Raw genomic sequence first — 121,187 nt, 5'->3', positions numbered from 1 at the left:
AATTCTAAAAGATCCGTGTGGCGCACGGGTCGGCATTCTAGTAATTTGAAAAAGCATCTAATTTTTATAATCTTAAATAGGACGCTCAAGAAAATTTGAGGGTGGGAAAAGAAACACCTCTAGAGCTATATAAGGCCTGTAGGCCTTAATTGAGCCCATGATCATTAGACGGTTTTTCTGTGCTTCAGATTGAACTCTACACAGTATCAGTATCAGTATCGCGTAATCGTAATAACTTAACTTTCCCTTTTCTTTTCAGTTTTCTCCCTCGACGCGCGGTGAAGTAAGCAAGTTCTTTTCGTTCTCTGCATCTTTTCCACTCCACCAAGCAATCCATAATCGATTATTCTCAACTCTTCTATATTCCATTCATAAAAACCCCAATTCTTTCTTCATCATTCTCAATCATCATCCACACAAAATAACCAAAACATAAACCATGATGCTCAGAATTCGAAGCCGAGATGGTCTAGAACGAGTAACACTCGATAATCCAAACAACAAAACCGTCTCAGACCTCAAAACAATCATCGAAAAACAACTACGTATCCCCACACACAACCAAACCCTATCCACCAATCAAAACCTTCTCCTCGCTAAATCCCTTCAAGATCTTCTCCTATTCACCGACATGTCAAACCCTAACACTCCCTTAACAGCTTTAAACCTCTCTCACGGTTCAATCATCTTTTTAGCTTACGAAGGTGAACGTACTGTTCAAGGTCCCGCTGCTTTCTCACCCGCCGGTTCATTCGGTAAGAAAATGACTATGGATGATCTCATCGCGAAACAGATGCGTGTTTCGCGACAAGAGAATCCACATTGTGAATTGGTTTCATTTGATCGCGATTGTGCAAATGCTTTTCAGCATTATGTCAATGAGAATCTTGCTTTTGCTGTGAAAAGGGGTGGGTTTATGTATGGTACTGTTACTGAAGAAGGAAAGGTTGAGGTGAATTTTATATATGAACCTCCGCAACAAGGTTTGGAGGATAATTTATTGTTTTTTAGGGATCCTGAGGAAGAGAAATGTGTTGAAGCCATTGCGGCTGGATTAGGGATGAAGAGGGTTGGGTTTATTTTTACTCAAAGTGTGAGTCAGGATAAAAAGGATTATACTTTATCTTATAGGGAAGTGCTGCAAGCTGCTGAGTATCATGCTGAGAGTGGTTTGAAGGAATGGGTTACCGCGGTTGTGAAGCTCGAGGTGAATGAGGAAATGGGTGGTGCTGATGTTCATTTTGAAGCTTTTCAGATGAGTGATGTTTGTATTAGGTTGTTTAAGGAAGGGTGGTTTGATACTGAGGTTAAGGAGGATCATGATCCTAAGTTGTCCATCATGAAGAAGGATGTTGTTGTTGGTGTGAAGGATACTAAAGAGGTTGATAATGATTTTTTCTTGGTTGTTGTTAAAATCTCTGATCATCAGGTATTTCTTATGTCCATTGTTTTCCTCATTTGTTTACTTCATGCTATTGTTTCTGTTATTGTCTTTGTGATTCTCTTTTACTATCTTTTTGCTATGGTAGATAAATTTTGTGGCTTGCTTTATTCTGAGATGCACAAAAATCCTATTTGGATAAACAACATAATTAAATTCTTATATCATAATAAACGCTCATGTATAAGCTATTTTTAAACAAAAGATAAAATAATGTTAGTTAAACTATTGCCATATAAGGTATAAACTATTTGTGTATGAAAATAAGATGAAAATATCTTATGGACACGTCATGTTGTTTTCATAAGCTCTCCCAAATAGTGTCGCAAATGCTTATGTTAGTAGATAAGTTCAAATAAGCCAATTCAAACAGACCTAAAATGCATAATTCCGCTAGAACTTGACTCTTGTTTTTGTGTTGGATCAGCTCTAAAAGAATAGTTTGTCTTGATTATGAGTGAATGGTTAGGGAATCATTATTCATGTTTGTGTGCTTAACTTTTAATGTATAAGATGAGCGACAAAATATGAGGGGAACCATATATTGGAGGAGTGAAAGGTTAGGGAATAATTCTCCATGTTTGTAGGTTTAACTTAAAACATAGAAGATGAGCGAGAAAATGCGAGGGGAACTTGGTTTTAAATTACAGATCTGATTGTCGATGTAGAAAACTGTAGGTATTAGATATGAGTATGCGTACTGAGGACATACCTTATTTAATGACGGGCTTGGCCCACAAATACTTAATATGGAAATAAGTGCTCGACTGTATCCGTTGCTTGTAAAATTTCTAACAATAGGCAAAATCACATATATTTGGGTTAGTTAATGATGGGTTTGGCCCCATAGTAGTCAATCCCGGATAGTGGCGCGTAGAGGCCGACCCCAAAAGTGGGATAGTGGGAGAGCATATAGTGGGATATGGTCGCTATTTGATCACTTTTTTTTTTCTTTACAAATTTCATAAATAATACTATAAAGTATAAACAAACACGTATTAAATATAACACTCAAATCTCATGAAACATTCATAAATCAAAACACTCACATCCACAATTCTTAATCAAAACATTATGTTCAAATCCAAATACAAACAAAAGACAAATATAAGGACAGAGAGAGAAGCAAATGGCGGAGAAATAAAAAAATAAAAAAAATAAAAAAAAAGAGAGAAAAGACAATAAAAGGAAGAAAGAAAGAAAAAAAACAGAACAAAAGAACCAGAACCATTAATGAAAAGACAGAGGAACAAAGAAAAAAAAAGAGAAGAGGAATTGAAAACAAAAAAGAAACAAGGAACCGAGGAACTAAAAAGAGAACAAAGAACAGAGGAAGATAGATGGATGGTAGCAGATCGTGTAGAAGGAAGTGAAACCCAGATCGTGTTTTCACTTAAGCTCGTGTGTTTTGTGGCGTGATAAGAGAGAGTTGAGAAAATGTTTGGGTTTATAAAAAAAATCCCAAAATGCCCTCAAAATGGTTTTAAAGTTAGGGTCAATTTGGGATTTTCCTGCTAAAATCCAATAGCGGATCAGAATCCGCTACGACGCTCACTGTAGCGGTTTCTTGCTGCTAAGCTACGCTATAGCGCGCACTATTAACGGCCCACAAATACTTAATGTGGGAATATTGCTCGTTGAAGCTGCAGCTCGAGTATTGTCTTCGCAAAAAAGCTATTAATGACTCAGTTGGTTTGGCCCAAAATGAACTTCAATTATAGGTTTGCCCCGTAAATTTAAATGTAATAAAATTACAAAGATTATATTTGAAAAAAAAAATTACAAAGATAATGGAATTTGAACTCAAGTATCAAAGATTATATAAATGTCATAAACCAACCAATTTATTTTAAAAAAAATACCGTAGTTTCAAAAATATATTGATTTAGTTGTACCTTAGTTTCAAAAATACTGTAGCACGTACTGGGTACCATACCCATACCTTTGCAACATATGATACAGCTATGGAGACCTCAAGAACCTTTTTGCGGACTAGAATTTAAAACCGCGATTCAATCCCCTGTTTTTGAACCATTCCAAATTGAGTAGTGAGTGAATTGCTTTTGTTTTATTTCAAACTTCTTGCTTCCCGCTTTCCCCCTCATAAACCATCTAAACATGGGTAGGACAGTCTTTTTCATTTCATCCCATCCCATCCTTTTCACACCATTCTCTCTAAATTTTCCACAAACAGCTCAATCGACTGTGTTTTATGAAATCACTTGATAGGTTTGACTGCAACAAGTTAAACAAGGTCTGAGCATGACTGAATGAAGCAAACTTCTACGTTTTGGAACTGAAAAATGTATGCATTCAATAACCACAGTGATCATCACTAGGTTTTTTATATGTAAAATTGGATCAGACATCATCTGTCTTTTATATTGGCTCAACTCAAACACACATGTCAAATTCATTCACCCACAAATAATGAGGCAAGTAGGTTTACATTTAGTCCCTTATCATGCCTAGTTGTGAGGTGCATGCCTTCTTTTGACTTTTAATTGACGAGTATAAACTTAATGATTTTGTCTAAAAAACTTTATGATAAGGATTCTTAAAGAAGAATAAATGGATTGCACGTAATTTGTTGATATCATGTAGTAAAGGAAGATGGTACCCGTATTGCTCATCAAATGATATTTGGTTTTAGTGGATGATATTTTTCGTAATCCATATCAGTTCAACGTAAGAAACTGTTCATTTTTCATTCATGCTAAAGAGTGTAATTGAATCTTTCAAACCTCTTAACATTTTGGGAAATCTGGAAATGTTTTCAAATATATCATTTTTCCTGCAACCTGGTTTATTTCCCGAAGAGGATTTGTGTTGAGGTAGATAGTTGGACCAAGGAATTTGCTGCCTATTGTTATTTAATATATCTTCCTATGAATGTAAAAAGAATTTAAATGTTTAAAATATATGGGGATGATTAGATAACAAGTGAATTTGATTATCTCAAACTTGGGAATTGATACTTCTCATGAAAGGATGAAATGGATTACTAATATGCTTGGTATGCTATTCATTCTACAGTTAATTTAGAAGCTTTTTCGTTAATGTTTGTTAAATGGGTGCAATAGTTTTAGCATGTGGAAATCTCGTACTATAATATTGGTTTTGGTTTGCCCTGTTTGTGTGTGTATGTTTTCTGGACACTTCTAGATTTTCTATTTTAGTTAGGGCAGCCTGGTGCACAGCTCCCGCATACACGCAGGGTTGTATTGTACATAGCCTTACCCTGTTTTTTACAGAAGAGGTTTTTTCAGGACTTGAACCCGTGACTCACATGACAACAACTTTACCGTTGCACCAAGGCTCCCCCTCAGATTTTCTATTTTAGTTATTGTTGAAAAATACTGTTTTGTTATTTTGTCTAAGTTTAGTGGGATATCAACACCAACATTAATTCCTTTTAGATTGTTTAATCTTCCAAGATCCGTTTATCATAGTGGTGACTCTAATGTTTTGAACTGAGCCTGCTAATTGCTATTGTGAAGGCTCTCGTTAGAAAATAGTTGTCCTACTTGGTAGTTTGAGTTTAGGTACCAAGAGTCCCTCTCTTTGAATTGGATTAGCCAAATTTATTTACAAAATGATTTGTAAATTACTGACTGTATATCTCTTCTTTTTTTAATGAAGTAAGAAATGTCAAAAGAAGTGTATAAATCTCTGGAGTTTTATGATCCAACTTTTTTTCTGTATATGTTTAGTGTAACCTTAAAATCATTATTTTCTACCATATTCCAATACCATGAAGAAAAAAAATTATTTGGAGGACTGTCTGGAGTCAAATAGAACAAATGTCTTCTGTAGAAAGATACTATTTCTATGGATGAAAATTTTGCGATTTGGGTTTTGGAGGGCAAGACATATTTCTGCATTTTTAAATTAAGCAAATTGTAAAATGTTTCTAAATCGAATTAAAAGAGGGATTTAAATAGTATATGATTATTTATCATGCCATTCCTTAATTTTTTAAAATTTTCAAATATACATCAAGATATAGACTAAGCTCTCAAAAACCCAATCGCAAGCATACCCTTGAGGTTTGCTAACATGACAAAAGTTATTTTGATGATTTATTTGTTGGTTTGATGAGTTATAGTGATGATTTATTTGTTGGTTTGATGTCATGATGTGATTGGTCGATACTGATATGATATGAGATATTATTTGAAGCCTCCTCCGCTTGTCGTGTCAATGTCATCCATGCCTAAGCTACAAATTCTATCTGTTGGTCTTTGTAAATTATACAAGTATTGTGAAACTTATGAGTGTGTTGTTACCAAATTGCAGGGTCCTCTTTCGTCAACATTTCCCGTTGAGAACCGGAATACTCAAGTGACTGCGATGGCACTGAAGAATCATCTTGAACGGACTAAAAATCTTCCATTTGTGAAGCGAATTTCAGATTTTCATCTTCTTCTTGTATTAGCGAGGGTTTTGGATGTGTCTGCTGATGTTCCTGCATTGACCGAATGTGTGCAGACACAGAGTGCTGTACCTGAAGGTTACCAGATCCTTATTGAGTCCATGGCTAGCGCTGCTTGATGCTGTGTCTAGGTGCTCGGGGCTCATACAGGACCATAGCAAATGAATCATGCACTATATGTAGGGGAAGATCCAGTGTACCATGAGGTGTGCAGAAATTGCACTGGTATCCTTATAATTTTGCATTCCGACCACCCTGAATTTTATATGTTGCACCGTAGACTCAAATATTTGCATCTAAACCCAAAGTATTTCATTTACTTTTTCGCATTCTGACCAAAGTCCCGTCAACTTTATGTTTATGTATATTGTCTTAATATATTTATTATAGTAATTATTATTCTATTTGATTATCATAAAAGCTAAAATGAAAATGCAAAATGCAAGGCATCAAACTCAAGAGTCAAAAGAACGGTGCTATATAGTATATGGTGCGAAGCTTTGTTCGCACAAAATGCACGACTGCATGTTTTCATGCTTTTTTGTACAATTTACTTGCTTGTTTTAATTATTTTAAAATGAAATATGCTGCTCCATAGTAACCAACATAACTAAATACCCAATTTTATTTTATTTTTTTAATATTAAAACAGCAATATTGATAACTGAATTGTACTGTGTGGGGCTTATGCATCTTCTGTTATATAGCATCACTGATTAGCATAACTATAAAAAAATACAGCAGACTTTAAAAACAAAAAAAAATAGAAATAAAAATAAATTAAAACTTAAAATAGAGATGAAAAATTAAAAAAGTAATTCAACCAATATTAAAATAACAGTTGTGAGATAGCAAGGTCTAGTTCAATAAGGAACATGAGGTTGTGTGTGAATTATTCTTGTTGTTCATTTTTTGTCTTCATTTTTTACAAAAGTTATGAATATATACTTTTCCTTTTCACAAATTTTAAACCTCCATCAGAGCATGGCAACAAAACTCGTGTCATATTCTTGGTAGTTGACATAGTCAATGGTGTTCGAGTCGTTGTTCCTCTCTCTCTCTCTCTCTCTCTAACCACGACTGATAGCCATTGGATTGAGAGATTCCATATCTTGTGATGCACCTATAACACCAAATATTGTTTCCTTCCTTCTCCCTCTCTCGTACTTGTCTAAAACGGTGACGAGAACTTGCCATATATCAACATCTCTCATGTGCAACCAGAGTGAGTGAGGGCCCCATTTCTCCTCCATTACGTTTACGGTTTAAGAAATATGTAAAAATTCCTTCTTACACAGAGTCAAAAACCACCTAAAAATAGATAATTATAAATTAGGAGAATAGAAATCATCATATGCTTGAAATTCGAAGCAATAGTGAATGAACCAGCGAACCACCAACACATTGAACTCAACCAAAATTTTCAGAAAATTTAATCTAACAAAAAAAAAACATAATAACCAAAAAGAAAAACCATAGCATATCCAAATCATGTTTTATTTGATTCAAGTATTGTACAATCCTGGAGATTGACAATGTTAGATAAAATGGGGCTTTATACATTTGAAGATTAAACCATGACTCACAACAGCGTCAATTTTTTTAAACCAAATTATTGTAATTTTTTTCCTTCTAATTTTCTTAGTTACAAGTATCTGCATGGAGAACGAGAAAGTGAATGAATGAAAATGTTAGATTGATGATTTGCCTATACTAAGGTTTGAAATGGTTGGGTTGCTGGAAGGAGATGCCCGAGATGAAAATAGGGAAAAGAGGGAGAGAGAAGAATTCATCTGGTAGTATGGCTACAACATGAAACGATAAAGTAAATTGTTTCATCTAATGGTTTTTAATGATGGTACAGTTATATTTTGATTGAGAAACTTAATTACACTCTCATCCTAGAATCCACTTTATTTGAGCATATAACGAACATAAATTTTACTACAGCCTAGTGGTAAAGTCCCACCATCAATTCATGGGTTTTGACTTGTGAAAAACACTAGCACAAATTTAAACGAATGATCAATATTCTTTTTTTTTTTAAATCTAACTAGTTAAACTGAATTTCTAAAAAGTAAAGTAAACGCCACCATCTCCCATAACTTTTTCAAGGCTTTTTGTTTCTTCATCTCTCTCTTCTTCGTATGCATTATTCTTCCCTTCTATCAGTGATGCTATATAACACGAAATGCATAACCATGAAAACTACGACACAGTACAATTCAGTTATCAATATTGTTGTTTTAATATTTAAAAAAAAAACATAAAATTGGGTATTTGGCGGAAAACACGGTAGGGATGGTGTTATTCTTGTTATTCGTGGATTTGCTTTCGTAGTATAAGGCATTTCCCAATATGGTATCCTCTGTAGCACAATTTTACCGAAAATAATCATAAGATATAACATTATAAAACAAGGGACAATTGAAGAAACAATAACCAAAGTAAAAACCTAAAGTCAAAGCAATAAAAAACAATTATAATTTAGTCGTTAATATATCTACTACTAATATAATATATTAAAGCCAATGACCACCAACATTCCTTAAACATGTAATCTTTCTAATTTTGTTGGTTTAATGGTCAACACAGCTATATTATTGTCAGTTATAATTAAATGCGAAATTTATGCATTAAAAATCGATAATAATTTTTCGTTTTCTGTTGTTGGTTTACGATCATTGTAGATTCGTTTCTTTAGTCACATGATGGATTTTCCCTTTTCCTCTCTGACGGTCAAGCTTCAGCTCTCGTTCCCATCATACCGTCGCAAGGTTGTCGGCGTTCTTCAAGGCCTGACAAGGGGCCAAATTGTTGCGCTGTTCCAAATCTTTCTAGACAATAGTCAAGCTGGCTCAAGTGTGGGCGTTGAACTGTTTGGTGCTCAAATTTATCTTCTGATATATCCTCAATCTGGATTTGTAATTGGTTAAAAGCTCGGTTCTTTGACGGTGGTGGTTTACTGTCATCACTATCATATCTGGTCGATTCTTAACGTCTGATTCCAGACTGTTGCGCTCGAAAGGGCTGAAATGCTTTTGTTGTTGTGGCAGGAAGCTGATGTGGTACATGGATCGAATTCCGTTTTGATGGTCGGTCCATTCACCAACTTTTTAACCTAGTTGAAACTCTCAACCGATAATCTTAATTTTTTTTGCAACTTAGTGTCGCGCTCTGTACGTAGCTTTGTTAGGTTGCGCTCATGAAAAATGTTTGTTTGTTTGGATTGATTAGTAAGTCGCATAACATTATAGTAATTATATAAAAAAAAAACAATTACATTAGTCATATTGTTCATGAAGAGTGTTTGTTTGTTATGATTAATTAGCAAGTCGTATAACATTACAATAATTATATATAAAACAATTACATTCGTCATATTGTTTTTTTTTTTTTGACAAAAACATTAGTAATATTGTTAAATGTTTAAAGATATTAATTTTTTTTTTGACAAAAATAAATGATATTCATTCATTCAAATTGATAGAGTATATCGATACAATACAAATCCAAATTCGCTAAAAACAAAAAGGATGAATATGTGAATAAACTCACATCTGCAACGTTGACGACGTCAAAGTCATTGTCATTGATCGGATCTACACTTGCTCAAATCTAATCTTTCAACCTGAATCAAATAAACACAACACTAAGATGGAAAATAAAAAACACACCGCACAAAGATGGGAAATCAAAATAAACAGAGTCGTTCAGAGACGACGAAATCACCAAAACAAACGAAGGAAAACAGAAAATATGTGAAATCACTTATTCAATTAGGATAAGAGGAAAAACAATTCGGAGGGGTGACAGCTAGGGTTTGAGAATGAGAGAAGAGAGAGAGGAAGAAAGGGAAGGATTTAAATAAAAATTATTAATGTAATGTTTTCATTCAATATTTTTTCCTTTTACATGCAACAATCTGTTAAGGTGGCGTTTAGCCTGGGAAAGGGGAGTTTTTCCCACCATGGGAAAGTTCCCTTTTTTCAGGACAGGTGGCAGTTGGCAACCAGAAGAAAAAAAAAATTGAAAATATATTTTTAATATTTTTTTCTTCTTCAACGCAGATCTGTCTGTTGTTCCACCTTTTTCTCCAGATCTGGAATCATAAACCAATCTTTGTTTTCAATCTGAAAAGTATATCTGGATGCCCTATCCAATTCTTAGGCTCAATTTTGTTCTTGTTCTTCTACTGTGCCGTCTATGATTATCTAATAGATCTTAATCAGATTTTCATCAGCCACACCGAGTCTGTGACGATAACGTGCATATTGCGAAGGAGCTGACCACTTCGGTGTCTGTTCACGACGACAACATCACGTTTACCGACGGCGATGAGCCAGAGACACCGAACGAATCCATTTTTCTCTCCAATCTTTTAACTTTCCGTTTTTTGTTGACAGAAAAAATGGTGAAAATCAGTTCTTTTTGACCATGATGAAGAAGGATATCACCTAACAAAACCCCAATTATACTCCTATTTATTTGGATAATTTTTTACATTAAGATACCAAATTTATATTTAAGTTATATTAAATTTCTCCATTACCTCACTAAATCTATATAACTAAAATCCTTCAATAGCTAAACACCATTCACGACACAAAAATTCTAGAATATTGAAGAAGATGAACTAAATTTCTCTCTCCTATAATTGTTTTTTTATTCAAATTAATCCCATGATTTATTACAAATAAAAACCAATAAATGAAACAAAATTGTTATTTAATCAATTGGTGGGGTCCTTCACAATACCAAATAAAAAGTTACAACTATTACGAGGTCAGAGATCCTAACCGTCCAAATAAAAAATTATTAAATCAATGGTTGTGATTTAACTTCCTCATGAAGGGAAAGAATTTCTTTTTCCCATGCTAAATCCCACCATTTATTAAATATTCACACCGCATATATGCTTTGAAGATTTTATTTGGAGTGCTTCTTTGCTCCATTTCACTTTGCTCAATTTACCCCATTTGAAGACATGGATGTGCGACATATGGAAAAAATAAAATCAATGGTTGTGATTAAATGGCTTGGAAAAAGCAATTCTTTAATGAGGAAAAGGAAATACGTGCGCTCTACTATCAAACTCTTCTTCTTCCTTTCTCATACAACTTTCCACCTTCCTCCCCCATAATCATCGAAGCCACCTCTCCTTCCCACCGGCTCCGCCATCACCCCTCCCTCTCTCTCACCGTTGCACCTCTCTCTTGGTCTCCGTCAGCATCATGAGTGAACCCCACCATCCTGCTACCAACACTAACGAACCCGCCGCCGCCGTCTCCGACCATCCCAGTGCCGCTGCCATTGTTGTTGATCAAGGTAATATAATTTGCCTTCTCTATTTTATTATTTGCCGTCTCTTTATTACATGATGTTGTTTTACTGTGTTGATGAAAAATTAGTTTCGAGGTTCACTTACGTGATGCTTTACTTGCATGATATACATATATATAGCTTTATGGTCACTATGTGTGTAACTTTAATAGTAATAGATAGCTTTATGGTCAACAAATTCTTATGCAGACTAAGTTTTTCAAGTATATTGATCCTGTCAGCTATTTTGCAGTGGATTTTTGCTGTTATGTTGTTTCTGTTCAGTTGTTTGTCAAAAAATCATGAGTTGTTTCTGTTTATGTTATTTCTGTTCAGTTGCCGCGACTTTAGAATGTTGTTTTCTAACATTGTTATCATATATTTATGTAAGTTTATGTATGAAATCATAACTTATGATGGCCTTAATTGTAAATTTTTGTTTTTTCAGATTGTGTCAATAAATTGGTGAACAACATTCATGAAAACGCGGACAAGGAAGTATTGCCAACAATGTACCTCATTTAAGAAGGGAGGGAGAGTTGGGCGGCGGCGATGGGAGGGAGAGAGGTGCTATCTAAGATGAGAAGGAAGAAGGAGAGTTTGTACGCGCGTAGTATTTTTCTCATAGCAGAGCGCGTTGATCTTTTTTCTCATTTAAGAATTGCTTTTTCCAAGCCATTTAATCACAGCCATTGATTTTATTTTTTACACATGTCACACATCCATGTCTTTAAATGGGGTAAATTGAGCAAAGTGAAATGGAGCAAAGATGCACTCTTTTATCTATGTTTTTTTTTTTTTTTTTTTTGACAAAATATCGTTTAGAGAACTAGTTAGTAGTTAATATGATTTTTTTTAATGGAGTTAATATGATTATCTTATTAAAGTGGAAAAAGTGAATCATTTTTTTCTTTTGACAGATAAAATAGAATTTCGGAAAAACAGGAATCACGGTAGAAAATGAACAAGAGATATTCTGTTGAATTGGAGGCGTATCCAGAAATACTCGGTGACTTTGGGTTGAAAATTAATACTTAATACCTTGGCGGGAGATGTTATAATTCTCAAAAACCTCCCCCCCCTCTCTCTAGTTCCGTCGTCGTGTTGCAGAAGCTTTAGGTCATGGAAGATCAACCTCCACCTTCCGAAGTATCAACTCGTCGTTCCGTAAGTTTCATTTATCTCTCTTCACAACTTCATTTTCCCAATCTTGCTTTAATTTAACCTAATTTCATTTTCTTGTTTTTCTGTTTTCGATTCAAGCAGAAGAGAGGTAGACCTCCCAAGCAACCGCCGAAGGAAATCGACGTCGATGTAGATATGGCGGAGCGGGAGAGTTCGCCGGAAGATTCCGACGAACCTCGTCCGGTTCAGAAATCGAAGCGAAATCGTGTTAAAGAAGGAACTACTAGCACTACGCTTAAACCTACTGATGAGACTTTGATTGGTAAATTAAACACTCTTTAGTACTCTCTAACTACTTCAATTGTTGTTTAGGGTTTCGAATTACCTGATTGATTGAAAATTTCAGTTGCAATACTTTATTGAGCTGAAATTACGATCTGTTATTTATTTTTCTTACTGTAGTTAACTACTTCAAATGTCAGTCTGTTATTAGTATTTAATTTTCATGCACTGTTAGTCTGGGACATTTGTAAATAAGTTTTTAGTCTATGATATTTGTTTTTCCATTTTTAGAGCATTGTATTGACTGTGGTTGTAGATTTTGTTATGCATTAACTGATCCGCTTCTGATTTATTGTATCTTTTTTTCTTTCTGTAGAGGCGATCAAAGGTAACGGAAAACTTATTCCTCATGTGGTCAAACTTTGGGTTGAAAGCTACGAAAAGGATCCAAGATCTGCTATGGTTGAGCTCTTGACAATGCTGTTTGAGGTACAAAAGTTAATGGAGTGTTAGGGTGTGACATTTTTAGTTTTATGTGAAAAATCTAGGGCCTAGAGTAGGTATTGTAAAAACTCGGGAACTTTATTATTTCATCATTGCTTAAAGATTTTCAGGGGAAGTAAACATCGTTATCAATTTTGGAACACTTACTGATAGCAGCAAAATAATTTTTTAAATGGTGTAGGCATGTGGAGCCAAATTTCACGACAAAAGGGATCTCATGCATGAGATTGACGTTGATGATGTTGTTGTTGCTCTTGTCAACTGTGCTAAAAGGGTATACAACCTGCTCTCATTTAGCCTATGTCTGGTTTTGCATTTGCACCTTTCAGAATTACATTTATTATTTGGTCATAAATTATCACACTTTGTTTCTAGTTTTATAATTAATTTCAGTCCCAAAATCAATTCTATATAAATGTTAATATTTCTAGCTTCGACAATTGCATGAAATAATTCTCAAATATATTAATATTTTACACACACACACAAACGAAAGCAATTCTGATCCAAATTATCCAAACATAAATTGATAAAAATCACTGTTTTTCGTGGATTTATCTAGACATAAATCACTTTACGCTCAACTCATTTTCAACCAAAATGAATTTTATATAATCAGTTCAGTCAAAATCAAATTTTGTCACCGCATAACCAAACACACTTATTATTTGTTCACAGTTGTCGTTAATTTTTGTATTTATATATTTGATAAATTCACAGTAGTAGTAGTAGTAATAATAATAAATTTTTTTGACAATAATAATAATATTATTATTAGTAATATTAATAAAAATAATAATAGTAATATACCATTTCCGTTCTTCAGCCTCCTCTTTTGATGCAATGATCAAACTATGAGCTAGATGCATGTAGACATTTATCCTTTCTTGCTTACCTTTGACATTTTAGGGTGAAGTTGAAGATTATCAAAATTCCAAAAAGAAGGAGTTTAAAAACTTCAAAGAGAATCTAGAGTCATTCTGGGATAATTTGGTCCGTGAATGTCAGCATGGACCATTGTTTGACCAGGTTTTATTTGACAAGTGCATGGACTACATCATTGCACTTTCATGGTTAGTTTGACTACCCCCAGATTCTGATTTTAGCAATATACTCATATATACACATATATATGATGACTTATGTGCTGCTGTACCTATGTAGCACCCCTCCAAGAGTTTATCGTCAAGTTGCTTCATTGATGGGTCTTTCATTGGTCACATCATATATAACTGTTGCTAATATGCTTGGCGTACAAAGAGAGACTACTCGTAGACAATTGGATGCTGAAAAGAAGAAAAAAACCGAGGGGCCTCGGATGGAGTCACTAAATAAAAGGTTTTCGGATATGCACGAGAAAATAACACTGTTGGAAGAGATGATGCGCAAGATATTTACTGGGTAGGAGTTTGTGAAACTAAATAATTGTTTTCTTTAAAAGAAAGTAGCGGTCTATCATATAGTTCTTCTGTTCTTGTGGCTTTATATCTAACATGTCCATGTAATGCTTTCTTGAAGGTTATTTGTACATCGCTACCGGGACATTGACCCAAATATTAGAATGTCATGCATTGAATCACTCGGTGCATGGATCCTGTCATACCCATCACTTTTTTTGCAGGATTTATACTTGAAATATCTTGGGTGGACACTGAATGATAAAGTAATTTTTTATATCTCTTTTAATTGCTCTTGTACTATACAACTTGTTTCTACTTTTTTCGTTTACATTTTGCCCCACCCTCCAATTTGTAGAATGCTGGTGTAAGAAAAACTTCAATAAGAGCACTGCAAAATCTCTATGAGATGGATGATAACATACAGACCCTTGGTTTGTTTACTGAGAGATTTTCTGGCCGGATGATTGAGCTTGCGGATGACATTGATGTTGCTGTGGCTGTTCAGGCCATAGGCCTTGTTAAACAACTGTTCAGGTCTTAATTCCAAACTCTTTTTCAATGATATATTACTTTTCTGCTGGTGAGTTACAAGATTTTAAATTGAGAGTTTTCTTGGTTTATGCAGACATCAACTTATTCCTGAAGATGACTTAGGTAATTTGTATGATTTGCTGATCGATGATCCTCCAGAAATCAGGCATGCCATTGGAGCATTAGTATATGATCACCTGATTGCTCAAAAATTTATTAGCTCCCAGTCAGAATCAAGAGGTCTAAAATCTATTCATGAATTTTTCCATTTAGAACAGATGCCTTGTTTAGACCAAAGACAAGCATATTGTTAGGAACCCAAGAATTGGATTCAAAAAAAAAAAAAAAACACTTTTTATTAAGACCGGAGGGAGGAGAAAGAATACTACCCTGATCTTAAATATAGAAGTCAAATTGTATTTGGCCCAAATTTGAACCAAATTCATTTTGACTTTTGCTTATAATTAAGACCAAAGGGAGGAAATAACAAGAGAGCTAGCTCTCCTACACTGGTTGTAAAACCAATCAAAACTAAGATATGCCAAAGATGATTTCTAAGGTAATGAAAATCTTTATTTGTAGACCCCGGATATAAGAGAAAGGGACATGATCACAAGCAACTAACTTATAACAGAAAAACAAAATTAGTAAGCAATTAAGTAACGAACTAATAATCCCAATTCTATATCATAACACATGTGATGAAACCAATTTCTTTACAGGTGAAAATGTCAGTCCTTCTGAGGTTCATCTTACAAGAATGTTGCGGATTCTGGATGAGTTCCCACCCAATCCAATTTTGACTATTTATGTGATTGATGATGTGTGGGATTACATGAAAGCTATAAAGGTATGCGTATCAACCAACTTATCTTTTGTTTTGTCTGACCATTTGCTTATGCATCTGTGGGCTGAATTTTACAGTCATAGGATATGGTAATTGATATGAGAAAAATATGAGACATACAAATAGAGGGAAGTAGGCAACCTTTAGAAACCTGATGCCTGCTTAGATACATAATTAATTTCACTCTTTCATCTAAATTTCTCCTATTTTTTCCCTCAAGGTGCATGCTTATTTATCTGTTATAAATCATTTGTTGACTATCAGCTATCCTTCTGGGGTTAAAGAAAGGATTAACTACTTTGTAGGTCAGGTCTTTGAACTATTTGAGGATTTTTAAATAGGTCATGAACTAAAGAAATTGTAATCAAGTCTTCATACTAATATTTTTATTTTTATTTTTATAATCAGGTCCTTCTGTTATAGTGTTGTTATTATGTATGGTGGGACATATAATATAAGCTTCGTAGGCCCCTAAGCTAATTTATAATCTGTAATAGGTCCCTAAACTAATTTAAACCTACATTAACAGGTTCCTTTGAAAAATAAACAATTTGATACGCCAACACAAAATATAGATCTGATTCATTGGTCAAAGGCACAACAAAATATAGACATTCCATCCAATCCACAAACAAACAAAAAGCAAAGGTCCTAAGTTCCATCATGTTATGAGTCGTAACATGATGAGATGGTTAAGAAAAAGTGGTCCGCTTAACTGTCAAATTCATTGTAAATCACAACCCTCAACAGTGTCTCTTAATAGCTATCCTTCTTCCTCACTCTCTATTCTTTAACCTTCACTCTGAAGGGGAGAGACTAGGGTTGATAATTTTAAATAATAATTGAATGATAATGATGGACATATTAGGTGGACAATGTTGTGTAAAACCCAATCCACTTGGAGTGTTGCATGTTCTTCTAATAAATACAATTTGGTGGCCTCAGTAGGTAGGAACTCAGTCACCTCAGTGAGTCAGTAGTATCCCTAGCAATTTCTATATATTTTTCACACACCAATGGTTTTCTACTGAAATATGTTTAAACTATAAAAACAATGTTATTATTTTGTCCCTATTCTGGCGTCTGCACGATATATTTGTTGAACCTGTTTGCTTTGTCATTGCTGCCTCCCTGATATTGTACCAAAGAATAACACACCTAAAACTTTTTAAATCAGATTTATTGATGTGCGTGGTTGAGTAATATTATATGGTTTCTTGACAGTACTGAATATTTTGTTTGCAGGATTGGAAGTGCATCATATCCATGCTCCTTGATGAAAATTCATCAATCACTGACAAAAGTAAAACAAACTTGGTTCGTCTCCTGTGTGCATCAGTGAAAAAGGCTGTTGGAGAGAAGATTGTTCCTGCTATTGATAACAGAAAGCAGTACCATAGCAAAGCCCAAAAAGTTCGTCTCACTTTGATTTTCACCTTTTCAATCCAAATCCTGACTTCTTACTTTTAATTTTATTCCGGGCTTTGATGTGTGTTGCATTTGATGCTTGATGTTTATTTTGGGAAATAAAAGTTTTTGCAGTACATGGTTTTATATACTATGGCTAATTTTGTTCTTGCTGTATTTCTGTAGGAATAGGAATATGTTTCATTAATTCTGTATAAGAATTGTCAATCTTTTTACCTTCAAAGTGAAAATCTCTGATTATTTCAGGCCTTCGTTGTTAAATTATTTGGGGTAACAGAAAATATTCTAACTGGATACTTGACTAGTAATGATTCTAAGAGTACTCTTTGTTGTTGTGTTTGCGTTGTTCCTGTACTGGTGATTGCTTAATGTTCTTTGTGCTACTAGGTTTGTTTCATTGTTCTTGGTGGCAGACTCTAATCCCTTCTCCAATAAATGACAGGAAGTATTTGAAAATAATAAACAGGATATAACTGTTGCCATGATGGAGAAATACCCCGAACTCTTGCGAAAATTTATTTCAGATAAAGCTAAAGTGTCATTGCTGGTCGAGATTGTTATGTATATGAATCTTGAATTTTATTCTTTGAAGAGGCAGGAGCAGGTTTGTGTATCTTTCTTGCAGGTGCTTTTAGTCTATTTATGATGTTTCTGAAAAATTAATTAATGCTTGTTTTTTCAGAATTTCAAAAATCTCCTCCAGCTTATGGAAGATGCATTTTTGAAGATTGGTGATAAGGACCCTCTGAGAGCTTGTGTGAAGGCGATCAATTTCTGTTGTGTAGAAAGTCGAGGGGAATTGCAGGATTTTGCTCGAATCAAGTTAAAGAAACTCGAGGTTAAAATTATTAAAAATTTGAAATCTGCAATTAGTGAAGTAAAGGTATGCTCATCAGAACTCAAATGTCATGTTTTCTGTTACTTTTGGGTCTTGTAGGAAAAACTTAACCTATAGAGATGACACTGCAGGCCGGGGGTGATGAATATTCTCTTCTTGTAAATTTGAAAAGGTTGTATGAACTTCAATTGTCTAGATATGTGCCTATTGATAACCTATATGAAGACATTGTAATGGTGCTACGTGATGTTAGGAATATGGAGGATGAGGTAAGTAAATGGCTGCTCACAGATGGTGTTATGTTTCCTGTGATATTCTTATTTGGGTTTGGTTAATTTTCTGCCTGTTCCCTATCCAGGTTGTTGGTTTGCTGCTTCAGAACATGCATATTCATCTGGCTTGGAGTTTGCAGTCTGTGATAGATGGAGAAAGTGTTTCTGATGCATCATTAACGTCTCTCCGGTCTAAGCGTGATACTTTGTTACAAGAACTTGAGTACTATGTAAACTTGGCAACTGACAGCAATGAAGTGGATAAAATTGGAAGTGAACTTGCTGGCAGAGTAAGAGAACTGACTCGTTTTCCTTTTTCCTTTCTCTAGCGTAAATATATTATGTCTTGAGGTCTGAAAAAATGTTATTTGGCGAAGGTATGCGCTGTGCTTGCAGAAGCATGGTGCTTATTTAGGATGGCAAATTTTAGTAAGACAGGGCTGGAGGGATTGGGATATCAGCCTAATGCACATGTCCTTCAGAAGTTCTGGGAACTTTGTCAACAACAGCTTACTGTTCCAGGTAACTCCAACAAATATGCTTATGATGGTGGACCATTCATCTTATGTTTCTCGATGTTTACTTGAAACTAACTATTACATTTGAGACTGAAAATATTGTATATTCATTGTGTATAGAATGAGGGTAAGAACAATATATAAACTTTAATCTGACCTAACCAATCCCTCAAGATAAGGGTATGGAATCAATAAGAAAGGAAAGAATCTTGTAAAATACCACTGTGACGTCTCAAGGATAGCAATAATACTCTCATTTCTCTATATTTTACAATATTTCAACCATTACGAAACGACTAAATTCCTATGAAGCACAGACTCTGACGCAGACACCTTACACAACACTGACACGGACACCTCGACACTGCTAATGTAAAAAACTCAGGACATTGACACCACTACACATATATTAATTTATTTATTATAATAAAATAAAAGATTAATATTATTTATAAAAGATCTAAATTGAGAATCAAAATATATACAAGTCCAAATAAATTGAGCAATTTATTTTATTAAAAAAAATACGATAATATTTAACATTTATTTATCAATCTATTATCGAAAAAACTAATAATGTTGTAATCACATTCAACCTCTCAATGATCAACATAGCTTCAACACACCTTTAACTCTTGTAGATGATGTGTTTGAGATGCATCCAAGGAGAGTATAAGGTGTGTTGAAGCAAAGAAAAAATATATTTTCTGGGATACTTGTCTTAGTTTGTTTGATGCGTGTCATGTGAGTGTCATATGGGTGTCGAAAACCGATCCAAGGAGTGTCAAAGCATTAATAAAACAAATTATTTTAGAACACCGGTACGGGGTTTCCAACACGTGCCGTACGGGTGTCATGCAAGTGTTGGACTCTGCGACCCGTCTAATACTAGATGTGTCCGTGCGTCATAGCTAAATTCTCATTGGCTGCTGTCTCTAGGTTGAACTGGCATTTGAAGTTCCGTTTGCTTATTAAATTTGGATTTAATACCACTAAACTCTTTCATTGGTGCATCTTTGATCTTTCACATTTATTTCTGTTATGTGCTCGTCTTGTTTATAATGCTAGAATTCTGTTCACTTGCCTATCCATTTTTAGATGAGGTAGAAGATGACGATGTAAACAAAGATGTAACCACCGAATACTCAGAGGAGACAGATAGATGTGCTGTTTTAATTGCTGCCTGCAAGCTGATTTCTAGTGATGTTGTCCCAAAGGTAAATTACTATTTGTTTTTAGTTATGAAATGCCAAATTATCGGCAAAAATATTTTTCTTACTGGTGAAATTTATTTTGATACTAAAATTTATGCTATCACTAATGCAGGATTATCTTGCTCCTGAGATTATTTCTCATTTTGTAATGCATGGAGCACGTGTGGCTGAGATTGTAAAACATCTGATCACATTTTTGAAAAAAGGAGAGGATGATTTGGCTGCCATTTTTCTTGAAGCACTTAAAAAGGTAATTGTTTTTCTGGATGTTGGCTGATATATACACACACGATAGATAAAGTAAGGTTGCCTTATGAATTATGAGGGTACCTCTACTAGCGATAAACAGTTGAAATTTAGTCACGTGTCTTACTTAAATTTTAATATAAATACCAAAATATTTCTGTATTTTGTATTTGAAGGCTAATATTGGCTTCTAATTGTTACGAGCCACCAGTACCCTAACAACAAGAAAAGGCACAGCCACACGGGAAAATAAATAAAATTTTATTGTTATGGAAGTATCAGCGTCTTTGTCATCTTATTTTGATTTCTAATGATTTATATGTCTCGGTTTCCTTCCAAATCTTATAATTTTATAATTAGTTTAGTGTTGAGACAGTTCAAAATAGGATCACTTTTTTTTTCTTGAAAGAATCTACTGTGCTTCTTTCTTTGCAAGATTTATGGATTTTTTTTAAATAAAAGTTTGAGTTGATAGGAAACGTGGGGTCTGTCTTTCCACCATCCCTCTTCGTCAGAGGGATTGTTAGTAGGCCTCCTATTATGCATACTTATGTAAGGCGCAGGCCCATTACAAAGGACCCTGCCTAGTTAGTTGTTTGTGGTATTTGAATAAATAGAATAAGAGGGAAGGATAGACATTCAGGTAACTAGTATTTTGGTGGTTGGAAAGTTACCATCGGTTTCTTTTCCTTTCCTATCTCAGTGTTGTATGTCTTTATTTCCCTTGTAACACAACTCTTTGGAAAGTTATTCCCAGAGTTTGATCAATAATTCCTCAAGTATTATCCAGTAATCATATAGAGATAACGGACCAGTTCTAACAGGGATCTAGCTGTTTTTATATCCTCCCCCCTCTTCTTTTCTAACTGTGCCCCTGTTTATTTTGATAGGCATACCATCGGCATATTGTCGATAACTCTGGAAATGATAATATTTCATCAGAAAACTCTTTCTCAGAATGTAAAAATCTGGCTGTTCAGCTTTCTGGAACTTTTATTGGTGCTGCCCGGAACAAGTACAAGTCTGACATTTTAAAACTTGTCAAGGATGGTATTGAATATGCTTTTGTAGATGCTCCAAAACAATTGTCTTTTCTGGAAGCAGCTGTGGTTCATTTTGTGTCAAAACTCCCTGCATCAGATGTGTTGGAAATGTGAGTTTGCTTCTCATTTCAAGTGTCATTCAAAAACATTTGCTTATTTTTTATTTATTTTTTGAATGGCAAATAGAAATATTTGCTTCTGTGCACATTTTAACCAACTTCTTTATAAAAACAGTAAGAAGGATGTTGAAAAGCGAACAGAAAATGTAAATAAAGATGAAAATCCCAGTGGCTGGCGTCCCTATTGCACATTTGTTGAGGTCTTGCGGGAAAAATGTGTGAAGAATGAAGTCTTTCAAGGTATTTTATGCAATTCTTCTCTATATTAATTATCACACTGACCGGCAAACTCTTATCATTATAAACCAACAACCTGTTAGGTCTCTACTGAAACCAAAATATATAGTTTATGCAACAAATACATATACAATTTTAAAAATTCTTTTAAAGTCAAGCGTAAACGTAAACAATACTCATTAAAGGATACTGAATACTCGATTGTTTATGAACAATACATGATTTGATGTAGTTACCCTTTTTAATTGTAGCAAATAAGGAAGCAGTTAGTGTTGATAGTCTGGCTTCTGAATAAGTTAACATGTGGCTATTGAGGGATAAATCAAAGTGAAGACACTATTAGATGTTTAAAAATGGCTTTGTTGTTGTGGTATACTGATAGTGAAAGTGAATATCATGTGCAATGCAGGTGGCGGGCATATTAGTTTTATAATGAGTTCAAATATGATTTGTCTCTATTATTTTAATCAGGTTGTTCTTGTTGGTTTGTTGCTTTTGCTGAATGAACCTCATATTTCAAGAGCTTTCTGCAGTTGCAATTCTCTATGTTTTCCATGTTGAACGTCTCTGGCCATGTATTGGTAACTGTGAATTTGAAGTTCTCTTCAAGAGATAATATTCAAAGTTGGTTACTTCTCATACGAGATAAGCAATGCAACTTGGTAACTGCTTATGGGTATAACTGTATAACCTTTAGATTATCAAGACAATTTAGTTTTGATTTGGCTCCTCTAAAGTAGGAATTGCTTTTTAAAAAGTGCATGCATGTGCATATATTTCTGTAAAAAAAATTGCATGTGCATATATTTTATTACAATCTTGATCGTTAAATTTTGTTATTCAATGGTTGTTTCACTTTATCCTCTAAAGTACACCCCTAACTTTAGAAGGGCCAAATTCGTCATGCTCGGGTGGATGTAAACGGTCTTTGCTGATTCTATTTGAGCACTATGGTGCTTGTGAACTAAAAGTTGCCATTTAGCCGCATCTTGCAATAATTTTATTTTTTACAATATTAGTAATGACTAAATGATAGTAGATATATCTCCTTTTCTTAGTATATTATGTGACTTTAGATGTCGGGATTTGGTATAATTAGAGTAAAGACTAACGGAATAATCATTTTCAGATGAGAAAGAAGGGGTTTCTGTTAAGCGTCGGGGTCGTCCACGGAAAATGCAAAACATACCGGGAAAGAAGCTTTTTAATGACCATAGCTCAAGTGAAGACGAGGATTCAATTAGTGCATCCGAACAAGAGGAGGAGGATGAAGACGTTCCTTTGATACACTCAATCAGGCGCTTATCAAAGTCAAGGCTGCTGGGACTTTCTAGGGAGGAAAGCAAAGGTCAGACAAAGACAGGGAATTCTGTGGGAGCTGTAGATAATATATCTGCTTCAAGAACATCTGGTATCTCATATTAGAAATCAAGATTTGGATATCAGTCGTAGATCTAGATGCTTATTGAATAGAGATATTCATACTACAGTTTAAACCAACTTTGCATGTCTGACCTTTGAAATACATTTTGCTTCCATGCTAAATTGTGACATCTTAGCGAATATCATTGAAGTGCTTGCATGATATTTTTCTTATGTTCGGTACAAAAAGTTCATGTTGTGGTTTACATACTGCACTGCTTTTTCCTTTTTCTCCCACGGTGGCCGGGGTATTTTCTTTACAACTTGTCTTCAAAATTTCGCTAGTAACTCAACTGTGTTTCATGAATTTTTTTGACCGAGAATGCAACTAATTTGGAGGTGTAGCGACCTTCATAAAACTCCTCTGAAACGAGATTGTGATGATCACGTGCCTGATAGAATATTACTTTGCATTATTTTTTATCAGGTTAATGTCCTGTTGTATAATTTCTTTTAACAACTGTCATTGTTTCTTCCATTGTGCAGGGGCTTCAAACTAGCCTTACGAAGTTGGAGGAAAAAGTATTTTTGCAATTTGGCACATATTTATTTACCACACCTGTTTCTTTACAGTAATTTACTGCAGCTGTTAAAATTAGGCATACTGGTAGTTTGTAATTCAGTTCATGGTAGTGAAATCTACCCTATTAATTAAAGATTGCTAGCCTTACCGGTGTAAATGTTAGTGAAATGTGTCCTCCTCTTGATGGTCAGTCGGAACTGAAAAGTTGCCAATATCTTCTCAGAATTTCACTGTGAATGTAAACATTATTATCTTATTTCAAGCAGTTGCCAATATTTAGTCTGTTATTTCAATAAAAGGTAATAGAGTAACTGCAAAGAAAAGAATAATTGCTCAAGGAAGAAGCTTGTTATGAGGCCTGGAACTCAATTTTGAAGGTGTTTCTACCAAATTTGGATGCTCGCAAAATTTCTTTACATCTCTCTACATCTTATTTCCATCTCTCTTAATTATTTTCTTGCTCCTAGTCGCCTCATTTTATCTCAATCTTCTCTATCTCTCTTCACTCACATTTTGTCTGTTGGAGGATGCTTGTGGGAGAGGATTTAAACTCGCTTCTACCTTCTCCTTTCCTATCCGATACATGGCCATCACTTTTTACAGGATCTAGTTTTGCCTTTTCAATTTCGAATTCTAGCTTTTGATGTTGCTCCATAAATATCAACCTATTTCTGTTCGCATTTGTGTTTGCATTGTGTATGCATTCCTATTTGTTTTTACAAACATACACGTAGAAGAAATTTAAAGATTAGTTGATGGTCGATGTAGGAAGATGAAAGCAGCTCACATATTCTCCTATTTCCTACTCCTTTGGCTTCCTATCACGTATTAACCGCAGATTATAACAAGGTTGATGTGTTGTTGATTTGGAGGAGAAACATACAAATTAGACCGAGGAGTTTTAGGGTTAAACTCTATTTGCCAACATAAGCACCGACTCCTGTAAAAAAAATTATATAACCCACTAAATCTTAATAGGGTTAATTATGTTTAAGGTCTCTATAAATAGGCGCGTTTTCAACATTAGTCCCTACTTAAATTTTATTAAATTTTTTGTCCCCAACGTTTTTGTCCGTTAATGTATTTGGTCCCTGCCGTCAATTTTTGCTGATTGGGTTAGCGGTGATGAATACGTGGACGCCACTTAGACTCGTTGGAATGACATTGCATGCCACATGACATGGCATGCCACATGTGAATAATTTTTTTATAAAAACTAATATGTAGAAAAAAATCGTTAAATAAAAATTAATCAATTTATTTAAATAAATCAATTGGAAAAAAAACTCAATGTTTTTTTTTTTTTTTGAGGAAAAAACAACTCAATGTTGTTTATCCTCTTTTTCATGTTCATCATCATAAAAAAACATGTCACTGATGCATTTCATCCCCTCCACCGTTGTGGCCTCCATTCGCACCTATCAACACAAAACTCAAGAACAAACCAAAAAAAAAAATGATGCAACAACAACAAAGGAAGAAGAAACAATTTCAATTTCACTAAGTTGGTTGGATGAGTGAAAAAAGGAAGAAGAAAAAACCAGAATAGAAAAATGAGAGGAAGAAGAACAACTTCCCAAAACCAACTACTACAATCCATTTCCCATCTACACCGCATCACCATCGTTTCTGAACAAGTCGAAAAGCTTTGTGACCAGATCTTCGATCTCGCACTCGGACAAGGTTGTGCGGACGATTTTAGACGAAGATGAAAGGTTGTGAAAGGGGTTGAAATTGAAGATGGAGGTCGATGGGGTTCATGTCATGTTTAGGTTGATGGGTGTCTTGTGTTTGACTATGTTCAAATTTTGCAGAAATCCAACTAATCCCCAAATTTGTAGATCTGAGTTTTACTTTTTCTTTTGAGTGTTGTTATTATTCAGTCTTTTTTTTTCTTTTGTTTTTGATGTTGTTAATGACTTACTGTTGTTGGTAGTGAGGAAATGGAAGAAGGATAAGGATATGGTGGTGTTGGATGAAGAGATGATGAACAAGATGAGGAGAAGAAGATTCACGGTGGTATAGTGTACCTAGTGTTTACAACATTTTTTAATTTTTTATTAATAAGTAAAATAAATATATTCCTTCAAAAAAAGTAAAATAAATATAAATTTTTAAAATTAAATAACATTAGTTTTTATAATTAAAAAAATTATATTCACATGTGGCTTGCCATGTCATTCCAATGAGTCTAAGTGCATCCAAGTGGCGTCCACGTATTCTTCGCCGTTAGCCCAATCAGCAAAAATTGACGGCAGAGACTAAATACGTTAACGGATAAAAACGTTGGGGATCAAAAATTTAATAAAATTTAAGTAGGGACTAATGTTGAAAACGCACCTATTTATAGGGGCCTTAAACATAATTAACTCATCTTAATAATTTGCTGGTAATGTATAATGTAACAAATAAAAAATATATCTCAATGTTTTACATCTTTCCATAGTCTCTCACTAGGAACAGAAAACGCTGTAGAATTTCTAATGGGTTATAAGTTTATATGTGGCTTATGAGTTAAATTAAAAGGAAAATGCAGTAGCAATGACTATCATCGGGTATTCAACTGAAAAGTATTGCTGTTGAATTTTGTTTCTATCATTATGTCGGACTGCACAACGTATGCATAACGCATTGTTTCTTCATCATTTCTCATTCAGTAGCATTGATATTCATCATTTCTCGTTTCGTTACTTAAATTGACGCCCTCTAGTAACATAGTAATTTTTTTTATTAATCAAATGATATAATGCTTTCATTGTTCTCCGTAACAAGGAAACAAACAAGAGGCTGCTGATGAAAAGCGATGGAAGCATTAAACGTGCTGTTATATATATTTTATATGGCAAAACGTTTTGTGAGAAAGCTAAATAATGGCCAGGCAGACTACTATCTATCTAGTTAGATATATCAATTGGAATTATGCTAGAAACCAAGTAAAAACTCTTTTATGACATCTTGCCATAGATTTCAATACTGTTCAACTCAAAACAGTTTGCTTCTTCACCCAAGTATACTTACGACACCGTCAAATTAAATACAATATCATCAATATAAAGGAAACCTTTTAAGTATCTTAACATCAAACACCATTTCCTTAGGAGTTAGGTTAATAAATTTCAAAATAGTTGAGCAAAATCGAATTAAATAACTAAATCTAATAGAGTGATTTGTATGAAATACTTAGTGAAGAAAATAACTATCTCTAATAAAGTATTGTTAAAACATCATTTAGTAAATTAGTGTGAAGAAAATCACGTCAGAAGCAAAGCAACAAACGCATTTTACTTCGTTAGATGAAGAAAGATGGCCATGGTAACGATCTGGGCCACCACTAAACGCAATATGCATAAATCACATTATTAAAAAGATATAATGAAGATAATATTTGAAAATCTAGATGTATTCAGAATAAACAACACAAAAACTGACTCTGAATTTCGCATAATTGTAGTGCTTTCACAAAATTCCAAACAAAATCAGACAGTCTACAAAACATTAGGAAAAATAAAATGACTAGTATCCTCCCTTAAGATCATTAACCACATCATATGGAATTGGAGTAACAGTTTCCAATGTAGCTCCTTCGACCATGAAACCAGGTTTAGGTCCCTCTGGCTTGCGCTTGGTGCTAATGACTTCACCCTTTGCCTTAGCCTCAGCCTTAAGTTGATCATTCTTAATCTTCCTCAAACGGAACTCCTCAGTGCACCTAGAAGGCATAACATGCTCCACTCGAACGTGGATTCTCTTCCTGAGAATCTTGTTCCTCACCTGAACCACAAAGAGAAATATTTCAATATACTAAAATCACAAGCAGAGCAATAGCTAGATAAACTAAACTTACTCACAAACACTATGAAATGAACCAGCTAAATAACAACTTATAATTACATTGACCAAATCAATGCTTCATACACAGGATGAACAAAGAAAACCTAGGTAACATGGAATTAAACAAAACAAAAGGATTCTCTAACTTCAACATCAAAGGTACAGATTACACAAATTTGCATAAAAAACAATATACAGTGAACTACTAAATTGCTGAAAATGAAACAGTAAAAATTCCACATGTACATTTACAAAATTAAAATACTTACTTAATTCATTTGAAATCAAAATAATATAATGCAATATACTCATCTAACCCGAAATCAAGTAACAAATTAAAACAAATAACAAGAAAATAAAACAATACAAAAATAATACCAAACTAACGGTAAAATAATGAAATGAACGAAAATAAGCATTATTGAACCAAAATGTAATTAAACATCATCAAACAAAAGTAAAAAAAAATCACATAGATCCGCATAGAAAATCATAAACCCTAAAACTCTAAACAGTGATTCAAAACATTTGCAAAGAAAACCACAGAACTAAAATTCGGAAATGAGATTAGATATGAATCTTACTTGTTTGTTAACCTCAACGCCAATGGCACGTTTGGTAACATTCCAAACGCGGCCAGTACGACCGTGGTAGAACTTATGAGGCATACCCTTGTGTACAGCACCGTTAACCCTGACATCAACATAATCGCCGATGTGATAGGTTCTGAGGTAAGTGGCAAGGGCGATTGTACCCTTCTTCCTGAATGGACGAGAGAAAGAGTCTCTCGTACGAGATCTCAAACCATGACCAGCCGGCATCTTTCTTCTCCTTCTAGGGTTTCTGCGTCGCAGCCGAACCTCTTCTAACCCTTCACTGTCTGATATGAAATGGGGTTATATCTTGTTTTTTATGTATGAGAAAAACCTAGGGTTTCCTATTGGGCTTTTCTATATGTTTTTTTTATTGGGCTGGGCTTTTCATTCTTAAAAACACAAGAAAATCGTTGTATGCACATTTGCTAAGGCTGAAAAACACAAGTAAAAGATTAAATTGCCCTTCAGCATTTAACTGCGAGAAAATGTTTCATCAGATCAAACAGGCCACCTGCCCCCCTACACAAAACCAAATTTTGTCGAAATTTTCGGAGATGTCAAACCGCCTAAGGCTGAAGTCAAACCAAACATTGATGGAGCTTCCGTCCATGTTGAAGCTTCTAAATATGTCGACTCCGGTGTCCTCCCACTTCATGCCGACGAAGTTGACACGGCTAGTTTTTTCATACGACGTTAAGTGGAAAGATAGAGAAGATTTGCTTGAGTGAGCACGTCGTCAAGCAGATAAGGCGGGATTTACAATTGTTAGACAAAGATCAAGTTTGATCAATCTATTGTTGCGACTAGTGTGTGAAAGGAGTGGAGCTCATAAAGTGCCGGAAAAAAACGAAGCATGAGTCAATGGGCTTAAGAAAATGTGGGTGTTTGTTCATGGTTAGTGGATATCTTAGTAGACAAACAAAGGAATGGGGATTGAACATTCTTAATGGAGTTCACAACCATGCGAAGGAGCCAGCTTTAGAATGACACATTCTTACCGGTAGATTAAAGGAGGACGAAAAGAAGATTGTACGTGACTTGACCAAGTGCAAGATGCTTCCAAGAAATATTTTGATAAATTTGAAGAACAAAAGACCACATTGCATGACAAATATCAAGCAAGTGTACAATGAACGTCAGCAAATATGGAAGGCAAATAGAGGTGACAAGAAGCCGTTGCAATATCTATCTCGAAGTTGAATGAGCACAACTATACTTATTTCACAAGAACACAAAGTGAAAGTACTACAATTGAAAATATCTTTTGGGCTCATCCAACATCCGTTAAGTTGTTTAACAATTTTCCAATGGTTTTGGTTATGGACTCCACCTACAAAACCAACGTGTACAAGATGCCAATGTTTGAGGTAGTTTGGGTCACTTTCGACCGATTTGACATATTCGGTTGGGTTTGGATTTGTGACATATGAGAAAGATAAAAACTTTGTTTGGGTTTTAAAAATGTTGCGTAAACTTCTTACGTTAAAGATGAATATGCTTAAGGTGATTGTCACTAGCAGGGATATGTCTTTGATGAAAGCGGTTGGAAATGTTTTCCCCGAAAGTTATGCAATGAATTGTTATTTTCATGTGCAAGCAAATGTTAAACAAAGATGCATCTTAGATTGTAAATATCTTTTGGGAAAAAAGGATGGGAAAGAGGTGAAACCTCGCGATGGTGTGAAGAAGATAATGAATGCATGGAAAGTTATGGTTGAATCGCCCACTCAAGAGTTATATGCAAATGCATTAGTGGAGTTCCAAGATGTTTGTAGTGATTTCCCGCTTTTCCTAAAGTATGCCATGACCGCCTTGAATGAAGTGAAGGAGAAAATAGCGAGGGCATGGACAGACCATGCGTTGCATCTTGGTTGTAGAACTACCAACAGGGTAGAATCGACTCATGTTTTAGTATCTTGTTGGGAGAAAATACATGACATGTTGGTGCTTCAGTTCACTGCGATACAAACAACATTTGGTCAAAGCGTCACCGTATTGGAACATAGATTCAAAGATGTCACTTTGTACTCCTGGTTAGGTTGATATGCTTTGGACAACATTGCTTTGGAAGAGTCATGTTATAGGGGAACATTATGCATGGACAAGGAAATTTGTGGTTGTGTTCAAAGGACATCTTACGGACTACCATGTGCATGCGAAATTGCTACTAAAGTAATCAAACTGGCTGCAGTTAACTGCCGAAAAAACTTCGGCAGCTAGGAATAATGAAATCTACGGCAATTAACTGCTGAGGGGTATTTGCGTCTTTTATATGTGTGTTTCAGCCTTATAACTTGTGTCAACGTTAATTTTTAAAACACAAACGTTTCTAATATTGATTTTAGAGGAAATTCTAATATACGCGGCGAGTTTGTTGAAAGTATGGTGCCATCTTTATTTTGTTGAAAGTTTAAAGCGTAGCTTTTGCCAAAATACATGTAACAATTTCATTTTGCCAAAAGTCACATTAATTGAAACAGACACCAAGTCTTCTACTGTTCAAATATTTCGGTTAACTGCACCAAACTATGAACCAAACTGCATCTAACCATATTTTAGACTGAACCATTTCAAACAGTTTTAAACTAAATCACTTTTTAAAACCAGTTTTTGTCATTGATGAGATTTGAAATTCAATGGTTGATGTTACAGTGTCAAGTTTTTGTCGCTGAGTTAATACTTGATGTATAAACGAAATACATTAGTTTTGGACTATGAACAATATGAACGGAACAATACATATAAAGAACAATATCTAATTAAAAAACGGAACAACTTTTTTTTGTGAATCAAAAAAGGGGAACAGTTACACTTTGAAGAGAGGTTAATTTGATTTATTTACCATAATATAAGTGTGGTATATGCTACAAAATGTATAGGTATAACCATATGCGATAATATAGATATACAATCAAGCACAATAGAAACTCTCAAAAAAATTAAGCGCAATAGAAAAGCGGACATATGATCATGTATACTTAGTTTACAACCAAAAGAAAAATAGATTTAAAAATGAATCCATATTTAAAAGTTACTCTTCTCACTTCTTAAATTTTCTTTTTTTGAACTGATGTCGGTCGAGTGACACTTAAATTATTGTTCGGCTCTTCAGTTAATGGCGTTCAGCATTTTTAAGATCGGTTCCACCAATTTTGAAATCAGTTTAACCGATTTAAAAAGTATTATCGAACTACAATTAATTGTTGTTGGAGTAAATGGGGTAATTTTGGGGTGTGTTGGAGAAAGTTTGTAACCGAGAAGAGTAATTTCCTCCATATTTTGGGTTTTAGTTTTAAGGGCCCAATATTAGTGTTGGGCCGGATTTTACCACCAACCAAGAACATAAAAACCCTACCCACCCAGTTTCATTTCTTCCTACTCTCACAGAGCTCTTTCTATCCCCAACTGTTGAAGTGCTTCATAACCCTAATCTCAACCACACTCTGCTACTTCCGCCACCATGGCTGCCCCTCGTCAACTCTCTCAGAAAGAAGCTGATATCCAGATGATGCTTGCCGCCGATGTCCATCTCGGTACTAAAAACTGCGACTTTCAGATGGAAAGATACATCTTCAAGCGCCGCAACGATGGTAACATTCCATTTTCCAACCCCTAAATTATCAAATTTCACTAAAATGTAGTTAAAAATTAATCTTTTTTATGTGTGAATTTGTTTATTTACTTGCTTAGGGATTTATATTATAAATCTCGGAAAAACATGGGAAAAGCTTCAACTCGCTGCTCGTGTTATTGTTGCAATTGAAAACCCACAAGATATCATTGTTCAATCTGCTAGACCTTATGGGCAGAGAGCTGTTCTCAAATTTGCTCAGTATACTGGTGCCAATGCTATTGCTGGAAGACACACTCCTGGTACATTCACAAATCAGATGCAAGTTTCTTTCAGTGAGCCTAGGCTTCTTATCCTCACTGATCCAAGAACTGATCATCAGGTTTCACTCTTGCCCATTTTGTTATTCTATGCATATTGATTGATTGGTTTATATATGGATTTTTTATTTTAGATTTGTCTCATTTTGTGTGTCAATGCTGTATGATATATTTTTGTGTATTTTATATTTATATTTATATTTATGCATGTATTTTCCTTGATTGATTGGTTTTTGTGCAAATTTTTTTTTTTAGCTTTGTCCCTGCTTTGGATAAACATCTTAGTTTAATGTGCTGCTTATACAATTACCACTTATTCATATATAGCCACTTATCATACGTTGTAAGCTGTTTTATAGTAGGATATATACAGGTCTGTTACTAGAGTTTTACGGCCTTGGCATAATATGAAAATTATTCCAATTTCTGATAATAAATTTCTTTCCTTTTAGTGAAACACATTATTAGGAATGAAGGGCCCAAAAAAATAACACTAATTTCTTTGATAATAAATTTTTGATCATATTATTAAGAACAGGCGAAAAACATTAACAGATTTCAGCCCATTCCTTTATCATGTCAAAGTTTGGGCCTTTTCAGAGAATACTTCTATATATACCCCCCAAAATCCAAATATTTCTATATACACCTCCCCACCTTAAAAAAAAAAAAAACTGGGCCCCCTACCGGCATGGGCCCTAGGCCGTCGCACTCGTGGCCTATGCCCTAGGACCGGCCCTGGATATATAAAGTCGGACTATTTCATTATGAGCTATAAGCTGTTTTCATGTGTTATTGTGTGGAGCTCATGGAAATAAGCTGAAAACAGAATATGAACATTTCTTTAGCCTCTCCCAAGTTGGTTTACAAGTGCTTATGACATTAGTTTAGCTCAATTAAGCCAAACCCAATAACCATATTGTCTGCTTTTGTCTGTCAATGTTATATTGTAGTATAAGAAATTTGTTAAATTCTATTTGTTTTTTTTTGTGTGCAGCCAATCAAGGAAGCTGCTCTTGGAAATATTCCAACAATTGCTTTCTGTGATACTGATTCGCCTATGCGATATGTCGACATTGGAATCCCGGCCAACAACAAGGGAAAGCACAGTATAGGATGTCTGTTTTGGCTTTTGGCTAGGATGGTGTTGCAGATGCGTGGAACTATTCGCCCTGGCCTTAAGTGGGATGTCATGGTAAACTATTTTTTCTTTTTGTTACTGTTGTGTATGTGCAGTTGGTTCTGAAATGTGAAGTATCCATATTTCCCGTCTGTTGAATTGGCAGGTTTTGATCAAGTCTATTGTCTTGGGTTTTCTTTGATGTAGGTTGACTTGTTCTTCTATAGAGAACCTGAGGAGGCGAAGGAGCAAGAGGAAGATGAAGTTCCTGCACCAGATTATGCCATTGCTGACTTTAATGCAGGTTCTATCCCCAATGATGGACAATGGCCTGCTGCTATCGATCAACCATGGAATGATGCAGTTCCAGAGCCTATTCCAGCAGTTCCTGCTGTCAACTGGGCAGCCCCAGAAGCTGGTACTTGATTGATTATTTGGCGTTTTAAAAAAATTTGTCTAAACAGAAAAATTTAGAACATCCCTTCAACTTTGATTTACCTTGATCTCTCAAATTTCCTCTAATCCTGTCATTGGCATTTGCTAATTTGGTTTTTACTTACTACGCCAACATTTATTTCATAAACTTGTGTTTTCTCTATATAAGATTTGTCAGGGGATAAAATTGATGTAGCATGTGTGATTGATTTAACTATTTTCAGAATGTATTCATGTTTTGCTGACATTGATTTGTCTTGCAGCTGCAGGGGGGGATTGGGGTGAAGCTGTTCCAGCCCCACAACAAATACCTGCTCCTGGAGTTGAGTCCATCCAAGCAACTGGCTGGGAATAAGCTAGTGGTTTTTGATCATATGATATCCCTTCAATTTATATTTTATCTTCCCTTTCCCAAAAGTAACATCTGGATTAGTCTTTTTGGTAGCTGAGAAACATTTTCTTGTTTGATATGAGTTGCAAAAGTATTGTTTACGACTTGGAATATTTTGGTTAAGCTGTACTTTTTAATGTTAATGCAGTTATAAGTTTATAATTTGAGAATGGGTTGAGGTGATTTCCTCCTCCTGGTTCTTGGTCTACGTTTGTTGATAATCTATCTATCTACAAAATTATCTATACATTATTTGAGACGTGGGTTAGTTGTTCAGATTGTGGTGTTCTTTAGTGTTTTGTTTATCTATTGACTTGTTTAGTGTAATACGCTTCAGTTGAGAGAAAGTAATCAAATATTGTTTATTCATCAGTACATGTGGGTAAGTCCTGTGGCATGAGCAAAACACTGGGTCTTTCATGCAGTAGGAAATGTGAGTCGCGCTGAAAGACCCAGACCTTTGGTTTGTGAAATCAACCTACAACTGCAGAACTATAATATGGTATGCGCTAGTTTTTTCTTTTGCTTATGGGTATTTAATTTGACAAGGAAATTAGGGATGATAGAATCTATCAGTTCTATTGTGATGAAGGTTCAATCAACTGCAGAACTATAACACGTCCTTCCTAATTTCCTCTTTTTCGCACGATACTACCTACAGGTTCAATCATCCCTGATTTCCTTCCTCAAATTTAAACCCACAGGCAAAAGGAAAAATTAGTTGGATTCTTTTATGTTCTTTTTTTTTTTGGCCTCTTTGAGGTTTTGTAGGTGCTTTTCCTTTTGGGGTTGGCCCGTATATTCATTCACTCTTTTATGTGTATATAGATAGTATTTAATGTATTCTAAGTGGAAAGAGATTGACTTGTTGAACTTTTCCTCGATGTAGTTATGATGTAAAGTTTTTATATTGATGAAAATACTCTTGATTTTGATGGCTGGCTCGGGGGATCTTATTGGTTGTTTATGTGAAAATTGCCTCGCATAATTTGGCACTGCAATGGTCGAAACATTTTTGAATGAGGTCTCAATTTTTGGAAGCAGCTTTTTTTTTTTTACAACCTGTTTCATATTAATGTGATAGTACTCCCTTCATTTATGTTGTGGTATGTCCATTTTATTAATTGGATCTATGTGAAATTGTGAATCTTTATATCAACGTGTTGTTGCTGTGATCATTTTTTCAGCAAACGTGTAGCATGGAGTCGAATAGCTAGTTCACAACTTACTAGCAAATTTGCTACTTCAGTTTTCATTTCAAAGACTAAATCTGCATATTTTCTAATGAAATGTGCGAAAAAGAGAACGGTGTATGCATCATGAGATGTAAAGATATACAATCTAAAACTTCATACATAAATTTGGGGTAGTTTTTTTTTTTTTTTTTTTTTAATTTTTTTTTTTATCATTTTTACCTTTCATTTTAACCATTTTGTCAGTTTTTTTTTTAATATTATTTAAATTATTGATTAAAAAATTTAATTAAATTCCATTTAAAGATAAACAACACCACTAATAATAGAAACAATTTGAACTTTATTTTTTACAAAACAAATATACAGGTAGGTTAGTGCCTATACAATTAAATTCGTAGAAAAGTGGATAGAGATGCACGTTTTATCCTTTTTGAAAGAATGATAGATAGGTGCATTAGTGTATGTCTTTTCGTTATAATAATATAATAATATATTTTATACCTATATTAAGGAAATACATAGTTAAATTCGAACTATTAAATAAAAAATAGTTTTTTTTTTGAGAAAATTAAATAAAAAATAGTTAAACTCTAAAGGAAAGGAAACGACATTAAACATTGCTAAAATAGCTTATTTTAATTTTATTTAAAAAAAAAACAAAATATTTGATCCCTATTTACTACAATTGTAGAAAAAAGAATAGAAAGATACATAATTATTAATTTTTCAGAATTGCAAAATAAAAGTTGTATTTGTTAATAAGTCGTCATTAAATTAAATAAACCATAATAAAATTTATCGATCCAATGGTGAAAAACAAATTTATGAATGAGGCAAGAATAATTTACCTGTGCACATTAGACAAAACCTATTTTAAAACCACTTTTTATTATTTGTTACTCAATTTTTTTAAGCATATTTGTTACTCTATTTAATTTTACTCATTTGTGTTCATATCATCAGGTGTTATCCGGCCATTTTCATTTCTATGTTACACTCCATTTCATTGGTCCGACAGACTATAAATTAAATTTCTCTGTAGTTTATATAAAACAACAATATTGAAGACGAGGGTAGAGAATGGGTGAGCGGGCAACAGAATACTTACAATTTGACCACAAACTTCTATTTGCAAAACTCTTCAGTTAATCATATTCAACCTTGTTATTATACATCAATACACTACGCTTATGTGGTTTACACATGTTCAATTCTGTTCATATGTGTTTCGAGGTGTCACCAAATTGTTAGCGATGGAGTCCAAGATTTAACAAGCACAACATAAGTGTCAAGGAATTCTCTGGGAATCCAAGATAAGCTCTCATGTATTAACCCTGTAAATGCGATAGACCAACAAACAAAACATTATCAATAAAAAGAATCAAGAAACATATAGCTAAGTAAATGAGAAAAATTACAAATAATTGAAAAAAGAAATTCAACTAGGACCTGTTGGCTCATGAGTATTTCCACTGCCACATTAAGATCACCATCAGCAGCCGCCAGCGCTACTTCAACTTGCGTCTGAAAGCATACCAAGAAAAACGCATAAAAAGCAAAATTGAGCTATAGGTTTTAATGAACAATTGATGCACATGCACAGGAATGATACCACACCAGTCACCACATCCGAGTAAAAAGTTCAATAAGTGATATACATAATAGAATATCTAACCATCAAATTATTAAGGCGAGAAGGACCCAGAAGGATCAAACAACGATAAATTTATACGCTTAATTGTTTAGATGAGAAAAACGTTCTAGGAAGTCCAAGCCATTTTTCTTGATCACTTGAAAGATATGGAAACTGATTTTTACCCTATCAAAGCCCATTGCTATAAGTTTCTTAATCTCTTCTTCTGAAACAACTGCTCCCTGCATTCACAGGGGAAATAATAATGAATATTAAATATCCAGATTATATAAAAAAAACAAGAAATTTTCAAACACAGTAAGTAAAATACCTCATGATGTGGAACAGCTGCTCCTGTTGTAGCTACATTATCGACTGGATGCCTGAATAAAATTAGACAATTAAGGGAACATTTCAGACATGAACACCAACTTTTGAATAATATTATAGTATTACTAAACTATCCTACTAAAGTATAGCAGTTTAACTTAAACTTGTCAATCCAAGCAAGAGATACTATAGTATAATGTCAGTGAACATACTATGTTTAGTTCCCAACTTCCCATTTCCAATGATAATGACAAGGAGACTAAATGACATGTTTGTTAAAAAACAGGAACCCGAACCTAGTCAAATCCAGATGAATATGTTTAACTTGAGCAAGCAAGCAATGGTTAACCATCAACCAATTTACAAGTCAGTGAACCCTTTCATTGATATAGTTGGAAATCAAGCATTGTACATTATGAGCAACCCATTAACGGATATCTGATTATAAATAAACCAGTATCATGTATATTTCTTATTTCTTATTCTGCAGATGTGACGCTTATAAGTTAGCCATATATTATGCATAAATATTTTTTTTTTAACAACATTATGCATAAATCTTTAATTTCCAAGGGTTATGGACATACAACTTGAACTATTTGTAGATTAAGGCCCTGTTTGGATTAGCTTATTTTAGAGCTTATGCAAATAAATGTCTTTATGTATTATTTATAAGCTTGTTAATGTTATTTATGAAAAAACAGTTTATGAAGGTTACAATTTTCATTAGTGAGAACTTATGAATTAAGATAAAAACTTATTTATTTGCATAAGCTCTTTTTCATAAGCTCAATCCAAACGGGGCCTAAGTTATTAGCTTATAGAAAAGTCATGTTAATTAGTATTTTTTAAATTAAAAGCTAAATAGATATACGCTGTACTTTTGAAATATAGTCGATATGTAATTTCACCAATATATATGTTCCAAGAATTAATCATTATAAAAATAAAAATAAAACAAATGAACTTGAAAACAGGATATTATTGTCCATGGCAAACAGGAAACCAATCTGTAACCCAAGCTCATCTAACTGTAGGATTCAAGTTGAAATTGACACTCCTAGGAAGAAAAAAAACACTATATCAGACTATATCTAATACTCTAAGAAGCGAGAACATGTTCAAACTACAAAGAAAAAGATGACTGTGGTTTGCATCCTAAAATTTTACTGACAATAAAGCAGCCATCATAAGTTACCAATCATGCACAAAACTGACCCTCATACCTAGTACTTAGAATGGCTGGATCTGAGAGATGATTGGGACTATTATCCTCTAAGAGTCTGGCTTGAAGATTTGAATCTGGATGAAAACCAGAAGCATTTTGACCTTGAGCAGCAGCAAGGGTCCTTCCCCTCCCAGGGAACCTACTGTCCTCAACTGACTGCAAGGTTTCGCATAATACAGTCAAATCTACAAATGAATGATTCCAGCTGATAGGAGAATATAGACACGAAAACACAATGGAAACTTGCAATTAACAATGTCTTGCATAAAAGGTAGTGATATAGGTTGAGCTTGCAAGCTTGAAATGGACAGATGACATGTGATTCAAGTGAAAAGGAAAAATCATGCTACGTCACATTTAATATTCCCAATAATGAAGTGAAATTTTTATGATAAGAAGAGCACTTAAAGTTATTGTTATATTCCAAAAAGCAGTTGCTGCTGTTAGAGCATTATATTGGCCATGGATAAATTGATTAATCAGAATGAAAAAAATCTTAAAACTAACCAACTACTTGGGTTTTCAGAAAATCTCCTTCTGAAGAACTATTAATGCATTAAAAGAGGGAAACACAACTAGCTTTGCAAAGAATGGCAGGAGGTAAACATAAAGGCAGACAGAAAGAAAATATCATGTACAAGAATTCCCGTTATACTTGCACAAGTTAGACGAATAGCAAACAGGTAACATACACAAGAATAACTATTCAGTGCATTTGTATTCGCAAATTGTACATGACAATCAAGGTCAAACTAACATGCTTTTACAAAATTAACTCTACAGAACAGAAACTGACTTAATCCAAATATCATATGTAAGAGCTCTATGTACTTAGGCTTCTCATGAACGTACTGCATAACAATTTCATAGCATTTGCTCACATGATGAGCAATGCAAACAAGTGCAAAATTACTTGAGAGACCACCAAAAGCATGAGACAAGATGAGTCACATACCTGAGGTTGTGTAGACACTTCTCTTTGAGGCATCAATGATGATAGGTTCCTCCAAATATTCCCAGAAAATATTCCACTGCCCCATGAAAATGCATGTTTAAAATGAGGATTGCTAGATATCATGTGCCATTAGTAAGGTTTAGTATGGAAATCAAAGACTTACCTAGTGGTTGAATATGAGCTTGTATTTGTAGGGATATAGCCTGAAGGATTTCCGCCCGTGCAAACAATAAATTTTGGACGCCTCACACATGATGACTGAAAGTCAAGGAAAAACATGTACATTTACAGAAGGTCCGCATATACGATGATATTGATAAATATGCATTTATTTTCAAAAAATGGATCTCTATTGGATGCTTTTTCCCATTTTTCTTTTTCATTCTAAAATAAAAGTGCTTAATATGATATGATAATATACAGAATTTTTTATACTCCAGTCAATTATAACTTGTTCAGTACGTCAATTCATCTTGTGAATTCAATTAGCCTCCAGAAAATGGGAGATTACATTAACAACTCCAATGGTTAATTGAATTTGAATCAATATGTGGTTAAATATTTAATCATTCTTTGAAAATTACTAATTGCTTGAGTGGTTCATGTTCCTGAAACCTTTTAAATAATTTAATTTGTAGCGGTTTTCAGCATCAGCTAATCAGGCAAAGCATGTTCTTAACAGACACAAAACTATTGTACCCTGCACAATGTCTGGGAAAATATTGACAGCAATCAGAAAGAAACAACTGACTAGGAACAACCAATTAGGACTTGATAGGTAACCCCCTCGGGTAGTTAATCAATTAGTTAGCCGGGGGTTGAGATAATTAAAGAAATAACACATTGCCAATAAATAAGAACATGGGTTGAGAGGAAGATATGGCTAGTCATCTGAGAGTGAAATTGGGCCTTAGAACAGGGAACTTACAAACCCTCGAAGTTCTGCAGTGTTCAATATTTGTAATTGGGGTGTATCTCTATTTCTCTCTAGTAATGACACAAGTCCCTCTCGGCGCCTTAATATCATGCAAAGTGCAACTAATGACCACAAACTTTCCCATCTTGGTGCACTATAAAAGCAAATTCAAGAAAGAGACTTACAAGCCAGGAGGAGGCTTCAATTGAAGAATAAAATGATGTCCCAGGTATGAGGAAATTGAACAAGCCAAATGTATCTGAAACAACAAGCATCACATTTGAATATCATAGGTGAGTAGTTCAAGTTATTGGAAAAGATAGAAAAGTAATAAGGAGGAAGCAAAAGAGAGAAATCTTACATGCAAACCCAGATACAATGCCAGAAAGGTGACCAAGTAGTGAGACATTTTGCATGAGGAGCTGGAACACTACCAACAAAAAAAATGCATACCTAAAACATAATATGCCCAAAAACCAGTTGTTATAAAAAGGATTTAGCTAGATTAAATAATGTTATTAAAAACTATACAAATTAAATATATATTTTTGTCCCCATAAATATAACAATATTATATTGGGTACGGTGTACCTAGTAAAATTGTACTTACTTATAGTCCTTAAATTAAAAAAGCAAATTATATTCTTTTAATCTCAGCCTCCCTGGTGTGATGAGGGGTTAAAAACGCATTGCTTTTGTTAAATACAGGGACTATAAACAAATAAATTTTAAACAGGGTTTAACAGCAAAAAAGTTATATTTTCATACACTAATAACATATTTAATGAAAAATTGTACTCACCACTTGGCAGGCACATTAAACAACCCAAACACACTGCAAAATGAATAGAAAAAAGTCAGTCAACCCTTGCAGATTCACGATTTGTAACATAGCATATCTTAAAATGTTGTCTTTTTCAGCAAAACAAGCAAAGAAAATCATTGCTGAGTAAACTGCAAGGCAAAATTATATAAATAAATGTGATAAAATGTCTATCATCGCTCAATTCTTGGAGATAAACCCTCTCAAAAGGCTTAAATATGTGTTGGGTCTCTATAAAATTTGCAGATTTTGGTAATGATCCTATAAAACTTTAATCCATTTTTACTTCCAGAAACTGTGATTTTTTAGTCCATTGTAAGGGCCTTGAGACACCACTTTTGTCTGGACTTAAAATAGGGAACAAAATCAAAACTTACCACATTTTAACAATGAGAAGCATATTTTAGCCTTCTTAAAATAATCTTTTATGATAACACTCTTTCATGATATCATTAGCTCAGCATCTTGAACAACTTGCAAATCATGGTTTCTACCAAATTATCTTAAAGAAAAACATGGTTATTATTAATTAATTATTAATGTATTAAATTGCATATTGCCAATAGTGGTGAATTCCCCAACAGCAGCTATATTTATATAACCAACCTCCTCGATTGAACTCCACTCAGACTTGTCTCTATAACAATCATTGAAAACAAAACTCCTGAGAACCCAATAGCACACTCATTCATTAGATAACCATTCGTAAGAATAGGATTGTATGCCACCAGCAGTGCTATGAAAACATGGATAATAGCATTGCTTGTAGCCAACAAAATAGTGACATATAGCAAGCGAACTGATCCCATGATCCTCTCCAGCTCAGAGCCCAAAGGAACTAAAGCCATCATATTGAAGAGAACATGAAGCAGTGAACCATGGAAAAGAATGGCAGTATAAATCCTGTAAACTGCAAAAAACAAAGCACTCCGTCACTAAATTCAAGCAAATTCTACAAACCAATAGCACAAGATTCAAAAATATTCAGAAAAGATGCTTTTTGGATATAGCTACTCAAGACAATTGAGGTGCTAGCTCAGTGGTCACAGCTTAGCCTTATAACCTCAAGATACAGTATTCAAAACCCCGAAGTTGTAAAATGGTCATTAGCCCACTAATGTTATATAAGACACCGAAGAAAGGCAGATGGTTCAGGGGTATTGTTGTAACCTGAATCGCAGTAGTAGTAGTGCTATATATATTGCTTGTAACACTGAAACCTCCCTAATTAATACAAACGGAACTATAACTTCTCTATAGTCGCAGAGGTAGGCACAACTGGCCGAACTACGTTAAAAAAGATCGATTGTGTCCATTGTCTTTTACTTTCGTTTACTTTAATCTTCTGTTACTTGTTGTTCTAACAACTCTAAACTATATTTAACTGAAGAATAATGCAAGATATTGTGAATAAAATATACCTTGAAATCGCGATACAACAGCGGAAGGCAAGAAGCAAATCTCGGAAAAGGAATCATAACCAACCAAAAGACAAACGAAGTAAATAGCTCCACAGACAATAACCACAGCAGAAGTGAAAAATGGAATGTTTTCCCACCATTGATTCACCCTAGTTGGCAACCCTGCCTGTTCAATTAAGCATAATCGTAATCAGAACAACACAAGAACGATTTAAATCCCTAATTCACCATTCTTGAACGAAAAATTGGCGAATTACATTTGAGTGATGGTAAATTTAGAAATGAATGATCGGGAATGAAATTACCTCAGTTACGATATTTGGTCTCATAGTTCTTGGTCTTCGCATGCAACAATTTCAGTGGAAGATTCGAGTAACCGGTATTCTGTTGGAGTTTCTTCTGATTCAGTTTTGGGAATGGAAATGTTGAAGTGACACACACTTGACTCGCGAAAATCGTACAAGTATAGAACGTTCTTCTACTTCTCTTTTTTTTCACTCTTTCGAGTTCCGGTTGAAAATTCCAAAGTACAAAATTATCCAATTTTCACATAATTTTAAAATAATTTCATTAATTATTTTTTATTTCATTAACAAATTACATTTAACCGAAATATAAAATAATTCAAAAATTAGTGAATTATATAAAATAATAAATTAAATGTTAATTTTTATCGATGATCTCAATGCCTGAGATTTTCAAGTTGGTTTTATACTACCTCCGTTTTAAAATGAGTGTCGCTTTAGCCAACAAAATTTGTTTTAAAATGAATGTCACTTTATATTTCCAATACAACTTTAATTTTTTTCTTCCAACTTTACCCTCACTCATTTTAAAACGGAGAGAGTAGTCGATACACATTGAGTTTTAGTCCATCTTTTGACATGTAATGCTTACTTCAATGCAAGTTTTCTACATTTGTAATCGTTTATACAAAATTTAGGCATGATGTATCATGCACCAAAGTTGCTCTTATGAACCAACTTACATCCTCCGGTCACAGTTACAAGCAAAAATCAACTTCTTAGATTCATTCAATAAATGATGTATGTGGTCAATATTATAGACTACATACTTCATTTATTGAATGAATCTAAAAATTAAATTTTTGCTTATAATAGTGACCGGAGGGTATATAGAAACAAGCGTATAGAAAACACAACCTAAACGTAAAAATGGTTGAATTAAATAAAGGACTAAAAAATACTGTGAATTATTGCAAGAAAAATCGTAATTTCAAAATGTTTTGTAAAAATAATCGCCAACCCAAATTGATGTTCCTTCCGTCCCAAATAACATTTTTCTATATTATTAATTGCACATTATTCTAAAAAAAAATTACATCAAAAAGAAAAAAATTATAATACTGTGCTTTGAATTCGCAACCAGGTTAGACTGTGAACTTCATTCTATTTCGAATCAGTGGCCAGAGAATTATTTATGGTCATACAAAATATAAAAAATTACAGCCATCATAACTAAAATAAATCAAGTAGTCAGATCACACTATTAGAATTACTAGATTTAAAGATGAATAGGTGAAAAATTCAAAGTTTGAACACTATAATACGGTATCTTTATCACCTCGGAAAGAGCCTACTGGCAAGAAAAATTCACCAATAAATAAGGCATTCCAGGTTTGATTTCCAACTACACAAATATAACACGATGTCCAACCAACTTGAGTTATGATACCAAATCTATCGCCTCCATGTCATATTATGTTTCTCACTCTATCTCATTTTCTTAATTTTATTTCAAATTTGTTATCCATCTCAAAGAAACAACATCATTCCTCCTGATGAACTAAAAAATGAATGACGATTACCTAACAAAGAAATTTGAGGACCACGTTGGTTAAAGAGAAACACATTGATATTTTTGGTTAGTTCGTGTATAATAGTCACAACATGCAAAAGATCCGATCCAAGTTGTCGCCAAAATCCTCTCTAAAATTTCTCTATACATTCCCTCGCTGCTCTTTATCTCTATCTCTACATTTCCTCTTTTATCCATCAATGTTTTCTGTAGAATCCCTTAGGTATGGCGTTGATATTAACCATCAGTAATTTATCATTGTTGACACGGTTGCCTATTTCATGGCAAATTTTGGACTCCTTGGCTCCCACACCCAGAAAAATAATCTGAAGAAATTGCTCATATTTTTCTGTTCTACGGCACTAAATATTGACCAAGCAGATAGAACCGAAAAAACCCCAACCAGCATCATTTCAACAAGCAAATACTTCAACACCTTATTCTAAATACCTAAATAGCATGAAATGTAAAAATCAAAAGCGGTGCAAGAAAATCTCTTAATGATCCTTGAAACAGTCTTAGACTAACCAGCAAAATTGTGCATAACAAGTCAATTCAACATGAGAGGAAAATAAACCAGTAAAAGGTTTACATCATGTTTAAAAACAACAATTTTAAGTAAAAATGTAATACAAGGAGCAAAATAAAATATTTCTCATCACTAAGACTACTTCCAAATGATGCTTAACGATTGGCCTTGGCAACTCTCTCAATTTCGTCCTTTTTCTTGATCGCATAGCTGAAATGAAACATTTGGTTAGCAAAGAACCAAACAAGGAAAGATCCAATAGAAAACAATTTCAGTACATTGGAAAATCCAAGAATTGAATAATGGTGGTATACCTGTTGGATGAACCCTTGGCAGCGTTGATAAGTTCATCAGCTAAGCATTCAGCAATTGTCTTAATGTTCCTAAATGCAGCTTCACGGGCACCAGTTGTTAGAAGATATATGGCCTGATTAACCCGACGAAGAGGTGAGATATCCACAGCCTGCCTCCTAACAACTCCAGCAGATCCAATTCTAGTTGCATCTTCTCTAGGACCACTACATGAGAAGAATATAATTGAACAAATTATATTGAATATCCTAAAACTTTAACTGATAGGGAAATAAGATCCAAGCCCCAATTTCTTTGAATTAAACAACCTTCTTTACAGTTTGTTTCTCGTTCAAAAAGTTTTCACAGAATACCATAAACAGTTCATTAATAAACATTTTGTATCTCAGCACATAACATTGAAATGAGAAAATGAAATGAACTTTTGACATTAAAAGTAAAAACGTAGAAACAACATATTAAACGGGCCCAAACATATGTTAGGAAAAACACACAACCATAACTGAATCCTACCAAATTTACAAACAGTATCATTAATTAAGAGAATGATCAGATAGAGCTAATACAAAATGCCATCATCCAGGCGATCAAACCAATAGGGAAATAATAAATCATCATTTCATTCTCAAGAACAATAAAAAATTCTCTTATGACAACAGATTGATTTCCTTTACCACAAGAAAAGATTACAAACTTTAAGCAATAAACATCACAAGGGGGAAGAAAAAAAAACAATTATCTTTTGCATCATTACTACAAAGGGAAAATATTTTTAAACAAATTCGAGATATTTGATTACAATGTAAAAAAATTGGGAGAATGGTCAGATAGAGCTAATACAAAATGCCATCATCCAGGCTATCAAACCAATAGGGAAATAATAAATCATCATTTCATTCTCAAGAACAATTAAAAATTCTCTTATGACAACAGATTGATTTCCTTTACCACAAGAAAAGATTGCAAACTTTAAGCAATAAACATCACAAGGGAAAAAAAACAAACAATTATCTTTTGCATCATGACTACAAGGGGAAAATATTTTTAAACAAACTTGAGATATTTGATTACAATGTAAAAAAAAATGAGGAGAATGATCAGATAGAGCTAATACAAAATGCCATCATCCAGGCTATCAAACCAATAGGGAAAAAATAAATCATCACTTCATTCTCCAGTTCAAACAATCAAAAGGTGGTTGTATAAAAACTAAAAACTACTTGAAGAATGCATCCAGATTGCTTTCCTTTTGTACAAGTAAAAATTACAAACTTTAATCAATAAAAATTTCCATGCATTATTACTACCAAGATAAGATATTTATTGAAATGAAATCCACAGATTTTATTACAATGTGCAAAATAAGGAGAATGATCAGATAGAGCTAATACAAAAATGCCATCATCTAGGCAATCAAACCAATAGGAAAACAATAAATCATCATTTCATTCTCCAGTTCAACCAATCAACAGCTCCCAATCTTAACAGTTGAAATTAGTTTTAACATGCCAATTAATAACCCACCCACCTATCCTTCTCTATTAAGTACTAATCAAACACAACGAGAACAAAACAAACCATCACAAAATATTCAATATATATTATTACTACATGGGAAATATTTTCTTAAAACATAGCCTATATATTTGATTACTTGTACAAAACAATTAAGGATAATTGTCAGATAGAGCTAATACAAAAACACCATCACCCAGGCAATCAAACCAATAGGAAACAGTAAATCATCGTTTCATTCTCCAGTTCAACCAATCAACAGCTCCAAGATTTAACAACTATGAAAAGGTTGCAATATACCAATTAATAATAATTCAACTACCATACTCTTTCATGTGAATAACCAAACACAATGAGAATAAACAAACTTCTAGTAATAGCATCACAATTTTGTCAACAAAAAAAAAGTAATAGCATCACAATGAAAAAAAAAAACACAATTTGTCGTGTAAATTATTACTACTGATGGAAACATTTTCATAAATCAAAGTCCAGGAGAATGATCAGATAGAGCTAATACAAATAGGTCAAGTTTGCTACATCAGAGTTTATACAACAGCTTCATGCTTGTATGATATTACCTTTTAAACATGCATTGTCAAAATTCTTTTAGAACAAACACATAAACCATCAAAATATTCTGGGTGATTTTTTATCATTCAAAAAAATACAACTGAAAATACTTGATCAGCCATGTAATTAGTAATTACAATTCACAAGTAACCAAATCAAAGTGACAAATGATAAGGAGAATGGTCAGATAGAGCTAATACAAAAAAATGCCATCATTCAGGCAATCAAACCAATAGGAAAACAAATAATCATCATTCCATTCTCCAAATCAAGACATATTAAGCAGTTACCACAGTAAAAATTCAACTTCAAATAATACTCAAGCAAATCAACGGTACTTTTCACAGTACAGTATATCTTGTTAAAGCTTACTTCACTTCTCATTGCAGTGAAAATAACAAAATGCAAAGGCATCATCATACCTGTTGACGACAGCATCAACGATAACTTGAATTGGGTTCTGGTCAGTTAGCAAATGAATGATCTCCATGGCATGCTTGATGATCCTAACAGCCATGAGTTTCTTTCCGTTGTTTCTACCATGCATCATGAGAGAGTTAGTGAGCCTCTCAACAATGGGACACTGAGCTTTCCTGAAACGCTTCTTTGAGTACCTACCAGCAGTGTGAGGAACATATGTTGCATGTTTGGATCTTGCTCCAATGTAATCCCCAAGAGACAGATCAGTAATCTGGTATAACAAAAATTGCAAAATTAATCACAACATATTTTAATTACTAAAACACAATGCACACTTCCTAACACATGAGTTATCTACCGGCAAGAGATACTTGAAATTAAAACAAATTATGGGAATGTTTTCGACTGATTTTCATAAGCTCTCCAATATAAATTATGAATATAGCTTATAACTTAGACCAAATAATCATACTTTATTATATTTTTGCTATAGAGTTTAGATTATAACTGAAAACAAGTTGTTCATCCAAACAGGGCTTATTTCTATAGGAAAAAAAAAAATCATGACCTTTTAACTATTAAAATAAATACACTTCCAACCCAACAATTGAAAAAAAAAATAAGTGTAAATTGAAATGCGTTCTGAGATTCAGATTCTACGATACGAGATAGCAAACAATAATACATCAAAAGTGATGGAAAGAAAAGAATACCTGAAGGTCGTCGAAGCTCCATTGGTTGAAGAGCTTGACTTCGTTTAGATTGGGATCAACTTCGACAGGGATAACGACGGTTTCTTCAGCCATGGCTGTGTGAATAATTCAATGATTAGGGTTAGTTAACGAGAGAGATTGAGAAGGAAGAAAAAATGCAGCAGCAGAAGAAAGCTACCTTGTAGATAGTGCGGCGCGACCGTCAGCTTCTCACTGGTTTTGGTTCTGATGGCAAAGCAAGAGTGAGAGGGTTAACCCTAGATTTGTATTTATATTGAAATAAAATAAAACTAAATACCACCCACTTTTTCTCTGTTTTATGTTTCTTGCCCAGCTGTTTTTCTTTTTACAAGACTTACACAAATTCCATGTAAGTATTGAGTATAATATTTTTTTCCTCAAAATAAAAGTATAATATTTTACTTAATTAATGTTTTTTCACCACAACATGTAGGGTACGGTTTTGATTAGAATGTCCGATGAAATAACAAAGAGAAATGATATTTGAACAACTATATTTGACAATTTTTATGACAATTTTTTCTCTCATACTCACATTGTTCTTTTACTTTCTCTTTCTATTAATTTGATTTTTGTGTCACTACTTAAATGTCTTTGTATAATTTGGTTGTACAACAAATTGTCATAAGAAAGGGTTGTTCAAATAACACTGCTCAATACTCCCTCCACCTCCAAATTTATATGAGTTGGTCACTTAGCTGATGTGGCACGCTAAATGTGTAAATAGTTGTATTTTCATTCTTTTTTCGTGTATTAATTAGTGAACATGTCATAATATAACACAAAAAAAACGTAGTTAAATTGAAATTTCATTTGCACTTTTCTTTTCTCCCATTTTTTTATCTTCGAAATCACATTAATCCCATCAACTTGAACTTATAAATCCATATTTTTTTCATCCAAACAAGTTTTTTTTTTAATTCAATTAACATTAAAAAAAACTTTTTTTTTAATAACCTATTAATCTAAAAACCAATAATTTTGGTAAACCTCCCTCCCTCCCTCTCCCTCCCTCCCTCCCTCTCCCTCCCTTCTTTACTTCTCAAACCCTAGCCATCACTCTTTTCTTCTTTTCGTCGGAGAGGTGATTTATGGTCAATTTTTGACCCAAAATCACCTCTCTAACTCGTTTTTCTATTTCTCTTTTATTAAAATAAGCAATTTTCACATCTGTTACGTATTTTATTTTGTGATTTCGTCGTCTTCGTGCGATGTTGGTTTGTTCGTCATCTTTGTGCGACGTTGTTTGTCTTTCTTGTTTCTCTCAGGTGTTTGATCGGTTCAGATTGTAAGATCAGCTTCGATCTAGTGCAGATCCAATCAATGACTTTGGCGGCATCCACGTTGCAGATCCGGAGATATGGCTATTCCGGATATTTAAATATAGTCATATGTGTAAGCATTTGTATCTTGCCGTTTTATACTATTAACATGGATGTTGTGATCCTGTTCACAGATTCATCATTCTTGTTTTTAGCGAATTTGCATTATATCGATGTACTCTATCAATTTAAATGAATGAATATAATTTATTTTTCTAAAAAAAAAAAACTTAGATTTGGGCAAATACATAGCTTAGAAACACCAAGCAAGCAAAAACACAACAACGTCGAACTATATTTTTTTGGGTAAGAACGTTATACTCGTACAACTAGAACTGATATATTATAATAATATATTCCAATAAATACAACGGTTCCTTAAACTTCCCTTTCAAAAACAATACAATGGTTCCATAGAAAAAAATTGAATTGGGACAACTCTTGCACTTTCTTGTTTTGAATTTTATTTTGTAACTGAAAATAAATAAAGACGTAGCAATAAATAAAATAAGAAAAAGTTTATAAAATTTTATGGATATATGTAACGAAAATTGAATTGTAACTGAATATATATGTACAATACACCACCTTTTACTTAATACTGATTTGATGACAATTAAAACTACAACACGATGCAGAACAGTGTTTAATTGGAGATGTAACGTTTTCATAAAGCACGACACATCAGCTTATCCTAATTATTATTCCTCATATTCTCTCAAATATGATTTCTTTTATCTTTACTAGCGTTCAAATGTCTGTCCGCTTTTTATACTGCGCTAACGTGTATAACACATATATGTTCACTTTCGATACGCAGTACACTATTGAATTTTGAATATCAACTCAATAATCGTGATTGGCAAATACATTCACAAAGGCAATTATACATTCACATCTTTCCCCCCATTCCCTTTTCATAAGATTTTAACTGTGGTTGTTTGTAATTTCCCCTTATTCTCGTAAAGGCCACGAATTTGTAGTAGTCAACACACCATGCTTTTTCCATCTTTAATATTAATTCAATTAATGTTCAATGATGGAGAAATGGAATTGTAAATATGCATACTTTGAAATTTAATAGGTTGGTTCCCTCTGTATAGCGTTTTGAAAATTTTGTTCTCCCCTTGCAGTCTACCCCGAAACTTTTGTCTCTAAGGAATTGACATTGTTTTATGTTGTTGGCAATCTTATGGAAATCTCTACTATGCAATTGCTTATAAGAAACCAACCTTTGTAGTTATGTGTTTAAGCCAACATTTGCAATCTCTTATATTCTTTGTATGTGCGATTGTCAGTTGTGTTGTTTTTGTGAAGGGATCCAAAACCAAAAAGCCACACACACAGCGAGCTTAGGCCATTAAAAGGAGAACAGCAAGCAAAAAACTCCCAGTTTGCATAAAGACACAAACCAACTACTTCCTCAAAAGGCACTCTTGAGGATTCCAACTTCATTCATAATATAAACAAGTTTGCATATTAAGCCTATACAAACTCCACCGCCACGACTGCACAATAATATACAGTAAAAGTTCATCCTCTTGTTTCTCCTTGTAGCGGAGAATCAAATGATTTCTCACTTGCCAGATACCCTAAAGAGTTGCATGCCAAATAATCCATAAACCTTTACAGATCCTCTTATTTCTCCCTTCACTACTCCAACAAACCCAATGCACAGACAAATTCGGAGGAGTAATAAAAGAGAAATCAAACTATCTCATTACACATGTCCAAACCTTGGTCGTAAAGTTGCAATGTGAGAAAAGATGGTAGGCCGATTCTTCCGCAATCCCACATATAACACACCTAGAAGACACTTTCGACGGTAAACAATTACGCATAGCAAGATTTCTTTTAGTAGGGATCCGATCTAGAAGAAGTTTCCAAGAGAAAGCTACCACTTTCAAAGGAGCTTTACTTTTGCAAATACTCTAAAAAACTCTAAATTATTCAATATTCCACTCCTCCTCACCCACCAATAACCTCTCCGACTTCACATAGCAAGACTTAACTGAAAAAAATCCTCTCCGCCTCCAAATTCCAAACCCATCTATTCGATGATTAACCGACCTATGCCCCTCTAAATCCTCCTTCAAACTAATAAAAAGTTCTTCCTCCCAAACAAGAAGAGGCCTTCGCCACATAAAATTCCAATCCCCCAATCTCCAAAAACTCGCCTACACCCCTCCACGAAAGCCTCCTTATTGTTGTAGATTGTGAGTAGTCTCGGGTATTTTCTGCTAAGCGGAATTGCCTCTCTCCTCAGGTCCTTCCAAAAATAAGTTGAGTTGTCGGTCCCCACCTTCCTAATGACCTATGCATTAAACCACCTCTTCGCATCACCTCCTCCATATAAACAATATCCTTCCACCATATGGAGATGAATCTTGGCCAAGCACCATCACCTTCCACCTACAAATTAAACACCCGAGTATCGTACTTCTCAATAAGCACCTATTTCCACAAACCATCATCGCATTGTAACAATCTTCATCTCCACTTTACCAACAAACTCAAATTTACCAATCTAACATCCCTCGCCCTTAAACCTCCCTTCATCCTTTGTTTACAAACTACCCTCCACTTTACCCAACAAAGCTTCCTCCCCCTATCGACACTTCCCGCAAGAAATCGCGTTGAATTTTGACAATCTTTCTCCAAACCTTGTTTGGCATCTTTAAAAAAGGATAAGTAAAAAACGAGAATCACATTAATCATCGCATTGAGAAGAACAATACGACCCCCAAGACTCACATACCTTATTTCCCCATGATTGAAGTTTCTGAGACAATTGCTCCAATGTAGGCTCCCACGTGACAAGCTTTAAAGGATTCACTCCCACCGACAACCCCAAATACTTTAACGGCATCACCCTTTCAATACAATTCAAAAACTTGCACACCATACCCATAAATTTTGAAAATACATTAATCCCTTGCAAACAACTCTTATAGAACTTGACTTTGAGACCCGAAGGCATCTCAATCCCTTTCAACAATGCCTTAAGCGTCTAAAGGTTATCCACCGAAGCTTCCCCGATACTCAAAGCATCGTCCATGTATTGAAGATGTGAGATTCCCCCACCTTCATTCTTGATTTTAAACCCCTTGAACAAATTGTGACTCATCGCGTTGCTTATCACCCCATTAAAACTCTCTGCCATCAAAAGGAGTAGAAACAGAGCTAGAGGGTCTCCTTGCTTCAACCCTCTCCGGATATCAATCTTAACCGCCAGACTACCATTAACAAGGACGAGCATACTCCATTCGAAAATGCACGGCTTCATCCATGCCATCCACTCTCGCCATCATATACTCCAAGAATCTCATTGAAATCAAAATACTATTTTCTCTGTAGAGAAAATATTATTTTCATTGTAAAAAGAATTAGTATAGATAAAAAAAGAAATGGAAAAAATTAGTATATAAACACAATTTAATCTATCTAATAAATTTAAAATGAAAAGACAACGATGGTGGATTGAGTTGATTGATAGCCGACCCACTCAAAAAGTCACATGTTTGATTTCTATTACCCACAACATGATTCGACGAAGAATCTCAAAATAGTATCTTTTTATAAAATGCTAACAAGTGCCCTAAAAATATTGTTTAAGCATCTAAAAGCAACAACTTTTACATTGAAAATTGTACGATTATGACTTATAACTTTAATAAGTGTTTACCTTGCATTTTCAAGATATAATTTCTTTTTGTAGGTTGGTTAAACGATACTCCCAAGAAATTTGTTTTGAAGACCCTGTCTTTTTTTAGTGGTGGAGTTTATATTTCGACCAATAACTCAGGTTCTCCCTATGATTCATGTTTCAATAAAGTTGAGTAACATATTAAAAATTTTGGTTTAACAATTTATCTATATTTTATTTTATTTTATTCCATGGAAAAGTAGAGAAAATAAAATCAAGAGAAAGTTACGCATCAATTCAATCAACACATAAACCTGTGTCGTGTGTTTTCTACATTTTTTCCTTCTACCGCTCTGCTTCCAAGTTGAATACACTATGCATCATCATCATCATCATCATCATCACACCATTCTCTACTCTCAATGAACCCTCGCTATTCCAAACCTCTTATTCCTTCTCAATTTTCTCAACAAATTACCAATCGTATTAATCGCGAACGCTAGAACCTTCAAATCGTGAATTAATGGCGGTTTCCGAACAAGAATGCTCTTCCGCCAAGTCAAGTCCATCTTCTTCATCATCCTCTACTTCGCGTTATTATCTCTCCAAGTGCGTTGTCAGAGCAAGCGCCATTCTTCAGGTCCTCTACGCTCACCTTCGTTCTCCTTCCTCAAACGACGTCGTTTTCGGCAAGGTTTTTCTCTATTCCCCTTTCGCACTTTTATTCAGTTAGCTTTGCAATTTTGGAACCTAAACCCTATTAATAAATGCTTAGTGTAATTTAATTGAATTGGTTATGTAATTTTTACTGTTATTGGTTTGTGATGATTTCAGGAGACATCTATAGAGTTGGTGGTGATTGATGAGGAGGGGAATGTACAAACCGTTTGTGATCAGCCTGTTTTTGGTATCATTAAAGATCTTGCTGTATTGCCATGGAATGACAAATTTTGCACCCGTCGTCCACAGGTGCGCGCGTGTGTGTGTGATGGCAATTAGTAAATTTGATTGATTTATATTTTCTGGGTCGCCATTAGTAGGGTGAGGTTTTTCAATATATATGCTGTTTCGCCTATGTTTTCAATTATAAAGGAAAATAATGGATTTTTTGAAGTCCGCCATGCAATAGTGCTCTAGCGCCACCAGAGCTATTTGGCAACATTTTGTATTGAACAGCGTATAACGAAACAACAATGGTTTGTCCTAATTCCACCATGATATAACGGTATATAGATGCTATTTAACAACATTGTGCTTCGTCGATACGAAATTGTGATATTGCAGCCCAAATTGTAGTCTCAAACCTTCATTCAAAACATGTGAAATTTTAGCATTTATGACTGATGATTAATTAGCAAAAGACTTTTATTAGAATAAGAATATAGATAGATCAATATAAGTTATATTTTGGTTAGATGTGGAGGAGTTAATGGAAGGACATCGATCCTATAATGAACGGAGTAATGGACAAGACACATGAAAAAAGCAAAGAAAGAAAAATAAGACATTTGTAGCACAATAATTGTATAATGTAAATGAATTTCGATTGCAGAGATTCGTCAACTCTGTGTGTGTAGTTTTTCTTGTTGGACACAAACTTAATTTATAGCAGATCTTGTGCGTCGATCTTATGCTTCGTTTTATTCAAACAAAATATTTTCATCAATCAGACAGTCCTTGGTCAACAGAGTTCACATTTCCTTATAAAATATTAGTTGTTTTGAATGAAATTAGTTGTTTTTGATATTTGACAAGATTGGATTTATTGAGTTCCCTTTCTCCCCCCTCTGTTTGGTAGACTCAAGGTAAAGACCTCTTGGTTGCTTTATCGGATTCCGGAAAGCTGTCATTGCTCACATTTTGCAATGAAATGAACAGGTCCACTTCTTTCACCGTCTTCTCTTTTTGGTTGGATTGTTACTGCATATTATTTTGGGTGTATTTTCAGATTGGCTCATTAGCGTATCATTATAGTATGAAAAACTATTATTACAAAAGTCATGAACTACATTTTTTTTGGAAAACAATGAAGCTCTATATCCCTATTAAGCTTTCTCATTTTTTGTTATGCATTGTTGTAGGTTTTTTCCTATAACACATGTTCAACTATCTAATCCTGGAAACATAAGGGATCTTCCGGGACGAATGTTGGCAGTTGATTCCAGGTGCTCTCTTTTCTAGTCGGAAATTTTATTGGAAGGCATATATATTATCTTTCTTTTTGTCCTTAGCTTTGTGTCTTTCTGCCATTCTGCAAACTTGTATTAGTTGCTTTATATATTGCAAATAACAGTGTAGCCCCAGAAATTTGTCTATGGTCATCCCCTGAATTTGTTCCCTTTTTTCTCCAATATTTTATCTGGCAATGATGTATTATCCCCCAAACCATGCTTGGGAAACTCCCGGCCTTTGCAGCATGGAGTGTTACTTTGACCGATAATAAACAAGTCATAGGGATGATAAGATATCCCGATGTCTACAAACAACGATCCCTTGTGGTTGCCGGCTGCTCAGGGTCAGATTGTATTGGTGTGGACCGTGATGAGGACTAACGTTCATATTAAATGGACACAACCTCCAATGCATTTAAAATCTACTTGAAATTTTAAAACCACATTTAAGTGCAAGAGAGTTGAATCTTTGTATGTTATTGGTATGTATATATATATATATATATATATATATATATATTATATAATGCTCATTGGTAATATCACATTTTCATGTCATATCACATCTAATGTGAACACGCTCATCACGCTAAAGACTAGACATGTTGAAGCATGACCCGAGTGACCAAATAATAGGTGACCCAACGGATCTTGGATAGACTACTAGGTTAATGAAGTGGCCCATATGCCATGTCAATATCCAGCTTTTCTAAAAGCCGGAGCTGTTAGTTGAACTGTTGAAGAGTCACGATGGTTTGACATCAAATCAAATAATGTTAAATTGGACAAAGAGTTAAAACATAATGCTTAAGTTCTGTGAATATTACTAAATACTAACTCCTCTTGCTCTCTTTCTGCAGTGGTTGTTTTATAGCTGCAAGTGCATATGAAGATCGGCTGGCTCTGTTTTCTATGTCAACGTCAATGACTGGGAGTGATATCATTGATGAGGTCCAAAACTAATGTACCATCCTGTATTTTAGAAAAGCCACACATTGGTGTTTGTGTTGGAAAAAATTCATGTATAGCACAGTTTTCTGGTAGCATAGGTGATCTGATAGGCAAACTGGGCATAAATATAGGGCAAATTTGTCTGGTTATCTTTATGGTTAAACTAATGATTTTTTGTGAACTTCAAAAAGATTGGAAAGATCTAATGTTTTGTATTTTTTACGATGCCCTATACCCGTAGAAGTGTAACTATTTACAATTCTATTTTTTGTATTTTCTAATTTTTTTCTCTTTCGATAAATTCATTCCTTTGCCTGACGAAATATACTTATGTGATGGTTTCTGCTAAATTCCAGAGAATAATATATCCCTCTGAAAGTGAAGAGACTGCAAGTACTTCCAGAACCATGCAGAAAACCAGTATTAGTGGTACTATTTGGAGTATGTGCTTTATTTCAGTAGATTCCCGACAACCAATCAAGGGGCAGAATCCTGTATTAGCTATTATTCTAAATAGGTGTGGTGATTGATTTGTTTGGCCATTGTCAAGAGTTTATTCCAAGTCTTGAAAATTGCTCTATAAATGAAATTAGTTTATCTCTCTGTTGTATTTGTCATACCACATGCTTACGGAAAAGAATACATTTTCTTTGCCCTACAGGAGGGGAGCTCTTCTAAATGAATTGCTCTTATTGGAATGGAATGTTAAAGCACATATAGTCTCTGTCATTTCTCAGTATGTTGAAGCTGGACCTCTAGCACATAACATTGTTGAAGTTCCTAACTCTCCGGGACTTGCGTTTCTATTCAGGGCTGGTGATGTTCTGTTAATGGATCTTAGAGATCCTCACAATCCATTATGTGTGTACAAGACTTGCTTGAACATTTTACCCAATGCAATTGAAGAGCAGACTTATGTGGACGACTCTTGTAAATTACACGATCTTGATGATGAAGGCTTTAGTGTTGCCGCCTGTGCTTTGTTGCAGCTTAGTGATTATGATCCTATGTGCATAGACAGTGACAGTGGTGGTACTAATTCTGGTCCGAAGTACATATGCTCTTGGAGTTGGGAACCTGAAAATTATGAAGTTCCTAGGATGATCTTTTGTGTAGACACTGGAGAATTTTTTATGATTGAAGTTTATTTTGACTCCGATGGCCCTAAATTGAGTCTCTCGGAGTGTCTCTATAAAGGTCTACCTTGTAAAGAACTTTTGTGGGTTAAGGAGGGATATCTAGCATCAATTGTAGAAATGGGGGACAGCGTGGTCCTGAAATTGAAAGATGGAAGGCTATGCTTTACAAATCTTATTCAAAACATTGCACCAATCTTTGATGTGACATCTGGGGATTATCATGATGAGAAGCATGACCAAATGTTTGCTTGCTGTGGTGTGACACCTGAGGGGTCATTAAGGGTTATTCAAAGTGGTATCAATGTAGAAAAGCTACTTAGAACCCCTTCTACTTATGAAGGGGTAGCTGGTACTTGGACCGTTCGAATGAAAATTTCAGATCAATATCATTCTTTTCTAGTTCTATCATTTCTTGGGGAGACTAGAATATTGTCAGTTGGCTTAAGTTTTACTGACGTGACTGATTCTGTTGGTTTCCAACCTAATGTATGTACTTTGGCATGTGGCCTTGTGAGTGATGGTTTGCTTGTTCAGATCTATCAATCTGCTGTTAAGCTTTGTTTGCCTACTAAGGATGGTCATTCTGAAGGCATCCCTTTGTCCTCTCCTATTTGCACATCTTGGTACCCAGACAATCTGAATATTAGTCTGGGGGCAGTTGGGCATAATTTCATCGTTGTGTCAACCTCCAACCCATGTTTTTTGTTTATCCTTGGGGTTAGAATGCTATCGGCTTATCAATATGAAATTTATGAAATGCAACATTTGGAACTGCAGAACGAAGTATCATGCATTTCCATCCCTAGAACAAAGTACGGAAAAAAACGGTCAAATTCATCCATTTCAGAAAATAATAGCTCCATGGCTTCTACTGTAAGTGGAGTGGACATCAATAAAACATTTGTTATTGGCACCCATAGGCCTTCTGTAGAGATTTGGTCTTTTGATCCGAATGGTGGAGTCACGGTAGTTGCTTGTGGAACAATTTCATTAAAAAGTACAGCGGGGACTGCTAAAAGTTTTTGCATACCTCAAGATGTACGACTCGTGTTTGTTGATAAATATTATGTTCTTGCCGGATTGCGGAATGGAATGCTCCTTCGCTTTGAGTGGCCAACCGAACCGTCTCATTCATCATCAATAAATGTGGTGGACACTGCTTTATCTTCTATAAATTTGGTAAATTCTACGACCATGGCTATCAACGTGAACCTTCCTTGCATGCTTCAATTGATTGCCATTCGTCGCATTGGCATCACTCCAGTTTTCTTGGTTCCCCTGGATGACACACTTGATGCTGATATAATTGCACTAAGTGATAGGCCTTGGTTGTTGCACAGTGCAAGACACAGCATTTCCTATACTTCTATCTCATTTCAACCATCTTCACATGCAACTCCTGTTTGCTCTATTGACTGTCCAAAAGGAATATTATTTGTTGCTGAAAACAGTTTGCATCTGGTAAGAAAATCATATTACAGTATCATTGCTGTCACATTGCTCTATTCCACTATTTCTTTGGTTGTTCTTTCTCTTTTGACTTATAGTGCGTTGAAGATGCTTTTATACTGCCGATTTAAATGCATATTAAAAGTCCCATTGTGATTACTGTCAATTGTTTAATTATGAGATGCTGGGCATTATATAATTTTGTTGGAGGGTCTTGTTGCAGTCATTACTCAAGAAACATATAAATTTTTGGTAATAACACTGATTTATATCCACTCAAACTTTCTTCCCCACCACGAAACAACCACTGTTTTCATTCCTGATTTTATGCTGTATGCGATTCTTGTATGTGTTGCTATCTTGACTTACCTATATTTGTCACTTTGATGCTTTAGGTGGAGATGGTCTACAGCAAGAGACTTAATATGAGAAAGTTTCATTTAAAGGGCACTCCACGGAAGGTCCTGTATCACAACGAAAGTCAGATGTTACTTGTGATGAGGACCGAACTGAGTATTGGTACATGTTTGTCTGACATATGTTGTGTGGATCCCCTAAGCGGGTCAGTACTATCGTCTTTTAGACTAGAACTTGGAGAAACAGCAACATCCATGGAATTAATTAGGGTTGGAAGTGAGCAGGTGCTTGTGGTTGGAACTAGTCTGTATTCTGGTCCACCCGCAATCCCCAGTGGTGAAGCTGAGAGGTATGGAATCAAGCTTTTGTGGTCTTTTAACTTCCCTTGTATATCAAATGCTAAATGATGGGAGTTGCTTTCCCTTTTATTATCACTTTGCTGGTTGCTCCTCTTTTACGAGTTGCGTATGATTTCTTGCAAGTTCCTTTTAAAGAAGTGTATATGCATGGGAGTGGATTCTCTCCATTGAAATTCTCAACTTTTCTCAATTGAAGCATTTAAGCCATCAAACATGAGAGAGAAAAACTTATAAAGAAAAAAGGAGATCGAGTTTGATGGTTGAGATGTTGCAAATGAAAAAAATTGAGAATTCCGATAGCGAGAACCCATCACCGTATATGCATTTACTCACTAAAAGAAGAGTTTGACTCATGCATTATAGACTGCTTTGATACCCACAAGCATGCAATAATGCATTATTTGTATGCTAAAGAAAAAAGACACTCAATTCCCAAGGTAAGTTTCCTATAGAAATCAGTAACCACCAGCGTCGGCACATGGCTTTCACCTGCCAACACAGGGTCTCAAATTCAAAACTGTTTTTTTCCTTTTCTCTTGAAAGTCTCGTACATTTTCTTGGAAAGGGCAGTGTATACTTTTCAATAGGCATTCTCCTTTTCTGACAGATTCAAACCAAAGGGTACTGAGAATTAATATAATGTGGTATAGTATATAGCATGTTGGGCTTATTTGTTACATTATTACAACTGTCATTGTTTGAGAAAATTTTCATTCCGAACTATTTTTTGTCAACAATTAATTTATTAATGAGGAGTGCTAAGAACACTCTCTTTTCAACACTCTCTCTAACAGACTATTTTATTGAGAGAAATATTGAATATTTATTTTCCCATAATAACTAGCATAAAGTGCCTGAAGTGAAGTTTCCAAAATTATATAAAATCTTCATAGTAGCAAACATATATATTTTTTCATTTACTTCGACAATCCTTTACTTCATATATGATGGCAAAACAAATCAATATGTTCGTATAGTCTTCCATAGTTAAGATTTTGGTAATTTATACATTTCACACTGATTACCATATTCTAATAGAATGCTTCTTTGGCAGTGCCAAGGGTCGTCTGCTTGTTCTCTGCATTGATCATGTGCAAAATTCAGACAGTGGTTCAATGACCTTCTGTTCGAAGGCAGGGTCATCCTCTCAAAGAACTTCACCATTCAATGAAATTGTTGGTCACGTTCCTGAACAGCTATGCCTATCAAGCAGTAGCCTTGCCAGCAGCCCTGATGATAATAGCTTTGATGGCATCAAACTTGATGAAAATGAAATTTGGCAGTTCCGATTGGCTTCTGCAACTACATGGCAGGGAATTGTACAAGCGATCTGTCCTTATCTTGATCGCTATTTTTTGGCATCTGCTGCCAATGCTGTATGTTGCAAAACTCTTACATGTTTCTCATTCATTTTACTTCCTCACAATCCCTTCCTTTCTCAATTTTCTCTCTCCACATAAGAAAGTTTCGTATCTTCATTTGGCTATAGTCATCTCATTCAATTATTTTCTTACAGTTCTATGTCTGTGGTTTCCCAAACGACACTCCACAAAGAGTGAGAAAGTATGCTGTGGGAAGGACGCGCTACTCGATAAGATCTTTGACTGCATATTTTAGTAGAATTGCAGTTGGAGATAATCGTGATGGTATCCTTTTCTTTTCTTACCATGAGGTGAGTGGTGATGACCCTCTGTTGTATTATTCAAATTTTAACTGATAATTAAAAAAAGGCATGCGTAAACATTGGAGAGCAATTCTGTAGTGTATTCTTATTTGCTTATTTCCTGTCATTAATTATTGAGGCTAACTTAAGAAACTGTCCTTTGCATTCATTTCCTTGAAATAAAGTTCCATATATTTTGTGCCCCATGCCCCTCTCTTCATCTCCTTTTGTGCAACAACACTATGCTTTTTCTCTCATGGGGTTGGCTACATGTTTATTTCCTTTGGCATGGAAATCATTTTATGATGTTTATGCTTGACACATCATGATCACGGTCCTCTGTATTGATACTTTGTTATTGTTTATATGAAATTCCAATGCTGAAGTTGTTTAATTTGTATCTTCTATGTTAGGAGGCAAGAAAGTTGGAGCAACTCTACGGTGACCCATCACAGAGGTTGGTTGCTGATTGCATTCTCATGGATGATAACACGGCTATTGTTTCAGATCGTAAAGGAAGCATAGCTGTTTTATGTTCAGATCATTTGGAAGGTAAGCCTTGTTGAATTTCAGAGAAAGAGAGAGAAGAGTGAATTTCATCACCTGACTGAGAAATGTTAATATGTTACAAATGACTCCATCTCTGCCGTTTATAGAGGCACTAGTAACTGCCATAACTGTTAGTAACAAAACTGCTGTAACCCATGTTGCACGGATACGGGCATGGTACCGGGTACGAGTACGGGTGGAGATTTCCCAAAAAACTTTGGTACGGGTACACGAATATAATTTTTTTTTTAAATATATTGAAAAACTATGTTAAATAAATATGACTTGATTGTATAAAAGATATAAATCACAAGTAAGAATAACATCTAGCTCAAAACTATATATATTAACCCAAAACAATTAACTAAAAAATATTTAAGGGAACATCTTTCCTAATTGACATTTTCATCCCCACAATATATATCATTCTAGCCAAAAAAATTCATTTTAAATGTCCTTTTACAGTATCAATGACATTGACGTTGATTTCACTATTATACCTCTTACTATTTATTACTCTCTCTTTTGAATTTTTCTAATTTCCCATTTCTATACCATTAATAAAGGGTAATTTTGTGAACTAACTCATAATTTCTCTTTCCCGTACAACACTAACCACCTTTCTTAATCCGTGTGCAATTTGCCAAAGTGACATATTTTGGAGGAGGCATATGATAGAGTGCCTAGAGTGATTTTGTGGAAAGCTCTAGAGAAGAAAGGTGTTAGGGTGGCCTATATTTGAGCTATCAAGGATATGTATGAAGGGGTCTCAACTAGTGAGGACACAAGGAGGAGACACATAAGACCATAACAATAAGATTGCACCAAGGTTGAACACTAAGCCCTTATCTTTTCACCTTAGTGTTGGATGTACTTACAAAACACATCCAAGAGCGAGCACCAAGATGTATGCTTTTTTGCAAATGATATAGTCCTACTTGGAGAGTCAAAGGAAGAATTAAATGGGAGGTTGGAGACAAGCCTCAGAAACATATGGTTTTTGCTTGAGTAGAAGCAAGACAGAGTATACGGAATGTAAATTTAGCAAGAGGCGAAGCGTTTCGAGTGTAGAGGTGAAAGTTAGAGATCATATCATACCACTAGTTACACATTTTAAATATCTTGGGTCTATAGTACAAAATGACGAAGAAATAGGAGATGTAAACCATCAAATCTAAGCTAGGTGGTTGAAATGGAGGAGTTCCTCAGGTGTATTATGTGATGTGAAAGTACCGCTTAAGTTGAAGGAAATTTTTCATGGATGAACTTCTGGTTGTCTAGGAAAAATATCAAACCAGTTTGTTAAATATTTTTCCATTCATACTATACGGAATGGTCTTCCTGGTTACTGGTTTTATAATACAGTTTCATTGGGAAATACATGGAAAATTTTGTAGTTTGCATATGTTGCTCGCTTTTTTCACAGCTTGAGTGCCGCGACTTTTTATATTTGGAGGGGATTGTGCAGTTTGTACCTTAGTTGAAAGTGGTTATGCTTTATAGGGAGTAATATCTATATTGGCTGCTCTTCAGTTTTTTAAAGCCTATGTTGCTATTGGCATGCTTAAAGCAATTAGTTTATTATTATAATAATAATAATTATTATTATTATTTTTATTCATGAAAACAAAATTCTAACCATGTTATGTTATTGGTCACCAGCACCAAACAATGCAAGTACGGAATGCAATTTGAGACTAAGCTGTGCTTATTTCATGGCTGAGATAGCTGTGAGCATCCGAAAGGTATATTCTTAAGTTTCCTGGAACATTAGTTATTAATTTGCATTTAATGTTACCATTTCTTTTTAGAAATTTGATTTGAAAAAAGCAGTTGCAGAATGCAAATGCTGCTGTGTACTCTACTCAATCGGCACAGGAATGTAAATTAAACTGCAAGTGACAGCTTTGCTACAGAGGCAGATACGACTAATTATTTATTAGACGTGAAATTTATTATGCGCTGTGCGATTGTGAGTTGCGCCGGAGCATGTTTCTGGTTCATGAATTTCTTAAAAATCTCTGTTGGAATCAATGAATCAAATCCATATATTTATTATTAGGATTAAAATCATAGATTAGGATTTGAATTAGCAGCAAATCATGTCAATTGACATTTATTGTATTTATTCTACATGCTATTATACACATTGAAATGTGTCAAATGAAGAAAATGTTGTTTTTCAATTCTCTCAGCTTAATTTTGTTTTTTTATGTGATTTATACACCGAAGGTGATTGTTCCTCGACTTTTTTATTGTGCAGTACTGGGAATCATGCCAGAGACAGTCACTTTGTATGTAATCCTGAAATTGTTGCCAAGAAAAAGACTTAAGGACACTTTATTCAAAATATATTATAATGAGCCAAACTCTTTCGAAAATGTTGCCATATCCTTCATTACTTGCAAAGACAGACCAATACCTGTCTTGGTGCAGTATTTCACTCCTTATAAATGACACATCTTTTATTATTGCTATGGGGAGTTACACTGTTTCTCCAATAACTGAAGTGTGCTTTCCCTGTTTTACAAACACTCTATTCAAGTGTGTTTTGGCAAAATATATTGGGTGTTCTGTAATATGTACTTTGGATTAGTTTCTTACTTCTTGGGGCATGAATGCGTTTTTCTACTGTCCGTTAGTGCTCTTGAATTTAGTAATGTCTTGTACCCCCTCCCCCTAATTTGCTTCTGTGTAGTTTTGGTGTTTAGGTAATGTAATTTTTGCTTTGTATTGCAGGGCTCATATTCATACAGACTTCCAGCTGATGATTTGTTGTCAGGTGGCATTGGCCCCAAGACAAATGTTGACTCGCTACAAAATACTATTCTTGTTAGTACTCTGTTAGGAAGCATAATGATCTTCATCCCTTTATCAAGGTACCAATTAATTTTGACCGCAACTATAAAAATATCAAGGTAAATAGTTGTCAGGTGCGGTTTAGTCATTGCCTGGAATTTTGCTGATTAAGACTGAATACTATTATATTTCCATATCTATGGACTATGAATCACGGACTCACCAACATTGCTAATGTCGAAAGCATAGGCACCACACAAATACATAGGTGGTTTGGGCATGTGGAGAGAAGACCTGTAGATTCTGTAGTTAAGAGAGTAGATCCGTTGGAGGGGGAGTCAGATCACTAGAGGTAGGGGTACCTAGAAAAACTATAAGAGTGTGTTTGGATGAGGTAATTGGAAAATTTTAAAGAATTTAGAATTCTTGGCAATTTAAATGATTCAATTAAATTATTTTCATTTCTCAATACTTTTGTTTGGATGGAGTAATAAAGTTTCATTGTCATCATTTTTTGGCAACTTTTATATATTTTAATTTTTTTGGGCCGAATTGAAAAATTGAAATTAGGGGTCAATTTGTAAATTTCAAAATTTGAGGGGTCAAATTATAATTTTTAAAAATTTTGAGGGATCAATTTGCAATTTTTTTAAAAATTTGAGGACCAAAATTTGAAAAATTATGACAATGAAGAATTTGAAATTCTCTAAATTTAACTTGAACCAAATACTTATTAAATTTCCATCATTTTGAAAATTCTTCAAATTATTATCCAAACAATGGAGTTCACCTCAAAGTATTTGAATTCCCTCAAAACATTACATTCCCTCAACTTTTCCTCATCCAAACACTCTTAGTCATCTCTCTAAGTCTCTCAATAGACCTAATATAAAAACTTAATATAGTATTAGAGTCTATCCAAGATCCGTTGGGCCACTCGAGTCACACTCCAGATGTCCAGCTCTAGGCATGAGAGGTGTGTGTTAAGAGTTCCGCATTGAATTTGATATGGCTTGAACATATGTTTATAATTGGGGGTAGTCCTCACCTTACAAGCCAGTTTTGTAAGGATTAGTGGGTGTGTGTGTTAACTGGACACATTGCAATGGATGATTTAATTCAAGTGGACACATTGGTAAATGATGATATAGTAGCAATTAATATTATACTTTCACGCTGATGAGGGATTATGAGTGCTCTTTGCATACTTTAAAGTTCATGCGAGTCCTGCCTGCCACCATTAAAATGGATCCCACCACTTATGAAATAGAACCCACGTAAATTTAAGTCAATATCAGTGTTAGGAGTGTGTTACTAGCATAGGTATAAGTACGGGTTACGTCGTTCTAAAACAAAGTAAGGTACGGGTACATCAATAAAAACATTATAGTTTTTTTTTATTATATGATATAACATTAGTGGTTAAATTGTTCAATCCACAACAAAACATCACAATAAAAGATTAGAAAGTAAAAAAATTTGTTGTTACAACAAAGAAACTCAAATAATATTATACAACTATATATTATTATATTAATATATGAGACAGCCACAAATTTCATTCGCAACGGAATAATGAGAGAGTACCATCGAGTACCGTACGTATACCGATACTAAGTTTGTACCCGGTACGGGTATGTCACCTTTTTAATGAGTATCCATGCTTCAAAGTTTTACTAGAATTTCTCTTGTTAGTAGTGTGTGCCATTTCATGAATTGTGCATTGCTTTGTTTCAGGAAGGTAAATGTCAACGGTTTTTTCCCCGCAGAACCAAATTATTCTGTTTCAATATTTAGACGTGTGCGCTTGACATATATATTGTGTTCAGTCCTAGGATAATGCCCCAGTCCTTTTGGATAGGGTTTGCATTTTGACATGGTTGATAGAACTAATTTTTCTTTTGTAGAGAGGAATATGAGCTCTTAGAAGCTGTGCAAGCAAGACTTGCTGTCCATCATTTGACTGCACCTGTTCTTGGAAATGATCATAATGAGTTTCGCAGCCGTGAAAATCCAGTAAGAACTATGAAGTGAATTTAGTCCAAATTTCACATTCAATGTTTTTCAATACTGATGATATTTATAAAAAGTATTGTTAAAAGTTTCACTACTTTAATTACTTGATTACAAGTTTATTATTCAATGTTGGTACGTTTCCCCTACAGCGTGACATCTTTCTACCTCAAATTTTTATCAGCTGTGTAAAATTTGTAATAATTTTGAAATCCTACTTTAACTTTTAGTTCATTTTATGGAAGCTGTTCCTATTTTCTTTGCTATTCACGTTTTTACCCAACCCCAATATCTTACTTCTTTGCATGTTGCTCATATGGTGAATGGAATATGATTAGAAGTTTAATATTTTTTTAACTTTTCTAAAAAATACTGAAAGCATTTCAGGAGGGGAAGGTCATGGCTTTTTTATCTTATCATAATTCATGTTCATCTTTTTCTTTTTTTAATTGAATTCATTGTTCAGAAATGCAGATTGATTGATTAAACGATATTGCATCATGTCATTTATTTTGCTTACATGTATTTTATATAAGGTTGGAACACCAAAGATACTTGACGGGGACATGTTGACACAGTTTCTGGAGCTGACAAATATGCAGCAAAATAACATTTTGTCTATGGAACCACTTGATGTGGTAAAACCAAGTTTGAAGCCGCTCCTACCACAATTTTCTGTCAACCAAGTTGTTCAGCTTCTTGAACGGGTTCATTATGCACTGAACTAAACACACTTCTGGTTCATTATGTGGGAAGCAGAATACATATATATACTATATGCAGTGCAGTTCAAATCAGTATTACCCGCTGTGAATGGCTTCCTGCCTCACAGTGTGCTGTCAATAAACAAACAAATACTTATGGTTGCGGTTGTGCAGTGACTATAAGGCCTGGACAGCAGCTGGGAAGTCGGCATAAGGTTTGGGCGACATAACATTTGGGGGACAGGCCTTTTCTGAAACAGTCTTCTGTATGTCTCTGTTGTAGTGTTCATAAATTATATTTTTAGGAAAAGAAAAGGTGTTTAGTACAATAGTTTGTACATTAGTGAAATCAGTGAGAGCAGCAGCATTCTCTTTTATAGGCATTTTTATAGAAGGTTTTGAACGATAATAATGGTGTATATTCAATAAGAAAATATGAGTTATTAGCCTCTGACATTTTACTTTTGACTATTGTGCTATTTAAAGTGGATCTTATAATGTCTAAGAGCATCCACAATGGTAGTTCTTTTAACAAAGACTCCTTAAATGGACCCCACGGGACACATCACTTATTTATAATTTTTTAATAAAAGTACCTATTAAGGACTCAATGACTCCAATGGCAATACACTAATAAGGCCAACTCCAACGGCAGGTTTTCAAAATCGTTCGCCAGCGTGGAGATACAATGAATGGGTTATTTTGCATTGGAGTGCGCCAGCTTGGCGGCACCGTAACTTCAGAAGGCAACAGTTACTTTGATTATTAAATCAATAAATAACTAGCCGTTCTGCCCAAATCAGTACCTTCTATTACTTTCTTTTATTTGTTTGTAATTTGTATAAATTGTGATCATTTGAAAAATTGCACTTAATTTTTTCTCTCATGATCTTCTCTCTTTACTCTTATTTTTACACACAATTTTTCTCATATAATTTTAACTTTACAATTTTATCTCTCTAGGTTATGTCAAATGGATCCCAATCAATATAATTATCAACAATCTTTGTTGCATTTTATGCAAAATCAACAACACTCTAGTTCTCAAAATTCTCAATTTTTTTCCTCACCAACAAACTCCACCGTGTTTCCATCGCCACCACCAATCAACCCCAACATATTTTATAGGCCTCAAATAGATACACATGGTGTACAATTTACTCATTACGAGCCTGGAACACCTATTGGGTCTATGTCGGAATGTCAAGTTCCACAATTTTCAACTCAAGTTGGTCTTGGAAATATTTCACTTGTGGAGAAAAAAAGACGTTCAGCTCAAAAAAAAGCCCCGAGAGCTATTCATAAGAGATGAGGATATACTTCTTATTCAAACATGACACAATATTTCAAAAGATCCTATTGTGGGAAATGATCAAAAAGCAGAAAGATTTTGGTCAAGAATCGCTACTAATTATAATCAATATCGCGGGCAGTTGCGAGAGAAGGAGCCTAGTCAATTAAAATCTCGATTTAATCGAATAAGTGGTCCCGTTCAAAAATTTGTCGGGTGTTACAATTCAGCTATTAATGAAAAGAAAAGTGGGACCTCGGAGAATGATATCATGGATATTGCACATGCTTTTTTTCTTCAAGATGATGGTGCACCATTCAATCTTGAGTATGCATGGAGATTGTTGAAAGATGAACCTAAATGGAAGGGAGCATATATTGAAACTTCTTCAAAAAGAACAAAAATTTCTACTAGTGGTGGGGCATACTCTTCATCACCAAACCCAAAGACACCTTCAAGTTATGAATTTAATTCAACATTTCCAATGGAGCGTTCAATGGGGCAAAAGGCGGCAAAAAGGAAGGCAAAGGCTAAAGTAAATGCAAGTGCGACTGAAACATCTTCTAAGGCCGTGCATGATTTAATGGATAAAAGAGTGGCGGCCATGGAAAAACTCGCACACCTTAAGGAGGAAGAAAACACTTTAAAGAAGGAAGAGATGGAGTTTAAGGCAATGCAAGTTATCATGTCAGACACGTCCACGATGAATGAGAGTCAACGTCAAGTTCATGAAAAATATTGTAATAAGCTCAAAGAAAAGTATGGATTTTAGTTAAGGTGAAATGTTGTAGTATTATTAAAATTTAATTATGTAGTATGAATTTTAGTCAAACTAGCCGCTATTCAAACTAGCCGTTAGTAAAAGACATTATATTTATTTTTTTCCATTTTTAATTATGTATGTCATGAATTTAATGTTAGTTTTCAATTATTGTTATAAAAATTTAATTTTTATTTAATTTTTAATTATTTTTATATTAATTTAAAACAATTAAATTAATATTTTAAACTGTAATAAAATTGAATATCAAATATAATATTAATATGTGATGTAAAGTTGTGGGACCCAATATGAGTTTTTTAGAATTCACCATTGGAGTTCAAAATGAGAAAGTTGCTTCAAGATGACGAGTTGCAATGGGACCCACAAAATAATCATTTGTATGGATCACCATTGGAGTTGCTCTAAGGACTCCAAAGAAAAGTACTTAAATATGTCTCACTATCTTTACATCATTAAACAAAAATAATTTACATATTACTCCTTTTTACAAGTGAGACCAAATAGTACACATTTTATTACCCATTTATGCAAGTGGGACCAAGTAGTATACATTTTATTACTTTTTTAAATGTGGGATCCGTTAGTTACCTAGGAGAGAGAGGGTCCTTGTATAGTTACCCGTTCCTTAACGGGAACTCATTTTCTCTTCCTCCAATGAAGGGTCCTTAACGGCGAGTGATCCTTGTTAAATAAAGACTTCTCATTGGAGATGCTCTATGTGTAGTTAATAGAGGGCGAGTGCTTTGGCGGACAAGTGTAACAAATGGTCCATGTCTGACTACCGTTGGATGCTGAAATCTCAGTAGATCCCCCTCGTACCGCAACTTCCATGTCTGCCAAAGTTCCTTCCTTTTGTGTCTCTTAATTTTATCTTTTTTTTATTATTTTAAGCCCCCAAAGTAGATAGTCTGATACGTCTTCCACGTTCTTTCAAGACACAAACCAAATGAGAACAAAATTTATTTATTTCACATTACTTTCCTACATAATTTTTCCCAACAACCAATTTGTAAAATCACAAGAACTGCCAAAGTTCCTTCCTTTTGAGCTTGGGACAACAATGATTTAATTCCACCTTTCTCTCCCCTGTAACCAATTCATTATATTAAAGAGCCAATCGTGAACAAAAATTAAATTGTAAGATTTATGCCAAGGTAGTAAGCATTCTCAATGGTTGTTGAGATGGATTCAAATATGACATAAATATCAAGCTAAAAAAATAAGTTTTTAGCTTAGTTTGCTAGTGGCTTTCATTTTTTTCTTCTTCTCAAGTCTGGCATAATTTACAAGGAATAATTCATATAGTTGCTTAGTACTTTATACGTTGTTAGTGTCTACGTTTAAAAGTCTCGTGGAATGCAATCTTATCTTATAAGAAAAATTTTAGGTGCTAGTTTAGTGGAAAAGTTAAACCTTATGATCACAAGTTACATCATTCAAATCTCATCTTTGTAAAATGATCATTAGTCCCATTTTATTAATTAATAATTTTTTTCCCTTTCTCCATTTTTTTTATTTAAAAAAACTCCAATTATTGGAAGAACTCAATAAATCCTACAGATTATCACACATTCAAAGCTGTTAATTTGACTTAGAAAAATTAATCTTTAATGCTAACACAGTATGTTATTATAAGATAACTATTTCTACAGAAACCCATTTGGGGTTGACCTAATGGTTGGCTTGGGATCTTTGAGATTGCTCCTCCAAAGGTCTCAAGTTCGATTCCCACTTGTGCTAATTTCAGTGGACTAAGTCCATACAGAGCTTACTCTGGTTTTAAACGGGGCCTCCGCAAGTGGACGGTGAGATTGGTCCCCTTGGATTAGTCGATTTTTGGATCGGATACCGAGCTTTCAAAAAAAAAAAAATCTACAGAAAAAACTCCATTAGTTTTGTCATCCTATTTCAATAGTAAACCCAAATTTACTTGGCATTAATCTTTAATGGATTAATGCTAAGAACCATGTTATTTATGCCATCCTGTTTCAATAGTAAACCCAAATACGAATGGTTCTTAATTTTAAGAACTTAGTTAAAACTGTAATGCGAACAACACAGAAATCAGTGACGATGCTTTCAGCAAGCTGAACTTAATTTGGTAGTTCTATGTCTTGGGAGCATGCTATTGTAATCCTCAACCTGGTAGCAAATGGCTTGTCTCACTCAATAAACAATTTGAAATAGGAAGAATTATTTATCAAAAAAAAAACACGTATTTTGTAACTACCAACAGTGTCACACAATAGTAGATATTTGAGTCCTTTAATCATTTGGTTAGGGGTTCGATCTCATATTGGTGCGTATGAAAAAACATATCTTTGGAGAGATGGACCTCTAAAATGGATCTCAACTACCTCGAGAGATTAGTCTATGCAGTTGCGTGTGAGGATACCTTAGTTTACCAAAATTGTATTTTGTAATTTAAACTGCTTATCGATGAAATCCAATTACAAATCTTTGAATACCAGCAAAATCAGCAAATATTTCCAAATTGCATAAGCTTGCACTTTTATTACTTTTCATGTAATCAACAAGTTCCCTGCACTGCTTCTCACCATTTGTCTGCAATAACAAGTTAGGAAAGAAACAGTCAGAAGCGGCATATAATCAATATACAATAGCATGAAGAAAGCTTAAGTTTAATATAACTGCATTCCACTTTCTGGGCTACTTGTGAAGATTATATGGTTGATTGTATATTCCACAATATATCATAATTATTTGCTAAAGGATTAGGATTCTAAAACTAGTTGAGATTCTGTGTGTCTGAATCAGACTACACTCACCTCTATTGATAATAGCATGCAGAAGAAATAGAATAAATGCTAATTGATATGGTTTGTTAATTGAAATCCTAAGAATAAAGAGACGGATTTCAGTCTTTGATTCTAACAAGGAGATCTGGTTTTTTAGAATCTACCGAAGCTAACCTTAGATTTGAAATCGTCAAACCTTTGCACTGTCTTATATTACAGCAGCTCCATGGATCTGTCCTGTTCCATACCCTAACTTTTTGTTTTTGATTAATTGATGATAAGGAGGAATAGTTGCAACTACTAAACTCAATTAAACTTAAGCTCGATCAATTTAAGCCTAAAAATCTAACTGCAAAAATTTATTCGCAGTTGATTTCTATTTGTAGTTAAAATAAGAAACAGAATAGAAGCCGCAAAGCAGGCACAGCAGCTGCAATATCATGGCCTTTGTGCAAAATTGAAAATTTTCAAAGTTGCTAACATGGGAATTTTTCTCAAATATATCAACTACAGCCCATATACCAGTAGTTGCAACACCCATATTCTTTGTAACCACCCATTATTTAAAATCGCATCAATTATACATTGAGAAACATGGAATCGCTAACATAGTTGTGTAGCTTCAAAACCATTAAACCATAACTAAATTGACAAATTTTATGTTCCCCTACTTCAATGAGAGCATAAGTTAATGCTGATATTTGTATTCTAAGCTAAAATGAAACCTTGGGCGTGACATGACAACTCTATAACACAGCATTTTGCACAAGTAATATTTCACGGGTCACCACTTAAAAACTAAATTGAGAAACAAGGAAACCGTGGGCGTGGCAACTCTATATGCAGCATTTTGCACAAGTAATATTTCACGGGTCACCACTTTAAAACTAAATTGAGAAACAAGGAATCACTAACATAGCTATGTGTATGTAGCTTCAAAACCATTAAACAAGTCAGGTATTTTGTGTTCCATACTTCAATGAGAATATAAATTAATGCTAATATTTGTATTCTAAACTAACATGAAATCTATGATTTTGACAGGAACTGGCTAAGATGACGAATATAAGGAATGTTTTCTTTTCCAATAAACAGAAAGTATGAAAATCCCAAGAAGCTATACGAGAAACTCAGGACTCTCCCTAATCACAATTCTAATTTTCACCAAATGACTGCCCTCCTTTTCAATTACCCTTTTGTTTTTATAGGCAACATGCCCAATCTATCTCAGCTTAACTAACCAACCAACCAAATGGTGGTGCAATGTCGTTTTTGAGTCGGATTCGTGCATGCTTGTGAATTCTCCATTGTCTCAGCGTAGCGGAGTTTCTGAATTTTACATGCTACTTTCGGTTATTAATAACCAGCTATCTCTACATTCCAACTTCGAGGTAAAGTTTATTCGGCGACAAGCGGATATAGTTGCTCACTCTTTAGCGAGGGCGGCCGGTTCATGGGCTAGTCACCATGTTTTTGGGTTTTCTCCTTTTTGTAATTTTGCTTTTGTCAAAAAAAAAAAAAAAAAAAACTGACTAACTAACCAAGTCTCTAAACCAACAGACCAAACAGATTTAAAACAACATATATAAACTACCCAAGATATACATTGACATCGAATAACAACATACACAATATAATAAAAGATACCAATAGAAAGAAAATCCCTATAATTAACTTTATGAACTGCCAAGAAATATGCTTATTTTAAAAAGTTAACTTGATTTCTGGCTAGGTGATACTATTCAGGCAAAATTAGTTTAACGAGCATTGACTTATTATTTTAGAGAATTACAAATGACTAAAACCTTTTTATTAAAAGGACTGTTTATAATTTTTTTTTGCAATTTGACCAATTATGCTTGGGGGTACCATTTGGATCCTTTTTGAGAGTAAGCAGAAGCCCGATACAAACACAAGAAATTTGAGAGAACTTTCTCAGAACAAGGGACATACCTCAAAGGCAAAGAATCCACCAGGCTTCAGCATTAAATCAGCCCCATCACACAGATGGAGAAGAGCATCCATGCCGTCAATGCCTCCATCTAACGCAACTCTAGGTTCATGTTTACCAACTTCAGCTTGTAAAACAGGGATTTCTTTACTAGGTATATAAGGTGGGTTGCTTACAAGACCTGCAAGCTTTCCTTCCATATCCTTCAATGGTTCCAACCACGATCCTTCCCTTAGTTCAATTTTGTCCTGTAAATGATGATTAACATAAGTGGAACTGTAAGCAGTAATGTATTCAAAGAAATTACATTTTAAAGGGAACATGGTGAGAAATGATGAAAGGCAATTATATGAAAATCAACAATTTTAAATTAATTTATTTTCCTAATTTTAAATTAACATACTTCTCTTCTGTTTTCCTGATTATGACTTGAAGACAAAACAAAACTAACACACAACATGAGATGAAAGGCATAAGCAAAATTTACAAAAACATGGACCGTGAAATTGGATAATAAGAATTTAAATCATATGGTAGGTGGAAACTTGTCTTTACCAGTTTCAGTATATTTATAAAAATTATAAGCAGAGGTTTTATAAAAATTAAGCAAAGATAGTAAATTTCAGGCGATTTCAATGTTGTCCTTGATTTTTTGCAACACATGAATCAAAATGGTCCCTCTGTTAAGTTCAAACGGTAGTCAACATTCATTGACACGATAAAGAAGATGTGATAATCTATATTGACTCCACATCACTGCCACGTCTCCAGATACAAAATCGACATATATAACTTTGACTGAACAATAAAAGAGAATGTAAACCATGGAAGCTGAAAGCTTGAATTTCTAACCTGCAAAGAATACCTTTGCACATTGTAACCTGCAACAGCAACAGCCACAGGACTTAAATCAGACCCAATAACCTTTCCACCATCTCCTAAAACCCTGCCAATGCCAATAGCAAGAGCACCACTTCCAGTCCCTAAATCAGCCCAAACCCCTCTTTTCAAACCCTCATTCTTTGACACAACATCAGAAACCAAATCAACAATAAGTTCAGTCTCGGGTCTAGGAATCAAAACCCCTTCTTGAACACTCAAAACCAAATCCTTCCAATGCTCGCATCCAACTATATACTGAAAAGGTTTCCTTTCTTCAATCCTTTGCTTCCACAGACAATATAGTTCCTCTATATCTGCCCTCATTTTCACCTTCTCATTATCATCGCCCACTTGGGAAAAAAGTGAGTGGTGATTTTCAACAACATCCTCAATGAACCATTTTAGCTCTCTGCATAAAATGGTTGAGTCTGGTCCATTATCTGATTGAACAAAAGATGACCCAATTGAAAAAGCAATGTTTTTTGCCCAATTATGCCATTTTTTGAGGTCATTCAATTTTGTTGAGTAAATGGGTGGTCTCAAAAAGATTGGAACTTGGGGTTTTATAGAAGTGGATGATGATAATGATGATGATAGCGATAAAGAACAAAAGGGTCTTGTTAGATTGATAAAAGAAGAATTCAAGAGTGTTGAGAAGTTGTGATTTGTTAAGGTTAGTTTCATTTCAAGAGAATGGAAAGGTAGAAACTTTTGGGTAATCATGTAACTTCAATAGTATGAATTCAAAAAAGACAAGAATATGAAGTTTGAAGTTATCTATCGTTGTCTTGTCGCGAATGGTGCTTGCTTGTTTGAGGTTGTCACGGTTGGTGCTGTGGAGTGAAGTGGTTAAACGTATCTCTTTATAGTATTATATTTAAACCGATTAATTTTTTACTATTAAAAAACAATTAATTTCATTCAAATACAACTTTTTTTTTAACAAAGGATAAAAAAGAGGGGGACTGTCCACGGATGCTAGCTCAGTTGACATTAACATTTTATAATATATATAGAGATTGAAGTTCGAACCTCAGACACTTTCACTTTTACATATTTATAAGGTGTGTACTCTAAAAATTAAACTACTTAACTAAAAAAACAAATGAGGATTTTTTTCAACAAATTGAAAAGTAGAAAAATGATTTTCCATGATAAGTCTTCTAGTAAGCTCATTCACAAAAAATTGATCGTGACTCGTACATAGTATACGCGGTTAGAGATGAATTGTTGGGCGGTTAATTGTATGGTGTATAAATGAAATAAGTCTTACATCAATGATAAATTTATTTTTACTGTCCCATGATGAATGGGTCAATCGTTTCACATATATTAAGAACATCGTAAAAATGAAAGAAATAGAAAAAGAGTTTTAAGTACTCTTGTTTAATATTGGTGCATTCACCATTATTATAAATGCAAATGTAAAGTGAAAGATATTAAATTGGGAGTGATAAAATTAATATTATAGTGTAAAATTAGAAGAAAAAAATAATTAATATTGCATATGTGAAACGAGTCATTTATTTTGGGACAATTTTTGTGACAAATAGATCACTCCTGGTGAAATATTCTATGAAAATTCGATATGTTAGGATATAGATTTGAATTTGAACTTGCAAAATAGCATAATAGAAAAATAAGCATTAATACGGTAAAATGACATATAATTTAAAACTAATATATTTTACTATAATGGCATATGCTTTAAAACCATAGTTTTAAAACTCGGATCGGTGATCGACTCGGTAAGGGTATTGGGTCACTGGTTCAACCACTAGGTCACTGGTCGAACCGCATGATTGAATCGGATGACTCAGTTATATGACTCGGTTTAAATAAAAAAATATGTGTGTCAAATTAGACTGAACCGAATGACTTTAAACTAAAAAAATTAATTTTTTTACACTTAATAGAAGCACATTTTTATGACAAATAAAAATAACTTGATAAATATCCCTTGAATTTAGCTGCATATATTTTTTATGAAATATAATACATATTCAAATAATATTAAAAAATATTTCAATGTCAAGTACAACCCAAACAAAAAGAAGCAAAAGTGTGCTGTAAAAATAATAGTAATCAAGTAAAAAAATGTTTATTAAAATATCTGAGATGTATTCGATAATATTTAAAAAAGAGTGTGCTAAGTTCCTTACAAAAAAAATGTGTTTGGTTTCCTTGAAAGAAAAAAAAAACTGCTTAATTATTTTATATAAATTATAAATTGCAATCAAATATTAGAAGATGTTCATAGCTCAGTGGTGAAGTCATTCCATTGCAATTAATGGGTGCGGGTTCAACACCCACTGCAGCTTTTTTTGGAAAAATTAATATAGTTAATTTGTGCTTCACATAAACCGTCCGGTCCGGGTTTTAAAACTATGTTTAAAACGGAGGAAGTATAATAGAAAAAATAAAAATCAAAGGAAGGGAATGAAATAGATGAGTACATTGTACTTAGTTTATCTCTAGTACAAGAAAAAAAGAAATCAACAGATCTTTTTAGAGAAATGATATTTTTCTCATAATCATATTCTTATTTTCGCTTCTTTTTTTCCTCTATGTTGTTTTTGACCGATAAAAAGAGAAAAAAAATATGTTATAAAATTTGTTACAAAACGGAAGTTGTCACAAAACGGTTGTGGAATATCATTATACTCTATTTTATGGAGTGTCAGACATGTTTCAAACACTTTTAAGAGACATCTTATATATGTGTCATCACATGTGTACGCTATTGTCTAACCATCTTCACATCTAAACACTTAGGCTTTGTTTGGAAGTTTGGAGGGGAGGGGAGGGGAGGGAGGGTTTTGGAAAGAAAAAAAAAAGCAAGTGGAAGAAATAGAAGACATTGGAAGAAGAGGGCTATGGAGGTTAATTTTTTACTCATAATAAAAAATTCCCCTCATTTGAAGGAACTAAAAAATTGTATTGGGGGAGGGTTTTGGGGGGTTATGGAGGGTTTATATGAATTTTTTCAAATTCAATCTATATTGTTATAATATTCTTAAAATTAAAAGTATATTAATCATAAATATTAGTTTATCATTCTCAAAAAAACTGTTCTTTCAAAAAAATGTGAATTTTTTGTCCATTTTCCCAAAGCCCTCCCCCTCCAAACTCCCAAACAAAGTCTTATAAAATCATGTGCACTTATTAACATTGTTGTCAAACCAACTGCATATGTGGTCAGTGTTGTCAAGCCATTTTTACATGCTAACATTAATATCGAACCATCCACACAAGTTGATAGTGTTGCTAAAACAACTGCATCTGTTTATGTTGTTAAACCTGCTGCACCTCATAATCCAAAAACAGTTGTTAGGAAGTTTGATTTGCGTAAGGTTAGAAGGAGTGTCATGAATGTATGGAAAAGTCCCTTGTACAAAAAAATAGTCCTGTGAGATAAATGATGAACATGAAGAAAAAAAAAGGGATTGAGAGGACAAGGCATGCGATCAAAAAGAGAAGGAGGAACACAAGTTTGAGCAAGATTTTTCGAATAGTGTACATATTCAAACCAAGTATGATGTTTGCTTCCACAATTGCAGCTTTAAGAAACCCAAATCTCAACCTTGTTCATTGAGCAAGGTGTTGCTCATGGTTATAAACCTTCAATTGGAAAAAGAAGGGCATTTCAATCATTTACATGATTTATCTGATCCATGAAGTGCCAAATTACACGAGTCATCAACGCTAAGATCCAGCCAGTATTGACACGTCGGTAAAAACGCGACACTCTTTTTGGTTACAAAGGAGAATGAGACAACAAGGAAAAAAAACAGGAAAAAGAAAAGAAAAAGCCTAACATAAGCTAGCTAATCCCTAAGGAAGAAGGTCCTGATAGCGTTACTTCTAAGAAGGTTGAGCAGCCCAGTTGGGAAAGAAGCATGAATGAGGAGATCAACATCCGAAGAAGCTTCAAACTTTGTCAAAAAATCGATGCACCAGTTCCCTTTTCTGAGAGTGTGACAAATTATGACATTACTTGATGAAATAACTCTTTCATGTCTTGTATAAGAATAACATAGACATGATATTTATCTTGGTGGCCGTTGATGAGATTGATGCAAACACGACACTTTAGCAAAATAATAGACCGAGACTAAGATAAAAGCAATTAGAAATTACTCTATCAAATATAAATGATTTGAAATTACGAAGATTAAAATTTAAGTGAGCTATCATTTGCATTGTTAAGCCTTAAAATTATGACAAAGTTGATGAACTTACTGTGGTAATGTGATTTTATTAAAATTTTAAGATATAGTATTTATCAAAAGAATTTTTCTATTCACACCCTATATATTTCTGGTTACATCCAGTTTTTTTAAAAAGTTTTTGATAATACAAAAATTGTCCTTTTATATAAATTTTTTTAAAATCTTGATTTCATTCATTTTCACTCTAAAATTCCACTCTCTTTCACCCATCAACGATCAAACAATCCTGATGTTCAATTAATCTCTATAGAAGATTAAAGAGTGAATCAAAACATTTTTCATTCATACTCGATTGCATATAAATAAGTGAATTTTTTCTTCCTTTTCAATAATGCTGGTTTCAATTTTCTTCTTCTTGTTCAGCTGCACTATACGACAGTTTCAGTTTTACATTGTTGAGGTTAACTTAAATTCAGTTTAAGTAGGTTCATGTAAACTTAGTTTACATAATCTACTTAAACTTAGTTTACATAACCTACCTAAAATGAGTTTAAGTATGAGTTTAAGTATGTACACTTAAACTCAGTTCATGACCTACTTAAACTAAGTTTACATGTACATACTTAAACTAATATTATGTATAATCATTGAACAAGGTTGAACTTTTAGATGTACACTTAAACTCAGTTTACATGACCTACTTAAACTGAGTTTTATGACCTACTTAAACTGAGTTTAAGTATATATACTTAAACTTAGTTTACATGAGCTACTTAAACTAAGTTTACATGATCTACTTAAAACTGAGTTTAAGTATGTACACTTAAACTTAGTTTACATGACCTACTTAAACTGATATTACGTAGAATCATTGAACAAGATTGAACTTTTAAATGTACACTTAAACTCGGTTTACATGACCTACTTAAACCGAATTTAAGTATGTACACTTAAACCGAGTTTACATGACTTACTTAAACTAAGTTTACACGTACATACTTAAATTGATATTGTAACATCCCAGACTGCTTTCAGGATTGCCGACTAACCCCACAAACCAACACGAGTCTTCGGTAGCTCATTCCATAAGAACTCCACAGTTAAGCGTGCTTGACTTGGAGCAATTTTGGAATGGGTGACCTGCGGGGAAGTTTTCCAGTAAGCGTGCGAATGAAGACAAAACACGCTGAAAAGACTCGTGTTGGTTTGTGGGGCAGTCTGGGATGCTACAGATATTACGTATAATCATTGAAGAAGGTTGAACTTTTAGATGTACATTTAAACTCGGTTTACATGACCTACTTAAACTGAGTTTAAATATGTACACTTAAACTCAGTTTACATGACCTACTGAAATTAAGTTTACATGACCTACTTAAACTGAAGAGAGATTTTAGGGTGTAACCAAGAAAAAAGGAAGATGCTTTTTGAAAATTAAATTTTATGAAAGGATAATTTTATCATTTTGGGGTGCAACCAGGATTAAATAGGATGTAATTAGAAAAACTCTTATCAAAATCATGATAAATAGTTGAATTCAAATAGTTTATCAATTAAAATTGAATCATCAGTGTATTTTCCACTTGAGTTAAACATCTGACTAAAATAATTCATAACAAAACTAATGAAGGGTGATTTAGTTTCTAAGAAGCTAACGATGTAATGGAGAATATTAAAAAAAAAAAAAGTGATAGACAAGGTCTTTAATGAGAGATTTTTAAGTACCTTTATTGAGTAAATGGTCAATTACCCTCCAGAAATTGTAAGTTTCATCAATTACTCTTTGAAATTAACAAAACTTTAATTATCCCTCTAAAATTTCACAACGTTAATCAATTTACCCTCTCAGTCAAAATTTTCTGTTAGTGAACATGACATTTTGCAAATACCCCCTGAAGTTTTGCACTTATGTGCAAAATGCCCCCAAACTTAAAAATTTATATTATTTTTTTCTTAAAGACAAACAATTAACGATTAAATATTAAAGCTAACTATTAATTTTGGAGTTTGGAAAAACTACATGCATATATATATATCAAAATAGGGAAAAATGTGTATTTTTAAAGTGACAATAATGGTTATTTCTAATAGACAAATTATTATTTTTAAGGGTTTATAGACAAATTAATAATCAGGTTTAAATTTATATTTTCTCCTTCACCATCTTAGTATTTTAACTCCTCCAACTCCTTCAACAATTTGCTCAAACCATTTAAACTACACAACCCCCAATATGAAATATTTGTTCTTGTTTACACACTTTATAGAAAACTTTATATTAACTTCTTGTTTTTGCTTCAGGCAGGGACAATCATTCATCGTATACAATCTAGCTCACACCATAATACTATCAGACCGACATATCATATATAGCATATTAAGTAATATTCATGTAAAAAAGACACAAATCATCAACAAATGAAATATGTGATCGATATGTATAGATGAACACTTATTGAGAAATGTCAAACACCTAGACATATATTTCTTTACCTTTGAAATTAATCCACAAATCATCCCATTATTGTCACTTTAAAAAAATACACATTTTTCCCCATTTTGATGTATATATGCATGTAGTTTTCCCAAATTCCAAAATTAATAGTTAGTTTTTATATTTAACTATTAATTTTTTGTTTTTAAGAAAAAAATAATATAAATTTTTAAGTTTGGGGGGCATTTTGCACATAAGTGCAAAACTTCAGGGGGATATTTGCAAAACGTCATGTTCACCAACAGAAAAATTTGACGGAGAGGATAAATTGATTAACGTTGTGAAATTTCAGGGGATAATTGAAGTTTTGTTAATTTCAAGGGAATAATTGACGAAACTTACAATTTCAAGGGGTAATTGCCTATCTACTCTACCTTTATTAACAGAATTTGAGATTTATCAATGTTCTTGGTGAACCCGCCTTACTCAATCAAATATTTTTCTATCAAACAAAATCCTTAACCATACTTACATATTTTGTATATAATATGCAATATTACCACCAAACTAACGAGATTCGAACTTCATTTCTTATATATAATATGCAATATCACCACCGAGGTAAGTACAATAATCCATAACCAATCTAGCAAAATAAAATAAAAATATCATAACCACATTTGTCTTTAAATTGAATTTTGAATTATGATAGTTTTTTTTTTTTTTGGAGTAAGTTTATAAAAAAGAAATAAAGAAAGTGAGAAAAGAAAAAAGCGATTATCGGGGACCGTGCTTTGCTTTGGCTTGGCTTGTTAAATCACGCGCCATCTTCATTTTGCTCTTCCTCTTTCTTTCTTTTCTCCTCGTCACTCCGAGCGAGAAAATCATCATCTTCTTCTTCTCCTAGCTCGCTAGGGTTCCTTTGATTTGAATATTTTTCTTCAGATTCATACAATGGGTGCCAATTCAATGATAGCCGATGTCACTCACGATCTCAACGAGCAGATCTCTCAGCTCATGCAGTGCAAACCACTCTCCGAACAACAGGTTTTCCTTCCATTTCCATTCAATTCTTTCGATCTACATCATTCCCAAACAATTACGCCCATTTTCTCTTCATTTCTTCTACCTTTTACTTTTTCCCCCATTTTAAGTTTAGGTCGCATTCAATTACAAACTGTGTTTAATTTCGCGATTTAGAGACTGAGATGCCATGATTTTTTTTTTACATTCAATTTCGCTCTAAATTGATGAAATTTCATTTTTTGCTATCTTGTATGTTGTTTATTTATTTATTATTCGTTTTTTTTACAAGGGGATTTTCTCGTTGTTATGCTATGATGGTTTGTAACGCATTTGACGTTTGGAATCTAAAGATGTAATTTTTATTAATTTCGATTTATCTTGGATTGTTGCTATTGCTGTAACAATTTCTGTCGAATGTAGCAATTTGGTGATTGGGTTTCCACCAAAATAAATATGGCGATTTGATTACCTACAGAATGTCACGAATTTGTTGGTATTTTAGTGGATTCAGATGTTGGCTTTCTATGGCTTGTAAGTTGAAGCTTAATTCTGGTTAATTGGATGTGATTGAAGATTGATCAAATTAAAATGGAAGTGTGTTGGTTCTTAATATATTATTTATGATATTTTAGTGGTTTCATCTAGTTTTGCTTTGTTTATTTTTTCATGCAAAAGCTGTAGTAGTGAAATTTGTTTATTTTCAATTTATTGAGATGGGAACAATATTTGGGTGTCATTGCTATCTGAGTGATGTATCTTGGGGAAATATCATTTTATGTTGATTGTTTCTGTATTTGTTTTTAATAGTTGTTTCTTATTAGGGGGCTATATTTCATTTACTCCTTGTGGTATTATCACCCTGGGGAAAACAAATAGTACATAAAAATTAACTATTGATCTTGTTTTCTAACTGTAGGTTAAAGAATTATGTGAGAAGGCTAAGGAGATTTTAATGGATGAAAGTAATGTCCAGGTAGAGCCTTTTCTTCCTGCCTTATTTTTCAATTAGGCCATTTTCTGTTTCCGGATACCTTCATCTCACTTGCATCACTGCCTGCTTGCATTGCATGAAAAATATTCCTTTATTAAATCAGTAATTAGTCAGTTTTGAACTCTATCTTTGCTTTTAAGGCCTATTTTGTGGAAGAAATAAGTAATTCCTTCGATCTTTCATTCTTGAAATGCTTAATTTGCTTGCCGCCTAGTGCAATATAGCAATTTTACCAATTTCATTACAGCATTTCAATGCCCCTTTTATTTGCCATTTTCTCATCTTAGATGAAGAAAACATTAATTCTTTTTTCTTTTGGTATCTTCTTTACTACAGCCTGTGAAAAGTCCTGTGACAATCTGTGGCGATATTCATGGGCAGTTTCACGATCTTGCTGAATTATTTCGAATTGGAGGGAAGGTATAATTTCCGACTTTGAAATTATATTTGTAATCAATCTTCTGTTTCAGTTGGGGAATATATTAACTAACTAACTAACCAACTAAGACCTGTCAAAGAAGCTTGAGGCTTAAAGTGCATTGGAGGTATAGAGGAGTAATGCACAAATTACGTAACTGACTTCACTATGACCCCAAGATTCTGTCTTCAATTTTGCAAAATGTAACATAACATGATAAGGCAATTTTTTGCAAGTTTCTGGATGATATATTTGCTAATCATTTAGATATTGAATGTGTGTTTTGTTTACAGTGTCCAGATACAAACTACTTGTTTATGGGTGATTATGTGGACCGGGGTTATTATTCAGTTGAGACTGTAACAGTAAGTTCAACCATGCGAAACTTGTTTTCTTTTTTTATTTCTTTCACTTTCCAACAGTTTTTTCAGAAAATATGTTCTTTACTCTCTCTGCATAAGACCTCTTTGGAGGTGCATTTTTTTATGGTATTCATGTGATAGGGAGACCAAACATTAGGTGGGAAATTGTTTTCAAATGGTAGTTGATGAAGTTCGGGGCAACTGTGACTTTGAGCTTCATTTAATTCGTCTTTTGCTCGGGGGATTAAACTGAAAATGGAACCTTACCGAATGGCAGATACTGCCTTCAAATTATTTTAACACAGGCACATAAGTGAGGGAATAGTTTTAGAATGTCCAGTTGTCTGTTTAATGTGTTAAGATGTAGAAGGTCGACAAAGATGAAATATGGATAAGGATAACATGTGCATTGAGATTGTTTAGACATTTACATTATCTTACAATCATATTTTCAAGGTTGTCTGCGTAAACTTTTTGACTTGTGAGTAACAGATAATGGTAGTTTATTCAATTTTGGCCATTGGGGGTGGAGGTGGACCATGGGTGGTGGTTATGAACAGCTCATATTCTGATAAAATCTTAAACCTGCAATGAATATATTTTAGTCAAATATCTGAGCTATTTCAAGGCTGATGTTTTAATTTTGCATATCATGATTTGAGGTTTGGAAAAATTCTCGTATTCACTAAATATCAATGACCGGTACAGCACGTTATTTTCCATTTATAAGAAAGATTCATCCATAGGGTTGACCTATTTCTCTAAGTATTCTTTCTTGAGGTGGGATTTTGACTGATGATGAACCGGCATTGATATTTATTTTTGTTAATACATTTTGTTTCTAAATTTTCCTTTGATTACATGTCTTATATTATCATATGTACTAATTAGTTATTCTATCCAGCTCCTCGTGGCACTGAAAGTGCGATATCCTCAGCGAATTACTATTCTTAGAGGAAACCATGAAAGCCGTCAGGTTCTTGTTTTCACTCTTCACTCAAATTTTTATGTTGCTCATGTCTCCTGAGTTCCTTTATGGCATTTATTTCTAAAACTTATATAGTAACTATTTAGTCTTGAATGATTTAAAATTTAGCCATTCATGGATGCTTTTTAGTTCTGTTTTATATTGTTATCACTAAATATTGCCAGCTTTAATTTGAAGACTTGTATTGGTTTTTATTATTTGTTGAATTGTTTTTTTGTCATTTTTCTTTTATGCAGATTACTCAAGTATATGGATTTTACGACGAATGCCTAAGAAAGTGAGTTTCGCACCTTCTTTGGAGGTCAAACAGAACAAAACATGAGATACTTCTGTCTAGAGAACTTAGGCATATAATGTCATAATTTTTCCAAATGAAGTCCGTTTTGCTGAATACAAATGTACATATTTGTTAGTAGTGTTATTGGCGTCATAAACTTCTTTTTAAATGTGAATTATAGGGAAATCCTTTTTATTTTCCATTGCAATATGCTCGTATTGAATTTTAACTTGTGATATTTGTTCCCTCGTTTCTTATTATTTTATGGTACTGAACTGGAGTTCTGGGGTGAGCATCTGAGTTGTGCTGATGATTTGGTGGTTATGTAGCCTTTTGATTTGTTTGTTGGTTTGAGTTCTTCAGTTTTATTATATAGTGAAAGATATGACATATTAGTGATGATGTCAAGGAAGTCGTATGGTATAAAATATCATATTATTTATTACAACATCCTTTGTTTTTGTTAACATCGGTAAAAACTATAAAAACCTGTCCTATTATTGCCCCTAAGAATAAAGAATATGGAATACTATTTATTTTGGAAATGAGAGAACCAAATAAAGATATTTGATTTGACCTGGCACTTACTGTGGACAACCTAGACAAAATGCTCACTTCATGATGCAATATGAAATTAAAATAAATTATCTTTTCAAAAGTAATGTTCAAAATAGCCAATATAAGAAAGTTTTGCTTTTGAGGGAAGGATTACATCCTTTGCTAGGCTCAGCTTTATGAGTTCAGAATTCAGATGATCATATAGATGTTACCTTATAGGTTTAGTTTCTTGCGCTTAAACCATCTAGTTTCTTGCTCTATTATTTTTTCACATTCATGATCTTGTTTGTCTTTTTTTAATCTTTATTTGCAGATATGGGAGTGCTAATGTCTGGAAGATCTTTACAGACCTCTTTGATTTTTTTCCATTGACTGCATTGGTTAGTTCTTTATGCCCTCTCTATTTATGTATTTTTGTTCGAGATTTTGAAGTGTTTTGTTAGTTCATGTAAGTTATAATGAAAATTAAAAATTTGGAAATTTGAGGGATTTTTTGGAATAATTGTGTTTCTGTTCCCAATATTAATTGAAATTATAAACATTTACCTTTTGTTTTTGCTGTTCAAAGAACTGTGTGTACATTTCTCTTACATGCGTCTTCTATCTTTATCACTCACTTGTTCTTTTCCTCAAGAAGTTAATACCTGAAGAATGCTAATATTGCTCCTTACATCATGTCTTATGGCTTATCTTATCTGTACATATTTTCCGAATGATAAACTAGCCTCAATTTCTTTCTGTTCAATATTAATAAAAAAAAATTGAACTTGCAAGTAGTAGATTTCTAGTTTGTGATTGTGATGACGGCCTAAATATACAAAGTGGTAAGTTTCAACAAACACATGTAGTTTGCTTAACCATGGATTATTTTATATTTCAAGATATGAAGATTTTCTGACAAATCTATCATCAGAGTCTTTGTAGTTTCCAAAATCAGAATGTCTGTTGTGACTAGTTCTATTGAAAATAATTGTCTTGATCATGCTTTGTCTTGATCATGCTTTATGATGTTAGATTGATTGAACAACTTTCCTCAGTTTGACATGACAAATAAATCAGAAATTGTTAAGTTTTGTTACAAAATTTTGATCAACAACAGCAACAAACAAGCCTTATAATGCCCCTTCCAGGTTGAATCAGAAATATTTTGTTTGCATGGTGGACTGTCACCTTCAATTGAGACCCTCGATAACATAAGGAACTTTGATCGTGTTCAAGAGGTTCCTCATGAAGGGCCTATGTGTGATCTACTGTGGTCTGACCCAGATGACAGATGTGGTTGGGGGATTTCTCCTCGTGGTGCTGGATATACCTTTGGTCAGGTAAAATCATTGCTTTAATCTCAACTCTGTACATGACTGAGTTTTTTGTTGAAGCACTAGAAATCTATTATTGTTTTAGTTTTAATTTTAATTTCAATTCCAATATGCATTTTTTCAGGATATATCTGAACAATTCAATCACACAAACAGCCTTAAATTGATTGCTAGAGCTCACCAGCTTGTTATGGATGGATTTAACTGGGCTCATGTAATTGTCCTTCTCATGGAATGATAATCTTTCATTTGCTCTTTAGAATTACAGGGGTGAAGTTTTAACCATGTGCATTGTTTTGTTCAAACAGGAACAAAAGGTGGTTACTATTTTTAGTGCTCCTAACTACTGTTACCGATGTGGGAACATGGCTTCCATATTGGAGGTTGATGATTGCAAGGGCCACACATTTATCCAGGTCTGTTTCTCTGTTATTCAACATAATTTGCCCACATTGTTTGGTAAAAATGTTTTAGTTCCATCCCTTGGATTTCTGTACACAAATTTGAATTGCTTGCAGTTTGAACCTGCTCCAAGGAGAGGAGAACCTGATGTCACCCGAAGAACGCCTGATTACTTCCTGTAAAGCAGCTGCTGCTGGATGTCATACTGGTATATCGTGGTTACTCTACTTCCAGTCTAATTTCAGGTAGTTGTGGATCCTCGTTGGTGAGATTGCTGTAGGCATTTATATCAATTGATATTGTGGTTGTCCAAAGGCCGCATTGATGTATAATAGGCAGACAATATTCCACCGATCTGTTGCACTCAAGAAATTGCTGGACACCCTTTCTGGAGAAGTTGTCAAGAATATGACTACAAGGAAGTACTATTCCAGCAAAATGTGGATATTTTTTGTATGTTTTTTTCAAATCATGTTTCATATCTCTCCCTTTCAAGGCTTTAGGTACTATGACCGGATTTTTTTAACTCGTGGATATTGATATGTTATCTCAATTTTTTAGTAAAAGTTGCATGAAGTGTGTTTAATTTAATTAGTAGCTCTTAGCTAAAGTTATTCATAATTTTTAGCTGTATTCTATCCTTTATTTTTAGTTGTTGACTCACGTTCAGTTACTAAATGTATGATGCTTGAGTTCTGGACTTTTCGATCCTTTGAACCAACTCACTTACATTCTTATGCAGTGGTATGGAATTTGAGTATTTTAAACTGCAATCAGCCATGTTTCATAAATGTGTTAAAATCTAATTTGGCGTGACATCTATCATCTAAAACAATTTAAATAAAATTAGATTCCATGTCTCGTCGAGATGATATTAAATCACAACCCGAACAGCTGCCCCATTAAGTTTTCGACCATGATTGGAATCGAATTACCTTTTGTGAAAAGAGCTTATGAAAAACAAAAGGTAAATAAATCATATGTTTGTACATTAACTTCATTGGGTATGATACACACATCCAAACTTGACAATATAGTTCTGATTGCTCTCTCTATTAGTGTTTGTTTTTATTTTTGATCATGATAATGTTTTGTTTTTACCCTAGTTGAATCTGAAATATCCTCGGGTGAAGAATAAAAATATGCAATGTAAAGGAAAGCAGAAAGATTAGTCCGATGGAAGGCTACTTGTGTGTTGCTTATTTCGTCTGGTGGATTATGTTAAACCTACTTGTAAAAACAAAACCAGCCTTCTTCCCACAAATACATGCTAATAAAAAAAATGTATATGTAGGAGTTGGGATCAACCAAAGAGTTTGTCTTCAACTGATTTAGGGAATAAATTATGCTTTCGTCAAAACAAATCTATTGAATATACAAATTTTACACTTGAATCAGACTATAATGAGGGGGGAAATCCCACTGTAATGACTAAATTGATTTGTAAAAAGGAAGAAAAAAAACTAAACACGAAGCGGAAAAATTTAACCTGTCTAAAACAGTTCCTCTCAATTTATTTATTATTCTTTCAAGACGCTGACACCGTTGCTGAGGGAAGGATCAAAAACAGTAAAGGCCTTGCTAATAGCTACATATACGGTGATCTTGGAGAACAACCTCAATCACATATGACACATGAAAAGAATCATATCATGAAAGAGAGCAGAAAGAATCAAAACGAAATGTTAGACAACACAAATCACGGAGAGATCACGAGTTTCCATCGAGAATGTCTTTTCATCGAAGTGGTTATCAATCACACAATGAAAGTTGCAGGCCAAAAAATGGAATGCTGATGAGAGCTCAAGCTTTCTTTCACGTGACTCCTGAGGACACTGACCAGGAGAAGATGAAACTTTTGAGAATGGCTAATAAGTTGCAGGATCAACAAAAAGAACAAAAAGACTCATATATGAGTGAGGAGATAAATAGAAGACAAACCACTGGTGTATCTTACAAGGGAAACTATAGTTCTGCGCACCAATACCATAGCCAAGACCTTCATGAGGGAAGGTTTTCTCATTCTCTTGATCACTCTAGGGGTAGTGGAAGATGTAATCATGGAAACATGTTGCACCAATGTCATAAATACTCGTGGATACCTTTTAAGCTAATGCAACAAGTTTTGCACATCGTGTTGAATGTTGATCATTCTTGTTACCCATGTTCGAATATCTCAGCATATCCGTCACTCGTCACTACGTGTTCGTTTCCAACATGAAGATTTATACAGGTCCTATCAAGCGCAAGATTGTTGCTCTTCAGCTCCACAATGCTTTTGTGAAACAAATTCTAATTTTCAGACGCATAGGGCTACTACATAGAGGAAATACTTAAATGAGAAACCGAACTTGGCTATGCAACATCACAAGCCAGTAGCAGGTGTAGCTCCTTTTGTCACTTGTCATAAATGCTTAGAACTGCAGCAACAACCTGCAGATTTCTCATATATAAAAGGCGGAACTCTACATCACTGAAGAATAGAAGTCATTTAGTTCCATTTTCATTGAATACTATAGGTCTTCCATCTGATGAGCTTCACCATCAAAGCGAAGTTATTAGTGGCAGCAATCTACCATCAAAATCCCATGTCAACTATTACGATTATTCACCTGCAAAACCCATCTTATATTATGATTTTTCCCTCTTTCAAAGCTTCTCCTTAAGTAGATCCTATTTTTCTTACACAACCATTTCATCCCTTGAATGGTTGCGAATATGTTAACACAAACGTCAGTCCTAGCTCAACGTTTAAGGGAACATTGTTGCTTCAAAGATATTTTAGTACCATCGCAGCTTCAATGGAGACAGATGAATAAACTGGATTTTCCTCAAATATGTCTGAATCTAGGAAATTGTCAGCAGAAAAGGAGGCAAGGCCAGCACTACAATGCACTCTTCATAAACTGATGGGTTAGTCTACACCAAGTCAAGTGACAAGAGGGACGTCTTGTTGAAGGAAAATGAGCTAATGCTTGATTCAGAAAATGATCGGAGTAAAGAAAGAGTCATAACTTACATTGGAACTGAAATGCTTGGTGAATCCAAACTGAAAAGATATATAATGAGGGAGTTCTTAATCGATTTGTGGTGCAGCATTTTTCATCTTGACATGAGCAGCAAGTGTATACAGAAATACTTGCTGCATTATTTCATTTTATGTATGTATATACAGGATTACAAGTTCTGGAATCGGTGATGTGCACATGCAGTGCACGAAATTAAGATCATTGATGTTTTTTTTTTTTCCTTTCTGTGAAAGGAAATTAAGATCATTGGAAGCTTTCATAAATGAATCCAGATTACTGAAGCCTATTCCAATAAATAATCTACGTAAACAAAACTTTTGAAAAACTAACCCGGAACAGGAATGTCCTAGAATGATAATTGTGTAAAAAGTAAATGAGGTACATAGAATTGATGAAAACAACATGGCTATCACATAAAATTAATTGGTGATGTAGAGTTCTATTAACCACCGCATAATATTACACCTAGTAAAGTGTAGAGTTTCCATGTCAACTTCTTTTTCAAATCATGTTTTATATCCTCCCTTTCGAGGTTTTAGCTACTATGACTGGATTTTTTAACTCACGCAAAACCTCTACGCCACAGATTCCTCTAGCTTAAGTATCCTCCACCATCTCTTTTCTGCAAAGTCCAACTTCTTGTGTTCACGCCACACAACATGACCTTCTCAAGCAGGCAATAGCTCTGCGCCTAATAGACGACAAATCAAACAAGCATGTCCATTTTACTAGACAAGTACATGATCGCGAAAAAAAGGAAGAAAAAATTGAGTCAAGATCTTCAATGATGTAGAGACAATATGTTGTACACCAAACAGAAAATCACAGCAAATACCCAATAAAATGGAAATTAGAAGTAAAAAATTGATGAGACTATTCCAGGAAATTAGAAGTAAAAAATTGATGAGACTATTCCAGAACTCGTGAACCTATCATTTTGTCAAACAAGGTACATAGCAAAAATGTAAAGGAATTAGACATATAATCAAAATAATAATCAAACAACAAGGGGTAGCAAAAGGGAGCTAAATCAAATAGAGCAAAACAACCTACAATCTTGCATAAACCAAGCTGCAAAAATAGCAATAAAAAACCATAAAATTCAGAGGAGATTTTTGCAGGCTATTTTGTTTCCCACTTTTCATCAACAGTCCTGATCTTCAAGGACTAGTTATTGACTCAAATCACATGATCATTTATAAAAAAAACTATGGGTTAGTTTGGATAATTTTTTTAAACGCATGCAGAAAATAAATGTAGTTTTATTTTTATTTTTATTATATATACTCTCTCATTTAACTGATCCAAAACCCCTGTAAATTAGCGAGGTTTTTTTTTTATCATAAATTATTATAGACTAAAACTTATCTCAGCTGCAAAAATCATGTGCTAAATGCTAATTTAAACTGGTTTATATTTGATTCAATAGTTGCATAAAACCTTTCTTCATAAGTTAGGAGCTAACGTCTATCACAGTTGCAAACCTTCTATGTGCTAGAATTTAATTGAAATTAAGCTTACAAGTGATTGAAGATGTGCACGTATGATACACACATTTTAAAGGAGTAACAAACTAACAATATCATTGTACACTGATTATAGGTTCAGAATTTCATCTTTCTTTTCTTCGTTAATATACATGTAGAATTTGTTTCTATCCAAGGGACTTGTAAGTTGTAATGTATTCATTAAAAATAAGTCATAATCAGAGAGACCAATAAAAACAGAAAGCATAAAAATAAGGTGATCATAAGGATTATAGAAGTAAATCATTATCTGAGGGAAAATAAAAATAACAAATTCAAAACGTCCTAGCTTTAGACAGACTATGCCTTTATAACAGAAAGCATAAAATTCTCATCCAACTATATGAAAACTAAAATCCATAGAGGTTTGCTTTATTACACTCAGTTTCCTTCTTATTCCTGACACTGTGCTGACCCTCAAAACTTTGAATATTTACAAAAATTAGCCTATAACCCTCAAAACAGTAATAAACAGACGACAGTACTTGATCCGCATCTGCTGGGCCAATGATGCTGTTAGGTTTGATACTCCACCAGCTAACCTATTCCCCTCCCACAGCCAGATGCCTGCTTACATGTCGTAAGTACCTCAAGAATATGTTGGACCCACTGGTGCCCACTTTGTATCACAAAACAAGCTGGTCTCAACACACTATACAAATGAAGGCTGGTCAGTTAGCAGCCAACAAAAAACTCTCTGAAACCATAACATACAACAACAACGAAAATCTTCATACGCTTACATGATCATGGCCATATGGATCAAACACCTTCATAACGTTCAGTCATGAACAATTACAGATCTCTCAATGATCTTCTTTGATTCTATCGTGGGACAACCTCCAATATATATCATACTTATAAATACACATGCAGTAAGATATTCATCATCATAATTGTCGACTCTATCTAATATACATTGCAATTAGAAATAGTCAACATAACATTATTCATTTTTTTTATTGGTTTGAAATAGTCAAACAAGTCATATTATGGAACTGAGGGGTAGCTCGTTACTATCAATTAACCATTAATTACTCGTATAATCACAATTCCTGTATTCCCAGTTTCCCATTCTTAGCTACTATTCAAACTTTGTTGACTCAAATTACTATTCAAACTCAAGAAGCACAAAACATTAAAAACAGGGCAACTTTCAATTTACTTTTTCTTTAATTCTCAATTCTGAACTGAAAATAAAAGAAAATCAAAACATTACATTAGGAGGCTATTCCAATTTACTTTTTCTTTAATTCTCAATGCTCAATTAGTTAAATAATTAAATGTCATGCTATTCACCAACTTGAGGCAAAGATTTCAAGCTTTGCAGATAACATCAAGAAAAACAGGATCAACAGTAACATGAATATTTACTCTCACTTTAAAGAAGATTGATATCCCTAGTTGGTGTGAATATTTGCTGAAAACAAACTAATTATTTCATAGCAACAGTGTAGCCAATCATTCAACATATGTGAATCGGTATAACATTGCACAACAGACATCAGAGTACAAAATTTTGTCTAAACTCACATTCAATTATTTATCAACAACATAAAGCTCACAAACACTTGCAAATCATTATCAAGCTTTCCCTGATCTTTTTTTACTCAAATTTTCCTACCTATTTATAATTTTAAAGAGGAGAATGAGATTTTCACTCCACAAACTGTACTTTCAGTAAATTGATCAATGATTTCAGACCTCAATTTTTTATGTTCATAATAATAGTAACAAGTAGAAGAAGCACACCCAAATGCACCATACCCTATAGCAGTATAATAGTAAAAAACAAAGTATAAAATGAAAACTATAAGAATGTTTCACGGTTCCTAGCAAGACAGATCAAATAACTTATCCAATTCATAATTGTTACAATTTGATCTTAATAACAGAGCCATCATATTCAAAATTACTTGCAAGTTTGGAATAGAGCTAGCAACTAACCAGGTAAGTGGAGAGCAAATAATTTCTTCAAACTAATCACCATGTTGCTTGTCTCAATATGTATAAAAAGTACAATTCGGTATAATTGAAAACAAAACCTCATTCACTATCATCTGAATCTGAAACATCACCCTCACAAAATTCGTCGCTTGTTTCAACCTCTTCCTCAGAATCTCCGTCTCCCATTTCATCATTCTCCACAGAATCAAGCATCAAAGAAGCATCTTCCCCAAGTTTCAAGGATCCATCACCACGATAAAGAAGCCCCGTCCTCATTACATGGTAAAACTTATCTCTATGGCGAGCAAGAGGATGCGGATCCACCAATTTCCCCCTCGCATACCCTTCTCTTAGAGTAACCGTAGTTGTTTTACACTTCAACGAAAGATAAAATATCCCAGGATATCTAGTAAAAATCCTAGTAAACTTATGAGGAAGATTCAACTCCTCCCTCAAACTTCTCAAGTAATTCCTCTTGGTTTTCTTATGCAAACACAAACTCAAAAACTCATGCAAAACCCCAACAACGCGTTTCTCCATCAAATCACTTTTAGGATCAATCTTAGAACTATCAGCATACGGCGAAATATAAGGCAATTTCTGAAACTCATCCATCCAAAACCTAACCTTCTTCTGCCCACCATAACCCCTCGGAAATCTCATCGGAAAAACCAATGCAGTTTTCCCTCTCTTAAAATCTCTATACTGATCACTCGCATTCTCACTCTCACACTGATTACTCTTCTGCAAAGCAGAGACCGCAAATTCATCACACCAATCCACAAGGCGAATAGCGGAAACACCATTACCAGCCTTAACAAACTGAAATTTGTCAGGATATTTAGGAATTAGAGTTTTCTCAAACGCATCTGGTAAACCTAAATCAAATTTAAGAGGATAAAGAGACTGAATTGGAACAGTCCTTGATTTCATCATCATAAGTACCTTCGAAAATCTTTCAACAATGTCGTTTTCGTGAACAGCGTAAATAGATTGTTCTTGAGAATCTAACAATTGCGCTGTATCGGTTAAACGGAAACAAGGAAGAGAGTTCCAACGAGGGTGAGGAAATTCGTGAAAGAGAGTAGGATACCTGCGGATGAAACGGAGAACGGGGACGGTTAAGCCGAGAAGCTTTTGCCAATCGGAGAAGGTTTTGGCGGTGAGGAAAGAGGTGGAGGAACGTTTGATAGCGTCTTTGAGAAGTGAAGCGGCTTTTAGATCGGTTTCTTTGTCGATTATGTGATCAATGCTTCGGTTTTTCACCCACTTTAAACGTACTTTTGCTATGCCACGAGATTGAAATTGTAATTGGAGATTCTGAAATGGAAGCATTGCAGTTTTGAATTTGTTCATCATCATCTTCTTCGATTGGAGTTAGAGTTAGGGTTAGGGTTTAATTGATGAATATGAAAACTGTCTTGAGTCCTATGGGACTTGAGTACACAGCATAATAATAGAGTTAGAGTTATGCATTTTTTATTTTTTTTTACAAATTATAAACCACTTACATTACTCTTTAATATGCTTACATAATCGACAAATGCATAATATAGGCAAGGTTGGAGTTTAAACTCCGACCACTACCAAAAAGAAAAATGCTTACATACATACTCCCTCCGTTTTTAATAATAAATAAATTTTGATGATTAGGTTCATTCAATTAATGATATATTTAGTGACACTTCATCGGCTCTTAAAAAAAAAGACACTTCATAGAAACAAAAACACAAGGAGATGATTTAGAGTTAACATGAAATAGTTAATTCCCCTCCCAAATTATGTCATTTTGACAATTTTACACGAGTTAAAAAATATAGCTAGTGATATTATATGATGAAGAATGAGTATGTATTTTAAAGATAAATCAGACCTAATACGTGGACTGACTTGTCTTTGATATATCTACTCTCGCACCTAATTCATATTATAAAATCCAAAACATGTAGGACGCGTGAGAAACTATTAGAGTGAAAAAAGAAACAATCTAACTATACTCACTATAACTTTGGAATACCACTTTCATTTGTTCTTTCGAATTACAAGGGTAAAGCTTTAAAATTGAAAAATTGCTCTTTAGATAGTCTGATATGTTCTCAAACATCTTGAAATTACCTTTTTACATTTAACGACAATTAACTGCAGTTTATTGGTGTGAGCGGTAGTTAACTATTGTTCTCCCCTACGACACTTAACTGTCGCTCATGGCTTGTCCAGGAAAACCAATTCACAAACTTTATGTGTTGTGTTTGTATTCATTGTTGAGTGTGTTTAGTTTGTCATCATGCATGTGATTGCTTATTAATATTGTATTTTTTTCTTCGTTTCAAGCTCCACAATTCAGTGATAATGCAATCACTTTTAAAGATAAGAAAACAAAATATAAATTTTCAAGTTTAGGGGGCATTTTGCACATAAGTGCAAAACTTCAGAGGGGGTATTTGGAAAACGTTATGTTGACTAACATAAATATTTGACGTAGGGGGTAAATTGATTAACGTTGTGCAATTTCAAGGGAGTAATTGAAGTTTTGTTAATTTCAGGGGGGTAATTGACGAAACTTACAATTTCAGAGGTAACTCACTATTTACTCATTTATTTTTCCACCATGATTGGAATTGAATTACCTTTTGTGAAAGTAACTTATGAAAAACAAAAAATAAATTAATATTATCTATCTGTGCACCAACATCATTGGATATGATACACGTACCCTCCTCTCAAAAAAATAATAATATTTGATACACGTACTTTGACAATATAATTCTGGTTGCTCTCTATTAGTGTTTGATTTTGAATTGGAAAAATCCTTGCGTGAAGAATAAAAATATGCAAATTTAAACATAAACATAGGATGTTTGAAATACTAGTCCAATTCCAATCGAAGGCTACTTGTTTATTGCTTAGTTCGTATGGTGCGTGAAGATTGAAGAACATCTTCGATGGATTATGTTAAACCTACTTGTAAAAACAAAACCAGCCTTCAGTGAATTCTCATCGAGATGAAATTTCACTGGGTGGAAATGATCTAGACATCTAGTGTTCTTGTATGATACATTATATGTACCTCTCTGTACAAAAATTAAATAAAATAGAGGTAAATCTGCACATCACAGGTTCGTGTATGAAAAAATAGATGGCACTAGGTCGACCACAGACCATGCAAGACCTGCATATTGGAGAAATCTAATTCCGGTATCAACATCGAAAGCCTTTGACTTTTCTCCAGTCTTAGCCCCATTCAATGTGGGGATATAGGTGGTTGATTTTATTGGGACGCCCAATGTGTTTGCTACCACGGGAATTGTCCATTTTGCAAGTGTCTTACTGCAGAATTTCACGATTAGAATCGTAGGTATTCCTAAGAGCACTCTTCCCGTGAATACAAGCACTGTCAGTTCTGAAGAGAACAAACGAGGAACAGTGTTGTGGTGAAACTGATGGTATGTTTGCTGTACCCCAGAAACCTGAAGAACATTCGCAATTTGCAATTAAATTAATACATATACAGTACAAGTAACAAAATTGCTCAGGAAATATTTGTGAATTGACAAATATTCAGGGGAGTGACTTGATGGTCTTATTGCTGTGAATCAACAAACAACCTGAGACTAATTCAGCTAGACGCTATTGTCACTAGTCACTACATCAGCAAGCATTAGCAGAAACTTGAACAGCGGCTGTTATTGCCCTAATAGCAAAACTAGGATAGCATTGTGGTTTTTGTAGAGGATTCATCAAAATCCGGTATGCTATAGCACTATAGCACCGCTGTTAGACAACACTTGCTTAACATTGATCCTCAAGCATATCAAATTGTAACTAACATGCTCAAGATTAATATGGATCTTTAATGCTCTATAGTTTGTCGCCAGGCACTTGATGTGTTCACTTTACAGCTGCGCTGCATGAATTTACATGAAGCACATTCACTTCAAATGTCACTGTTCGAAACTAGTCAGATGCAGCTCAAGCCCTAGAAACGTTCAGAATTTGATGTCCTCTTTTTGTCTATGACTCTACTCAAGTGCTACATTACAAAATTCTGTTCTCACTCGGTATGTATAACCCTATACAATTACGAGATTATATAAACTAGAGTATATTCATTCATGATAAAAGAAGTAAGATGAAATACACTTCGATGACATTAAAAGATGAGAAATTACTTACAATTCCCAATGCAACACCATTGAAAGCAGTGTGAAACTCAAAACTTGGAGTTGGAAGTTCAGGAGTTGGATAAGCAAAGAGCAGTAGGAAGCTGAAAGCAGCCCAAAAAGTTGTAACTGCAACCAAAACACATTAAGATAAGTTAGAATACAAGGAAAAACAATCTGTTGAGATTAGTAACAAAAATTCTGAAAACCTTGAGAAATTAGTAACAAATATAATCTAATTCAATTTCTACATTATGAGCATGAGCGAGCAGCATGTGCTGAAATATTCATTTAGAGGAATACCGTTTTGCCCTGAGATCACGAAACTGTCTATGCATTCATCAACTGTAAGCCAAAGTCCAAGGATTCCGAGTCCAATAAATAGGCCAGCAACAACATCAATCAAACTGTGCATACCGAGATAAATTCTTCCTACAAAAAATAACAAACAATTTTCATTGTCTGTTTTGCAATAGGCCAAAAGTAGAGATCCACTAACAGATAAGAAGTAATAAAAAAGCCTACCTAAACCAACAAGGGCCACAAACAAGCAAGCAAGGGAAACTCCAAAGTAAGTAATATAGGCACCTTGAATTTGGGTATGAGTCAGGACATAGTGCAAAAGGTAGCTGATAAACATCCATTCCAAGGAAAAACATATATTAATGATAAACACAGAGAATTGAAAGCAAATGTTTCATCTTTCTCATTTCTAATCAATTTAAGCTGATGATCGGAGAAACATAAAATATATGATCGCAAATGCATTACCATGTTTTTACTTATTTAATTTTCCAATCCTTCTTAGTTGGCCCGGAAAATAGATAAGAAATATGAAGCTAAATCATGTAACTTGGATTGTAAGGCATGCACACCTAATCAATTATTTGGTCAGAGTACATAACTAACAACCCAACAACAACCCCACTATAAGCAAGCAGCTTTAAGAACACAACTCAAAACTCGCTCGCTCTAAACTCTAACAAAATTATTAGAATAAAAAATATCTGAAATGCCTAGGCTTAGGTCCATGGAAACTTTTCAATTAAAATAAATTTGTCGTTATTCACTTACGGAAAACTATTTATGAACCTGTAGATGTCTAAAGAGTTAAATAAGATAATTTCTCAAAAAATTACGATGCAGAAGCCAATTTCACAAGCATAAAAAAATGAATTACCCAGATAAGCAAACTGTATTAAGTGTGTGAGAAGAAGGCAATCCATATTCCAAAGCATTCTCTTCCTCATCTTTTGTAGCAGTTACTCTCCTCACAGGTGGGGATGCAGGTCTTGGTGCTGAAACCACATCCTTTAGTGCGACAAAACAACAAACACCTTGAGTCCACAGACAACAAATACAACAACTTGTAACGACTAAACAAAGTGTTGAATCAAATTCTGATTCAAAACAAACATACACACCTTTATACAGTTCCCTATATAATCACAAAACGCCATCAACAACGTCATCTGCCTAGCCAATTGACCATGACCACTCTACACAGAAGCCAAATTCCAATAAATTTACAGTTTTTTACTCAAAATTTTGTATAATATCATCAAATTATACATACCCAGAATAACATAGGGATAAAAGCAGTGTAAAATGGCACAGAAACAACACAAGACAAGCCAGAAAAAATAGCATCAAGATATCCAGCCCTGTAACTCTGCATAACCCAAAAATTTAAAAAAAAAAAAAAAAAAAGTCAGCATTTACAACAAAAACATCGAAAATATGAAATTTTTAAGAGAATAAAATTATGGTGCGCTCTGTTTTTGTTACCTGGATCTGGAGGAGAATTGGGGTTCCGGATTGAACATAGTGAGTGACGAAAGGTTGAAGGAAAGATCGAAGTTTGAGAGTGAGATTGAGGTATGAAGAAGAGAGAAGCCAGAAGAGAATTCCACCAAGAATCGCACCTTGCCAAAGTGATGAATTTTCCATTTTTGTTCTTGTTATTATCTCTCTTCTCTCTGTGATAGCAGAAGAGAAGAGAGAAACAGAATACTAGAAAACAAGAAAGAAATGAAAGAAGAAAGAAACGAGAAACGTTGGTTGAAACAGAAATAGTAAGCTGGCTGGCTTGACTGAATCTAAATTTAGATTATTATGAAATTATTATGCTATTTGCATTAATTCAATTTTCTTATTCTAAAAAAATAAAACAGGGTTGATTTTTTTTAATTTTCTTGAGAAAAAGAAAAGTGGCTTTATTTTGAGCCATAAATGGATTCGGTTGGAATATGGTATGGTGGTATGTGGTCCTAGAATTAGTTGAATTTCATGGCAACCATAAGGTGTGTTAGATTTGGTTGAATTTTATGGTATCTTGAGTGCTGAAATTTTACTACAGTTACGGTGCTATTTTTTTGAGAATGAACTTTTAGTAATTTGAAGTTTAGTCTTAAAGTAAATAAAATTTGGTTAAGAATTTTTTTTAAAATTAAATTAAATTTGTGTTCTTAGATGAAATTTAGTTACCATCTGAATTTAATCATTTAGTTAAATATGTTTAGATTATAAAAATTTTGTTCAATATAAATGAATTTTACGTGGACTAAAACAAAATAATGACAAAAAAAAAAAAGTATATTTGCAAGAACTACAAAAGGTAAAAATTATAGAATCAAAGACCAAAACTCATATTCGTATGAACAATTTGCATATATAAACAAATACATATTTGTTTATTTTATTTTATTTTCTTGTCAAAAAAAAAAAAAACAAATACGTTTACTAATGTAAAAGAATAAACCTGCAATCAAAATCAATTATCATTATAGTACATCTTAAAGTTTATATTGATTATGAAATTGAGGCAAATGAAACTTTATACATAACACATACTCCTAAATTCAACGAGACGTTTTTATAAAGGATAAAGTCGTGAGGGTTCATACAAGAATCCAAAACAAACAATGCATCGAAACACATTGTGACGTGTTTAAAGATGGAAGGAAACAATTATATATCAAACATTTCAAAAGAGGTGGCATTTCACATGAAAAAGGTTAATCTTTTCCCACCATGGGACAGTTAATTTTTATGGTGAGATTAAAGAGGAACACTGATCTTACATAGTCTAACCACACTATATTATTTTACTTGTCTTCAACCTCTCATCCATGATAACAACCCAAAGAATTCTTCCAACTTCACCAATCAAAATTCTTCAAAGTCACTGAACTTTTGGTGCAACCCAGAAAATAAAATCTCAATATGAGGAATTTGGGTGCAAACTAATTCGAAACATCATGAGAAGGTGAAGGGAGTTTTGGTTTCTCTGTGTAATGGTGCTGAAATTTTATTTTTTTATGGGTTATTTTCATGGTATTTTGTTGCTAGAAATCACTAAGCTTGAAGAAGAATTGCATGTCGAAGGTTATATCTTTGTCTTTGCAACTTTAGTTAGTTGCAAAATTAAAACCCAATAGATTCCATCATTATAATCTCGCATAAAATTCAAATGGGTTTATTGTTTTGGTCGATGAAATTGAAAAAGAAGGAATTTTTTAAAAAAGTGATGGGGTGAAAGAATTAATATACCTAGGAGGATAGTTGCAGGGTGAAAGAATTTTGATTGGTGAGGTTGGAAGAATTCTTTATGTTGTTATCATGGATGAGAGGTTGAAGACAAGTAAAATAATATAGTATAGTTATACTATAGTAAAATCAGTGTTCCTCTTTAATCTCATCATAAAAATTAACTGTCCCATGCTGGAAAAAGATTAAACTTTTCGATGTGAAATGCCACCTTTTAAAGAATTCAAAAATCATAAATATTATTTCCTTTACATACATTATTTTATGCCGTTTCCGCGCAAGGAGGGGGGGAGGTTCTAAATGTGCGTTGAACCTAGCAGCTGTTTTTCGTTGCCTCCGATGTTTTCCATTTGTCTTCTAAAAGAAATAAATAATGTATTTTTGTGGCTAATCATAGAGACTACTTTTCTCAAATTAACTTTATTTAGTAACGATAACAATTGAATTGAAGTGAAAATGTTTTAAGAAAGTTAAATACGTACCACTTGGTCCAGAAGTCCTAGTTCAACTGGCAAATGCCGAAATTGCAAGGCCGGACGTCGTGACCTGGGTTCGAACCCGGAACCTCACAGTTGTATGTGAGTTTTAATTTCAGTGGATTACCACTTCATCTAAGATAAAAAAAAAAAAAAAAAAAAAAAAATACGTACCACTTGTTGAGACAGGTTCCTAGTTTGTCAAAGTCATAGAAAACAAGAGTTCCTACGTGTTGACCCACTTGCTTCCAAACAATGCTTTTGGTGCTGTGCACCGCAATATATGCATGCAAGAAGATTCAACGTAGTGGGTAGAAAAAGAGGCTTCTTTCTTACTTTTTTGTAGAAATCGTTAGGACGTTTGGGAACAAAAAAGAAATGCCAAGTAAAGTTCATGTTCAGCCAAATACATAATTTAGGCTGAGAATCAAACTTAATATTACTACTATTCATCCAAAATATTTATTTAATTTTATTCATACGTTTTTATCACAATAAATATTTCTTTTACCAAACTCACAGTGAATATTAAGTAGTATGATAACAAATTAATTTTTTCTCTTAAAATGCAAATTTATAAAATACTAATAAATTTAATATTATTCTTCCTTCATTGTCATGATTTTAAATAGTTAACGGAGTCTTGTATATAAAGATAACAATAAGTCCTCGTGAGCTTAACTCAGTTGATTGGGACAATGTATAGGTCGGAGTTTAAACTCCGACCACTACCAAAAAAAAAAAAGACAGCAATAACAAAATTTATGGTACCATCAGACAGCTATGGAAAAAAATTAGGTCAAATGCATCTAAAGGTTCTTTAAGTTTTTCGTTTTTTTCAAGTCGTCCTCTAAATTTCAAAAGTCTCAAAGTGGTCCTTTAAGTTTCAAAAGCCCAAAACAAGTCCTTTTAATTTTTGAATCGTTTAAAACAAATTCTTTTAGAGGATGATGGTGATGATTCAGATGATAGCAACAAAGAGCATTATCCACCATTTGTCCTGCCTCAAAAGATGACTAATTTTAAGTGGATGTTAGGAGTCAGATTTAGTACCAAAGATGAGTTCAAGGAAGCAATTACCAATTATGCTATCTACAATAGGACTTGTTTGAAACGATTCAAAAACTAAAAGGACTTGTTTGGGACTTTTGAAACTTAAAGGACCATTTTAAAAAAAATGAAAAACTTAAAGGACTTTTGAAACGATGCATTTGACCAAAAAATTACTAATGCTAGTTGTTTTTTTAGGGGAATTAATAGTTATTTTTATTTAAACACTTGAAAATCGTGGTTAATTATAATAAAAACTCAGGATTATGAAGTTCAATGATGATTAATAAATTGCAATATTTAATATATATTAATCAATTAATCAAATCTAATAAACTTTGTCAACTATTTAAAAAAGTCCAAATTTCGGTGTCCCAGCAAAGCTTGTTTTTATCGATTTATTATTTCATTTTGAGAAGTTGAATACTAAAGGGTTACTATCAAATATTGTTAGAAGGATTGGGCCATTTTCATAATTAAAGAAATAAAAATACTGTCCAATATAAATCTTCATGCTGCATTTTTTTTGAGGAGTCATGCTGCAATGCTGAAAAGTTAAATTCTAAAAGGTTGCTATCAAATACCTGTTGGAAGGATATTTGATATACATGAAAAGACAATGGCCAGAGGACTCCAAAATCGATCTGTTTGGCGCCATACTAAACTGAATGGTCAATGGCTGTCAGCTAAGGTGAGGTGTTCAAATCCATTGTAAGCTTAAGCTTAAAACTACAACTGTTGTTGTTCTTATCAATTATAATATAACGAAAAATAATGTTAAATTAGAATAAACCATCAAAATAGTTCTTAAACTACCACTCTCTTTTTAATCTAGTCTTTAAACTAAGTAAATATAAAAATTAGTGCCTTTTTTTATGAAATCTGATGGACCGATCACTTTTAGTTTGAGACTGAGGGTGAGTTTTTAAACTCAAATTTTTAATTTGTTTGGGTATTCTTCAAAAGACCGAGGGCCAATTGGTGGTCGAATCCAAATAAATGTCGAAGTAAAGAATTTTTTCGGGTGTTTATGTTGACTCAGTTGAGGAAGAGAATGTGATACGTTTTTTTAAGAATTTTGGTACGACTAACGGATAATAAGAGTCTGGATCTCGTTTTGGTTTCATCCATTGTAAGGAAGCTATGTTGTATTTTTTTTTTAAGAAATATGTTGCATTTTTTGTGTTGATTTTGGTGTTGGCGGTTAATTTTTTGTATTTGGTTTCGGTTGTTGGTTAAACTATTAAAAACTTGCGTAAAAATACTACTACGAGCTTCGAAAGGGATTATCGATTTGCAACAAAAAAAAAAGAATAAAAGAAAGGGACATAGCCTAAAATTGTAATTATTTGCTTTGATAGCTTGTTAAGATGTGAGAGATCATCATTCAAAGTGCATGGATTCCTATTGCTCTATTAGTTAACGGCTATAATACAGTATCTGTTTTCTTTAGGATCCAATTGATTATGGCCTCCCTATCTCTGATTTGTCTAAGACTTTGTTTTGAAGTTTGGAGAGGAAGGAAGCGTTTTGGAGGGATACGATTGGAGAAAAAAATAGAGAAATTTTTCAAAAAATTGAGACTTTTTTTTTCCTTCTAATGAATGATAAAAGAATGTTTATGATTAATATACTTTTAGTTTTGTTTGTATTATAAGGAGAATTCTGTATTCCGAAGAAAACTAAGTCCATCAAACTCTCCTCCTAAAATTATATATTCTTTTCTTTCCATTTATTTCTTTCTTTTTTTTCAAACTCTCTCTTCCCCTCCGCTCTAAGCTCTCAATTAGAGTTTAAAAATACAATTAAACCCTAAGCCATTTTTCCCCTCACTTTCTCAATCCATCATTATTCACTCACACACAAATCAACCTTGCATGCACATGTACACGTGAATTACGTTTAGCAACTCTTTTTAATTTACTACTATTAAAGATGATATGATACATTAACAAAAAATTCACCTGCCATTTTGCCTTGTATCACTTATCCTTTTTCAAATTGGTAATTCAATTTTTCAAAACCCTCACTCACCAGCCTCTCTAAAAAAAAAAACCCTCTATTCTCTTTCTTTTTCTTTTTTACTCAGAAGACCACCACTCAAACCCTTGTGTGAAACTAAACCCTTCGTGGAATCACAACTCACCTTGATCAAATGAAATACACTGATTTTATAATAGTCTTAGCACACATGATTACTCTCTCAATCTTTTAATCTCTCTCACACCACACACGTTCTCTCTCTTCCATTGGTTCCTTTCCTTTCTCTTTCTGCCTCTCGCTCAAATTGCACCGGTGGAGATGACAAATTGCATAATCCCTCTCTAAGACACATCGTGGAATTCTAAATCAAGAATTAAATTAGGGAACTTCTACGGGACACCTGCAAATTAAGGTGTACCGGTACTCCTACTTCAAAAATCTTTAAATTAACTATTATTTTTATGGAATAAAGAGCTATTTATTGATATTTATATTTTAGAAAATGTCATTTCATAAGAAAAAACGTCATTTCATTGTCTATAAAAATCATACTAATTTTTTTTTACATTTTATTGTAAAAAATAATCAAAATTCTCTATTATGAGTACTAAAAACTCAGAAAAATTAAATTTTATTTCGTAGACGTTTTTGGTTAATAAGATTTAATTATTATAATTATAGGTGATGGGAAAAAAATTTTCTCTTCAAAAAATAACACATTTAACTATTAATTTGTTGATTGGGTGTACCAATACACTCAAATTTTTGAGTGTACCATAGAATTTGCCATTAAATTAACATTGACATTTCTTTTATGGTCAACGATGATAAGTTAAAGGTTATGCTAACAAAGTTAAAGAACTATAAAAGGAAATAAGAATTATTAAGGATAAAGTTGAGAGAAAAAAATTAAATTTGTATTGAAAATATAGAGTGACATTAATTTTTTTTTTTTCACAATTCTCAAAAACAATCACCTTTGACTTCAACAAAAATTATACTACTCCTTAAATTAATTTTTCTGACCAACAAGAAAAGTAATCCAAACCACAAAGAATTGTATCCGTGTCTTTTATTGTTGAAAGCATCATAACCAAAAACCATCATACAATACTCCTTTGAACAGCCTTGGTGAGCACTATTGGAAGAAAAGAATAAGAAATCACTGTGTTAACAAAAATTAGAAAATAATATTTGAGATTTTCTTTTTAACCAGACAACTGCTGCGTATGATTTGAAGAAATCGGAGAGAAAGCACAAAAAATGGGAACCAATAGAATGAAGGGGACTGAAAATACCCCTGGTTCGGATTACGTAATCTGGACTAGATTGTTAGTGTTTCCGGAATATATAATCCGGACAAATACGATATGAATATTTTGTGTCTTTCTTTAATGTCAAGGATCTTTGTTGACCGTTATACAACCCCCACATAAGCTGCAATGCAATTGCAGGGGTCGTATGAGCGGTCAACAATGACCATGACACCACTAACACTCCTAAAATCTACCTAAAAAACTAATTTTTTTTAAAGAAAATGTAAGAAAGGAGGGTGAAGAAGAATGAAAGAAATTTTTGAAGATCCAAGCCTTTTTATAGCCTAAAACAAGTCATAGGTAATTTGGAAGTCAAGGAAAACATGTTTTTCATTCAAAACCGTCCAAAAAACGTATTAAAACTTCACTAACCGGCATAACCTTTGGTGAAACGTCACGGGCCAAAATGTTACTCAGGATTTCCGGATTTTATAATCCGGAATGCATGAAGCTATTCCAGATTTTAAAGTCCGAATTGCATCAGACCCTTTTATTTGGATCGTTTTTGTTGCAAATGCCTTGGAAAAAAAAAATAGAACAAAGGTACATAACATAAATTGAAGCAACATAAGACAAATAAACAGTTAAAAAAACCATAATAACATAAATGATGAATCTTTTGGGAAGATGTTTCCAAGAGGATTTCTTTGAGTTAGATCATGTTGCCTTGCCAAATGACATATTCATTTGACAGACAACAGGATCTAACTCATAGCAACCTCTTGATATTTTTGAGTTATCTATGTATCAAGGAGTATCTATATATTTTTTACAGCATGTTGAGGATCTTCATCATACTGTTATATAAAGATCTATATATTTAAAACAGCATGAGAAAGATCATCAGCACAATGACAAAAATTTGCATGGTCTATTTGGTGTGCTTGTTTGTATTTTTGACAGCATGCAGTAGATCTTCATCACGCCGCCAAACAGAGAGCTAACTCATCTATTTGCGACAACGTGAGGAAGATCCTCAGCTTAATGACAAAAATTTGCATGGTATTCTTTGTTGTGTTTGTGTGTTTTGATGGTGTTGAAGCTAAAAACCGGAGAGGATGTATTTATAGAGGTCCTTGGATGTTGTGGATCACATAAACTCCTGGTGCAATGTGGTCCATACAAAAGAATCTTATGCTGAGGTATTCGGGATTTCGTTTTTCGGAACACACATACGCCCTAGGCAAATCCGAATTTCGTAATCCAAAAATCATATCTTTGGTTATTTTATCGAATAAATAAACATATTTGACGTAAATTAAAACATAATGAAAGTTTTAATAATATATATATTATTCAAAACACATAATGCAACAACTTAATTCAACAACACATAACTAACACGCAATTAAAACAACATAAAATACACAATTAAGTAAAACATAGCACATTATCACGAATCATTTAAACTAACTTATTCCTTCAGCAGAGCCCATATCTCTTCGTAGTTCCTGGTCCGGTGCAAACTTTTCAGAATTTGTTCAGCAGATCCAACCAACGAAGCGTCCAACTCAATCGGTCCTCTTGTACTGTGCTGACCAAAGGCAGAGAACATCGTTCGCACATCGTCGTTCTTGAGTTTCATCCGGCTGAAGCGAAGAGATTTGACTGAGTCGGACAATGGACATCGATATTCAACCCCGACCACCCTCCTCGTGTCTTTGTGGTTGAGTTGACGGTTGATTTGATTGATGAATTATTATATGAATGTATATGTTGATGAATAAGATTTTATATGATGTTGTTCATGATTGATGAATTATTATATGAATGTATATGTTAATGAATATGATGTCCTATGATGTTGTTCATGATTGATGAATTATTATATGAATGTATATGTTGATGAATATGATGTTATATGATGTTGTTCATGATTGATGAAGTATTATATGAAAGTATATGTTGATGAATATGATGTTGTTCATAATTGATGAATTATGATGCGAAGTCGTCGTTGTTGTCGTTGCCACTGTTGTCGTCAATGTCGTTAAAGTTGTAAGTTGTTGTCGATGTCGATAAAGTTGTCTAAGTTGTTGAAGTTATCTAAGTTGCAAGTTGTCTAATTTGTTGAAGTTGTCTAAGTTGTTAAAGTTGTTGGTTGCTGAGTCCTTCCTTGCATACTCATTAAAGTTGAGGGTTTGATGCCCTGTTGAATGTATAATCATTCATATTAAGTTGAGGGCTTGATGCCCTCTGAGCCCTTTTGTGCTCTATAAGTTGGGGGCTTGATGCTCTAATTGGTACCACATGCATGTTTAAGTCGTTGTCGTTGCATTGTCAAGTTGATGTTGTTGTCGTTGATGTCGAGTTGTCGGTGTTGTCGTCGTGTCGTCAAGTTGTCGAAATAATTAATGAGTTGTTATTGAGAAATTATGTGAACCATTGTTGATGATGATTTGTTGTTGCATTGTGTTGATAAATTTTCTAACTTAAATTATTGTTTATTAGTTTTACTAATGATGAACAAATGTTATATGTTGTTAAATTCTTTTAAAGAATTATATGCTTATTATTATTGAATGTGAAATATCACCCATTCTGTTTGAATGTTGCCTTTACGTGGGTAACGTGCAGATAACCAGAACTAGCTGTTGATGTGAGTTGACTCTCTCACGCGTCGTCTTAGGGTCGCTCTGGTACGTAACGGGATGTAGATCTTTGCATTGTATTCCATTTGTTACGTATATTTATGAATTATGTTGATGAACCACCTATAATGGAATTTTAATAAGTTGTTTATGTTGAGGTCGTAGTGCCATTTTGTTGAATAATGAAATGTTTTGTCCGGTGCAATGTAATTTGAATTATTGATGAAAGATGTTTAAATAAATAGTAATTATACTCTATTTATCTTTTAAAGTAGTGTGACATCCTGTTTAAGTTGAATACTCTGCTTATTATGTAAAAAATTTCAAGTTGGGAAAACAGGGTGTTACAATTGGTATCAGAGCAGGTCGGTCCGTCCGGCCAAGTAGTTGAGTCGTTTGTGTCGTATGACAGTTGAATATTGTCGTTGTGTTTTTCTAATTAATGGTTATGTTTTATTATGTGATCATGTTTGACTGACTAACTTTAATGTGGTTTTAGTGTAATGTTTGAAGTTACTATTTTGTTATACATAGTTTAAGATATTTAAGCAATAATTAAATTCATTTTTCTCTTGTACTTTGAATTTCGAGGACAAAATTCTTTTAAGGGTGGTAGAGTTGCAACACCCTATTTTATTATTTATTTATTTTATTGAGTTTAGATGTCTTTTTATAATTTAGTTGATTTATTTTGATGAGTGATATTTTGTTATGTTATATGTTGGTATTTATTAGTATAATATATATGTTATCTGGTGTAGAAATATATTTGTTATTTGGTGTAGAAATATATTTGTTATTTGGGGGGTAGAGATATATTTGTTATTTGTTATAGAAATGCTTTATAGGGTTAATGGTACTTTACCCCCCCTGTAATATATGTCATTTTTTGTTTTCCCCCTGTAAAATATTTTTTTTGATTTACCACCCTGTAATTTTTATTTTTTTTGGAATACCCCCCTAATAGGTCATAAAAAAATGAAAAAATTCTGCAAATAAAGTCGTTTTTTTATGACCTATTAGGGGGGTATTCCAAAAAAATATATTTTACAGGGGGGTAAATCAAAAAAAATATTTTACAGGGGGGAAAACTAAAAATGACTTATATTACAGGGGGGTAAGCCACCATTAGAATATTGAGATGTGAGGGGTAGATTTGGAATAAGGGATAATATGTTAGGTTTATAAAAAGAGAGGTTAGGAATAGAGAAACAGAATACGTGAAAACAATTCTTAGGAGAAAAGAGAGAAACCAAGAGAAGAGAAGAGTCAGAGAAGAGAAAGCGGTAGAACCTTGCGATCATCTAACCTAAGGTAAGGGTGGGACTAGCTTTCTCTAATAATGAGTTGTATAATTATGAAAAAGGGTTTAACCTTGTAGTTGTTGTTAGTTTTGATGTTATAGAAATTAGAGTTAGATTTCATTCATAATCTTTTGTATAATCTCTTTTTCTACTTCTACCCATAAGTGCCTATTTGTATAAAGTGATTATTGTGGATTTAATTGGTGAAATCTGTGCTTATGTTTTGATGCAATGTTTGGGTATGTGAATTTGATGTTAATTAAGTTGTTGATGATGAATTTATATGGTCAAGTTATGTATATATGTATACTTGAGTTTTTGCTCAAAATTGGTGAAGTATAATGTTGTTGTTGATGAATTCACTTCTGATTGTTGTTGTTTTTGTTATGAGATGTTGTTTTTTTTTTTTTTTTTATGATTTTCTAAAATAATGTTTTGGGTCAAGTTTTATATGGTTTTGAGTCTCTTTTAATGTATATAAATGTTTAGACAAATTTTGACCATCATGGTCTCTTGTTAGAGGCCCCTGTGCCCCCTCTGTCTCCCCACCAACACCAAAGCTACTGGTATGTCATATCAGGCAACATTGGTTTCTTCTTCCCCGCCATATTCTTTCCTCCCCCCTCTTTCCTCTCCACAGGTGGCTGGAGCCATCGGTATTGCTTATGTAATAAGTTAAGAGTAGAAATAGATTTAGGATCTTATGTAATAATCTTAAAAAGCTTAAAAATTATTGTAATGTATTGTTCATATATTAATAAAATCAGTTGTTTTTATGTTTGTATCTTTTTATTTCTGTTTTTTTATTTTATTTTACGAACTTTGAAGATTAAAATTGCAAAAGTTATGGTAAAATATTATTTCGGACTTTCAAATCCAGAAACATCTGCAAAATTCTAACAATGCAATCCGGAAAACGAAATCCGAACTAGGGGTAAAATTGGAAAAAGATAGGGCGCGCGAGGAAAGGCTTAGGGTGAGAAAAGTAATAGTCAAATAAACAAGAATTGAACTCTTGAAGCGTAAATTACTCTTTTGTCCACGAGTTTTGATTTTTTCAAAAAGGAAAAATTGGGTATTTTAGTCCAAAGAAAAGGGTGTTGCTTGCTAAAATGGATCTTCACAAAATGAAGTGGGTCTATTGTAGCAAACCCCTTTATTCATCAAATTTAACACTTCAATTGAATCAATCACAAAAGATGCGAACCTCTCAAAAAAATTGCAGGTGAACTGCCTTAATATTTTGTAAAGCTGTCAAATTTCATTATTCACAAATTATTATTTAAATAACATTTCTCAAAAATAAATAACATTGATTTTATTGCTTATAAAGGTTTAATTTGGATAACGAATTTATGATTTCAAACACATAATCCAATACGTTCAAAAGAATTGATAACTTTATTAATATAATTTAAGATTTTTATGTATTAATTTTAAAAAAAATTAAACAAATTTGAGTGTTAAAATTTTATACTATAAAATTAGTTGTGAGTGCTAAAAATTTATGAAATAAAATATTATTTAATTATATATTTTTGGACAATTTTGAAAAACAAAATCATGTGTAATGATCAACAATTGATCGAATCCGAATCAACCCACTCATTAGCATGTTGGACTGATTCAGGTTTGATACAAAAAATATTATAAAATTTGACAACTCAAACTTACAAAATTTGATTGGATTGGCTAACATGGTGGGTCAAAACCCACTCGAAAAATGCTCTTTAAACATCTAACAATTGTTCACAAATACCTTAAATTTTTGAAAATGCCTTAACGAAAGTTAACTATAATTAGATGGTGAAACCGTATTTACAGAGCAGTAACAAATAGCTTGCTCGTAAACCATTCCCAAGAGGTGGACTGAATGGCACAAAGACCGTAGTTAAGTTAACTACCATTCAACAACAAATGATAATTACTTGTGTTTGAAGTATTTTCAAAAGTTCAAAGTGGCGATGGACAATTCTACATCTCTAAAGAGCAATTTTAAACCCACTCAACTCAACTCAACTCAACTCAACCCGTGAACACACCTCACATGTTAGTTGATGTGAGGACAAACAGATGAGTTGGCTGATCCTTTGCGACATATATACATATGTTCACCAATTATGCTTTCATGACTTGGTTTTCCTTTAAATGGTGCAAACAAAAAGTACAAGGGCCATAACTCTGAACATATCTTTTTTCACTACTCTGATTCCGTACATTTTAAAAGAATAATGTTTTAATACACACATAATTCATTTTTCTAATTGATTTCAGATGGATTGAATCACATTACATTTTTTTTAAAATAATCTTTACGGTTAATTTGATATCAGAAGATCAAAATCAACAGTAGTTCAAATTCATATGATAGCTACATGAACATTTTTTTTGGGAAAAGCTACATAAACATTTGATATGATGCAACTTGAATATGAACCTGCAATTCTTTAGGAAAAAAGTCAATGGATGCACATTATGAGAGTTAGAAATATTATTATGTGAGACAAAAAGGATTTAAACCTATATGGTACACAAACTAATAATTTAAAAAAGCAATGATGCAATTTTGGTTGCATGTATTTTTATACACTAGAAAATAGTATAAGAAAAGTAAAAGAACAGAGGAAAATTAATACTTCTGCAGTTGTGCGTTTTTATTTTTTATTTATTTATTTATTTTTTTTTTTTTGTGATTTTGAGGATATTTTTATTAAGAAATTTGAACCTTTTCAGATCACACTTGAAATTTTTGTTTATTCTTTAGAATCAGAGAATTTTTTAAAGTAATTTTTTTTTATAATGGCCAGACCTTGCATTGCATATTTGATGTATTGTCCAATCAACTGAGTTAATTCTAATATTAAAATATGGATAATTTGATTAAGCATGTGAGCATTTAATGAGTCGATGGGAACCGTTAGATTAAAACTGTATTAATAGCTAGAATTTGATGTCAAATTTAATTTGATACCTTGATGTCATTTGATCCTACTATAATTAGACAATCTTAAATTATTTAAAAGTTTATATGTAAGATTATCAAGATGATACAACATGACTCAACGGTTGAATTCATAAATTTTTATTCTGTATAAAGTTATTAGAGGACCCTAAAAAAAAAGTTATTAGAGGTGTAATTAACTTTTTTTCCGGGAACGGTGTAACTATCTTAAATTTAACATTTATGCACTAATAGAAAATTATTATCAATTGATCGCACAATCCATCGTTGAAATGATAAAGTTTTTATGCACCCTGCATAAATTTAAAAATGGTTTCTGTGAGTTCTTCCAAAATCATTAGATGTACTTAATGATTTCTAGCACCCTGCATAAGAATTTCCAACACCCTCCATAAAATTATGCCAAAACCATTTTGCTGTGGAAATGGTTTCTGTGAGTTGTACTCCAAAATCATTTCTGGATTTATGCAGGATGCATAAGGATTTCCTTATGCACCATAACCGCACCCCGTGTAATATATGTCATTTCTGGTTTTCGCCTCTATAAAATTTTCGGTTTGATTTGCACCCTCGTAAAATTTTTATTTTCCGGAAAACACCCCTAATAGGCCATTTTCAGAAACTTTTTTCAAGAAATTTTGGTTTTTGAATGGCCTATTAAGGGTGTTTTCTGGAAAATAAAATTTTTACGAGGGTGCAAATCAAACCGAAAATTTTATAGGGGCGAAAACCGAAAATAACATATATTACAGGGGTGAAAAACACTATTAACCCTTAAATTAAACTCTAAAGTTTTTGTTTGAGAGTTTGGTGAAGAGAGGAAGTGAAGACTTTGAGCGGTGGACAATATGAGGAAAAATGGAGATATTTTTTTTTTAAATAATTTCAAATAGTAGTTTTTTAGAGAATAATAAATTAATGCATATGGTTATTATATTTTTAATTTTAAAAATATTATAATTACATAAATTAAATTTGAAGAATTCATACAAACCCCACAAAATCCTCCTTTAATACAATTTTTGAGTTCTCCCAAATGAGGAGAGTTTTGTATTATGAAGAAAAGTTAACCACAAAACCCTCCCCTCCCATTTTCCTCTATTTCTTTCACTTGCTCATTCCTTTTTTCTCAAGCCTTCCCCTCACTTCCCCTCCAAACTTGCAAACGGGAGTTTGGAGGGGAAGAAATTGCTTTGGAGGATGGAAAATATAGAGAAAAATGGAGAAATGTTTCACATTTTTTTGAATGAGTATCTTTTTAGAGAATGATAAACTAACGATTATGCTTCATATATTTTTAATATTAATAATATTATAAAAACATAGATTAAATTTAAAGAATTCGTATAAACAATCCAAAACATTCCTCCAATACAACTTTTTAGTTACCCCAAATGATGAAGGTTTTGTATTATGAAAAAAAATTAACCCACAAAGCCCTTCCCTCCTAATGTCATCTATTTATTCCATTTGCTTCTTCAATTTTCCCAAAACTTTCTCCTCCCTTCGCCTCCAAACTCACAAACATGCTTAACTCAATTTAATGAAAAAAATGTTTGATGGACCCTCCATATGAGTGTATACACTTTAAAAGATAGAAAAGATAAAGATAATGATGTTACCAGTTTGCTCAATTAGGAGGGTTTCCTCGCCATACTCATCCATTCCTAAATCTCATTTGGCTCTCTTGTGTTTGGATGATTTGGAAGGAAATAAATAATCGGATTTTCAACAACAATGTCTTGCACTTACATAAGTTGATCGATCAAGTTAAGTTACTTTCTTTTAATTGGCTCAGGGCAAAAACGATTAATTTTGCCTACACTTACCATAAGTGGTGGCGTCATCCTTTATTGTGTATGTGTGTCTCTATGTAATTTTTCGTTTTTGTGCGGAAGCTTCCTTTTGTTTTGGCTTTGTTAACTTTCTAAAAACTCTAGTTGGCCTCCTTTAGCATACCTTATGTAGGGGGGGTCGCTTTCGTTGTGTTAATATAATCTCATTTTGGTTTATTCAAAAAATAAAGATAATGATGTTATAGATGCAATATATTGATAATATGATAAGTTAAGAGCTAAGATGAAATGTTCAATAAATTTTAAAATATGAGATGTATAAATATCATCGTTGTAATTTAAAATCCTCATGTTCAAAAGGACTTACAACAGTTGTCTTGCATGTAGTCCTATATATATTGTCGTCTCACACTACTGTTTAATTGACATGTAAATGCAGAGAAAAAGTGTAAGCAAAAAGTAATTGATATTCATCAGAACATAATTATTCATACAAATAAATAACTTGAATGTCCGAATTTATAACACCATTGCCCCCCAACAATGCAGATGGAGAAACCCCTGTCCCTGTCCCCCCTTGTTTTTTCGTATGGATTTAATTTGATTATGCATGCATAGATGAAGTGACATGTGCTAGTTACATATATGTATATATATAATTGTAAGAGATCTTCTGTCTTTAGAATCTTTCTAATAATTAACAAATGTATTTCAACAACAGTATATTAGTTGGTATATGTCCTACCAAACTATTTTGAGATACAAGACAAACATAGCTAAATTGCATTAGAATTATATCAGTATTGAAATTTGTCTAGTCATTTAACACCTCATTTTATCTCTATATCTTCCATCCTATTATATATCGACATCATTTTCCATCAACGTGTATACACCCAACGGAGTGTCCACCAAACATTTTTAATATATACATACACAGACTAACTAGTATGTCATAGCAAGGGAGAGATGCTCTGATGTACTACTACATATGCGCATCTGCGCATAAACTGCATAACAGTAATCGCAAATGATGAGAATGAGAAGATGAAGTGAAGACCCTCCAAATCCAATTATATCTTAGCACTTAGTGGCATACAGGGTTAATCCAGGCAAAGTTTGGTCCTTCCTCATTCACATATTTGTTGCTATGATTTAGTTTATATAATATATTGCTCTTTTTTAGGTTCTCCTAGTATAAAAGTGCAGTTGTCATGAGCTATTCTTCTTTGAACATTGGCATCTCTAATAATGTTCATGTAGAATAGAACCCACCGTAGCACTGCATGCTATTGGAATTTCTTTTATTTTTGAAGAAGAGTGTGATTCTTAGTTACTTATCCAATTCTTTTAATAATACAAAAATGTGCACCCTAACAGCTTCAACAATAGATGGGTTACTTGCTTGGCTTTGGCTTGAATAAATGATCTATTTCCATCCAAACAAGTAACCCAAATCATGATATTTTCATTCTCCTTGCTGCTGTGTTTTTTCTTCTATTATATTTTTTTCTTTAAAAAACTTTTCTTTTATCTTTATAATGCTGTTTAATTCATATAAAATATTCTATTATTAAGTTAAATTCTTGCCAAAAAAAAAATCCATCATTGTGTTAGTCTCTAGTTTTGTGGTTTTAGTTGAAAAAAATCTAATCAATGTTGTCTCCAAAATCACCAAATTAAAAACTAAACATTGATGCAGATATTTATACAGACTAACTTAATGAAAAAAATATACTTTATATCCTTAAAAAGACTTCATAACTACTAAATATATTCTGTCAGAAAAAGATTACTAATATGCATTAGACATAATTTTGTCAACAAAAAAAATTATTAGACTTAATTGCATTGTTGGTCCCCTAAGTTTTAGAATTGTACGATCTCTCAAATTTACACCATTTTATACCATTTACACCATTTTCCCTTCACTCAATTAGCAGTCCCCCAAAAAAAAAAAATCAAGCATGCACGATATTTTGAGTTGACTCCATATTTCTATTTATTTAATAATGTAGTAGTTTGTTAAGTATTTTTTTTTTTCTTCAAAAAAAGTGTTTTTTTTTAAAGATTATATTTGAAAAGAAAAGGCATGTTAACCTACTATGTGTGTGTTTGGCCCCACGTTTTCAGCTCCCAAACATGGTTTTTTGTTCCTAAACTGCGTTTTTCAATTTTTCACGTTGTTTGGATGAATGAAAAAGTGAGTTTGTAAAACGTGGTTTTGCTTCAAAACGTCAGTTTTCTCTGAAGCTCAGATTCATAGCTTATGCGTTTGGTCAGAATCGATTCTTCCAAAAAAACTTTTCATAAACGACAGATAAAACAAATATATCCTAATTTCTCATGTTTGCCCCCTCCGAAGCCAACTTTTACTCCAAAAGTGAAACAAAGAGAAGAGGAAAAAAACATAATAAATTAACTTAAATCAAACGACAAAGAACCATAATGCTTGTGCTTGAGCTTCTCGTTATTCCCTTGCGGCGAACGCTCATGTTCTTTCTGTGTTGCAACAGTGCCAACTGACCCATTATCTTAACTTAAAATAATATTATATATGAATTCTTATTTTTTTACAAATATAATATATTTAATGTCCCCTAAAAAAAAATATCTAATGCACTGTTCAATTTTTTTGTGTGGTAGGTATGCATTTTATTTATTACGGTTCACTGTTCGTTTATAATGGATGTTTTTTATTACATGTTTTGAAGCTTATATTGTATTAAAAAATCACCCAATTGATAAAAAAAATTAATAATCTTATAAATTAATATTATTTTAAAATGAAATTTTTAAGCAATAAAATCCATTTATGATAAGTTGAAATAATTATCTAATGAAAAAGAGGTGTTTACTTTAAAATACAATTAAAAGGTTAATTTGGTCATTTCACATTCAAAATCAATTTTGATTCAAACTATCCAAACAACATCCACTCATAAGAATCACTTTTAAATAAGTTTATCCAAACAAAAATCAATTCATATCTAACTAACTTTTAATCAAAATCAATTCTCTTAAACTCAATTATGTTAAAATCAATTCTCACCGTCGCCATACTAAACACACACTATAATAGGTGAATTACAATGTTCACCATTGGACCTCCTTTATGAAGTGCACATTAGAGTCGCCCATATTATATAGACAATTACTTTTCCCACCCTATGACCTTCTCATGCGCCCTGTAAAATTTCCAAAAATGCCTTTGTGCATTCCGGATTTTAAAATCCAGATTCATGTTTACTATTTCATATTTTATAATCCGGACAATTCTTATGTATAATCAGCCATTAGACTCTCTCACATTTCAACAGTTTTGAGTTTTGCTTTTAAAAACAACAAAAAAAACTAAGTAAAAAAATGCTAAAAACCTATCAAATAAAATCATAAAAATATAAAAATAGCACCAAAAAATTCTAAAAATCAAATAAAACTAATGCAAATTTTTTCGGATTTTTCTGAGAATATGAAAAATTAAAAAAAATGAAAAATGGGTCTAAACGATGGAATTTTAGATTTTGAGGGGCGGAGTCCCACAAGAAGTTCCTTCTAAGGGAGTCATGGTCCTTGAATTTTTTCTGATTTTCTGGGAAAATTTCGGAGCAATCCGATCAAGTAGCCCGAAAACCCGGTTTTTAACTAAGAACATGTAACAATGACCCAAAACATAAGGATCAGAGTTAGGAAGATTAATATTGTCCCTAAAATGACTATCCATTATATAATCCGAACTATTTTACCTTAAAAAGGGTGTTTAGGGGGTTTCCGGATTATGTAATCCGAAAACATCATGTAACGCGCCCTATTTTTTGAAGTTTCCGGATTACAAAATCCGGAAAAATCCGTTACTCATTTTTTCACCCTTTAACAAAAGAAAACACCATTCCGAATGGTAATTTTGAAAAAAAGAAAGCGCGCGAGGGAAGATATAGGGTGGGAAAAGTAATTCTCTATTATATATCAGAGTAATGAGTAATATTATCGCTACTCTTTTTATTAGTAGTAGTTATAATGTGTATAAATAAGAGTAATGCTTATTACTATTATTATTAGTAGTTATAATAACGTCTATAAATAAGAGTAATGCTTATTACTATTATTAGTAGTAGTTATAATGTGTATAAATCAAATACTCTAGCTAATTTGAAAGTGTTGTAACCAAACATTCATTTACCACGGTACTAAAAATCATTAAAAAAAAAAAGTTAATAAGCATGCATGTCTTTAGCTTCGATTTTATTAACCACAAAGTTTTTCCGTTGGGGAAAATCTCCATGACATGTATGACACTAAATAAAATATCTCCACCAACGAACATTAATTCCCAACACTGTCTGTAGAATATAGTGAGGTTATTTTGTCATCATCATTCTTCTTTTGGTTACAATGTGTTCATAGCATAAAATTTCCACCATCGTTAAAAAATGACAATCTCCGTTGAAACACACGAAGTGGTTTTCCCCCTCCCAATTTAATTTACTCCATACACAAGAGTCATAAATCAAATCTCTCATTACTTAAAAAATCTAAGTCTCTTCTTACCACTTAAACCAAGTCATTCTTTGTTATCATCACCATTCTATCCCACTTTAATAATTTCAATCGTTCACAGTACATATATTGTTCACACATTTATGTACAGTGGCATCGTCCAGCAGAAAGTGCAGGATCTCCATATCATCACAGTCTCAGCTGGTGATGTAATCAATGCTATTTCGAAAAAAATAAGAGTTAAGTTGTGAAACAACCATTTGTATCCGCTTGTATTTGTCAAACAGACATTAATGAGTTCACTGTCTTCATCTTGAGGATACGTAGGACCATGAGATACCACTCTTAAGGGGATCACCATTAGAATTTGAAACAATGTTCTAGCATCTTAAAAGTATAGTGTTTTGTGTTCCATCCAAAACATAAACTCTTGTGCCCAAAGAACGTAACAGTTTCAAATATTAATCAGATGTCACTTCTCAATATAATGAGTACTATTACTAGATAACAATTTTCATTAGCATCTGTGATGATATAAACTAATACGTCCCAATTCTGAAAGAAACTGAATAATATTAATATGCAACTTACAATTGGATGACGTGCAATTGAGGAGGTTTGGTAGCTCTATTGGGAAAAGGGGTTGGAGATCCTGGGTTGAAACCCAGACAAAGGAGTAAATATTAATCTAACAAACTAGCTACTAACATTTGCCATTCAAGGAAAAAAAAAAGTCCCTCAAAAGATGATAATTGGAACATTACAGAAGTAATTCTGCTTTTTCGGTAGTAGCTGTAACTGGAGCATCTTTGACAATCTAACAACATTTCCCTCAACGACAATAAAAAAATACT

At 33.5% G+C, this 121,187-nt stretch overlaps 12 protein-coding genes and 6 non-coding genes across 24 annotated transcripts; 6 read left to right on the top strand and 12 right to left on the bottom strand.

Moving 5' to 3' along the window:
* The first annotated feature begins 204 nt into the window (after window positions 1-204).
* Window positions 205-6,288, top strand: LOC25499572 (NPL4-like protein 1). Its single transcript, XM_013594868.3, has 2 exons — window positions 205-1,429; window positions 5,741-6,288. The coding sequence occupies exons 1-2, from the start codon at window positions 440-442 to the stop codon at window positions 5,993-5,995; spliced, it is 1,245 nt and encodes a 414-aa protein (XP_013450322.1). The 5' UTR covers window positions 205-439; the 3' UTR covers window positions 5,996-6,288.
* Window positions 6,289-12,128: 5,840 nt separating this feature from the next.
* On the top strand, window positions 12,129-24,026 carry LOC25499570 (sister-chromatid cohesion protein 3). 2 transcript variants are annotated; one of them, XM_039827233.1, is made up of 22 exons: window positions 12,129-12,365; window positions 12,465-12,645; window positions 12,982-13,094; window positions 13,291-13,383; window positions 14,019-14,182; window positions 14,274-14,510; window positions 14,628-14,772; window positions 14,865-15,043; window positions 15,135-15,163; window positions 15,763-15,890; window positions 17,133-17,300; window positions 17,758-17,919; window positions 17,998-18,198; window positions 18,285-18,422; window positions 18,512-18,715; window positions 18,803-18,947; window positions 20,042-20,160; window positions 20,270-20,407; window positions 21,294-21,556; window positions 21,681-21,805; window positions 22,932-23,213; window positions 23,711-24,026. In XM_039827233.1, the coding sequence occupies exons 1-22, from the start codon at window positions 12,321-12,323 to the stop codon at window positions 23,722-23,724; spliced, it is 3,273 nt and encodes a 1,090-aa protein (XP_039683167.1). In that variant the 5' UTR covers window positions 12,129-12,320; the 3' UTR covers window positions 23,725-24,026. The 2 variants fall into 2 exon arrangements, with proteins under 2 accessions (XP_039683167.1, XP_013450316.1); XM_013594862.3 differs by having other exon boundaries at window positions 15,135-15,280.
* Window positions 24,027-27,103: 3,077 nt separating this feature from the next.
* Window positions 27,104-28,482, bottom strand: LOC25499569 (60S ribosomal protein L21-1). The gene is made up of 2 exons (XM_013594861.3): window positions 28,163-28,482; window positions 27,104-27,518 (listed from the first exon to the last, which is right to left on the bottom strand). The coding sequence occupies exons 1-2, from the start codon at window positions 28,397-28,399 to the stop codon at window positions 27,261-27,263; spliced, it is 495 nt and encodes a 164-aa protein (XP_013450315.1). The 5' UTR covers window positions 28,400-28,482; the 3' UTR covers window positions 27,104-27,260.
* Window positions 28,483-31,537: 3,055 nt separating this feature from the next.
* LOC25499568 (40S ribosomal protein SA) lies at window positions 31,538-34,270 on the top strand. The gene is made up of 5 exons (XM_013594860.3): window positions 31,538-31,764; window positions 31,865-32,127; window positions 33,063-33,260; window positions 33,393-33,603; window positions 33,884-34,270. Exons 1-5 carry the CDS (start codon window positions 31,635-31,637, stop codon window positions 33,973-33,975), a joined length of 894 nt encoding a protein of 297 aa, XP_013450314.1. The 5' UTR covers window positions 31,538-31,634; the 3' UTR covers window positions 33,976-34,270.
* A 1,998-nt stretch (window positions 34,271-36,268) lies between these two features.
* LOC25499567 (rhomboid-like protein 15) lies at window positions 36,269-43,035 on the bottom strand. 2 transcript variants are annotated; one of them, XM_013594858.3, is made up of 13 exons: window positions 42,819-43,035; window positions 42,514-42,679; window positions 41,699-42,002; window positions 41,072-41,104; window positions 40,631-40,722; window positions 40,455-40,528; window positions 39,517-39,611; window positions 39,354-39,429; window positions 38,397-38,554; window positions 37,172-37,223; window positions 37,026-37,082; window positions 36,657-36,731; window positions 36,269-36,541 (listed from the first exon to the last, which is right to left on the bottom strand). In XM_013594858.3, exons 1-13 carry the CDS (start codon window positions 42,858-42,860, stop codon window positions 36,536-36,538), a joined length of 1,230 nt encoding a protein of 409 aa, XP_013450312.1. In that variant the 5' UTR covers window positions 42,861-43,035; the 3' UTR covers window positions 36,269-36,535. The 2 variants fall into 2 exon arrangements, with proteins under 2 accessions (XP_013450312.1, XP_039683617.1); XM_039827683.1 differs by lacking the exons at window positions 36,269-36,541; window positions 36,657-36,731; window positions 37,026-37,082; window positions 37,172-37,223 and adding an exon at window positions 37,919-38,230.
* A 1,779-nt stretch (window positions 43,036-44,814) lies between these two features.
* Window positions 44,815-48,631, bottom strand: LOC25499566 (40S ribosomal protein S5). Its single transcript, XM_013594857.3, has 5 exons — window positions 48,572-48,631; window positions 48,394-48,488; window positions 47,683-47,951; window positions 45,175-45,378; window positions 44,815-45,070 (listed from the first exon to the last, which is right to left on the bottom strand). The coding sequence occupies exons 2-5, from the start codon at window positions 48,484-48,486 to the stop codon at window positions 45,016-45,018; spliced, it is 621 nt and encodes a 206-aa protein (XP_013450311.1). The 5' UTR covers window positions 48,487-48,488; window positions 48,572-48,631; the 3' UTR covers window positions 44,815-45,015.
* Window positions 45,716-45,797, bottom strand: LOC112416863 (small nucleolar RNA Z102/R77). Its single transcript, XR_003007375.1, has one exon. It is a non-coding gene; the product is annotated as a small nucleolar RNA Z102/R77 (small nucleolar RNA).
* On the bottom strand, window positions 45,990-46,071 carry LOC112416866 (small nucleolar RNA Z102/R77). The gene has a single exon (XR_003007378.1). It is a non-coding gene; the product is annotated as a small nucleolar RNA Z102/R77 (small nucleolar RNA).
* On the bottom strand, window positions 46,264-46,345 carry LOC112416864 (small nucleolar RNA Z102/R77). Its single transcript, XR_003007376.1, has one exon. It is a non-coding gene; the product is annotated as a small nucleolar RNA Z102/R77 (small nucleolar RNA).
* On the bottom strand, window positions 46,541-46,623 carry LOC112416861 (small nucleolar RNA Z102/R77). The gene has a single exon (XR_003007373.1). It is a non-coding gene; the product is annotated as a small nucleolar RNA Z102/R77 (small nucleolar RNA).
* Window positions 46,847-46,928, bottom strand: LOC112416867 (small nucleolar RNA Z102/R77). Its single transcript, XR_003007379.1, has one exon. It is a non-coding gene; the product is annotated as a small nucleolar RNA Z102/R77 (small nucleolar RNA).
* On the bottom strand, window positions 47,438-47,522 carry LOC112416862 (small nucleolar RNA Z102/R77). The gene has a single exon (XR_003007374.1). It is a non-coding gene; the product is annotated as a small nucleolar RNA Z102/R77 (small nucleolar RNA).
* Window positions 48,632-53,672: 5,041 nt separating the features above from the next.
* LOC25499564 (splicing factor 3B subunit 3) lies at window positions 53,673-68,007 on the top strand. The gene is made up of 15 exons (XM_013594852.3): window positions 53,673-54,076; window positions 54,217-54,351; window positions 55,181-55,260; window positions 55,464-55,547; window positions 56,414-56,504; window positions 56,861-57,021; window positions 57,166-59,104; window positions 59,488-59,798; window positions 60,863-61,184; window positions 61,325-61,480; window positions 61,885-62,023; window positions 63,683-63,765; window positions 64,760-64,899; window positions 66,727-66,835; window positions 67,369-68,007. Exons 1-15 carry the CDS (start codon window positions 53,906-53,908, stop codon window positions 67,558-67,560), a joined length of 4,113 nt encoding a protein of 1,370 aa, XP_013450306.1. The 5' UTR covers window positions 53,673-53,905; the 3' UTR covers window positions 67,561-68,007.
* A 1,091-nt stretch (window positions 68,008-69,098) lies between these two features.
* LOC25499563 (glutathione S-transferase T3) lies at window positions 69,099-69,599 on the top strand. The gene has a single exon (XM_024771089.1). It carries the CDS (start codon window positions 69,099-69,101, stop codon window positions 69,597-69,599), a length of 501 nt encoding a protein of 166 aa, XP_024626857.1.
* Window positions 69,600-71,829: 2,230 nt separating this feature from the next.
* LOC25499562 (release factor glutamine methyltransferase) lies at window positions 71,830-76,062 on the bottom strand. The gene is made up of 3 exons (XM_013594850.3): window positions 75,174-76,062; window positions 74,324-74,569; window positions 71,830-72,176 (listed from the first exon to the last, which is right to left on the bottom strand). Exons 1-3 carry the CDS (start codon window positions 75,924-75,926, stop codon window positions 72,045-72,047), a joined length of 1,131 nt encoding a protein of 376 aa, XP_013450304.2. The 5' UTR covers window positions 75,927-76,062; the 3' UTR covers window positions 71,830-72,044.
* Window positions 76,063-82,592: 6,530 nt separating this feature from the next.
* LOC25499560 (serine/threonine-protein phosphatase PP2A catalytic subunit) lies at window positions 82,593-88,738 on the top strand. Its single transcript, XM_013594848.3, has 11 exons — window positions 82,593-82,856; window positions 83,752-83,808; window positions 84,163-84,246; window positions 84,538-84,609; window positions 85,511-85,582; window positions 85,831-85,871; window positions 86,743-86,809; window positions 87,560-87,751; window positions 87,870-87,959; window positions 88,054-88,161; window positions 88,264-88,738. The coding sequence occupies exons 1-11, from the start codon at window positions 82,764-82,766 to the stop codon at window positions 88,327-88,329; spliced, it is 942 nt and encodes a 313-aa protein (XP_013450302.1). The 5' UTR covers window positions 82,593-82,763; the 3' UTR covers window positions 88,330-88,738.
* A 4,156-nt stretch (window positions 88,739-92,894) lies between these two features.
* On the bottom strand, window positions 92,895-96,117 carry LOC25499557 (protein WHAT'S THIS FACTOR 9, mitochondrial). 5 transcript variants are annotated; one of them, XR_003006760.2, is made up of 3 exons: window positions 94,650-96,117; window positions 93,446-93,542; window positions 92,895-93,354 (listed from the first exon to the last, which is right to left on the bottom strand). XR_003006760.2 is itself a non-coding variant. In XM_024769958.2 (2 exons), the coding sequence occupies exons 1-2, from the start codon at window positions 96,009-96,011 to the stop codon at window positions 94,749-94,751; spliced, it is 1,140 nt and encodes a 379-aa protein (XP_024625726.1). In that variant the 5' UTR covers window positions 96,012-96,117; the 3' UTR covers window positions 92,933-94,748. The 5 variants fall into 5 exon arrangements, 1 of the variants encoding a protein (XP_024625726.1); XR_003006759.2 differs by having other exon boundaries at window positions 92,895-93,542; XR_003006761.2 differs by lacking the exon at window positions 93,446-93,542.
* A 1,368-nt stretch (window positions 96,118-97,485) lies between these two features.
* Window positions 97,486-100,907, bottom strand: LOC25499556 (lipid phosphate phosphatase delta). Its single transcript, XM_013594843.3, has 8 exons — window positions 100,598-100,907; window positions 100,386-100,481; window positions 100,234-100,308; window positions 99,990-100,120; window positions 99,335-99,438; window positions 99,113-99,241; window positions 98,823-98,938; window positions 97,486-98,116 (listed from the first exon to the last, which is right to left on the bottom strand). The coding sequence occupies exons 1-8, from the start codon at window positions 100,757-100,759 to the stop codon at window positions 97,760-97,762; spliced, it is 1,170 nt and encodes a 389-aa protein (XP_013450297.1). The 5' UTR covers window positions 100,760-100,907; the 3' UTR covers window positions 97,486-97,759.
* Between the last annotated feature and the right edge of the window lie 20,280 nt (window positions 100,908-121,187).

This window comes from Medicago truncatula, chromosome 7, assembly GCF_003473485.1.
Source record: "Medicago truncatula cultivar Jemalong A17 chromosome 7, MtrunA17r5.0-ANR, whole genome shotgun sequence".
In the NCBI taxonomy this organism is placed as follows: Eukaryota; Viridiplantae; Streptophyta; class Magnoliopsida; order Fabales; family Fabaceae; genus Medicago; species Medicago truncatula.
The sequence above is the reverse complement of the archived record's forward strand: the minus strand, read 5'-3'. Positions and strand labels throughout refer to the sequence as shown.

Excerpts from the sequence above, each read along its gene's own strand:
- LOC25499557 (XM_024769958.2), bottom strand. The coding sequence starts at position 96,011 with ATGATGATGAACAAATTCAAAACTGCAATGCTTCCATTTCAGAATCTC. Across the intron at positions 95,472-95,594 it reads TTGTTGAAAGATTTTCGAAG|TTTGTTAAGGCTGGTAATGG; the intron begins GTACTTATGATG and ends GACAAATTTCAG.
- LOC25499567 (XM_013594858.3), bottom strand. The coding sequence starts at position 42,860 with ATGCGAAGACCAAGAACTATGAGACCAAATATCGTAACTGAG. Across the intron at positions 38,555-39,353 it reads AAGTGTCTACACAACCTCAG|TCAGTTGAGGACAGTAGGTT; the intron begins GTATGTGACTCA and ends GAAACCTTGCAG. Across the intron at positions 37,224-38,396 it reads CCAGCCATTCTAAGTACTAG|GCATCCAGTCGATAATGTAG; the intron begins GTATGAGGGTCA and ends AATTTTATTCAG.
- LOC25499556 (XM_013594843.3), bottom strand. The coding sequence starts at position 100,759 with ATGGAAAATTCATCACTTTGGCAAGGTGCGATTCTTGGTGGAATTCTC. Across the intron at positions 100,482-100,597 it reads CAATTCTCCTCCAGATCCAG|AGTTACAGGGCTGGATATCT; the intron begins GTAACAAAAACA and ends TGGGTTATGCAG. Across the intron at positions 99,439-99,989 it reads AATACAGTTTGCTTATCTGG|CTACCTTTTGCACTATGTCC; the intron begins GTAATTCATTTT and ends GATGTTTATCAG.
- LOC25499572 (XM_013594868.3), top strand. The coding sequence starts at position 440 with ATGATGCTCAGAATTCGAAGCCGAGATGGTCTAGAACGAGTAACACTC. Across the intron at positions 1,430-5,740 it reads TTAAAATCTCTGATCATCAG|GGTCCTCTTTCGTCAACATT; the intron begins GTATTTCTTATG and ends ACCAAATTGCAG.
- LOC25499568 (XM_013594860.3), top strand. The coding sequence starts at position 31,635 with ATGGCTGCCCCTCGTCAACTCTCTCAGAAAGAAGCTGATATCCAGATG. Across the intron at positions 31,765-31,864 it reads CTTCAAGCGCCGCAACGATG|GGATTTATATTATAAATCTC; the intron begins GTAACATTCCAT and ends TTACTTGCTTAG. Across the intron at positions 33,261-33,392 it reads GCCTTAAGTGGGATGTCATG|GTTGACTTGTTCTTCTATAG; the intron begins GTAAACTATTTT and ends TCTTTGATGTAG.
- LOC25499563 (XM_024771089.1), top strand. The coding sequence starts at position 69,099 with ATGGATATTGCACATGCTTTTTTTCTTCAAGATGATGGTGCACCATTC.
- LOC25499570 (XM_013594862.3), top strand. The coding sequence starts at position 12,321 with ATGGAAGATCAACCTCCACCTTCCGAAGTATCAACTCGTCGTTCC. Across the intron at positions 12,646-12,981 it reads TACTGATGAGACTTTGATTG|AGGCGATCAAAGGTAACGGA; the intron begins GTAAATTAAACA and ends TTCTTTCTGTAG. Across the intron at positions 17,301-17,757 it reads ACCATAGCAAAGCCCAAAAA|GAAGTATTTGAAAATAATAA; the intron begins GTTCGTCTCACT and ends AATAAATGACAG.
- LOC25499564 (XM_013594852.3), top strand. The coding sequence starts at position 53,906 with ATGGCGGTTTCCGAACAAGAATGCTCTTCCGCCAAGTCAAGTCCATCT. Across the intron at positions 55,548-56,413 it reads ATGTTGGCAGTTGATTCCAG|TGGTTGTTTTATAGCTGCAA; the intron begins GTGCTCTCTTTT and ends CTCTTTCTGCAG. Across the intron at positions 59,105-59,487 it reads CTGAAAACAGTTTGCATCTG|GTGGAGATGGTCTACAGCAA; the intron begins GTAAGAAAATCA and ends TTGATGCTTTAG.
- LOC25499562 (XM_013594850.3), bottom strand. The coding sequence starts at position 75,926 with ATGATTACCCAAAAGTTTCTACCTTTCCATTCTCTTGAAATGAAACTA. Across the intron at positions 74,570-75,173 it reads TGCAAAGGTATTCTTTGCAG|GACAAAATTGAACTAAGGGA; the intron begins GTTAGAAATTCA and ends CATCATTTACAG. Across the intron at positions 72,177-74,323 it reads GTGGATTCTTTGCCTTTGAG|ACAAATGGTGAGAAGCAGTG; the intron begins GTATGTCCCTTG and ends TTGTTATTGCAG.
- LOC25499560 (XM_013594848.3), top strand. The coding sequence starts at position 82,764 with ATGGGTGCCAATTCAATGATAGCCGATGTCACTCACGATCTCAACGAG. Across the intron at positions 82,857-83,751 it reads AACCACTCTCCGAACAACAG|GTTAAAGAATTATGTGAGAA; the intron begins GTTTTCCTTCCA and ends TTCTAACTGTAG. Across the intron at positions 86,810-87,559 it reads TTTTTCCATTGACTGCATTG|GTTGAATCAGAAATATTTTG; the intron begins GTTAGTTCTTTA and ends TGCCCCTTCCAG.
- LOC25499566 (XM_013594857.3), bottom strand. The coding sequence starts at position 48,486 with ATGGCTGAAGAAACCGTCGTTATCCCTGTCGAAGTTGATCCCAATCTA. Across the intron at positions 45,379-47,682 it reads GTTGATGCTGTCGTCAACAG|TGGTCCTAGAGAAGATGCAA; the intron begins GTATGATGATGC and ends CTTCTCATGTAG. Across the intron at positions 45,071-45,174 it reads GCCAAGGGTTCATCCAACAG|CTATGCGATCAAGAAAAAGG; the intron begins GTATACCACCAT and ends GTTTCATTTCAG.
- LOC25499569 (XM_013594861.3), bottom strand. The coding sequence starts at position 28,399 with ATGCCGGCTGGTCATGGTTTGAGATCTCGTACGAGAGACTCTTTCTCT. Across the intron at positions 27,519-28,162 it reads GCGTTGAGGTTAACAAACAA|GTGAGGAACAAGATTCTCAG; the intron begins GTAAGATTCATA and ends TTTGTGGTTCAG.